This window comes from Glycine soja, chromosome 20 (genome assembly GCF_004193775.1).
Source record: "Glycine soja cultivar W05 chromosome 20, ASM419377v2, whole genome shotgun sequence".
Taxonomy (NCBI): Eukaryota; Viridiplantae; Streptophyta; class Magnoliopsida; order Fabales; family Fabaceae; genus Glycine; species Glycine soja.
Window position 1 is genome coordinate 43,216,318 of NC_041021.1, and position 144,179 is coordinate 43,360,496.

A 144,179-nucleotide genomic window follows, 5' to 3' on the forward strand; every position below is an offset into this window, starting at 1 on the left:
ATCAAAGAATCCAACTATATATATATTTTTTTCAGCATATTTTTAATACAAGAAGCACGTTGGAAAAATTGAAGATATTTATTTGCAAACTTGATCTTAAGAAGGGACCCCAGCATTGCAGTGCATGAATATATGGTAACAGCAACCAACATCAAAGGAGTATCGTTGTCATGCTTGGCTATATATTTCGAATTTTCAATATATACAAGATTAATCAATGTTCCTGTCAACATGCTGGCAATCTAGATAGCCAAGAAAAGAAAAGAAAAGGAACATCTAAACCATTCTGGATATTATATATCATGTTTCACAAGTGGTAGAAACTGTTTTACGTGACCCTCCATTCCACAGCAAATATATATATATAATAATAATAATAATAATAATAATAATAATAATAATAATTCCAGTTCAATGTTTGGTCCAGCAAATTGCAAACAATAAAAAATAACTATCTTAGAAACGGATGCAATAACAGCTTCAATGATTCCATTCCATTCCATGCATGCATGCATGTTTTTTTTAATTAATATAGAAAGTGCTATGAAAACCTTCCATTGCAAGCAAGGCAAAACTCGAAGACTTACAATCTTGTGTTCATTTGTATTCTTTTCTCCATCGAAGATGCTACATAAAACCGAACAACTAAAAGGCAAGGAACATATGCCAAATGCTTTTAACAATATATTATATTCATCAACATGATCGAGCTAAATCACGCGTATATATTTATTAGTTATGTGAAGCCAATAATATGTTTTATTTTTTGCGTTAAATTTAGAAAAACAAAAGAGAAGCATGCGAGATAAAATACTTAATGCGATACTATAACTCTTAATATTAAATAACCTCTCACGTTATAAACAATTTGCTTCCTAAATATGTAACCAGGTTTTGGATCCCTACCAAGGTAGTTTTGTCCAAGTGTCAACGCACGCGTTTTTCAGAGAATAACTTTTGTAACATAGTTCACACTATGCACCGGCCACTTGCAGATTTGATTACATGCCATGTAGATACGTACTTCTTTCCTCATAAACAGCAATAAAATTGCAGTTCATGACAATACGCATGGAAGATAAGATTCTTTATTTCAAATAATAATACATGAAAGATTTTGATAGTGTTGTTTGAGGTTGATCTCAAGTATGTATAAATTTAAAGATAAGGAATTTTTAAGATCAATTATTTAATGGAATAAATTGAGTGCAACACTTTTGTTAGTTTAATTTTTTTAGGACACATTAGTTGATAACTCAAATCCTAAAAATAATAAATTAATTTATAATATTTTTATAGAATAGGGAGCCAGTCTTGTTGAATCCAAAAATATATTTTCTAAATTTCTCCTTTTATTAAAATCCATTTCAGAAAAATATTTTTCCAATTTTATCATTTATTAAAAATTTAATTATTATAAAAAATTAATAAATGCAACATGATAAATATACAATACAATGATTAAATGATAAGTGACTTTTGGCTTTTAAGATAGATATCACTTCAAGTATAAGGTTAGAAACTTGTTATATACGATAATTTATTATTGGATGGTATTGTAAAAGATTTTTATATTATCAATGTAAAATATAAAATATTAAGCATAGTTAAATATTGAACTTAGAAAAGAATTAATACCAATGTAGCGATTGAAATTAGAGAAATTTATAGATGTATATAGAGATGTTTGCCATAAGTACTAATTAAAATAAACAATTAGCTTGTATAAAGATATTTTATAGATATGTGCGTATTTTCTTTTAATAATAATAATAATAATAATAATAATAATGGAAGATATATGTGTATTCTAATATTCTAATAAACTCAACCTTTTATATATATATATATATATATATATATATATATATTAAGCATTGATTTAAATATATTTTTTACATCATACCAATCCAAAAATTTCTTCAGAAGACGGTAGGCTGAATGATTGCTAAAATGGAGAACATTAAAGCGTTGGGGGTCGTTGTCACTTGTTACTTTTTGTCTAGAATATATATCTTTGTGCTTGCTAGTTTTTTTACATTATTAACTAATTAAAATTTACCCTCTGTATAATTTTATTATCAAAATCTACAAACAATATATACTGTTTTCTTCACTACATTATTTTCTCTGTTAAGTATAGTGTACCGTTCATTTTAAGAAGCCAAACGCACAAGTAAATAAAATTACTGAAACAGTTAAAATCTTATGCAACCATGTGTAAGTTTATAAAATCATGTACCAAAAAGTATCTCGCACCCCAATTATTGATCTTTCAGAACAATAGCCACATTCTATTTGATGCCTTAAGCTAGAATAATGTCATCTGGTGTTTCTAGGAGCTTCTTGAAAATTAAGTACGCTTATTCTTTCTACAAGATCAAGATGAATGATCTTTAGCTTAAAGATTTTCGATTAGCATAAACATTTCTCGAGTTTGAACATACAAACCTCAAGAATCAAGATGCTTCAGAATTACAAAAGTTCCAAAGGTTTTAATAAGCTTAAGATAATATGCCGTGACATAAATCTTCAAGCAAACGGTGATGAGTTAGATCTTTGATTCTGTCACTCTAAATTAAACTATCTTCACAAATTGTTCAAGAAATTAGGTAGTGTGTTGTGTTATCTTAATTTGTAGCTAAACAAACCATTAGACTTCTCAATAAAGTTTGCTAATCAAACCCATCTAGTTTTGCAGGGGACTTTCCAAACATCCGCTTTTCATAATTTAACTATAAAATAATTTTTTCTTCCTTTTCTTTTTCCTTTAATTCATGCAAGGTCGGAAGTTTTAGTATTGCAAGAAATTACGGACAAATGCAGCTGCAAATATTCTTGTGAAAATCTTCACGTTGGAGCCAAAATTGCGACCAAACTGTTTTTCATAACCTTGATTTCGTATGCAGCTGATAAAAAAAGTCCTCTTCCAACGTTTGTCATACTCATACATCGTATTCATAGAATGAAAAGTGTAGAGAAGGATCTATAAACTGATTGGCATCATTATACAAAACAATTTAGCACACATTTCTAATTCCAAAATTATTTATAAGATTTTTACATTACTATAATAGGGAAGCAGATTCTTATTCTTAATTATTTGTAGTAAAAGTGTTCCTCCGTATAGTAACAAGATTAAAAAATAAAATTGAGCCGTATCAACTTTTTATTTTCCCTCAAATTTGAGTGCAAAAAGCTTGACTAGTGACTAACCAACCACATAACATTTCCCTATGATATCCCTTTATCATTTAAGCAGAGGAGAGAATAGGGACAGAATGAGTGGCTGATGATACTTTGGCTTCATGCATATTCAGCTCACATGTGACTATTATTCTTTCTTTCCTCCTTTTTTTTTTTTTGTGAATTTGATTTGAATCCACTGCCGTGTACTATTAGTGAACCATCAGATTCAGATGCCACCTACTGAAAATATGGTCAAAAACTTCCACAAGAAGTGAAAAAGCTTTTAGCTATAACAACAAAGTTCCATACTTTTTTCCCTCATAGTATAAAAGGTTTTACAGTGACAGTGGATCGACTTTAATCCCTTCTCATTTATCTTCATCTTCTCCTTCCCCTTTTGCAGATTCCTTAACTCATTCTCCTGCCATAAACAAAGCGTTGAAATGTTAGAACTCCAAAAATCTAAAGAATTCTAAGATGGGAACAACTATGTTCAATTAACATCTATATATATGACTATATGTTGAACTTGCACTTACCAATGGATCTTTTGCAATGGAGAACTGCTTCGTATATTGAGCTTTCAGAATCACAAGAGTAGCGCCAATCATCAGCAGAAAAGGCTACACTAGTTCGCGGTGAAGTAGTGTCTGAATAGTATCTCCTATTCTTCACAGCCTCACCTCTTTTAGCAACAGCTTCAGTACTAGACTTATGAACCCTCAGCTTTCTACACAAAGGCCTCAAGAAATTCAGATACTTCTGAAACACTCTCCTTGACAATGTTCTGCACCTTTTTAAGGAAAGGCATCTAGAAGGGCCTGTAGGAGCCTCACTCGTTGGTGCATGTGAAGATGATGAGACCAGGCTTGTGTTGGAGTCTGAGGACTCATATTCTTCCATTTGCAATGACTCAACAAAGAGTGGCATGAGATAGCCATTGGAAAAGAGTTCGTCTGCATGGACAAGAGTGAGAGGGGACTGTGAAATTGGGAAGTCAAATTTGGAGTCCTGTGAGTTCTTGAAGAATCTTTTAGAGGGTGGCATTCTTGGGTCCATCTCAATGAAGGAAGCTTCATCAGATGCATCAAGGGAGGTTCTTAGGGAGCTTTCTAGGCTTTCTAGTGATGATGGCCTTAGGTTCACTAACCAACTGTATGAGAAGCTTTCAATAGAAAGAGGCTGGGAAGTTTCCATGGTTACTACTCTGAAGGCATAGAAGGAATCTTGGAAAGAATTGACAATTTAAGGGAAGGGGATACAAGGTGGGCTATAGCTAGCAAAAGCACTCACTCTTCTTATGCAGCATATCTTTTGACTTATATGTATACATGCTCACACACACATGACACACCCCTTAATATATCATCTCTGTCCAAGAATTAGTCATGTGGCTGTCTGGCAAGAGACAATGAATTTTAATAATTGGAAATGAGAAAGGGAGAAAAAGAAACAGGAATGTGAGCCCACCAATAGACCCATAATGTCCTGTTTCATCAGTAGTTAGCCTCACCTTTAATTTTTAATCATTTATTGCTTTAAAAATTTAATAAAAAGGGGTTGGTTTGTTTCTGGACTTAACAGTCTAAATAACAAATCACATTCAAGAAAATCCAGGAGGTTCTTGCATAGTAATTGTCAAATGTTGGTACATTAGGAATCCAGAAAAAAAAAAACAGAACTATACTTTTCAATGCTTTAGAATGCTGCCTTTAAGCTTTTATTTATTTTTTTGTTCAGTACATTGAAACTCAAAAGTAACAAAGGGGGGTATCTTTGCTAATTACACTTGCCGACTGGGGAAAAGTATAATTAGTTTAAAATTTAAATCCTCAATTATGCCATAAATCAGTGTTTTAAATTCAAATTAAGTTTGCTGTGCTTTGTTATTGTCTTCTAGTTCTGTGTAATAATATTATTTGGATGGACATGACCACTTCGGAAAGGTGATTTCATCAGTCTGATATTACACTCCAACTGCTGCACGCCTGCAACACCAGGCTAAACTTAAATATAAAATATCCCATCGTACTATATATATTATGTGCATGCAACCTAAGTGACGTAGATATGTTATATTTTTTATTGGACCATCATTGATTATTATATGCACGAGATACTCTTGGACAACATTATTGTTCCATGAAGAGAAAAGCAGTGTACCATAGTACTTTAGTGGTTTAGCGTCATGCAATGGTTTTCAACTAGCACCAAATTAGAGTCTTATTCATGAAATTTAGAACAGTGAATACTAAACTAAATATATCTATCAAGAAATTGTTCTCTAAGCAAGCTTGCCACTGCGCTATTCCGGTGGTAAATCTTTATCTAGCTGGACAAATTGTCTCCAATAATAACTGAAAGCCCTTTAAAAGGTAAGTGTCGGTAAATCTTTCCAAGTAAAAGCAGAATTTTGATTTTAAATCGTATCTTACTTTTCTTTGAGAAAGATCGTGACAAGAAAAAGAGAAAAATAAGACAACTTACAAGAAATGGTTGACATCACATATATTATAAAGACTTAAATTCACTTTTCGTCTTTGTGAAATTTTAATCCCTTAAATTTTATTGTACATTTGGTATTCACATTTTTAAAATTTAATAATTTTGATCTACCGTTAGTTATCATTAATCTTTTAATATAAATTACTAACGAGACATATTAATGATGACATAATATTAAAATGTTTACGTGACAAATGACATAACATTCTAATATACATACTAATCTGTCTATCACTTAAATTTTGATAAGTGAGCTTTGAATAAAGTGTTTAAAACGGTTTAAATAATTAAATTGATGGAGATTTGAAGAAAATAAAATGAAGATTTGCTAGTTTTAAAAAGACAACTTATAGGAGAATTTGATTGTAATAATTAAAAATTAAAGGACTAAATTGGAGCAAAATATTCCTTCTATATACATTAATAGTGGTAAATAGACTACAAGAACAATTAAGCTTAAGCCTAACTTAAAATGCTTTAGGATAATTGAAAAAAAAAAAAAATCTCAAATGAAATGGGATGCACCAAATGAATTAAGATTTCGATTGGCAAAGGACCATATTGCACTCTCTTCTTTTAGGAAGGCAAAAAATGATAAATTACATGATAACATTGCCATATGACATATGTAGCATCATTGTTGTCCTTGAATGAGTTCAACACGAATTTGAATTCTTAAAGAGCAAATATCATGAAGTTCTCATGGGGTAAGGAAAAATTCAGCTTTTTCATCCACTAGCAGCCTGAGTGGAGCTGCACACAAATCTTCTGAGGTTTAAATGTTAGAGAAAGATACGTCATTTTCATCCAAAATTGAGCAAACTGGTTCTGATAAGCAATTCTATGAAATGCTAAAATAACAGACAAGGGTCCCATCAGTTGTCGGATAAAGTAAACATCAACACAGATTCCTGGGACAAAAGCTACTGAGCCAGGATAGTAAGTGACTTGAAGCCAATTGGTCCCCTCTCTTATGTCTTCATTTAAGACAATATGTATTTACAAGTAAATACAACACTCATTAATGCAGTCTAATTCTGAAAAGAATGTTGCACCATTCATGCAAGCAGGAAGGACCCAAAGTATTAAGTGGTTTTGATAAAAATTGACAGAATTTTTATCTACAAGAATATATACAGTTGCAGATATATATATATATATATATATATATATTTTCACCAGGGAGCATCATGACAACCAGCTCAGCAGCAGGTAAAATATGGCTATAGGCATTAGGCAAACCACATGCACTCATTCTATAACTATTTGTCATTAAGTGCCATTCTGGGGCCAGGTTGTAAGGATGTTAAAAGTGGGAGAGGCAATCAATGCATTATTGGATTCTGCATAGCTTAAATAAAGCAAACTCTGCATTGCATTTTCAGTTATCCCTCATTGTTCATATTTCAGAGAATCCCAGTTCTGAAATATTTTTATCCTGGAATTCCATCAACAGTTGGCATTGAAAGTTGAAATTCTCAATCTCTTACTTTCGATGAAAGATTGTCAAACACCATAATGTGAGGTTCTACAAACAGGGTCACGGCAAACATTTACCAGCACTGGCAATGAGAGGAGTGTATGTGATAATTGTTAATTATGAGACTAATTAAGGAAAGAAAACTGATTAAGTAAAAGACTAATTAAGAAAAGTAAACTAATTAAGGAAAGAAGTCAAATTAAAGAAAACAGTAGAAGAGGCTAATTAAGGAAAGCAGAGTAGACTAATTAAGGAAATGATGTTAATTAAGGAAATGATAATTAAGGAAAGCATGACTAATTAAGGAAATCAAGATTAATTAAGCAAAACAGACTAATTCAAAAGTCCGTTAATCTGCATTTATAAAAGAAGAAGAAGAAGACAAAATTCCAAGAGAATACAATTTCTTATAAAAGACAAAGACTAGAAGAAGGAAAAACAAGCATTGAGAGTCATTCCTTTCCTTCATTCCCTTTCTTATCTTTATCTCCTTCACTAAATATTTCCCTTTTGCAATTGTAAAGTCTCCATGACAATGAGAGGCCAAACCTCCCTTGTTGAAAATTTGGGGGAAAGAGTATCTAAATAAAGTCATCACTAGGAATATGTTGATATTTGTTTGGCTTGTTATACATCTCTATTCTTAATGCAATTTACTATTTTAGTTCTACAAGGGATTTGAGAGAAAATATAGATAAATTAAGCTCTTTCATGCGGGGACCAAAGTTAGAATATACTAGTAGATGCAAGTGTAAATTGAAATAATTATAAATAGAAAAAAATCATTAACATTACATCAAAGAATAACTTTAGTAAGCTAAGTTCCCAACATTCTCATTTTCTAAATTTCCTCCTATGATAATATTGAATTTTCTTATCTTTTGTGTTCTTAATTAGTTCATGTTTAATTTCTCCTCTTATTTAATTTAATTTCCTATCAATTTAAATTATTGTTTTTCTCATAACCTTTTCAAATAATTTTTCTTTAACTTCTTTTACTAATTAAATATTCATCTACTTAAATACAAAAAAAAATTCCTGTAGATATGATACTCAAGTTTTCGTTTTAACTTTATTACTTGGAACGCATTGGTGTATTTGCCAATCCATCAATTTTATGCAACACACTCTCTTTGCTGGCTTTGAACTGAGGACTTAGAGCTTCAGAACTATACTTGAAGGCAATTAGTCCCTCAGAAAACTGGCTTGCAATACACTCTCTGGCATACTCTTCCAATACACTCTTTGTGTTATTAGTTGAAGTTTACTTAAAAATTAAAAAATTCTAAGTGAGACTCATTAAATAAGAAGTGAGATTCACAAAATTATGTTTTTTAATAAATTTCAATCAATAAAAAAAAATATGCACAAAAGATTGTGTTGCTAACATTTTTCTAGACAACAATAGTACCAATGATGTTAAGTGTTTAAATATTGACAAAAGTAATACAACACAACTTGCCACAACCCAACCCCACACCACCCCTCCTCTTTCCAGTTTTAACTTTTAACCCTCCAAGTGTAGCTTTGAGAAGTGAAAATTTATGTAAAATCTTGGTCAAGGCATAATAAGTGCACCTCAATTTGTCTGACAGTGAGTGGAAAACAGTCAGATCTCAGAAGAATGTCAAAAAAAGTAAGAAAAAAATCATCAAAAACTTTTAATTTATTTCATGAGATCCAGAAATACAAAAGCATTCCACAAACTATGCAACAACATTGATGGAAAGAGGTTCCTAGACCGTACAAAGACAGTACCCATCACCATGCCAAGAAATACAAGTGGTAGCATTCTCTGAATGTTAAAATGTGCCAAGGCAAAAGCTATTGAGCTAACTAATATTGCACTCCATACAGGCATGTACTTGGTTAAAGATGGAAGAAGGAAACCACGGAAAACAATCTCCTCCCATATTGGGGCACAAACCGAGACTACCACTGCATAGAGGGCCATTGCCACAGGGTCTCGCGCAACAATGGATTGCTCTACACTTGAGATGGTAACTGGAGTATATTGAAGAACAGGCAGCAAATTTAGGTTCATTTGTGATAGCTGATTGATAAGGGGGAACATGAGGCAGCCTAAACCAACATCAAACTGCCACTTCCCCTTGACTTCAAATTTGAACCAATCAGATGAAAGAGGTTGAAACTTTGCAAGACAATGGCGAAGAATTGCTATTCCAACCACGCCTTCAGCAACATCAGTCAAGAGGCTGCACAATGCTTGCCCTCTGTATGTAAGAGATTCCTTTCTAAACCCTGCTGTGTATGCTAAAAATGGAACTATCCAAGATCCTACAAACCAAAATGAGGCAATCCAGAGGAGCATTACCTGCAGAACCCAACTTAGTTTGCTCTTCTAGATGAGATGAAACTAAGAAAGAGACCAATCAAATAAACTATATAGTTTCTGAATATTTTTCAATTCCATCCATTCACAAGTTCTTAATTGAAGCAGACTATAACAAATAGCCTTACTGTCAAATCAATAAAAAAATTATAATAAGTAACCAACTTTTAGAAATGGAATAAATGCTTATTTCTGATTCTAAAATCTCAGAGCAAGTTTGATACAGAGAATGATATTTGCAGAATACAAAAAGAGAACAAAGAATGAGATTGAAGTAATCATTCTCATTCTAGTGCTTGGTAGCATCATGACTTCAAAACATATTTTATCTTTGGTACACGGAATTGGATCAGAATTGTAATTAATGACATGAATAACTCCTGTAAAAATCACTTAATGTAATTGTTAAAGAAATATAATTATTTTTACATTTTTTTTTCCACTTAAACATAAAAAGAACCAAAAAAATGTAATTATGTTAGGTTTGTCCAAATATTTTCTTTAACATTAGGTTGTGCTTTCCAAATTAAAGTGGCAAGAGGTGAAAAGTTTTGCTACTAATTTGAAATATAAGTCAGTTTATTAATTTTGTAGCAATTTTTAATACGGAGACCGGTAAAATCAATATAATATTATTTTTTAACCATAAATCATTATTTGCATATGAAGGAATAACTTTTATCATTTTGCATAAATGAAATTGGGTAAAGTAGTCGAGCAATAAAATTATCACAATCTTGGCAGCTGAGAATCCTTGTTACCCCCAAAAAGAAAGAGAAAATGAGTATTCTTAGTGATGTGAAATTAGGCCTGAATGGAATGGCTATTTGATGCCTTTTCATATACTAAAAATAGGAACCGAGCTTCCTAAGGTAAGGAGGCACGACTTGAATCCTTAATCTAGAGTACAAAACATACTCTAAGCATTGATAACATTGGTAATGTTTAAGAAAGAATATACTTTACCTGAACAATGGTCTTTGCTGTCCAAGGAACTGTCCAGGGTTCCACACCACGAATGACAGTTATGACCTGAAATGTTAAAAAATAATACTTTTACCATTTCTGAGACTCCCTAAAGACTGATAGGAACAATATTATTGATTAATACGGAAATGAACTAATACAGCTCTTACAATCAAGAAACCAGAGAGGATACCCAGAGCCTAGGCCCTTACTGAATGATAAGTCGATAACCTCCCCACTCCAACTTAAAAATACTACTCGCCTCCTTCCCACCACTATCCACACCTGCTCCCTACAATCCCACTACTCGCCAACCAATCCCTTTCTCCTCACACTTGCAACATCACTAACTCACATCCGTCTCAGCCATTTTCCTTCTTCTAGAATATAGTTTCCAAGTGGACAGCTTATTTGGGCTCATACCCAAAATCTGATCTACTTCACGATTTGGCTTAGAAGCTTTATCAGTTTAAGTGTTAAAAGTTTAAATACTTAGTTGCAGACAAATGGTGAAGATTTAAAAGCATATTGATGTTTGATAGTTTGATGATGTTAAAATTTATTTACAGAGAAGTCAAATCAATTGGAAGAACCAGAATGACATCAGCTTAGCCAAAAAACATATCACGACATAAAATCCATGACTCTTTTACCAAATGTAGGTCCTTGATTTGGTTTTAATCTAATGGTTGAAAATACTCAATGTCAGGGACTAGAATGTGAGTTTACTTGAAAAAACAATTTAATTATTTTTCTTTGTAGACTTAAAACTGAGATAAGATAATGTTAATGTTAGGGAACGAAAGATAACAGCAGGGCAGGGTCGAAATAGCAAACCAGGGGTACAGGAGGAAGCAAAGTCCAAAAGAAAGGAAGAATGGTGAGATCGTTCAGCAAAGGAAGGCACCAGGCACTATGAGACAAATTCTGTTATTGCAAATCATTCCAGAAGCTTTTCTGTTATTATGAAGCCTATATATATATATATATATATATATATATATATATATATATATATATATATATGTAAATAACAAGCAAGGAAATCAATGAGAAATATACAAATTACCTCTTCTTCCCTGTGTCTTCTTCTTCTCCTTAGGAGGTTGCTGGTGCCTCGAAGCCAGTAGTTTAGGGAGTGCTAGCATTGGTGCTCTCCTTACTTCTTCTTCTTCCTTCAATGACGGAATCCACGAGATCCACAGCTACTTCGGATCGGCTGGAGGATGCTCTTACCAAGCTCACCACTCACCAACTTTATCTCACTCACACTATTCAACAACTCACGCACAAAATCGATGCGCTCATTCATCATCTGCTGCAACCCGCACCACCCAGCCACTTCCCTTCTTCTTCCGCCATCATCGCCTCCCATGGCTACCTCTCCCTTTACTCTGACCATGCTAGACCACATCACCCACCAGTCCACCTCTTTCCGCCACCTTCCTCTTCCACTACCACCCCATCTTCTTCCTCTGCGAAGGCACTCCTCGCACACACACCCATGCCGACTCCACCGCTCATGTTGACTTCGTTGCTCATTCCGACTCTGCCGACCACGCCACCTCCACTGCTCATGCTGACTCCGCCGCCCACGCCACCGTCGCCGTTCATGCCGACTCCACCGCCCACGCCAGCTCCACCTCCACTCCCCGCACTAAGGTAGCAGCATCCCACACCGGTGCCGGCCCCTCCTACCATTGCTGTCATCCCCCTCCTTGTTAACAGCAAGCCCCACGCGCCCTCCGACCGCTGTTGGACAACTCTTTTCCAAATCTGCAAGGAGTACCCCAGTCGCCGCATCCTCCCCTCGGACCTCTGCTCATTTTCCCTCGTCACAATCGCCGCCAAGGTCGGGGGCACGGAGCTCGACCACTCCTTCCTCTTCACCTTTTACGCTACTATTGACACTGTAAAATGGCTATACTTCCGCAACACTAACCACCTTTCACTCATTCCTTCACCCATTTTAATTTGGGATCCCGGTTCGAATTTTGGAGCCATGGTTGTAGCCCCAACACCTTGAGGACAAGGTGTTTTTGATGGGGCAGGAAGTGTTAGGGAACAAAAGATAACAGCAGGGGCAGGGGTCGAAATAGCAAACCAGGAGTACAGGAGGAAGCAAAGCCCAAAAGAAAGGAAGAATGGTGAGATTATTCAGCAAAGGAAGGCACCAGGCACTATGAGACAAATTCTATTATTGCAGATCATTCCAGAAGCTTTTCTGTTATTAGGAAGCCTATATATATATGTAAATAACAACCAAGGAAATCAAGGAGAAATATACAAATTACCTCTTCTTCTCTGTGTCTTCTTCTCCTTAGGAGGTTGCTGGTGCCTCGAAGCCAGTAGTTTAGGGAGTGCTAACAGTTAATGTTAAGATGAAAAAGGTAAACTGAGAACAGGTTGAAGAATAAAGCAAGCAAAAAGGTTCACTTAAAAAAGTAATACAAGAATAGTATGAGAGAGAAATGGTTTTAAATTACGATCTGCAACTGCAATATTGTAATTTTGGTGGTCTCTATCTACTACTACAACTGCAACCACATCAACCTTTTCTGCAATTTTGGTAATGATAGGATCTTAAGTTTATTTAAGAAAATACAGATGCTAGCTTCATATTAAATGGACCAGAAAAAATAAAAAAGATACCACAGGTCATTAGAAAGAACTGAAACCTTCTCAAATCCCCATGAATTGCCCACCTCTCTCACTCCCCCCTTCTTCCCTTATATCCCACACAGCCTCTAACTTTACCACTTTGTTTCCCACAACTTTTGTCATGTAAGCAAGTTTGTTATAACCTAAACAAATCCCTCTTCTCTTCTTACTCATATTTCTGGCATGGTGTCAATGTGTGATGGTCTAGCACAGGAGTTCCTAACATAATCCTGATTATGTTAGGCCCTTCTGTGCTAGATTAATCACAAAGCAATCACAACCACAACTACAAAATGATTCTAATACAAGATAGCATTCAAGAGGATCTATCTTTCTTTATATAACAACATCCTTCACAATATATTTAGGCACATTTCATCTATTAGATGGAAATTAGATAGAAGTCATGAAATTGGTAAAACACTTTTACAGCTTACTCTCACAGGCAGAGGGGTGGCAATTCATGGGGTTGTGCATTTTAAAGCAAGATCAACACAGTCAACACATTAGCAAGGTATAGAGAATTTAATAAATCAACACTTACAAAGAACCGAAGCTTCACATCTTTAAAGCAAAAGACAGACACCAAGAGACAGCAAAGCAAATGAATAATTTCCTTGTTTACACAGAAACCAGAACACAACAAATGAAGAAAATACCGTAAGGATGGTTGCAAGCCAGTCTTTCTTCAGGTCTTTGGACTGGACACCTTCGAGCTTCACCAAATCTTCTGACAATTTATCTTCATTGAGCTCAGAACCATCAGTTTTTGATGAAGTGTTTCCATGCCTAAACCACAAAAGTCTCCATTTCTAGAATGGACAAATGATAGATTCATGTCAGAACAAAAAAAAAACTAAACTAACTTCAAACACCAACTGCCCATTTCACACATCAATCCAATCATTAAATTAAATCTCTTTATAATAATAATAATTAATCAAATAAAAAACCCACTATCCAATTGACCCATTAGATTAAATAATAATAATAATAAAAATATTTTTTTCACAAATTTTGTTCAAAAACCAAACTTACTTTTTTAGGAAAGGTGACTGATGATTGGGATGGATTAGGAGAAGAGGGTGGATTGAAAAGGGTAACCCTAGAGTTTTGGCGAAGGGGGAGAGAGAAGGGAAGGGAAGAAATGGTGGTGGACATTGATGGCAGTGCAACACTGGAGATTGATGAATAGGGTTGATTATTTCACTGTGCATCACAGTCACAGACAAAAATTGCCATTGGATTGGAGCTTCCACTCCCACCAATGAAACCAACAAACACCCATTGAGTTCTGCTAATAATAATAATAACAATAATAATATCATGTGACAATTGTTAAAACCTTGAATTAATAATCTTTGGCCTTATTCAATTTTTCTAAGCCTTAACCTTGGTAATAAATTAAAAATTATTAATTATCGCATCATGGGTGAGAGCATGGCTTGCACATGGCAGAAATTTTGCTTCCATTGTATAATATCCACATCTTATTATGGACGTGGCTGCCTTTGAAGCGTAGGTTGATGTTGGATATTTTGTCATTAACATTTTTTTGTTACCTTTCTTCTTTTTGGAGCAATTTTTTTTTTTTTTTTATTGAAATCCATATATTGAGAGGAGTGAAGGGGAAGACATCACGGGGAGCCCAACTTCAGATACAATGCATGAATTGAAAATTAATCCCGAAACGTATTATTATGTTTTAAATATCTTTTAAGTTATAAAATAACTTTACTCACATATGTAATAAATTTTATTACGTTCATATTTCCTCTAATAATATATTTATTTGAATAAATAAGATTGCTTGAAATATATTCAATTTTGAGGGAATTAGGGCAATTTATTATTGAATGGAATGCTACCAACATTTTTGTTATACTCATGTTTTCAATTCATGGCCAAAATAATAAGCTAACGCGTGTGTGTCTCTATGGAGAGGAGGAAAAGAAAAAGATACAAAAACGTATTCAAACAAGTAGATGTAGTTATAATAAGATAAAACTTGCAAGTATTGAAAATGATTAAGTGTAAAGTATTTATAGTTTTTAAAGTTGTAATTTGGTTTTCAATCTCATGGGCGGTGGAAACTATTAAATGGGAGTATGACAGGGGAACACATACACAACAGGGGAATACACAACATACATTACCTCAGGAAGAAGATTGCAGTAGACTTTTTGAAACTGAGCATTTATCTATTTATGAATACAATTGAATGGGTCAAAAGTTTTGACTTTTGAGGTTCTACAATCATTCCACCAGATAATATTTCATTTATTTTGTTGATTAACACTTCTTAATTATAATTTTTATAAAATAAGTGCGGAAAAAATATATAAATATTATTATAATAAATTAAAATTGATGTATCAATGCAATTCTTATCAATAACTCCTATCAATTTTAATTTGAAAAATGGTATTAACTGGATTTGTTTCGTTGATTGACAGTATAAGCTAACAAGCTAGTTGACATATTAATAAACGAACGGCTAGCAATCATTTTATCTTTTACAACAATCATTAACAAACCTATCGAAATTCCAACAAAGCTTTGACTAATTTTTTTGGTTATATATCACTATTCATTTAATTTAAGGCAGATAACCCAATAAATGTCTAACGTAGTTTTTAATAAACATTTATTATCTCTAAAAAAAATTGTTTAATCAGTATTCTTAAAGTTCAAAATAGTAATATAGAAATGTTAAGTATACATTTTCTAACATATAATTTTATCATCCACTGAAATTTATTAAAAATAATATAATTAGATGAGTTTCACTTTTAATTTAACAAGTCAGTTTGTAATTTTTAATCAATTTTAAACAAATAAAAAACTGTGCTTGAAAAAATATGTTACTGATACTCTTAATTTAATTATCATAATTGGGTATTAGCAAGGAGTGATTATAAACACATATTTACTCTCTTTTTCTATTGAATGTACAATCTATTTTCTTCATCTTTTCTGGCGATTTCTTTCTTCTTCATCATATATCTATCATTTTTTTTATCTCTTTATCTTTTCCTTTTCTTCTTACCTCTCTTTTTTCTCCACCTCAATTCACCCCAAAATGATTGTCTGTTGATAATTTTTCATTAGAGCACCTCTAATGGATACAATTACAATCATGGTGGAGTTGCTTAACACGTGAATCTTACAATATTAGATAAATTTAAGAGCTTTAACAACTTTTCTTCTTCTTCTAATGATGCAATTTTTAAAAACATAAAATAAGTTCTACCATTATCTTCCTCTTAGAATCCATGATTTAGAGGAGAGAAAAGAGAGAAAAAAATATAAAACTGAAAGATAAATTTTACTCAAATAAGAAAAGTAAGCTTGCATGAGTACATTGTAATTTATATATCCAATTCTAAAATACTAATATTCTATATTTATAATACTTACAATTCTTGAGAACTACCGTTTATATAAGCAATTATTCTTATATAAAAATTACCACATATCTAATATAAAAATTGCTCCAATAATAAAAAAAAACCTTAAATTTAAAAATCCATAAACAATTCTCATTTGAAATTCTCTCAGCAAGCTAGGTGCTCAAAAGTCACCATTCTTCAGTACCGATGAGTACAAAAATATGTGGCAAGCCCCCCCTCTTCCAAAGTGTTAAACGTGAACATACACATTCAGCAACATCTTGAACTAATTTGTTGCAAAGTATTGTTATTTTCAACAACTACGTGTTAATATTGTCTTGGCTTTTGCTCTTTCGGCCTGGCACAGACCTGAATTCCTATTTGAAGCCCACAAAACAATCATATCTTATTTACCGACCACACATTGAAAACAACATTTTTCAAAGTTGTAGCTCAACCACCACTTACCACGTGTTCAGTTTCTGTGTCTTTCTTCTCCAAATAGAACACTACACTCTCCCGTTGTTATCCCCATATATAACACCATGCCATAACATTTTGTAAGCTTTGTTCTTTCACTAAAATATATAGTCTATTGTATACCACACTTCCATGCAAGTGTAAGAACTTGCCATGGCAAATGCTGATTCCTCCCTTATTTGTTATTTTTGGGTGATTCTTGCTCTGGGTCTGTGTTGTTTTAGTGGCTGCATTTCGGGCCAGATTGGTTTGGGCTCGAGGTTATTGGCTAGAGAGGCCCAAACATGGGTTTCTGAAAATGGCACATTTGCTTTGGGGTTCACTCCAGCAGAGACTGATAATCGATTATTTGTGATTGGAATTTGGTTTGCACGGCTTCCAGGAGATCGAACTTTAGTTTGGTCACCCAATAGGTACTGCTCCCATTAATATCATTAGTTTTTGTATCATCATTCATTTTTTTTAATTGAACTGATTGATATATGTATGCAATGAATGGTTGTGAAAAGCAAAATATGCATGCGAAAGTATTTGAAAAAAAAATGAAATTCATGAGTTTGTAAATATGAATATTTTCCGTAATTTAATTTTGAAGAGAATTTGGACTAATTTAAAATTTGAATATGAATTATATTCTTACTTATTTAGTTTAGTAGTAAATTCATTTTAAAGTAGCCCTGTCCGAAATATTTAACTGTTTAGCTAGCTGTAGAGACAACACGTAAAACAAAAACTGTACCTTATTCTACTAAGTTGGTTATGCAAAAATGAATAGAAGCAAGAAGGTAGTGATCACAATGAAAGGGAGCTTATATGAGCGCCAAAATGAAAAAAAAAAAATTAAAATTATAAATAGACCAAAATGAAAAATGAGAACATTTGTGAGGGATTAAAAATGAAAAAAATAGTCTTAGACAAAATAAATTGAAAAGTCAAGCAACAACAATAATAAGAATATCATTTCCTGTAAAAAAAAAAAACAAAATAAGAATATCATTTCAAGGGAGCACGGTAAAAATGATGATCATATATATATTTGAAGTGGAATAAAATAATTCTAATGAAGGGATAAGCTTAAAAAGAGTACGTTTGTGAGGGATCAAAATTAAAGTGTGAACATATGCACAGGGAGGTTAAAACAATATTGTACTTGCACTTGTATAAAGGTTAAATTATTTTGTGTACTCTTATAGTTTTATTACATTTTTAAATAGCTCTTAGTTTAGAAGCTTTTAACTTTGTTTTTATACTTATTTTTTTTAATAAATCTCTATAGTCAATTCTTTGAAATATGTAACATCAATATATAATATGATAATAGTCTGGAAATAACGGAAAAATTAATTTATTAAAGAATTTCAAACATGTCGATAGCGGTTAGGAATCTAATTAAAAATTGTATAAATATAGAATCTTGTTAAAACCTTTTAAACATTGCTGGTTTAAGACATATTGTTTTTTTTATATAATCAATCACATTTTCAATAAATTTTTATTGAAAAATTATTTATTAGAATAATCGTTAAATTTATTGAAATGAGTTAAAAAAATTATAAAAAAAACACAAGTGATTTTTATAAGTCTAAATAAATTCATTCCAATGTCCCTCCATTTAAAATTTTAACAAAACTACAGAATTTATAAAGGAATTTAACTTAATATATTTTTTCCCGGTACCCTGTATAAATCTCATGGTTAAAAAGAACATTAATGTAGTAGTGCAGATTAGATGGTTAGTTCTGGTTTTTGACTTAAAAACAAAGAGAAAGTCATAAATCATATCTCCATCTAGTTTTTTAGTCTTTACAAAAGCTTCTGCAGGTTATGAATTCCAACATGTTTCATTTTCTTTGATCTCAATCCAAATAGAGACAATCCGGTATCCCAAGAAGCAGCATTGGAGCTTGACACCACTGGCAACCTTGTTCTCATGGATGGACACATGACAATGTGGACCTCAAACACCTCAGGTGCTGATGTTCAAACAGCAATCATGGCAGAAACTGGCAACTTCATCCTCCACAACTCCAACAACCACTCTGTGTGGCAGAGTTTTTCTCAACCTTCTGACACTCTCCTCCCAAACCAGCTTCTAACAGTGTCTTCTGAACTAACATCATCAAAGTCTTCCTCTCAGGGTGGTTACTATTCTCTCAAAATGCTTCAGCAGCCTACTTCCCTGAGCCTTGCTCTCACTTACAATCTCCCTGAGACTTACCAAGCCTCTGATGAATCATACACCAACTATTCCTATTGGCAAGGCCCTGATATCTCCAATGTGACCGGGGAAGTTATAGCGGTTTTAGACCAAGCCGGGAGCTTTGGAATTGTGTATGGAGACTCATCTGATGGAGCTGTTTATGTGTACAAGAATGATGGTGATGATGCAGGCTTGTCTTCTGCAGTTCACCAATCTGCACCGTTGACTGTTCTCAGGAGACTAACACTGGAAAAGAACGGAAATCTGCGGTTGTATCGATGGGATGAGGTGAATGGTTCGAGGCAGTGGGTGCCACAGTGGGCTGCAGTTTCAAATCCATGTGACATTGCTGGAGTTTGTGGCAATGGAGTTTGTAATTTGGATAGAAGTAAGACAAAAGCCACTTGCACTTGCTTGCCAGGAACTTCTAAAGTTGGCAGGGATGGCCAGTGCTTTGAGAATTCATCTCTTGTTGGAAATTGCAATGGCAAGCATGAAAACCTGACATCACAGTTTAGGATTTCAGCGGTGCAGCAAACCAACTACTATTTTTCTGAATTTTCAGTAATAACTAACTATAGTGATATTTCTAATGTGTCAAAATGTGGGGATGCTTGCTTGTCAGATTGTGATTGTGTGGCTTCTGTTTATGGGCTAAATGAGGAGAGGCCATTTTGTTGGGTGTTGAGGAGCTTAAGTTTTGGTGGTTTTGAGGATACTAGCTCAACTTTGTTTGTGAAGGTCAGAGCAAATGGGTCATGGACTTCGGAAGGCCAAGCAGGAGGGTCTAATAGCTCCTCTGATGGAATGGGAAGTGCAAAGGAGAAGGCTGTGATTATTCCTACTGTTCTGAGCATGGTAGTTCTCATTGTTTTGCTGAGTTTATTACTGTATTTCAGTGTTCACAGAAAAAGAACTTTGAAAAGGGAGATGGAAAGTTCCTTGATCTTATCAGGTGCTCCAATGAGTTTCACATACCGCAATTTGCAAATTAGGACATGCAACTTCTCACAACTGCTAGGAACAGGTATTTGTGTTCCATATTAAATTTTATGGCAAAGGAGAAGAAGTTGCAAGCAGAGTTTGGATTTTGTGTGAACTATTGCTAACTGCACATGTTTTGCAGGTGGATTTGGGAGTGTATATAAAGGAAGCCTGGGAGATGGTACTCTAGTGGCAGTGAAGAAACTTGACAGGGTTTTGCCTCATGGAGAGAAGGAATTTATCACTGAAGTAAACACTATTGGATCAATGCATCATATGAATTTGGTTCGCCTATGTGGCTATTGTTCAGAGGGATCACATAGGTATGCACTGTTTCTTGACAATCAATTTTATATGATCTTTTTTTTTTTTTAACATCTTAAAATATGAGTTGGCTATCAAATACCACTTTTGGGACAAGTGACTAGGAACTAGCATTTAGTCATCAAGAAGATATATAGCTTGAATTTACTTTTAGCTCCCCATAAGACTGTTTATGGATTAATAAGACATACACTCAATTTTTAATGGTTTTAATTGGCTTTGACAAATATTTGATTTTCAGGCTTCTCGTTTATGAGTTCATGAAAAATGGATCCTTGGATAAATGGATCTTCCCTTCATATCAAGGTCGAGATAGATTGTTAGATTGGACAACTCGTTTCAATATAGCCATAGCTACTGCACAAGGGATTGCATACTTTCATGAGCAGTGTAGGGATCGGATAATACATTGTGACATCAAACCGGAAAATATATTGGTAGACGAAAACTTTTGTCCCAAAGTATCTGATTTTGGGCTGGCCAAATTGATGGGAAGGGAGCACTCTCATGTGGTAACAATGGTCAGAGGCACTAGAGGTTATTTGGCACCAGAATGGGTTAGTAATCGCCCTATAACTGTAAAAGCTGATGTTTACAGCTATGGAATGCTTCTTTTAGAGATCATTGGTGGCAGGAGAAATCTTGACATGTCCTTTGGTGCTGAGGACTTTTTCTATCCTGGTTGGGCTTACAAGGTACATTAAGATACTGGTTTTATTATTATTATTATTATTTATCTTTTTATTGATGCAAAATTGACTTTAACATCATATTTCAGTTTTAACATTTAACATCCTAATAAATTAATTCAATCAAGATTTCCCCCCTTAGTATCTTCTTTTTATAGTAGAAAAATAAATTACACTGACACTCCTTATGATTTCTTGATATTGCACTCATGACACAACTCATGTTTTTTAATATTTACAACCACCTCTCTTATAAGGGTATGCAGTGTAATGTTTTAATACAATTAGGGGGGTTAAGTGTAATGTTTTTTTCAAACAATTAAGACAGTTAGTGTAAGAGTAGAAAAATGAGGGGTATTGAGAGAAATTTGACTAAACCTCAAGGAGTGTGAGTGTAATTTAATCTAGTAAATAACGTCTCCAAAACTTTGGCCTTTAAGAAGATCATACATTCTACTCAATAGAGAGAAGCAGTTACCATAAGAAAAGAACCCTTTAAGCAGACAATGTTACTTCACTCTTCCTAAGCACACTTGATATATTGTCAACTCGAGATATCTAACTGCTTGATAAATACTGATAGTACAATGTTTGGTTATTGCAGGAGATGACAAATGGGTCAATAATTAAGGTGGCAGATAGAAGATTAAATGGGGCAGTTGATGAAGAAGAGCTAACGAGAGCTCTGAAAGTTGCATTTTGGTGCATCCAAGATGAGGTTTCCATGCGACCAACAATGGGAGAAGTGGTAAGACTGCTGGAAGATTCGATCGACATTAATATGCCACCAATGCCGCAAACAGTTGTAGAATTAATTGAAGAAGGCTTAGACCATGTATACAAAGCTATGAAAAGAGAGTATAATCAGTCCAGCTCATTCACTCTTACCAGCCATCTTACATCTCAAGCCACATGTAGCAATTCCACAATGTCACCAAGATAGTGTTTTAAACTGTAACAGTAAAAAATTGGTCTGATCTTGTACGTGTTTGCTGCCTCCACAAGCTAAGAAATTGGTCTTTTCATGTTATCTGGAAATTATATCAGGGGGAGGGGGGAATCATGGAAGAACTTTTTTTTTTTTATGCACATGTAAAGTTTACAATGTTTAAATGGCTCCTTTTATTTATTTTTTTGGGAGAAGTCCTAAGAAGGAAATGGATACTTACCTAATCTTAGAGCCTATATATGACCCCTTCTACCCATTTGTAATCATCCCCTCAATTCCACAACAAGTGTTCTGTCCTTCCTCCCTCTAGTTAAGGGTGACTGTATTTATAATCTTTGTAATTTTGAAGTATTTCTCCTCTAGTGATTATATTTATAATCTCTGTTGAAATTCTTTCCTTTGGGGATAGAGTAACAATATAAATATTTGTTGGGTTAGGGAGTTAGGGGTTAGAGAATAATCTATAGCAATACAAGATTTCACTTAAAAAGAACTGGCTGGCTTCACAATAGTAATTTTTCTCTCTCAATAAAGTACACTTGCTGTTGCAGTGGGGGGATTACAATTATTAAACATATAACCTAAAGATCAGTCCTTATGGAATTAAACAAGAATGCAAAATGTCGAGCCTAATATGATGCTATCACATGATTGTTATTTGACATACATGAAGCCTAATATCATGCGGTGTTTACTGTTTAGGTCTCAACATCATTATCTTAAAAAAAACTTCTAAATGTAGCCAAACTTTTATTTACTTATTTTGCTGAAATCAATATTGGCCAACAATCATATTATTAAAATAATTCAGTTTCCCTTGGAATATTCAATTACATACACATACATGGAGACATTATTTAGAACGACTTTATTTAAGAGAAGACCTTAGAAACAATGATACTCAATACACTTCATGTAGTGAGACGCCCAATTATTGGAAACTGTCAAAACATACAAGCACCACTATTGCTTGTTTTTATGCAAGTTATTAATCAATGGAAGGGAACATGCTTGTAAAAAGTATTCATTCATCAAACATAATTCTTGATGGAGGAGCTGTAGTTAGTGAGATCATCTGCAGGAACTTTTGAAGTTCACAATTCCCTAGAATTTTGAAGATTAACTACATTTCCTGTTGTGTACTGACAGGGTGGGTTATTGTAGAATTGAAACCAAACATAGTCAAATAGGTTTGTATTGAGAGCAGTTCCAAGGGCATCAGGAAAAACACATTGTGGAGTTTCTTGCTTTGGCAACTATAGCCTGAGAGGTTCCTTGCAAGCTCATCCTAGTACCGAACCTTTCCTCCCTCAATGACAAAATAAATTCCATCCAAAACAGCATCGCCAAGGGGCAGCAAACAGAATTGTCTACCCAAGAAGTTGTTCCACAAGTACATGACAACTTGCCTGGTCAAATTTCATCCAAAACAGGTGTGCTTTGTCTTCTAGTTGAAAACATGTTGCAGCTATTAGGTCAAATTTTTCCTACATATTAAAACTCAATTTTACAAAGATGATATAATCTTTTAATGAGGAGTGGTGCTATTTTACCACTTTCTTTTGTCTCTAAGCAAAATTCTGGTTCAATCCCCAAGCTGGTAGGTTGTGTCTTGGATAATTTCAGTGGTTGCATTCATTAGTAGCATCAAGAGCCTAATGAGGCATCCAAACTCGATATCCATTTTGACATGCTAATATATTCAACCTTTTTTATTTTTTATAAACATAAGTTTTGGCGAATTGGGTCAAGAGACTCACCAAGATTAAGACAAACCTCAAGGCTAAAAGAAAAGATTTTATAAACCTCAAAACTTTTGTTTTTATCTCTTCCAACAAAGTTTTCTTCGTATGGATAACTAAGAAATTGAAGCCGTGACAACATGCTATAAAAACCTAGCTATCTACCAACCGTGTTCAACCTTGTTGGTATAAATCTTGATGTGTTGGTACTACTATATCATTCTTCACGCTGGTTTGGTTAAACTTTCAAAGAGAACCAGTATTTTACCCCTGCCTTCGCACAGCTCTTATTCATTTGTATGCATATTTGTAAAGTAAGAGTGTTGAATAAGATTCAACGAATTTGATGATTTTAAGTGGAAATCAATAGCTTAGTAGAATCTAGTACACAACAGAAATTAAATTGTGCAAACAATATTGCTTAGAAAACATATTGATGGTGTTTCTTTATTTGAAGTTAAAAAAAATGCAAGAAACTCTCGTGTTTCAGGATTGAATTTGGTATTTTCCACTAATCATATTAACTATTAGGTAGCTAATAAAACAATGCAAAATGTAATGTTCGGTGAATGAAACTTTAGCACTTGGAAGAAAGACAAAAAAAAAAAAAAAATACCTAACCATGGAAAATGATGAGTGTGGACCATAGAGTCAAGCAATGGAATGTATATGGTTGTAACAGTAAAATACATATTCAAAATTTCTTACTAAGAAAATAATTATTATTCCTTCAATTTAATCTGAACCACACATGTTATTTCTTCTCTGCAGTTCTATAAATATCTGTTGCAAAACTGAACATAGTCTCAGAAATTAGTTGAGCGGTTATTTTCAGAACAGATAACCGCAACATCTCCCTACTTTTAACATTTGATTTCTATTTCCAAAATTGTTTTTAATTTTCAAAAAATTAAAATAAAAAAACTGATTTGATCAGTAAAAATTATTACGTTTCAGTATTCCTATTGCTCCAATTACATTTTATTCACCCCACCCCCAAACACAATATAAATAAAAAGTTGTTTCAAAGTAGAAATTGAACGGGAACGTTGAACCGGCTCAGGTGATTGGAAGTGAGGGCCTCCGTCACACTCACAGTCAGCATCGAAGATCGGAGACGAGGCATGAGTTGTGTGCTAACTACTACTCTTCAAACCAAACACGCATCGCCACAAAACCCCATCAGCGGCGCAATTTAGCATCAATCCGATACGACGCCGTGTGGAGCACGATGGAGAAGATGCAGCACGCGGAGGAGCTTGTGAGGGAGTTTCTGGTGTTCCGCGGCTTCACCAACACCCTCGAATCCTACGAGGCCGAATTGCGCACCGACATCGGAAAAGGATTCGAGGTCGACAAGATCCTCGACCTAATCTTCTCCCTCTACGTCCCCAAGTTCCACGCCGATAGCCTCCTCGCGCTCCTCGCTTTCTTCAAGCACTACCTCTCTTCCTCCTCCGACGCGCCGCTTGCCTCCACGCTCTCTAAGTTGGAGACTTCTCTTCTACGCTTCTACGTCGTCCACGCCGTCCAGTGCAACCGCAACGACAAAGTCGTCGACTTCTTCACGCTCTACGGCGCCGAATTGCTGCAGAGGTCCCAAGATTGGACTAACTGGTTCGGTGCGTTTTGCTTCTCTCATCGTCGTTTTTGTTTCTTAACTGGTTCGGTCACAAGATTGGACTAATTGTGTTGCAGCTATTCCTTATAAGAAGAATCCACACTTGGATCCCGAGTTTCGGGTTTTTTTCTCCAAGGAGTGGTATCAGGCTTTGCATCTTTCTTCTAGAAACTTCTTCAGCGAGGTCTTCAATGCTACTCATATCCTTCACAGAGTTTAATTCCATTTATTGTTTTTTAATTCACAAAATGTTGGTGATTTCTTTCGCAACTTGTTTTGTTTAGCCTTAATGCTGTATCACGTTTACCTGCGCTGCTGAAGGTTAGTTCAGAGATGAATGCTACTAACCTACTCAAACGAGATATTGTACATTTAAATCTTAAGTTGTCGCAGCTTCAGGCTTCGCTTGATGAGAAAGAGGTGCAGTTACGCCAATTTAGAAGGTAAGTGTGTGTTTGTTTATTCAGTGCTTTAGCGTCTATTGGACATGCTTGGGGTTCTGATTAGTTTGGGATGAAGTATGGAAGGGGGGAGTACTGGTTCATCGAGCACTTTGCGTGAAAAAACTGCTCGTATGTCAAAAGATTCTCCGGAGGTTTTTCCAGCTGGTGTTGCACGAGTAGGTCTAACAGAGAGTAGTCAAGATTCAGTTGCGGGTGGATTGGGGAATATTCACTCCGAGTTGATTGGCTCCACGTCTGGCGATGATTCAGCTTTTCTATCAAATGACCATCTGAGGAATGGTGGAGCTGACAATGCAGGTGTAAAAGGTCATGACAGTTCCCATAGAGGCAGAGAGATATACTTCAATAGTTCAATGCTGCTCACCCTCTTTGCGAAGTGATGTTAATTAATTGTCTGGTCATTGTATTTTAAGCAAGTTAATGGCTACTTTACATGGATAGAGATAGACTTGTTCAAATTTGTGTGTGAGCATCCTCAAAATGATGAATTATTGTTCTAAAAAGATAACTAGTTAATTAGTCATTGAAGTCCCGGGAAAAGTTGGGAACAGATAATGTCAGATGTCTGTGAGTTCTGAGAAATAAATGAGATTCTCTGGCAATATGACTCTCATGTGCATCCTAAAGACAATCATGATATTACTTTTGCATTGCCACTAGTTGTAAGTTATAACTTGCAAGCACAAGTTGCACTAAAACAAGATATTGATTTTGTATGTGGAGTGATCTAATATACTTTGATTTCAAATGATAGTGTTTGTCGCAGGACCCTGAAGCATAAAAGGTATCAGACATGTAAAAACCAGTTTGTAGATATTGAATCAGTTGCTGTCTTGCAGAACTATGGAAATGAAACAAGAAAGTTTTGTATTTGTATTTTTAACTTTCAATCTAGGAAGCGACCTATCAATTTATTATCACTTATTATTTCTTAAAAATTATGCTTTGTCTTCACTTATTCTGCGCCTAATTTTGTCTGAACTTCATGTTGCACCTAATTTTTTGGATGCTGAATAGATTGTTCTGCAGGTTGACATATTAATCACTAAATGTTTCAGTAACCATTGATTGTATATTTGGAAATAAACAATTAACAGTTACTTTTGTGGCAGAAAATGATGGGGAAGTTTATGGGGAAGAATATTTTTCTGAGGTCCAAGTAGAGCACCAGGTAACAATGTTAAGCCCCCCCTCCTTGTTCCTCATTTTCATTTTCCTTATCAGAGTATATTAAGTTTTATTGGAATCTGCATGAATATCATATTACTGTGTCTTACAGGAGACATTTTTGGGGCACACCAGTCCAATCAGTCGATGTCGCTTCTCTGCATCTGGAAACAATATTGCCAGTGCTTCTCTGGATGGAACTGTCAGGTATCCTTTTTGGGAGTTGATTTGAAGTATTATTTTAGTGGAAACATGGAATAGCTTTTATTTAATTTTTGGTCTCAATTACTGGGCTGTAGCATGTATTCATTTGCCACTATTTAGAACCCTTGTGTGCAGATGTGCTTAGAGCAACCAGCAAGTTAACATACAATGATACAAAATTAAGTAGAGGAAAAAAAAAAGATTGATGCACTCCAATACATTTTTCTTTACAAATTCCCCTCTATATGTTTCCCTTCATTAATGCTTCTTCTTTACCTTTCATTGAGTATCTACTATCTACAACTCTTTCTTAATTTTTATGAAATCTCAAGCAATTTTGCCTTTGTTTGCTCTGCATGTTATAATGAAGGATATGGACATATGATACATCAACTCCAGTGTCTAGAAATGCAACCATATATTGTGGCACTGAAATTTTGTCACTTGACTGGGAATGTAAATCAGACCGCTTGGTATGTGAATTGATTTCTCATGGTGATTGAATTTATTCAGTTGTAATGATTATGAGATTATAAAATTAAATTATTAAGTTGTTCCTCTTGATAAAAAGCTTCTCATAGGTACGTCTGATGGGTGCATTAAGGCATGGAATGTGGATGCAAAGAGAGTTGTCTGTGACCTCAACACAACCGAAGCATTTCCAAGGTATTTCCTGATTATATATTGGCTTAAATATGTTGAAGGTCCCTGCAAATATAGTAGTTTTTGTTTTTAGTCCCTATAAATTTTTTTTCCCTTGCAATGTTCGTTGTTTTTGGTCCTTGTCGTGAACTTGCTGTTAACATGTTTTATGTCTTTGCAAATATAGCTGTTTTAGTTTTATGGCCCTGCAAAATATAACAATTTTTTGTTTTTAGTTCCTACAAAGATAGCAGTTTTTGTTTTTAGTCCCTACTTTTAGGTCCCAATAAAATATAACGGTTTTTGTTTTTAGTCTCTATTGTTATGACAGTGACCAAAACAAGTGATGGCAAATATTGTAGGGATCAAAAATAAAATAATTACAAGGACTAAAAACAAAAATTGCTATATTTGCAGGGACTTTAAACATATTTAAACCTTGTATATTTTTCAGGTTTCTGTGCATTGCCTTTTAACTCTCCAACTTGTGGTTTTACAGTGTATTGGACATAAAGTGCAGTCCAGTGGAACCTATTTTTGTGTCTGCTGCAGCATCTGGAGGGTATTTGTTAAGTTTTTAAATGTTGAATTCTTTGTTGAACTAGTAAATTAATTTAATTTGTTGATCTGATCCTTGGTTTTAACTTTTAATACAATGCCAGTCTAATTATGATATGTATGCTTTGCTGTTTTGATTTTGGGCATAAGGATGAACTATGGTTAAATATCATTAGTCAGGGTATCCTGTCTTTTATTATGCTTTCGATTTACATCTTTCTGTTCTTCAATGTTCATTTTTGTTAATATTACGTTAGCAAGGAGTATGAGGGCCATACTTTCTGTGTAGGGCTGGTTCTAACTATATTGACCACCTGGGTTTTGCTTCACTAACTGTGTGGAACATGAAGACGTGGAAAGCCATGGTATGTGCTTCTTTGTATAAAATGTTTCATGTTTATGTGGTTTTATGGCTATTTTTAATTTTGGATTTCATAAAGACAGTCCTTCCTCTTGGAGAAGATCCGCCAGCAATTACTTCTCTATGCTTTAATCACAATGGAAAGATTTTGGCAGCTTCTGCTGTTGATGGAATGATTCACATGTTTGGTATCCTTAATTTTATTCATTTGATTATTCCTTGGTTTGATATACTTAGTGATTAATCTGTGAAGTAAAATATTTTGTAATTTTGTTGCTGTTAACATATTTCCATTATAATTTGCTTTGATTGTCATATTTCCATATTTCCATTGTTATTTGATTTTCTTCCAATTTCTCTTAATTCTTTACTTTCTTATTTACTTATCAATAATATCTATCACACTTAAATTTCTGCAATTTCAACAATTGGTTGCATTTATTAAGTTATATCTTCTCTTGCTGGAGTTGCCAATTTGCTGGGATTTCTTGTGCTTTCTATACTCTATAGAGGTTCCTTATTTTTGGATTCAGTTATTCTCTGATTATTGGGGTCAGTTATTCAGTGAAATAAAATGGTGCAATTTTTAAGATAAATGTATTTAGAATGTTCTAGCAGTGGCCACATGGTTTGGCAATCATGCCATCCTTAACTAGTCGAAGACATGTCTGCTGGTCTACAAATCACTGGCTGGCCAGCACATGATTCTTCCATCAGTTCTATTCTGTTTGGACCAGATGAGACTAGCATTTTTAGCCTGGGCTGTGATGGGAAGGCAAGTATTATAAATTTAATGTTATTCCAGCTTGTGAAATGGGTTGTACACTTATATTAATTGATTCTCTGTTGTCAGATTTTTGAGTGGAGTTTGCAAAATCAAGGTCAAATCCTGTGGTCAAGAGACTGTAGTAGGTATATTTCTAGTGTCAGCCTTACACTTATACGTAGTGTTTCTTTTTTCTTTTGTGCGGCTCAAAATAGTTTTTATTAGCCAAATGTAAGAAAATTTGATACATGGGGTTGTCATGTCAGACTCAAGAAGTAAACACACTTCATTCTGAATAAATTATAGAAATAATTTGGTTTTTTAGGCCAGATTCGATTACAAACATCAACAAAGACAGGGTTTCTCCCTAACAAGGAATTTCCTCTTTCAAAATACCAGAAATACCAATCTAACATCTTAATTGCTGCCTTCAAATTCGTTACACAACCTATATATAACTATAACTATCATGCCATAACATATAAAAGCCGAATCCTGAATTCATTCAAAAATAATTGTCCAATAACTTCCTAATACAGAATTATAACATCCTATTTCCGAACATGGCCTATCAATGCTGTTGGTACAGAAGTAGCCTTGTCCCCTAGGTTGAATTAAGGAAACCCTTCCTTGAGGATTAGCTTTTGAATTTGGTTCCATCAATTCAATCCAATTGAATTCCTCCTCCTTCTCCCCCATCATCATCTTCCCTCAAAATCAGCACCCTTACTTTATATTTTTGACACCTATCCAGTGGCCTAAATTGTTAGCCACATTGCCACAGCGGCGTTCCTCTCTCCTTCAAATATATTCTTGATAAGGCAAGTGCCTTGTGCCACTGTTATGTAATTATGTAGGCTGGTTGCTGTCACTAGAATTAACATTCAAATTTCCAATCAAACCCAGTGGTTTTAAATTGTGGAATGGATGCTTTTTAGTAGTGTTACTGTTACTTGAACTGGTTTACACAGAGAATCCAAAACTTGGTTTGACACTCCTAGTTTTGGTCGTTCGGTAACTGCTCCTGGTAATCAGAAAGGTTCACAAATATTGGAGCAATTTTCTTTGGCCATTTGGGAACATAACTAAGAATCTCCAAACAACTCATCTTTAATGGATTGTGCGAGGCAGATTGCCCTTGGAGAATTCTGCGGGTCGTGTTTGCATCTTCCTTCTGATAACATTGCTCAACTCATTCATAAAATATCCTAAAGCTTGTTCTAGAATTTTTTACTACACAAGCAACATTTCAAACTGCTGGCTGCACATAATCTTCGACCTAACTTGTTTGAGTTGTTTGGAAGATAGCAATAAGTTAGGCCTAAACCCTAATTATAAGAGGACTGGACCTCTGGAATGTGGACAAATAAGGGTAGATGGATATGGGATATAATCTGATACTACCTTGCAATTTGAGCTTTGGGTCTAACAACTCCATAATATAAAATTGGTTTGTAAGGTTAGGATTGCCCAAGTCTTATAATGACTATATTGGCCATATTCCTAGTCAATGTGGGGTCCCAATATTATAAGTGTAAATATTTTATTGTATTTGGCTTTCTGTCTAAAACATTTTTATCCCCATTCCTCCTATCCTTGGTTTTATACATGTTTGAAGAATTAATTCTCAGCATGACCTTTTTTTGCCTTTCATAGGTTCTGTTACCCCCTCAATGATTCAAAATATTGCAGACATGAGATGGCATTAGATGCAAATGGGAGGAGACTCTTGGTAACATCCAGTTCATTTAGAGCACCCATATACCAGGTTGATGATTCGTGGTGAATTGTGATTAGACCATTGCCTTTAAGGGATTATAATTATATAATTTACTTATTCATATTGGTTTGACTTGTAACATCCAGTAAATTTTGGCTTTGCATTTTTTCAGTTATCTTGTTAGTTATCTGGAATTGTTGTGTGTGGTTGTCTTGTGTCAGGTTCATGGTCATTTGAGTGGATGGAGAACACTTCCGCATGGTGCTCCTATTACTGCTGTGGATTGGCATCCAACCCTGCCCATTTTTTTGACTGGATCAGCTGATAACTCTGTCCGAGTAACATCTTTATCATAGCACCACGTTGTAACATGGAGTTTTTCATCATTCTTTCTTGAGACTTCATTAGATTTTTTGTTGTAATATACTGTTGCTCTCTCTCTCTCTTGATTGACTGATAGAAAGATAGATAAAAGTTACTAACTGATCTTATACTGTTGGTATGTTTTGGAGTCTGCAGGAAGGATGTACATCTGTACATATTTATGCAATGGGCTTGGATGTCTATTTATACTTGAGTAAAAAATCAATTTGATCAAATTGACATCACTAGTCAATTTGGTCTCATTACCAGATTGGATATCTATTTAGATCTTAATTGACACCTATCAGATAATTTGATTTCTGAGACTGGTACTACCAGTCAATTTGATTTCTTAACAGTATGAAAGGGTAAATTTAATTTTTAATTTTTGTCAGCCATTAGTTAATTTGGTCTTTGATGCACTCTTAACATTAAGGACCAAATTAACTGATGTAATCAATTACGAGACAGAAATTGATTACATCAGTAACAAAAGCTTAAAAATAATAGAATAATTGTCTATAAAGAAAGAATTTGATTACATCAGTAACAAAAGCTTAAAAATAATAGAATAATTGTCTATAAAGAAAGAATTTTACAAGTTTACAAGTTTTTCTTTCAGTTCTAATATAAGACGGTGTGAATTACATCTATAAAGAAAGAATTTTACAAATTTATTTTAAGATTTATTATGTTCATCAATTGGGTTCTCTCATAGTCAAGAAAGATCAAAGAAAAAGACAAATACTTCAATTTGTATGTATAATCGCAATCAGTGATTTCTTTCTTGCCTTAGGCATTTGTTTTCTTTAAGAGTGAATATCTTTCAAAAGGTTCTTGTAGGTGGTTCCTACGAGGTATTTTCTAAGTTCTTGGTGTGGTATCCAAAGGAAGACTTAGAAAGGTCAAGAAAGTTTCTTGATGTGAAATTCTTGTACGAATTTTGAAGTGATTAGTGAAAAACCTCAGTGGGTTACTAAGGATTGAATGTAAGTCACAGTGTAGTGACTGAACAAGTATAAAAATCTTGTCTCAATCTTTCTCACTCTATACTTTTAATATTCAGCACTTTATTGAACATTTTGTTTCTTGTTCATGTTAGGGCCATATACATATATCATTGTGCATTGCATAATCCTCTCTTGGATAAAAAATCAATTCATAAAACTCTGATAAACAAATTTGTGGAGGAATTGGACTGTTTATTGGAAGAAAAAAGTTTACAATATAATTCACTCCCTCTTGGATTTCCATGTCATTTGTCTATCAACGAGAAGCTTCTAGTTTTTAATCAATATCTCTGATCTTTGACAATAAATTCAAGATCGCACACAAGATGGTTGTGGAAATCCAAATGAGAGTGGCAGTTAGTGAACGAGAGGCCTATATGAAATAATAATTCAGTCCCTCTTAGTACATAATTTCAATTCCTATAGATAATCTTATATTTTTAATTTATTATATTTTTATAATCTTATATATTATTTTTTAAAATATAATATATAATATTATATGTACATTTATATAAGTTTTATTTTTATTTTATTTGGTGAAATAGATAGAGGAACTAATTTTACAATTAAGTTTTTTTTTTATTCTAAAAGCATCTTCAAATATATTTTACATAATATTATAAAGAAACATTACGAAATGTTTCAAAACACAAATCCCATAAGAAATAGAAGCATTTGAAATAAGCAAAGTGACTTCATAAAACCCTAAACGTACAAATCATACTTTTATTTATATATCTTGAATAACACATTAACCTTGTGGCCTCGAACTTGTCGAAGTACGGACATCAAGGACCTGCATTGTACACAGGGTCTGTTAGGGTAAATGACGAGTTGTTTTTCCTCAAATTTAAATATTACTTAGATATTATACGTGCAACGATAAATTTTAAATAATCTGAGAATTTGTTTGCATGTAATATGATTGTATAAATTTAATATCGTTGTAATATTATATATTTATTTATATTTTAAATACTATGCTATATATTAAAAAAATAACGTAATACGATAAAACATCAATTATTTTTTTAAGTTGTATGAAATTTTGTAGTTTTGATTTATCTCACACACATACTTTCGTAGTAATTATCTTCTCTCTTATGGATGGTAAAAATGAGATCTATAAATCTAAATGTATAATCTATATGAATGATTAAAGTTAAAAATTAATTAGTGGTTAGATAATTAATTAAAAAGCTATGTATATTTATCTTTTAATCTTAAGTATTAAAATATAATCTAATGAGGAGTTCTTATTACTTAACACGCATATATCTAAATAATCTGACAATGTTTAAATCTCTAAGAAAAAAACAATTCTTTACGTACCACCACAGTTGCAGTTTCCTAGATTTCAATAGACGGAGTTCTTCTTTTGGATCACAAAGTCAGAAAGTCATAGATTCGGTACAGACTCTAGAGTCGATCACAAACAGGATTGGTTTTAAACGTGCCATTCTCCTTCCTGTAGTAAGTCTGACCAATTCTTGTGTCTAAGATATATTCATAAACACTTTCTAATTAAATGTAAACTTATCTATGAAATTTATGTATGGAAGAGGATTGTTAATCACACTCTCTAATTAACAAAATAACCAATCTATTTCAAAATGCGAAAGGTCAAATTAGTTCGGTTCACATTTAATATTTCTTTTCTAACTGATTCAAAAAAAAATTCCTAAAAATTCATCCACCACGAATTGCAAATACATGGAAGGTCATGAAAACTCGGTGGCTTTTTCTAGATTTATGGAAGGTCATAAATTTAACTATCAGCGACACAACCATATTTAATTCAAAAAAATTTCTTAAAATATCCTTAATGTACTTGTAGAATAGGAATAGAATAGAAATAAATGATTTACTGAAAATAAGATTTTATTAAATGAGACAAAAGTTAGTATTTATTTATATTTAAGTCCAAAATTAATTTTTTTCTTATATTTAAGTTCAGAGGAAATACTGAATTATGTATTCTCTTTCATACACGCACACTAAGCATACCATATTTTTTGGGTCAGTAATATATATATATATATATATATATATATATATATATATATAAACTTCAAATTTTTATTCAGATAAAAAAAATAATTTTATAACAACAGTTAATTTGATTCAATTATATAAATTTCACAGTAATCATCATATCAAAACTTTAATTTTATAATAGCTCTCATATCAAAACATTTTAGAGGATTATGAATTTTTAATACAATAATTTACTATTATTGTTATCAAATAGAAATTGAAAAAAAAAACAATGAAATAAGAGATAATGTAGTGCTAATTTGAAAATTATTTTTTTGAATAATTATTTAATTTTAGGATATTTACTTTTAAAATAATCATTTACTTTTAAAAATAATAATTTAATCATTATTTAATATATTTAATTTAATTTATGTATTACATTGTTATTATTACTTGGAGAAATAACAATCAAAATAAATTTAAATAAGTTTAATATTTTTAAAACTATATCTCCTAATTAAAAATATAAGTAATTATCTTCCTCAATTTATATATATATATATATATATATATATATATAATTTAATTGAACCTATGCATGTAAAATTTTAGTTAAATTAAACATTCTTAGGTATGTGTTCTTTACTTATATTTTAAAAAATATAATATAAGTTAAAATATTTGTTTTGTTTAGTTAATATAAAAGCGATTGATGAAGCATTAAATAATTATTAATTTGTATGAAATTTGGTGACGGAAACCAAGTTTGTGAGAAGAGCTCTCTCCGTCGCCAAAGGTTTCTCCACACTGAACCAACATTTCTCTTGAGCAACCGTATTCCCTCAACCATGAAGATGGACGACCCTAATTCATGCCCACTAGAGCAATGGTATCCCTCAACCATTATTTGTGGACAAAGGAACTGCATTTACGAAGGTTCAATTTCAACGTTACGGCAAATCATAGCAACAGTAAAATGAGTGGCAGGCTTTAGGGGACACTAACAAGTAGAATCTTAAGATTCAATGGGTAAGAAATAACCAACCAGAATTTATGTTTATGAAACGGATGTTTTAGGTACAACAATATAAAACAAGGTTTATTTACAAATATAATTCTTAAGTCATAAAATGAGGCAATTTTTTTTTTATGCATCTTGAATTCAGAGTTGTCTGCACAAAACAAAGTTAATTGACTTCATGGGTGAAAAAAGTCACTTGGTGAAACCTTCAGCTACAAAGATCTCTTTTACCTTGGTACTTGGTAGCCCTCTTTAGATGAAAATGATAAACCATTTTATACTGAGAATAAAACAGTTGGCTATTTCATGAATTAATCGACAAGATGGTGAGATAAAGATAACCAGAACCGTGCTTATCATTCTACTGGTATTCGCAGAATTTCCAAACCAGCAATGGTGATCGAATCCTCATGTTGGAAATCAATTTGGATATACTGCCTCAGATTTCTCACAACATACCAGCAAGAATTTAGTAGGGATATGCAGTATTATATCTATTGAATCAAGGGCTGTCGTAATGCCGTTCCCAGAACTGGAAGTTTACTAGAAGGAAGACTAGTTCCATTATTATTTTATACTTTTTGGTCTTGTGAGGATGAATAGTTTCATTATCATTTTGCCCACGAATGAGTTGACATGCTTCTATATTTAAAAGTAACACGTGACCCTTTTAGGGTATGGTGTGCTGTTTGAGCAATTGACAACCAGGAGTATACACAGAAGGATCCAATCCTTATATATATCAGTTTAGTAGAAAATATTTTCAAAAAAATAAACCCGCTCCCTAATAATGCTTTCCCCTTCAGTCATCGTCCTCGGGATCAATCACCATTCTCAGCTTCCTTCTGGATCTGGCATTGTCAGGAACTGCACTAACAGCCACTTCATCCTCTAAATCTGCTAAGTCATCCATTTGCTGATATTCTACTTGAGAGGAATTCATGGAATCAACACGATATTCCCTGCCAGTACAAATTCAATTCAACCACCAATCAAATTAGTCCATAGAAAAGGCTGAGATAACTGTATCGGTATATTTCTAATTCCACTTTGCTTTATAGATATTACTGCATTATGTTAGATATGAAGACAGACAGAATATACTATATCGACTTGGTCATCTCTTCAGAAACAATCTGCTTGACCCCACTACAATTGAACAGAAAAATAGAAAAGTAGTAATAACTTATGTTTTATACACCAACAAGGCAACAAGTGTTTAGTCCAAGGGGCACCGGGACTAGGTTTCTTAAGCACGTGGTCAAGGGTTCAAATCCTGTACACCAACAGAAAAAACCTTATTGGGAGGGGAGCAGCTCACCTAAGAGTGCCAACAGATCCCCCGAAGGAGATTAAAAATCTAGGTGATTATGCTCCTTTGCAATCATATGCACCACCAAAAAATTGATCTTTATTTCCATAAAGCCAATTGTTGCGTTAGCCGATTGCTGTGTTAGTTAAGGAGAAGCACCCCTTGATTCATATTTACATCTGAATAACTATAAATGTTACTACAATTTATAGTTCAACGAATGGATTAAATACCCAGGAATGTTAATAAACTCAATTGTCAGCCTAAATAATCATATCAAACTAGCAAAAGTGTGCTATTGCAACAAGAAATCTTTTCCCATTAAGTGGTAAAAGTTTGCCATTAGTCTATATTAGCAAAAATGAATCTCATTGACATCATTATACACTAAATAAAATTCTATTACCAAAAATAAAAATGACAGTGATGACAAAGGCATACCCTTCCGAAACCTCTGTTATGCCTCCATTGAAAGAATCGTCGCCCATTATTCTCTCATGAATTTGGATATTTTCAAGCTCAACTTGCTTTGATTTAAGAGATGGTCGTCTAGTTCTTCTGCATCCAGAAATTATACCAATACAAAGAAAATTAAATCTGGTACGAACAGTGCTGGAATAAACAACTAAAATTACAAGTGATATAGACAATGGGTAATTAATTTTAAGAAATTAACAAGAGAAAGGAATTTTTCCATACATACAAACTTAACTAACATTGTAGCAAGATTTCAAATAAAAATAAATAAACAATTCAAACTAAATTCCTCATATGCACATTTATGTTCCTATCATTGATCAATAATATCCAAGAAAGAAAAGTGAAAGTATGGAATATTTACTTGAGAGCAGAGCTGAGCATTTCATCATCAGAATCATCTCTTGACGATGAATCCACATTAATGGGTTCAAGTAATTGTTCAGTTGATACTTTGCTATTTATTTTTTTCCTAAATTAAATAAAAGAAAATTAATTACAAATAAAACAAAAGTGGTTGATGGACGAGACAAATTCATCATTTTTTAAGTCAAAGCAGATAGAAGCAGGAGCCGGAAGAATCACCAGCTCAAAGTAAATTTGTGACCATCATTATTGATCCTATTGTTGATCAGTAAAGTGATGATCCTATAAACGGGAAGGTAAAGGAACATTACTTGAGAACAGAGCTGAGCATTTCATCATCAGAATTGTCTTTTGACAATTTATCCTCACTGGTTTGTCCATGTAACTGTCCCCTTGATAATTTGTCACTCTCCATTTTCTTCCTAAATTTATATAAACATTAAATAATAGTTAAAGGGAGGACAGCTAGGAGAGACTCATCCATCTGGACAGCACAATAAAATTGCATTTGACAAAGTATTGAAATTCAGCTATGTATAAAATTTGAAACAATGTAAGGCATTTTGAAAGAAGTTACACATGTCAATGAGTGAATATTATTTTGCAAACAGGCAGAAGTATTAATGGCATGGCTTTGCAAAACTACAGACCTAACACATTACCTTTTTACCAGTGATACCAATGTCTCATCATCAGATTCATCCATCCTTTCATTTGAACGATCCATGAGATCTGCACCCTTTGGGTGCATTTTTCCTCCAGAACTCTTCAGAGGAAGAGACAAACCAAGCTGCTTAAGTTTTCGAGAGACTTGGGCAGTAGTGAATTTACCATCCTTATCCAGTGCATTGGCTATCATGTAACTACATCTTCTTTGGTCCTTGAATCTGCAGAAATAACAACCCAGCTATTAACAGCAAAATCAAAAGCTAAATTGAAATGCTATTTGTCATCCTGAGCAAAATAATATAGAAAATTCAGAAAACATTGAATTTTATTATTTAACTATCCATTCAGCAGTCATCAATCAAAGAGCAGAAAGAGATCAAATGCAAGACAACCAAGTGGTACTCACTGCTCATATAGAACTTTGATTAGAGCTTCCTGATCTTTATTGAAAGCCTGGACTCTCTTTTTTTTTTGCCTATAAATATGAAATTGAACACAAACTTAGAGAAGACTTAAACACATTCGATGCATCAAAATGTATATAAAAAAATTGTCAAATAAGATGAACAATAATGACAACATTTCATTTCCCAGAGGAAACATAAATTTAATAGAAGAAAAAATACCAGTAATAATTAATAAGCATAAGAGTTCAGTATAAACTTACAGGTGCTGAACCAACAGGCTTCCCTCCAAATTCACGGATTTATGATTGGTAGCTCCTGTTATTTTGTCACTGTCTAACTGATTAGGGCTAGTAGACAAAGGTCCTTCAGCATCAGCATCACACATCTTTCTCCTAGGTGCAACTGCTAGTCCTAACCTTTTTAACATATTGGAAATTTGAGCTGGTGAAATTTTACCATCTGGATCTATCACTTCAGCTATACGGTGACTGCAATGTTGGTCATCTTTGAATCTAGAATGTTTGAAGTGAGGAAGAACCATTGGTGAAAACAAAGGCCAAATCTTATATGCTAGAGAGAAACAAAAAAATGAAATGCTATGAATCAATCTATCATGCTGACTCTTTAAGTATGCTTGTACCAATGATGTAAAAATATAAAAGAAAAAAGGATAAATCTTATATGGAAGAGAAAAAAAAATTGAAAAGCTATGAATTGATCTATCTTGCTGACTCCTTTTAAGAATGTTTGTACCAATGATGTAAAAAAAATAAAAGAAAAAAGACTGAATTTCTTTTTGACAAGGCTCTAATTTAAATCATGCTCCAAAGTTCAGACAAAAGTTTGATCTGGTCAAACCTACTTCTCATGGAGATCTTTGATTTGTCTTTCCAAATCACCATCAAGAACAAGTTTCTTCCTTCTCCTTGGAGCAATTTGAGATTCATCTTCCATCAATTGCTCCCCACTGTTATGCCCAAGTGAACCAAGTATCAGAAACTATAAAATCTCAAGTAAAATTTGATGTCAAGTTGTAAACGTACTTATGATCATCTTTGTCACTGTTACTGCCAGAGGTAGGTGCAAAGCCTTTAATAACATCATCAAGCTTGTCTCTACAGAAGGAAGAAACAAAAATAAGAGTAGATTCATTGCAGATAATTCTTTGCAGTGATCAAGAATAATTATGAACCAATCAATCAACAAGCATAAATTGAAAATTGGTCCCACATTCTAAAAATGGTCATCTCAGTGCTTCAAAAAAATTTCCCAAAAGAAATAGAAAGTACAAAATCATACATAAAAGCTTAGAAGCAAAGTTTGAGGGTTTTATCTTACTTTTGATATCCTGAGTCATGAGTAATCACAACATCGGCTTCATCCTCACCAAGTGCATCAGCTATGCTTCTGCGTGTCCACACCTTTGCTGGGGATGAACCAATTTCTTCATCTCCCTGAGTGTTATTCCAATTGGCACTTTCTTTCTTCAAATGACCAAGCTCGCTCAACAAATATTCAGCATTGATGTAATGGCATTCCCTCCGAGTCTTCCAGAAAAGGAGTTCCACAAACAAGAGGGGTTGCTTTTTCATTTTCTTTAGCATCTTTCTGACCAAACAAGTCAGAAAATCAACTATACCTGCATAGTCCTTGCAGGGACATGACTTTTGTTCAACCAGGATGTCATAAAAAGTTGTGAGCAGCGACAACTGCAAGAGTGTGTCAACAAGATTAATAAATAGTATTCAGTATTCACATTTCAAAAACTTCACATTCTCATTGAAGATGAAATGCTTTCTGGACTTAACCTGGTAAAGCATAGGATGGAGTTCAAGGTCATCACTTATTCTCCGCAGCATGCTTATTATGTAATGGTTTGTAGCCAGGGAATTGCTCTTGTAAAACTTGAGCAACCAACATAATTTCTGAATGATATTATGATTTGCAAAGGCAGAGACCAGCGTTGAAACCTTGAAATCAACTTCATTATATGCATGTAGTTGCTCATCTTCAGAAAAATCCTTAGTACCATCCAACATATCCTCATTAACATGTTCAGAATTTGTGGCTCCCATTGGTTCTAACCCAACTTGGGAGTTCCCAACTTCCTCAACATGATTTTCATGTTCATTATCATTAGGGATAACATCTTCCCCAGTGGAATTTGCATTTGGTAGGCCTTCCTGCAGTGGCTGATTTTCTGCTGATTGATTGACAGTTGAGATGCCAGTTTCATTTTGAATGAAAGAATGATCTCCAGCCAGTTTGTCCCCTGATTCTGTCTCTTCTGGAATTATTTTTTTTTTCACTTTCCTTGATTTTCTAGACACCTTGAATTTATAAGATATAAAGTAGAGAAAAGGATCAAAATGTAGTAAAATCTTAGTTGGTATGCTCAGCAGCAGATTTTTTTATAATTTTTTTACATTTCTATGTATCACATTATTAATTATTAATGTCAAGGACTAACTCTCCAAAAATGTTGAGCTACTAGTGAAGGCTCATTAATGGCTTTAGTATATCTCTAACAAAGCAAATGGAAGCAAAGTTGTTATTTTTAAATGTGAAATTGAAATCACTGTGAACAAATAGGGTATTGCACTTGAAGTTGAATTGATAACTATATGTTGTAAAGTGGTAACAGGCATCTTGCCTTGTTTGTTCTAGATCTACTTTATTTCAAAGATATCACTAACTCATGACAGACACACAAACACATAATTTCAGCTTACCCTCAATGCTCCTCGAGACTGAAGATTATCCATCAGCTTTACAACCTTGTGAATGATTTCCACTAAATCTGAAAGATCACTGACAAGAAACAGCAATCATAAATATAGCAGCAAAGAAAGAACAGTGGATTATACACAAACACACAACAAAAATATGCATAAAATAAAATCACTATCATTGGACTTACATATGACAACAATTGGATACCTGCAATAACAGACAATTTTGCACAAAATGCATTTGAATTGAAAAAGTGAATTAGCTAAGTTGATTATAAAAGAAAATTTATTTGATTGGAAATAAATGCTTTTCCACTTTCTATCACAATGCAGCTTCCCATACTCAACTTTCTTAACAATCAACACTCACACCAGTAGAGTATTTATGCATTATATTTTGTATAAAGAATGAACTAAAAAGACATAACTAGTAATTGATCAATAGAAGTCCTTTGAATAGCCTTTCATGGACCAGAGGCTGCTAAGATACAAGTTTAAGACATGAAAAAAGCAATCCATATATGTTCATGATTAAGGTATGTGAATTTTTTTTCTTTGTTAGAATAAAGAGGTCAAACCTTTTGGGTTGTTTGTGGGTGTCAAAGGTTTTAATCAAATTCAATAGGAACTGAGTCATCCCTTCCTCAGTCTGATCATAAAATAACTTGTACAAAAGTATGCGAGCTGTTTGAGGTTCCTTTGAGTCTTCAGGCAACAATTTAAGAATCAAATCCAGCATGCGAATCTGAAAAACCAAGAAAGGGCAACTAAGAAACATTTAATGAGTGATGGAGTTCATGTCAACATTCTTGTGTTCAACTTAATGTAGTAGGGAAATGCCCTAATTTGTAAAATTAACCAAAAAAAAATAGTAAATCAAAGTGAGACCAATGGAACGCAAACAAAAATGAAAGGGATTGACAAAGAAAAACTGCTTATAGAAGTGAACTAGCTGTAAGATATTTTTACAGTAACCTAAGCACCTTTGGTTAAAACCGAGAGCACAGATATAAAAGAAAGAAAGTAGAAAGTTGTCTACTTTAACCCCATGATGTAAGGATACATGCAAAAAACTAAATAAACAACATAGCAGAACATATTATTAAGATTTGATAGTGCATATTACCATGTTTTTCAAAAGAGAACCGGCTGCAGATAGAAACTGATAGTCATTTGTTTCCTTTAGACCATCATAGGCATGCCGCCACTTTGAAATAACCAATTGAAACATTGACTCATTCAAGGATGCTGCAATTGGACCACATATTTGACCACTGAAATCTGAGGTATCTGCATCTTTATGACTAAAAGTCTCAAATGTGTCCCCTCCCTCCGTGGTCTAATGAAGAAGAGAACATATGTGAGAATGACATCTTTTCTCAATTGTAGATTGACAAATCACATGTATGCTATTTACAAATAAAGCAGCAAGTGATACCTCACACAACATGAGAACAAGGGATGTTGTTATTTACTGTCTAATTTCATTTTGTATTTTTGTTGATTTCCATTTGTCCAGCTAAAAAATTTCATTTATAAACTTATCATTTAGCACATGGATAATGACTTATTCCATATTCACCTTAATGAAATCCAATATCAAAGGTCATAAAAAAAATAAACCAAGAAAATCCAAGAAACCAAAGAAATCGAATCAAGTGAGTTTCTATCCTCTTGTTATCTCCTTTATTGTGTTATACAGAAACAGTAATTAGTATCCTCCACTATTCACTAATAGATAGCCACATTGTGTCAGAAACTGTAAGGCCTACAAACAATCATTATATGAAAAGTTTGTCTCAACATGCTTTGAGAAACTGAAAATTACAATTTACACCTACTTCAATAAACAAATCAGAAAATTCATTATGCTAAATACTAAGTAATTAGAACACAACTAAATATGCATGCAGAATCTATAAAATTCCAACATTAGATGAATACTTAATTGCATTGAATACCTCTAATCAAGGGGCAATGTTAAGTATTTCAGCTTGAAAGAGGAAAAGAGAAAAGTATGCCAAAAAATTTGCAATTCTCATATTATCATTCTCACCTTAGAAGCTGAATACTTGTAACACTGAAATGAAGTGACAAATTCAGCCACTTGAAAGAAAACAACAACATCACTTTTTTGAATTGAGGGATGTTCCTTTTCAATATCTTCACGAATGGATCGCATCAAAACTGATACAGGTTCAAATTGCAGTGAGATTACTTTTAGCTTTTGCAATTGGAAACCAAAACAATATATTTGAAAATGATACAATTTATTCTGAAAAAAAAAACATCATACCATTGTATCCCCCAGAAAGAAACTGATTCACAAATCCGTGAAGCAGCTCCAATATCTTATCCTCTGTTGAAGGCAACCTTGGATGATCCCACACAGTTCTTTTGGTAGGACCCCGGGTGACATTTTGTGCTTTAAGCAGCACATTGTGAGAAGAATTAGGATTTCCCTTAATTACTGCCTTAGAACCATCCTACCAAACAGACAACAGTTATCACCCAAGTCCACCATTATAAAAGCATAAGTAGGGCAAAAAGTAGTACCATGGTAAGCCTAGCAAATGTTCCACTAAATTGTGAATGTCGACTCAGATTGTTGAGCTTACAAATATTTCTTCTCTTCTTTTCCTCCTCCAAAATGAACTGGAGACTATTAAGAGAAGTCTGGGGTTGTTCGTCCTCCTAAAATGAAGTTTAGAAAATGTAATTGACCGAACAAAAATACAAACTAAGAATAGGATATAAATGCACTAGATGGGAGCAGTTAGAAAGAGTAAATCATCAAACATTCCAAAAAACCTTGTAAGTTATACTAGCAAAGCACATTCCAGAAAGAATAATCTAAATTAGTAGGGTGCTCTTTGCCAGCATGGAAAAAAATGACATTAGTCACAATGAGAGGCCTAACCTTTGATTCCTTCAAATGTGCCCTAACAATTAACTCCGGGTCCTGACCCATCAAAATGTAATGAAAAATTTCCAGTAGAAGCAAGTTATCCTGACGGAGATAAACATTAGAACTACCAACACATTGAGATATAACCAGCATTATATCCATTACATTCTCCCGAAACAAAAGTTCCAGAAACCGGTCTCTCATTGATAACAACTGAGTAGCAAGTCCCCCTGACTTCTGGTGAGTCGGAATCTCTTGAACAGCTAGGATATTTCTAAATAACGTAAGCACTAGCTGTACCAATTTCCAATCATCCTCACTAAACGTGCCACTGTAAACAAACAATTAAAAACACACAAATAAGTAAGTCTTCCAATTCTTTTCTTTCCATCCACACTCAACAATACCAAAAACACACAGCAGTTTGCAGCCTCTCACCGTTCCAAATTCTCGAGCGGTCTCTCTAGAAACGACACTATCACTGCAGCAACGTCACTGTTAGTCAAAGCAGACTTCAAACCCCAAAGATACTCCAGCTGCTGGGATATATCCGTGGAAGAAGGCTCGATCGGCATCGTAAGGAACACCAGAACCTTCACTGCGAAAAACAAAAAACATAACAACTCAACAACTACCAATTAACCAAATCCCAACACAACTTTATCAATAATACTAATACAAATTCAACAAAAACCTGCATTGAGTAGCAAGTTGCTATCTTCATGATAGAGCTCGATGGTAGGGATTAAGTACTTGGAAACGATGTTCCATTTGCAGACTTGCTTGAAGACATCGCGCGTTTGGGGATCGTCGCGCCTAAGAAAGCGCAGAAGGTCTTTCAGGTTATCTGGTAATCGGTGATGAACATGAGCAATGAGGAATCCGAATTTTTCATCAAATCGAATTCGGAAGGATAAAACAAAAAAAAAAAAAAAGGAAAATTGGAAGTGCGAGAGATTCGTACCGAGACAGTATTGGCCTTTGATGTAACCGATTACGTTGCCTTCATCGTCGACTTCGATGGTTCCGATGCCGGCGCAGATTACGGATAAGCCTTCAGTGTCCATGGTGTGAGTGTTTCAGTGAGGGAATTGCAGAGAGTGTGGGGTTTTGGGATCTAAGAAAGAGTTAGTTCAGTGGAGTTGAGTAGAAGAATGGCGGAAAATCTTCCCGCGCTTTTGAGGGTAGGGCAGGAAAACGGTGTCGTTTAGTTTCGTGGGTTCTTGGGTCGTGGGCTTTTATAACAGGCTTGCGAACTGAACAATGGCCATGCTATATGCTATTCACAAAAACTTCTTTTTACTTTTCGCACGAATTTTTGTAATTTTTTTTTTATGAAAACTAGTTTCTACTTTCTATTACTCTTGTTTTATTATAAATATATTTTTTCTTTCAAAGAGATAAATAATTTAGAATAAAATATTACTCTAATTTAGAAATAAGCTTTTAAGCTTAAAAATAAAATCTAATAAACATTTTTTTTACTTTTTTTAAGTTCTTATTTTTTAACTTTTATTTAAAAATAAATTTTATATATAAAAAATAGTCCAAATATATCCTAAGTCTTGACTGAATATTAGTTTTATATTTAACTCAAAAAAACTGAAAACTTGTAAAAACTTTTTGGTCTCACTAATAAGTAAAAAATCTTAAGAACAGTATTAAAAAAATTAAAATGGAACAAAGATTGAAACTTTGGAATATTTTATTAAAACAAGAACATTTTTTTCCATTAAAATAGAACATTGTTGATTGCAAGCAATCTTTAATTAATTTCTACTCTTGAAGTGATGCTTAGTGTAAAAAGACCCATCTTCCTTTATTTATTTTTTTTAAAAAAATCATACACATATCTATATGTCTCTCTGTATTTCCTTTTTAAAACATCATTATCAGTAATTTATCACGCAAAAGTGAATATTTTAACAAAATACAACATCCAAAAAAAAAAATACAACAAAAAATGTAAAAAAAAAAAAAAAAAACGACATCAAGATTACAATGCTCATTTTCAAGGCTATAGTTTTTTTAGTTTGGGGAGTCAGCAAACATAGCATTGATAGTGGTCAGTTCGATACAAACTAATAGGTGTCGTGTCTTGTGTCCCTCCCACTTTATGTTTGCCTCATAACCTGACCTTTGCCGAACATAACGGCGACTTCTCCAAAACCTTCAATTCCACCTTCTTCTTCGCACCCTCTTCTTCACCCTTTTATTCTTCACGCCCAATCCCCTTCAACTCTACTTCTCTCTCTCTCTCTCTCTCTCTCTTTCTAACAATGTCTCAGGTAGTGGCCACTCGATCCATTCACTCCTCCCTCACGCGCCCCACCTCAGGATCTGCACACCACAGGGCCCAAACGTTGTTGAAGCCTCCAACTTTTGCTTCCAAATTGTTCGGAGCACAAAGGAACAACCCCTCCAAAGTTTGCTCCCGAAGTTGCCTCGTCAATGCGAGGAAATCTGCACCCGCTAAAGTTGTTCCCGTGTCACCCGAGGATGATTCAAAGGTGCGTGCTTTTTCTCTCTCTCACTGCAAGTTTGCCAAATAAAAATGATGGGGGAGTGAGACAATTTGATATTTTTGGTGGGAAGGACCCAAGATGAAAAATCATGGACAGTTGCGCTAATCTACACCGAGAGATTAATTAAGAGATAGAAGAGAGAGAGAGAGAGAAATGTAGATGTGATAGGTGACATAATGTGATAAGAAGTGAAATTAAGAGTGTTAATCTGGTGTATGTAATATGTAAGTTGCATACATCATTACTCAACCCAAAATAGAAGTAGAGTAATGATAAACGTACACTTTTGGGGTGAATTGGGTGGAAAGAAGGGAGAGATAGGAAGAAAAAAAATTGGGGACAGAAAGTGACAGATGTGATGTGATATAAAAGGAAGATAGAGATAAGAAGAAAATTGTGTGCAAATGAGATGGAAGAGGAAGTAGTGTATGTTGAGGATTCTCCATAATTTTTTTTTGAAAGGCAAATTTTTTATTGAAACTGATGTGGCACACAAGATTTGTTCCAAATGGATTCTCCATGAAATAAATGGAGCTGGTTGAGAAAATTGGTGTGAGTTGTAACCCTTTTCGTGATGTGGAGAATAGATTGAGGAAGAGTTGCAGCACTTGCGTGGTATGCAGCAACTTGGCGACACTTCTGTTGGAATGTGGTCAAAACCCACGTTTAGGAGGAAGACAAAGGTTGTTTGCACCATTGGTCCTTCTACCAACACCAGGGAAATGATTTGGAAGCTGGCTGAGGCTGGGATGAATGTTGCCCGATTGAATATGTCTCACGGAGACCATGCTTCTCATCAGAAAATTATTGATTTGGTTAAAGAATATAATGCTCAATCCAAGGACAACGTAATTGCAATTATGCTTGATACCAAGGTGATAATTAAGTTCTTTCTTCAAGTTATTGCCTTTTAAGATTACTTTGTTCGTATCATGTTTCTTTGGTCACAGTTTAGTTTTCATGTCAGCTGATAATTCATTTTTCTCTCTTTTCAGGGTCCTGAGGTTAGGAGTGGGGATTTGCCACAACCAATCAATTTAACAACTGGGCAGGAATTCACTTTTACCATCCGGAGGGGTGTTGGAACTGCAGATTGTGTTAGTGTGAACTATGACGATTTCGTCAATGATGTGGATGTGGGAGACATGCTTCTTGTTGATGGTATGGCAACCAACTGATTGGTAAAAATGTTTGAAATATAAACAATTTGTTATGCTCGTGGGTTGATAAGCCACCAAACATGGGACTAATTTATTCTTTTGTGATTTTCTTTAACCTTAGCTAATTTTGTGTACTGTAACAAGGGCAAGTCACCTAATCTCTGAAAAAATTATGACCTAAGGGATGAGTCTTCAAGGCAGTGTAGCATTGTGGCCTTCTGGTGCAAATATGTTATAACTTGTCTATGCATCTTGATCCGTTTGTATTTCCCTGAATCATGATTAGTTGTTAGATTTTATGAACATGGTTTTGGGTTGAGAATAAAAGAACCATTACATGAACAAAAATAATTTCATCTTAAGTTATTAAATTTTTTTTCTTATCCTTACTTATGCAGAGTCACAAGCTTCTGTTAGATCCATAAATCATTGATTATAATTTACTCATAAAAGTTTCAGTCAACATAACATGAATCATCCAACCAAACTGTTGGAAGATGTATTTATGTTTTTCTAAAGAAGACTATGATAACAAGAGACAATGCTTTACATAATGTATTTATTATATATTTAACATTATTGGGCAATATCTTTAGTATCCTATTTATCTCGGAAAGAGTTAATACCGGGTCTTTGATGTATACTATTTGTGTATGATGTAGGTGGTATGATGTCTTTGGTGGTTAAGTCTAAGACAGAGGATTCTGTGAAATGTGAAGTTGTTGATGGAGGAGAGCTCAAGTCAAGGAGACATTTGAATGTTAGAGGAAAAAGTGCAACACTGCCTTCCATAACTGGTTAGATTCTGGATCATTATTCCTATACTTGATTGTTTTTTTAATTTTAAACCATTTCTTCTACATGCCTCTCCATATGTTTGGGTACTGGCAAATGGGTGAGGATTAAGGTTTTGTTGGTTTCCCAAGGACATATAATATTTGTGTTGATTTGCTACAGAGAAGGATTGGGATGACATCAAATTTGGAGTGGATAACAAAGTTGACTTCTATGCTGTTTCTTTTGTTAAGGATGCACAAGTAGTTCATGAACTGAAGAATTATTTGAAAAGTAAATATTCAAGATACTTGTATTTTTTTTAATTAGTCCATCTGATTAATTTCTCTAATTATTTCAAAATGTGATAAATTGTCCACTCAACGCTGCAGGCTGTGATGCTGATATACACGTCATTGTAAAAATTGAAAGTGCAGACTCTATACCAAACTTGCATTCAATTATTACAGCGTCTGATGGGGTGCTAATCTAATCCTCACGTTATTTACTTTATAGTTACTGCCTGATTCTGGAAAATAGGGATGATTTAGCCCATATTATAAAAACAGAAGCCTTTGGTACTGAGTGTGTTTTGTTTAGAGATCGTGGATTAAGTTTTTGGGCACTTGTTTGCTGATTGTTGATGTTGAACTGTCTACTTTTTCCATCCTGTTTAGGCCATGGTTGCAAGAGGAGATCTTGGTGCAGAACTCCCTATTGAAGAGGTTCCACTTTTGCAGGTATGGTCCTTTTAAACAGAAATGAGATTAATGGTAAAGATAAGTATTAGTTGGTATTACTTCCATAACTGGATATCAATTTGAGTTCTTTTTAAGATCACAATGCCTGCTAGTGTAGGAAGAAATAATCACCATATGTCGTAGCATGGGAAAGGCCGTTATTGTGGCAACAAATATGCTGGAAAGCATGATTGTTCACCCGACACCAACCAGAGCCGAGGTATCCGATATTGCAATTGCTGTTCGAGAAGGTTCTGATGCAATAATGCTTTCTGGGGAAACTGCTCATGGAAAGTAAGTAATAATTCCATGCCTCAAAGTGTCCAATTACCTTGGCAGGTGATGTTCTCCTATTTGAGTTCTTACAAAGGACAGGAAATATCACAATCAAATTTGTGTTTCCTTAAAAATTTAGGTTTTAATAATGTGTATAGTTGAGAGTATATATTGCAATTTTACATGCTTGAGTATCAATAGATGGTTTAGTGCATCTTAATGACTTGGAAGACTAATCTAAAGCAAGAGCATTCATGGGAAGTGAAAATAATAATTACATTTATTATAATGCAGGTTCCCACTAAAAGCCGTGAAAGTAATGCACACCGTAGCATTACGGACAGAAGCCACTATACCTGGTGGTCAAATGCCACCAAATATTGGTCAAGTATTCAAGGTTTGAAATTTAAACTCAATGACTCTGACTTTTTTTTAATCATTGTGTTCTAGTTTTACTGTTGGTACTGAAATGTGATTTTTTTTGTACTGTGTAGAACCACATGAGTGAGATGTTTGCTTACCATGCAACCATGATGTCTAATACCCTTGGAACCTCAACTGTTGTCTTCACTAGATCAGGCTTCATGGCTATCCTTTTGAGCCACTATCGACCTTCAGGCACCATATTTGCTTTTACAGATCAGTAAGTTACTTTTTTTCCCTTTCTCTTGATACCATAAGATATTTTTTAAAAAAGAAAACTACAGAAGATAATAGTTAAACATGAACCTAACTTAGTAGCAAAATGCATCTGTGCCTAAGCACCTTTTAAGAGATTCTTCCAAAATGTGTTGGGTATTTGGATTCCGTTGTTATCAATATTTTCCATTAATAATTAGTATTATCATTTTCTTAATCGAATGTCTGTGCTTAGTAACAAATAAAACTGATTCTTTGTTGACTTATAAAATATGAAAGTATGTATTTAGTTGAAAACCTTTACCTAATTTTACTGGCCATGCAGAAAGAGGATACAACAGAGGTTGGCTTTGTATCAAGGAGTCTGTCCTATTTACATGGAATTCTCTGAAGATGCTGAAGAGACTTTCACAAGGGCCTTGGATTTGCTGCAGGTAATGTTTGGAGGATATCTTCAGTATTGAAATGTCACCTATAGAAGCATATAACCAGGTTCAGAGTACTTATAACAAAATTAAAGTTGTTTGCATGGTTTTAAAATTATAACACAGCTTTCCTCTCGCCCTCATACTATTGAGGGTGCTTCTTACAATTAAACATTTAACCATTTCATTCATATGCATCATAATTGAATACTTTAACATCGGACTTTTACGCTTTATATTAACCGTTTTGCTACTGGTAAATAAGCAAATGCTTCATTTGCACTTGCTAATAGAATTGTCAGCTGGTTCTGTAAGAACTAAACTATAGGACTGCATATTATGTTATGTCCTAAACACATTCACGTGACTAATAGTCCCTTTTTATTTAGTTTTAGTTTTTTTTAATGATCATTTTTGTTGTTTCCATTACAGAAGCAAGGAATGGTGAAATCAGGAGAAGAAGTAGCACTAGTACAAAGTGGCACGCAACCCATATGGAGGTTCCAATCCACTCACAATATCCAGGTCCGAACAGTGTAAACAAAATAAAAAGGTGAAGATGGCTATGAATTAAGTTTCAGTCTTTCAGGACACTACATTTTAATTTAGAAGAGCATGTTCCCTTTTGGTGGGTTGATGCCAATTTGATAAGTCCAGTAGCATTTTAGTTGTTTGTTTGTTGCCTAGGTTTTTTTTTTTTTCTTCATTTATTACTTTCTTGTTATCATTATTTTTTTGGTGATTGTTCTATATTTATCACGGACATTAGACATATGATAGTGTCATTGAAATTTTGATTAGAAATTGCAATGAAAAATGCTTTCAGCCACATCCTGGAGTGGACCACCGAGTCACTGACTTAATAATTGATTGTTATATTTAGTATCCAAATTAGTAGGCCTTATATTTGACTATCATTAATAATATGATGTTAATTTGCTTTCGCTTGTGTCATTCATTTCATAAGTCGTATGGAATATGCTTATCAGGATCAAGCATTTCGGTTTTAAATTTGATTTTGTTAACGTCAGGGTCTATTTGGTAAATTAACCTACAAGTTTACTCGTGATCCTTTTATTCGAGGAAAGCAAAGTATACGTTTACCTATTTAAAGGTTGGTTTTCTCAATTTATTTAAGAGATATGTTATTTAGACGTAAATGATTTACTATAAGTTATACACAATGAAGAGAAATAGGAAGAGAGGAGAAAGTAATGTGTAATAAATAAGGTGATACGGTGGAGATAGGGTGAAAAAGAAATGTGTAGATATTGTAAAAATTTGTATGAATATTATTTTAATTTAAATTTCTTAATATTTAGATTTTAAAATAGGCTTGTGACACATCACGGGTCCTACTCATACATTATATTATTAAATTATGACAACGAAGATTAACCATTGTAACCATTTTTATTTAAAGGTTTGTAGCACGCTTTAGCCTTAGAATGTGATTTTTCTTTTCTTTTCGTTTCTTTGAGGCAATTTTTTATTCAAATTGTTGGTGTAGGCGTTTTAAGACCTATCTTGGTTTTGATAACCTATTTCAGTCCAAAGCTAATTCGGTGGAATCTAGGTTTTTAAAATTAAATATTATGTAATAAGTTGATTTTATTTCAATTTCATGTCATGCAATCTTTATTTTTTAAAATTATTAATAAATTGTAAAAAAAATATTTTTTACATAACATGAATAATTTTATATATTACTATAATTTTTTCAAACATGCATATTTCATAAATTACTTTTTACGAGTAAAAGTTTACTAGTTCCTCTAAAAAAACAACTTTACTTGTTAATTAAGCACATCATTCATATTTTATACACTATCAAAATATAGTCTCCTTAAGAGTTAATAGTCAACACCATATGATTTATTTATTTTTATACGTAAGAATTGAACTAGCTACTAAAATATTTACAACAAAAATTGAGCTAGATGCCTACATCCCTAGGTATACTTTATAAATAAGCATCCACCGTAGCTTTCAGCATTAATCATGATGTCGCACTGTCATTTATGCCATCCATCGATATCTTCTACTATCCTTGTTCTATCAATTACTTTTTCACTTACACCTCAACAATAGAGTGTACGAGTATAATTATTCTCGAGATTAAAAGAGGAAAAAAGATAGTAAAGTAAAAAGAATGTATAGAAAAAGTGATAAAAAAAATTCATTTTGCTGAGGAATCGATAAATGTGATAAATGATTATTGAAAAACAAAGAAATGAAAAGGAAAATAAAGCAGAAATGAGATAAAATAGGAAGGAAGAAAGTGAAGTGGAAATAAGATTAAAAAAAATGAATGTGTATATAATTTTTCTAAATATTAACTCTCTTATCCTGCAGCCTCTTCTTGAATATCAGATAGTCCACGTTTCTCATAATTTAAAACCTATACATTTCCTCCCATTGGTTGGTCTCCCTATGTGAATTACTAACTCATTTCCTATCCAATAAATACATCAAAACTTATTCGGAGGATCTGTAAATAACAAAATGAAGATATCAAATCAAACTACTATTACATGCTGCATGCAAGTGCTATGTATATATATTCTTTTAACTACTATTACATGCTGCATGCAAGTGCTATGTATATATATTCTTTTAATTTCTTGTTAAAAGAATGTATTAAATGTAATGAAAGTAAGAAAGTTATTAGAAAACATTATTTTTATTATTTAAACACTTTTTTTCTATAAAAAGAAAAGAACAGAAAATAAGACAAGCATTACTACAAAAAAGATAAACGAGGACGATGAAAAACAATATATAAAGATGATTTTGAACTGTCTTTGAAGCTAACGTCGTTAAAAGTTAAGACTTTCGATAACGATTCTATAAGAAACCGTCTTAGAAATATATGTGATCTTCTAAGACGGTGATTAACTAACGACTATCTTAGAAAGATCTAAGACAGACGTGAGTTAAGGATTATCTTAAAAAGGTACATTTTTAAGACGACGGTGCTTAGCTCACGATCATCTTAGAAAAGTAAGAAGGCTTTTATGCATAACTTAGATAGGATTGGTCTATAAAAGATGATGCTAGTATTGAATTTGGAGTTTTGGACAACAAAATTTTCTTGGTAAACTTTTATGCTCTAAGATGATATTTGATTAACTGGTCAAATGCACGCTGGAGTCGATGAATAAATTTTGTTGTTTGGAAGCCTCCAACTGAATTCATTCTTTTGATGCCAAAAATACACAAACATGAGTGGTCAGAAGACACTTATCATACTATTCCCCTATTCCTTCTTTTTTTTTCTTTATGCTTATATAATATACGTGTTGTTTCTATATATATATATATATATATATATATATATATATATATATATATATATATATATATATATGCTGAAGGCAAGAAACACTTGCAAAAGGCAGCAAGCTACCCATGTGTTGTTTCGAACAGTCAAGACTTTCAGGATATATTTAATTTTAGAGCAACATAATATATATTTATCTTTGATGGGTTGATACCAATCTTGCTTTTTAGTCGGTTGTTTGCTCACTAGGTTTCATCTTTTCTTCGTTTAATTATTGCCCTGTTGTTATCACTTATCATTAGTTAACATTTTAATTGTTATATATTTAGCATGGACAGGTGTTAGTGCTTTCATGGCATTGAAATTTTGGTCAGAAATTGGAATTGGAAACGCTTCCATGCACGAATGAGTCATTCGTTGAGATGCTTTAACATCAACATCCGACTTATTAGGCCTTCTGAGTTGCGTTTAATGAAATATAAACTTGCTTTATATGTTGCTTCTAATGTAGTATTTCATAAGCTGTGTGGAATATTTCAACGTGGGGTTGGGCTAGTCTCGATTTTCAGTCCCTAAATTTGATTTTTTTTTAGTAAGAGATGCTTTCTTAACCGAAACTTTTGAAGTTCACTTGCGACTCTGTTCTTTCCCCCATTACACCCGTTAAATTCCTTGATATGGATTTCATTAGCTAACATCTCCCGTGCTTGTTTTCTACTAAAACAATATAAAAACTCTTTCATGTTAACGTATATGATAATTGGAGAATTGCAGCATGATTTAAGCCAAGGGCTCCTCAGGTCTAAATAAATCTTCATTGTCTTTCCTCATTAACTGCTCTGTTCAATCAAAATAGGCTAAATGATCTTTTGAACCCTTCATCTTTTAAAAAGTTTATTTTAGTCTTTTATCTTTTTAAGTTGATTCAAAATGGTGTTTCTGTTATTTAAAAGTTTACACAAAGTAGCCAATAATGAGAGCTAAAAGCCACCACAAAACAAATAAAGGAAACCAAACTGCAATATATTCATCGGCCACAATTGCTGATAACAACACACCACTTTGCAAAAGTACAACATTATTCTTTTCCTTATAATTATTGATTTTAAAACTACAACTGGAAGATAACTGTTACGTTCACGGCGGAGTTAGAGGGAGGGAAGAGAAGTGAGGAGAGAGATAGGGTTCCCTTATTCGAGGTAGGGTCCTCCTGGAACTAAATTTTTGGAAGCTTGTTCTTATTATTATTATGGAATATTCAGCACCTATATATTGCTGAGATACAAGCGTGTAACGGAATGCAAAGATCTAACAAACTCCTAACAGCTTTATCAGCACGTGCTTTAATGGGTAAGAAGCATGCATGCATGCATGTGTAACTCGTGAATGTGTGAGTTGACTCGGGAGTGTATGTGTGAGTTAACTCGTGAATGCATGAGTAGCTAATTAACATAATCCTGTAAGTATCTAGGCTTAGTTATAGCACGTGCGGGTCTCGTGGGCACAACAGAAGCATCTTCATGAGTGTTATCTTCTTCTTCGTGAACCTGGTTGCTAACAATAACCAAAAAAAAAAATCATCGGCTAATTGCAACTCTTCACAGTTCACACGCTGGCAACAATTGAAGTACTATACCCGTTCTGGACATCAAAGAATCTTGACCACAGCATCACCCCACCATATTTTGGTGACTGCTTAATCACCGGCAGGATCCGAGACGTCAACACTTCGGCCGGAACGAAACCGCAGCCCTAGCGGCCAGCAACCCCAAGAATATCTTCCCAGCAGGCACTGTACTAGTCCAACGCTTCCAAGAACTTACAAGTTTATTGATGTTCCCATTAGCATACTGACACGGAGGGTTGTTATAGAACTGAACCCAAACAAAGTCAAATAGGCCAGTGTTAAGGGCAGTGCCCAAAAACCTATCAGGAATTGGACACTGAGGAGCAGCACCTAGGTACACCCTCTTATTCCCAACCCCACTATACGCCTTAAGAAAACGTGCAAGGTGCTCATAGTTTTGTGTTGAGCCAAGTTCAATGTCAAAATCAATGCCATCCAACACAGCATCACCTAGTGGCCTTGAAGATGACTTGCCTCCCAAGAAAGTGTTCCACAGAAACGTTGAAACGTTTCTTGCGTCTTCTACTGAAGCCAAAGTGTAGCTTCCAATGCCACCACCTATTGAAAGCAACACCTTGATACCTTTGCTTTGGCAGTCCTTGATTTCAGAGCTGAACTTTGTGCAGGAATTGGTTGTGGGGTTGCAGTGACCAGCAAGGTTCATTTCTGGGGTTTTGCCATTGCCGAATTTGTTGAGAAAGGCTATGTTTATGTGTGAGTATTTGCCTGTTGCACATGCTTCTGAGAGGGTGCCCTCGTTCCGGTTTTGGCCCCAGTAGATGGCTATGCCACCGGCGTGAGAGGTTCCAAGAAGAGTGAAGAAGAGAGTGGGAAGGAGAAGAGGCAAAGCATGAGAGTTTTTGCTTTTGGCCATTTTTTTTCTTCACCCTTTGGTGTGTTGTGAAGAGTTCTTTGCAGTTTTGATATTTATAAAGCCAAGGTTGGCTTTTCACAAAAGTTTGAAGATTGGAACTAAGGTGTTGACCAAAGAGATGTCATTTCCTAGTGGAAAAACAACTCACTTATTTGTCAATTAATCTGTGGGGTCCGAAGTATAGTATATCCACTGTCATTAATATCACTACTATGTTTATGTTTATCAACGGCCAGATGAATGATCTTATTATTGTGTTCAACGCGGTTTGTAAATTGTACTATTTGCTTTAAACAGCGGAAACTAGTATACTCGATTTGATTACATTTGAACAAAAAAAAAAAACTCGATTACATTTAATTACATGACGCATGAACCACACACAGAGCCAGTTACCTTAATTAGAATAGTTAACTACAGCAGAAGTCAGAAGGAGCGTAATAGAATTGACAAACCAGTCCACAATGTCTGCAAGTGCTTTGTGTATTATGGGGAAGGTATATGATGAGAAGGGTCAACGCCCGGATTGGCGAGGCTTGGTCAACTTGGTGTATTCATTGTTATAATATAAGAAGGAAAAAATTACTGTTTGGTGTATATTCATCGTCATAAGAATTAGATATGATTGAATTACAATGCAAGTATGGAATAATTAATTAGGAGTACATGAAGAAAAATTTTTGCTTATGTATAATTATGAAGTGTCTTTCTTTAATCTAATCAACTTTATATGGGAACGAGTTACAGCAGAATAAATTGAGAGAGGAGGGAACTTTTGAAAATGTCAATTAGTTTAGTTTTTTTTAAGGAAGGGGATTAACAAAACCCTATTAGAATCCTATAGGGAATAAATATAGCCTGTGTTTGGATATGCAGCACGGTGAAGCAGAATTAATTTTTTTTTTTCAGTCACACTGAAGCAACCCTTTTGTTGTTTCTGATTTTTTACAGTCGCATCATGATTTTGACTGCCAAAAACGCAAAGAATATAGAAAGCACTGTTAGCTAACAAATGAAAAGAAAGAAAATCCGATGGAAAGTAAAAAAATTTGAAGTGTACAAGTAATTGAAATCTATTCTTGATTAACTTGTTGGCTGATTAGTTAGACTCTTTAATATGGATGCGGTTCCATATGTGAGAAGCACTTTTGAGTTTTGAACTCCAAAAAGGATATAATTACATGCATCTGGGAAAACGGATTGAATAGACTGCATCATCCCTTGTTAAGAAAGTGTATAGGGGATATATGATCCAAACCCAGATGAAGTTCAGCTTGAAAAGTTGGAATCAACTAGACCCAAATGAATTAAGTGCTGGGAAGTTTTCACTGCTCAAGGATTTTATTTGATATGGGCTTTAGTTTTTGTCATACTGGTAGTTGTTACTATTCACTCGTTACACCAAATTAGGTTATTTATTGTATTCATACACAATTCTCACCCCACATTAGTCACCACCACAGGCTCCAACCATACTCTTCCCTCAACAAATGCCAACTCCGCAACCCGTGTAATACCATTTTGGCTGCCCGAACTATGTGAAAGGCCATGTAATTAGTAGCTAAACCTAAGCCAATTCCACGAAGTAAGCTTGAGAGTCTCTACCATATCATGAAATGTGCATAGCTTTCAATTAGAACACTACAATACGAGCTTTCCAAACAGACTACATCACCGCAATTCCACAAACCAAATCACTTGCCACCCTGCTCCATGCATGATAGGCCATTAAACTATTGAAACGGATCACGCCCCACATAATGCATGGAGTATTGTGCAGAAACACGACCACCTTAACCACTCCAGCCACATGTGAAAACCATTTGCACTCGTGAAACAAGTGGTTAGGCTTGCCAAAATTAATTTAGATCCATAATAAATAATAGTAAACAAAAATAAAACAGTAATTTAGTTACTTTTCTAATAAAGAAAAATAGGGAGAGAAAAAAAATGCCAATTACAAGCACTACCATAATTCATTTGAGTTGTTGAGCTATTTTAAAATTTTAAAATAAATATCTATAATTTAAAAATTTGTAACTAGCTAAAGTTCTCTAAATTTACACAATATTTTTAGTCAAGCTTTTGATTACATTTATATTGAGGTTGGATTATAGCCACATGAATTGTACAAATTCCATATAATTCAAAGACGAACTGATTTAATTATTTAGTAAGTTATTAAACTATTTTAAAAAAATAACTAAGTCTTTGCGTTTAACTGGATTATAAGCAAAATATAGTCAAAGAGTGAATTGAAATATAAATTCAAGTCACTCAATTTTTTCCTCTCGACTCTCGAGTGACATTTGCTGCGCCTGTATACTATTTGTGGGTAGAGAAACTATAGATGTTTCTGCAACTAGAATAAATAGTCATGGTTTTAATAACTATAGATGTATTTAAAAATTTATAACTTGTTATGATATTTATAAATTGATTTAATTTAACGTAAAGGCACATGTTATTAAGACAACTTTTCTTATAATTAAAAATTTAAATTACTATAATTTCAAGAATCTTATCATTTTTGTCCTTATAGTTTGAAAATGATTTTTTTAGTCATATAGTTTATATTTTAAATTTATTTTAGTCCCTATAGTTTTAAAAGTGGTTTTTTTATTCCTTATAATTTGTATTTTAATTCTCTTTTAGTTCATATAGTTTGAAAATGATTTTTTTAGTCTTTATACTTTATATTTTAATTTCCTTTTAGTCCTTACCATCAAAATATGAGTAATACTATCAATTACAATTAACTACAAAAATATTAACAAGTAATTCGTAACTAATTTATCGTAAGATAATTTGTAATAAAAAAATTGATAATTTATAACCAATTTGTAGTTAATTATTTTTATGTTTTTTATAGTAAAGACTAAAAGGTAATAAAAATACAAATTATAGAAACTAAAAATATCACTTTCAAACTATAGAGACTAAAAGAGAATTAAAATGCAAACTATAAAGACTAAAAAGAAAACTTTTAAATTACAGGGACCAAAAGAGAATTAAAATATAAACTATAGGGACTAAAAAGGTAAGAATCATAAAACTATAGGAATCAAATGAATAATTTAACCTAATTAAAATTTTATGCTTCTAATAAAATAGAGTTGGGAAATATAGGAAACACATTTTTAACGAAAATATGTTCTATATTGTTGATTAATGTTTATTAGGAAATATAAAATTATTAAGCATTTCCTTATTGATAAACTCCTACTCCTAATTTTATAAATTTTAATCAATTAATAATATAAAAAAATATTAAAAACTGGGGTACATAAACTTCAACAACCTTCAATGCCAAAAACAACTGGACCAACTGGAGTATTTTGCTAGAAGAAAAGAAAATATAAATCAACTGGAGTATTTTGCTAGAAGAAAAGAAAATATAAAGAATGGAAAATGTAGTTTTAGCTTTTTTATGATTTTTTAGTTAAAAGGGAAATTAAAAAAAATCTGGTTTTTATAATAAAATTTATATGCTACTATAGTACTATCCTCTATTGAAATTTAAAATTCTTTCCCTCTTACTTTTTTTTTCACCCAAGAAAAGGTAGGCTAAAAATAGATCACATGCACAAGATAAGCAATGTTTAATTTAACCTGACTTGGATATTTTAATTGGGCTAATTTGTCTCGGTCATATATTGAACAATTTCATATGAATTTAATTGGAAAACAAATATAATTTTTTACACTATCACTAATTTATAATATATTTTTTCATTATCATAATATTGATGGAAGAGTATCTATAATTTTTTAATGTTGATTAATCTTTTTCAGCAAATATGATTGGACACCATTAATAGGATCTTCACTTTAAATTACATTCTTTTTTATCTATAAACTCAAATTTAAAACATTGTTCAAAGAAATAATTTGAGTCTAGTACTTATTAAACTACATATTGATACAAATTATTATATGTATAATAAAATAGTTGATTGTTGTAATAATAGTTTTAAAGTCACATGTAAAATAATTTTCACTTTTGATGTTCCGCTGTCCCTGTTAAGCTGACGTCAAGATTCTTTTGGGTGATGCAAAATTCAAATATGAACCACTGATTTTTGTCCTTTCACCATTATTAATCACAAAAGAAATTAGGACCGTTGGATTGAAAGCTACCGATGCAATGAATAGGTGGAAACCAGTTGGGTTAGTTGTTTCATAAATTATTTTTATTTTGCACGTGTAGCAAAAGGAGTAGAATGATAAAGTTGTCCAAGTTACTAATTACCATATTACAATTATAGTGAGTAACTGTCACTTCAAAAAATATATAATTATGTGACAATATTTTTTAATTTAAAAAAATTACCTCTCACTTCTAAAAAAATATAATTATTAAAATAAATTGAAAATAAAAAATAGAGACAAAAATTAATTTAAGTGCATAAATAATTTAAATCTATTATATTAAATTTTTAACATATTATTATATTAACCATGATTTTTAACCATAAGACCAAATTGAACCTATGTTAAATTTTTAACATATTATTATATTAACTATGATTTTTAACAGTAAAACCAAATTGAACCTAGATGGAGTCTAGCATATATAAGTGAAATATCTTTGGCATCATAAGGAAGGAATTAGGATCTTTGGATTGAAAGCAAGCAATGCAAGGAGTAGGTGGGATCTGGCTCTGTTAGTTGTTTCATAAATTCTTCTCATTTTGCACGTGTAGCAAAAGAGTGGAATGACATGCAAAGTTGGCCAAGTTGTTAATTACCATATTATCCTTTTTTATTGGATCCGTTTGCGCTTAATTGTTGTGAGTAACCGTCACTTCAAAAAATATACAATTATGTGGTAATATTTTTTAATTTTGAAAAATAACCTCTCACTTCTAAAAAATAAAATTATTAAAATAAATTAGAAATAAAAAAATAGAGACAAAAATTAACTTAAGTGCATAAATAATTAAAACCTATTATGTTAACTTTTTAACATATTATTATATTAATCATGATTTTTAGCCATTAGATTAATCTCTCTCCCTCTAGCTTAGGCTTGACAATAGGGTGGGTCGAGGTCAGATTTTACTTATCCACCTTGACTTTCCATTTTTCTCCTGTTCTAGCCTCGAAACCTAACAAGGTGTAGATTTATCCCCAATGAATACATTTAAGCGAAAACAGATCGAGTTTTTCTCACCCCGCCGCACCTCTGACATGTTTATAAAATCTTATAAAAAATACAATTTTTCATAGAATGAAAAAAAAAACAATTTTAAATTGCAACCATAACATATTTTTAGATTGTACGTGATAACATAAAATATAATCCAACAGTAGTATAAAATCAAATTCAATAGTTTCAGATTTTAGTGTGTTATATATATGTGAGAATATTTTTGTAAATTAATTATTAGTGAGGTGGCTTCGAGGGTGGATTTGGATTGAGTATTAATAATCTTATCCCCCATCCCAAATGCAATTTTGGCTGTTGGAAAAAACTCAAACTCGACCTCGACTCCAAATGCAACTTTGATTGTCACATTCGAGAGTTTCATGATCCATTAATATAAAATTTTGTTGTAAACCATTTTTAACAATCATTATCGGGTTTTTCGATTATGAATTTGTAAGCCCGGTACGGATTGATAATCTGTAGCCCATAAGCATGTTACAAATGTGGATGAGGGTTTCCAAAAATCCGTAAGGGACTTGTAATTTGGTGAAAAACAATTATATATTTAAGTTAAATTATTTTCATATTATACATGTTTTGGTATAAAAAAAATTAATAACTTCTGTATCTTGTTACAACATGTGAATAAATATTATTGTTGTAAATAATACGATTATCTGTATTATACTATTTTTACATCCTATTATTATTATCGTTATTATTATTATTATAAAAACATAGATATTTCTGCGTTTGTGCTTCTGTTTTTTATTTGGGTATTGTAGTTTTCTTATAAAAATTAATATTATTTTTAATATTTTTAGTATCAGCATTATATAACACATAATATAATAACAAAAAAATAATAACATATAACGTGTATTTTTCAATTTTATGAAAATTTTCTTATATTTATAATTCACTTTAATTTTAAGTTTTTGATGCAAACATACACCGTAACATTCTATTTTTAAAATTATTTGTTGTTTTAAAAATTAAAAAAATATTTTTTGAATTTTGATTATAAAAATTAAATGTTGAATAAAATAATTTTTCATGTTTCTTAATTTATTTATTATGTTTATTTTGATCTCTTTATTTTTAATAGGTTTAATTATGTTTCTTAATTTTTTAAGATAAATTAAATTAGATTTCTTTAGTTTTAAAAACTTTAATTTGATCTTCTGTAATGTAAAACTAACGGAAACCCAGAGAATGAAACGAATGTGTGTCTGCATCTCTATTTTGCTATTACATTCTTTTATATTAACATTTTTTATTTTCTTTTATTGGAATACGAGATTTTTTAGAATCATAATTATTAATTTTAAAAAATAAATGATAATAAATTATATTTTTATTATTGATTTTAACATTATAAAAAAACCATTTAAAAAAAAGGGTTGTAAATATGTGGCCTTCCAAGAGTTCTTGTCTGCTTTAAGTTTTCTAAAATTTACTAATTTATTTAAAACATATAAAAAATTAAAAATATTTCTTCTTATATTTTCTAAATTTTATCATAATTAAAAAAACTGAATACTTTAAATTTACTAATTTCTTTAAAACTATTTTTGATTTATCCAAAAATAGCGTGTTACTCACTTTCACAATTTTCGGCATACAATTTTAAATTTATTTAATTAAAAAAAAGAGATTATAAGCTACTTTGTGTTAAATTTAATATATTCATTTCTTATCGTATCTAGTATTCCAATAAACATGGTTATGTTGGCCCACACCACCATGAATCACATGTTGGACCCAGTGGACCTCCTCAGTCCCTTAATGATAACAACAATGACAATATTGAAGGTGCTCAACATGTTGATCAACAACAATTAATAAGTCGTGATCATCCTAGAACAATAGAAGCAAAAACTCATTTGAGAAGATGACAACCAACAACAACTAATTACAGTTCAACAACATGACAAACCTATGACCATATGTACCACAAATCATTGTGGGACATTGTGAGTTATTAATTTTTTTATACTAAAACATGTATAACATGAAAATAATTTAACTTAAATATATGTGTTTTTCACCAAATCATATGTCCTTTACGGATTTTCAATCGGAAACCCTCATACACATTCGTAACACGCATATAGATTACAAATTATCAATCCGTATCGAGCTTACGGACTCATAATCGAAAAACCCGATATTGATTGTTAAAAAATTGTTTACAACAAAATTTTATATTAATGGACCATGAAACACTCGAATGTGACACAAAATCATTATTAATATCATGCTCTAACCAACTGACATAATTAGCCAATGAGATTATTGCTTTTAATTAATGTTAATAATATATAGCACTAGATTTTATAATGTAAGAGCGTTACGGATTGGCAGACCGTACGAGGCTAACCATACGAGGCTTACGGATTTCCGATGATAAACCCTTAAGGCAAGGCCATACCAATTGTCAACTCGTATTGGGCCTACGACAACTCATATTGGACTTATAGATTATGGATTATAAAATTGTAAGCCTAATACGAATTATCAATCCGTATCGGGTTAATGAATTTGTAATCCATAACCCTTTTATGGGCCCGTATGAGGTTTATGTATAGTCAATCCATAAGTCTTGTAAACTTTTAAATATGACAGTTTTTAAAATAATAATTGGTTATGTTGTTCATCCTTAAAAATTTGGAAAAAAAATCTACTTCTTTATATATTCCATCAAGCCATTAAAAAATATAAAGCAATTTAACATAAAATAGATATTAAAAATATTGTTGTGAATAAATTTTTAAGAAATAAATCAAGAAATTCATTTATTAGGTGGTCTAACGGCTAAAAATCATAGTTAATATAATAATATGTTAAAAATTTAACATAATAGATTTAAATTATTTATGCACTTAAGTTAATTTTTGTCTCTATTTTTTTTATTTCCAATTTATTCTAATAATTGTATTTTTTTTAGAAGTGATAGGTTATTTTTCAAAATTAAAAAATATTGCCACATAATTGTATATTTTTTGAAGTGACTGCTACTCACACTATAATTAAGCACAAATGGATTCAATCAAAAAGGATAATATGGTAATTAGCGACAGCTTTCTTATTCCACTCTTTTGCTACACGTGCAAAATGAGACAACCGATTCCCACCTACTTCTTCTTCTTGCATGGCTAGCTTTGTTCCATTATAAAATTGTCACTATATATACACGTTATTTTATACGGATAAAATAATAATAAATAATTAAAAAATAATAATTTTATAAAATTAATATTATTATTAATCATTAATTCATTTCCATTTTTACTATCCATCTTAAACAAATAATAATATAAAGTAGATTTAAGAGAAAATCAAAATATGAATAAAAAAAGGTAAAATTATAAAATTGATCCCTCATTTTATCTTTTATTTCATATTTGGTCTCCCAGTTTTTTAATTCACGAATTTGATCTTCCTATTTTATGAAATCGTGCAATGTTGATCCCCAGGTCACAATTGGATGTTGACTGTTAGCAAATGACGTTAATTGTCACATGTTGATAACTGCTAAATAATTGTGAATTTATAGGAGTTAAATAGTCAAATTTTGGCTTAAAATTAATTATTTAGCAGTTATTTGTAATTAAAAGTGAGAAAATTAATTTAAATGGAATTTCTGGTTGCAGATACGAAAAATAAGGTTGCATTTAGCAAAAGTGGCACAGAAAGGAAGAAAAAAAGAAGAAATTCTGAAGCAGGCCCAATCCAATAGGGGCGCTCAGCGCGCATCAGGCGCTAAGCGAGCAACTAACTGGAGGCGCTGAGCGTGGCGGAAACCGTTACGCGCGCTAAGCCCAGCCAGGCGCCCAGCGCCCGATCCAACAGACGCACAGGCCCAACGTGCATGGCGCGCCCAGCGCGCGATCTGAACGCGCTAAGCGCGAGGTGTGGCGCTGAGCGCAACTACGAAGGCCCGTAAGCCCACTTCAGCCACTATAAATAGAGAGGCAGTCCCAAGGAATTTTCATCCCATCTCAGAGCATCACTCTCAGTACTTCAAGCCTGAGTTTTTCTTCCCTCTCTACATTCTTTGTTTTGTTAGCCTAGCCTTTCTTTCATTCCCAGTTGTAAGCCCTCAATGACCATGAGTGGCTAAACCCCTAGCTAGGGCCTGGCAGGCCTAAAAAGCCAACGATGTACAATGAGCTTCAAGAGTTATCAATGCAAAGGAATTTATTCCAGGTTTTTCTGTTCTATTTCTTTTCTTTTACTCTTGCATTCATTCTTAGATCTCTTTTTGGGTTTTAATCGCTCGGGAGAGGGTAATTCTCAATAATATTTAAGATTCAATGCATGCATCAGTTTTAGGGGTTAATCGCTTGGGAAAGGGTAACACCTAATAGAACATTTAAAGAAAAGAATCATTGGGTTAGCATTGCTAGGCATAGAATGATAACTCACTGCCCATGCATTTAAGCAACATCTAGAACTTAATCTTAATGCATTTTAATTATTGAATCTTCACAAAGGCATTTGGGAGATAGGTAGTTAAAATAGGCTTGCCAACGTGAGGCATCAGGGGCAAGTAGTCAACAGATGTGGGTAGAACTAACACCATTTCATTGGTAATGAATATCATACTTACATGCATCGTAGGTCAATTGGGTTTGTCTGGTCTTGGCATTTCTATCAATTGTTTTCCTTTTTCTTATTTGTTTTAGTAATAGCACTCTTTACTATTCCTACTTTCATTTCTACTTTACTACTTTACTCCCACTTACAAATTGAGAGGTATTGGAAAAGTGCAATAAAATCCCTGTGGACACGATACTCGGACTTCCGAGCTTTACTACTTGTCACGATTTGGTGCACTTGCCAAAGTCCTAACACATGTTACGTTCTTATTGGATGAAGACGACTATGTGTCATGTTCTAATTGAATGTCAATTCTATGAAAGATGAATTACATTGTTATTTTTATTGACTAATCAAAACATGACACGTGACAATCATCATTCAATTAGATCGTGACGCGTGGTAGTCAACATTCCTTTGTAACATTCAACGTCCAATTGTGATCTCTAGAACCAACATTGCACGATTTTATAAAATAGGGGAACCAAATGCGTGAATTAATAAAATAGAAGACCAAATCTAAAATTAGAGATAAAGTAGGGGACTAGTTTTGCAATTTTCCCTTAAAAAAAAATCCTATATAAATAGGTTGCTTTGTTCTCTTGCTTCTACAAAAACCTAGCTAAACGAAGAAAATCATTCCAATACACATGGCTTCCGAAAGGCAAGCGTTGATGCTTATTCTCTTAACAACATTCTTCTTCACCATAAAGCCTTCACAGGCCAGTACTACTGGTGGCATAACAATCTACTGGGGCCAAAACATTGACGACGGCACCTTGACTTCCACATGCGACACTGGAAACTTCGAGATTGTCAACCTAGCTTTCCTCAATGCGTTTGGTTGCGGCATAACTCCATCATGGAACTTCGCTGGCCACTGTGGGGACTGGAACCCTTGTTCCATACTAGAACCCCAAATACAATACTGCCAGCAGAAAGGTGTCAAAGTCTTCCTTTCCCTCGGTGGTGCTAAAGGAACCTACTCCCTCTGCTCACCCGAGGACGCAAAAGAAGTTGCCAATTACCTTTATCAAAACTTCCTCAGTGGCAAACCCGGTCCACTTGGAAGTGTAACATTGGAAGGCATCGATTTCGACATTGAACTTGGTTCCAACCTCTATTGGGGCGACCTTGCCAAGGAACTAGATGCTCTCAGGCACCAAAACGACCACTACTTCTACTTGTCCGCAGCCCCACAATGTTTTATGCCTGATTACCACCTCGACAATGCCATCAAAACTGGTCTTTTCGATCATGTAAACGTTCAGTTCTACAATAACCCTCCATGCCAATACTCACCTGGCAATACTCAATTGCTTTTTAATTCATGGGATGATTGGACTTCAAATGTTCTTCCCAATAACTCTGTTTTCTTTGGACTACCAGCATCTCCCGACGCTGCTCCAAGTGGTGGTTATATACCACCACAGGTGCTCATTTCTGAGGTGCTTCCCTATGTAAAGCAAGCTTCCAACTATGGAGGAGTTATGCTGTGGGACAGGTACCATGATGTTTTAAATTATCACAGCGATCAGATAAAGGATTATGTTCCAAAATATGCAATGCGGTTTGTGACCGCAGTTTCCGACGCTATTTATGAGAGTGTCTCTGCAGCTACGCACCGCATCTTACAGAAGAAACCATATTAGAAATATGGGGAGCCGTACGTGCAAACTATTTATCAGCTATCTATGCATGTGTCCGTCTCTGTAACGTTTGTATGGAAAATTGGAAATAAGTAACAACTTGTTATTAGTTGTTACCTTTGTGGCATCTACTCCAGCTTTGATTTCCTAGCTAGTTGTTATGTAATGTAACCAATATAATCGAAGCATGTTGAGAATAAAATACTCCCTACTCATTCCAACTTCTATGTTCCTATAACACATACATCCTTCGGTAGAGATAGTTTATCATTTTTTTCCGTGAATACAATTTCTTTCTCATGTTTTTTTTTTATATATATATATCACTGTGTAATTTAATTTTCAATTTATATTAGTTTAGACTGTTTTCATTCACATCACTTTTTATAAATGAGACTTTTTTTCTTAAATTTAAAATATTATATTATATAATTTTTTTAATAGGTTTTAAAATTAATTCTTTATTAAATTAAATTTTATATATTTTTTTAAAGAAAATGATATTATTAAATATAATTATTTAATTTACTTAACATATTTTTTAGGTAAATATTTTTATTTAAAATATGAATTTTTTAATATAATTATATTACTAAATATAATTAGTTTGTTCATGTCATTAGATTTAATTAAAAATGACTAGACTTTTTGTTTAATAAATTTATTTGTAGAAGAACATTATATTACATTATCAATAAAATAAAGATATGTTAGGATAATTGTTTCTATTATAATCATGTTGTAGGTAAATTTCACATTATTTTATACTTTTTCATTCATTTTTTTCTTCATTCATCTCAATAGGAATGTGACTTAAAATAGGATGACTCTTTGTCGTCCTCTTTAAGTAAAAATATTTACTTAAAAAATATGTTAAGTAAATTAAATAATAAAAAAAATAATTATATTTAATAATATTATTTTCTTTTAAAAAAATTTATAAAATTTAATTTAATAAATAAGTAATTTTAAAAACAATTAAAAAATATAATATAATATTTATATTTTATAATATTTTAAATTATAAAAAAACAAAAAGAACCAGGTTTATTTACAAAGTGGTATAAATCAAAACATAAAATCCAAAATAGTGTACATTAAAAATTAAATTATAAAATGATATATTTTTTTTTAAAAAAAGGAGAGAAAAAATGTATTCACAGGGAAAAAAAACTCACTTTACATTTATTTGACAACCTTATTTTCTTTCCATCTCTCTCTTCCCATCAAAAGATATCACCTATCTATCATTTGCTTTTAAGGTGTCAAGTAAGGTAGAGATACATGTCTATGCTTCTTTATTCCTAATGAATAGACAACTTCTCGCGGATGTGAGATCATCATGAAGACTATGCTCTCATATGATGAACATATATAGTAATGAGTTATAAGATTAGATTGATGCATGGTTGAATAAAGAAGAGAAAATATAAAAAGATCCATGAGTTTGAATTCCTTTGGTTAACTATTAATATTGATTGATAAAAAAATTATTAAAATGAACTCTTAAGTTATTATTGTTAAATAAAAAAAATTATTATTGTTAAATTCTCATTATAATTTTTCAAGAACTTCTAAGTTTCTAATTAACTGATCATAATTATTGATATAATTTTTTATAAAAGAAAATCTTATTAAAACGAACGGTAAAAAAATGTTTGATAATCTAAGGGGTATTGTTCATTGAATTGTTGCCTTTAATATTTTATATATAAAAAAAGAACATTTTAAAGGCAGATATATGTCATATATATTTGAGTTTTAATTTATTTCTGAACTTGAAGGAGCAAGCTAATAAACGATCCAATCTTATCGAATCACGTAAATTGTTGTACTCTATAGTAATGTGAAAGGAAATGAAATCGAGTTGCTCTAAATTGTCTCATCATATGGAGGATTCGTATTTTCTGTTCAGGTGAATCACGTACGTGGATGCTGAGTTTGGCGAAACAAAAGCAAGAAGACACTCATGCATGCACTATCAGCCCTCCAGCAGAAGAGAGACAAACCCATTGAGTCTGTGGGACCCACCAATAGAATAGATTTTGGACTTTGGACATATTCAAATTATGATGTCCTTGAATCGCAACTCACAAAACAAAATCGTAAATGATCCGGATAGGGATCTTATCCTTATCTTGATTCAATTAAATTAATTTACTACCTTCGATTCCACATGTTAACTTGAAGACACTCTTATTGTAGTGGATAAAGGACAAAAACACCGTCTTTTATGATAACAACAAATGTATCTATAATTCTTTTAACATTTTTAATATAATATGAAACCAAAAGATCATCGCAAAACAGGTAACAATAAATAATTATAATAGCAGTTAAAAAATTAAAGTGATTAATTGAAAATTATGCCACGTGCATATTTCATTTTCTTAATTTTTTTTGTAAAGCGGGAAGGATATATATAGCACCAACGTTATGTGTGCTGCAGCTGTGGTCTGGTTTGAGATTCCATTTGGATAATTTCTTTAGAAGTTAAATGAAGTAACATTTTTGCATAATTAAGCCTGAGCTTATATGGAAGTTGTAATGTCTTTTGATTTTTGACTTAATTAGTTTTCTCATTATGATATTTTATTCAATTTTTTTGTTGCCGAGAATTTTCTACCGGTTAAGCATACTCCGTAAGTAGTCATGTTCGAAATCTTACCAATATATTTCGGTTATTTTTAGGAATATCGAGGGTCCCCATAAATTAACAATTTTTTTTAACATGCCTTGTGATCGCTAACATGTTTTCTGAAAAATTATTCAAAATTAAATATGTTTAACTATAAAATTCTTAAATGATAGATTGTTTAAAAATAAATACATTTTATTAATCTAAATAAAATTAATTAATTCATTTAATTCATCTTCAAGTATAAGTATAGATATCTATACAATTTATAAATTTCTCTTATTTTGATGTGATTTAATCGGAGCGTTACATAAATAAATTTTTAGAAGTTCTCTCCTTCAACTTCACCAAAAACCTTTGCCATTATCGAATTTGATGTAGGAGTACTGGTAAAAACATTTTAACGCTCAAGTTAATAGTATAAAAATATATAAATATCATAATATAAGTTGGATTAATAATTGATTACTTGAACTCTAATGATCCCTTTTATAAGTATCAGAATATAAGATTTCAATTTTCCTTTTAAAATAGTGTAAATATGAAAAATAGAGTTTCTTTCTTACTTTTTAATTATATTTATCAGTTTTTCTGAATTTGAGTAGCCATCTGGACCAACCACAAAGTATGAAGATTTACCAAGTCTGAGTAATACACCTTCTTTTATCTTTAATTAGCTATTCACATTAATGTTTAGCTTATAAAAATGTTTATTTCAAAGATGAGTTTTATGCATATTAGGAGAAAAAAGCGTTGAAAATGTTTGATGAATACCTGTGATGTTATCTTACACAGAGAGTTAAAAAAAATATAGATATAATAGGGTTTACGATGTAATAGAAAAAAATAATGAAATATTTAAAATAAATAATTAAAAAATAATAATTTTATAAAACTAATATTATTATTAATCATTAATTCATTTTCAGTTTTTACTGTCCATCTTAAACAAATAATAAAATAAAGTAAATTTAAGAGAAAATCAACATATGAATAAAAAAAATCCTATATAAATAGGTTGCTTTGTTGTCTTGCTTCTACAAAAATCTAGCTAAACGAAGAAAATCATTCCAATACACATGGCTTCCGAAAGAGAGGTGAAGCTGAAGGCACCTCGATGAGTACGCACGCTTTAGTAGCTGTCACCCAATGAGAACAGTTTGTAATTAATGTTGATTCAGAGGAAATGGTAAATACCATATTTTTGTATCAGACCAAATAAATAACAAACAACTGAGCTCAGTAGTAGAAGAAGATAAGGGAAGGAATCATTCATCAAGTTTGGCAACAAAAGACACCACCGTTTCACAGATACGCAAATCTGCAAGACATGGGATGGTACTTGCTATTTTCGCTTTCGACCCAGTTACCAAATCACTAACCCATCTCCCAGGATCACTCTTTTTTTTTCCCCTTAAACCTCGTTTCACCACTAGCACTTAAACAAAAAGACAAAAAAACCGTAATAAATTAACGTTGTATGTAAATTGCAACAGAGATATTTTTATTTTTTAATCTTCAACTAGAGTCCATCCTACTCAAGTCATGCTATTGATTATGTTAAAGTAATGTATTTTGGATGATAATATAAAGAAAATGAAGAAGTGAATACATACACGAACCAAAGAGCCTCGAAAGGCGGCTTGAATCTTGACGGCAGCCCATTCTTCTTGAGACCTCTATAGGAATTGAAAACCACATATTGCATCAAATAAATCTCTTCCCCGTAGCCATCCATAACCATGACTACAAATTCCAACTTTGTGCAAGTGTTAGTTGTTATTTATGAATTAGTTTGATGTTAAAAATTTGTAAAGAAATAACAATGTGTCTTTAATTTATGATTTTTTGTTGTAAAAATTGTATATATTTTATTTCTTGTGTGATTTTATAGAGTAGAAGCTTTATTTTTGTAATCTGATGTTGAATCCAACTCAATTTGTAAATCAAAGAAGAGAAGGTGTAAAAAATTGTTCATGACTCACTTAGCGAGGCAAATTGACTAAGTGTGACTCGTCCACTTAACGAGGCATCCAGCTTGCTTAGCGGATGAGAAATCTTATAAGAGGATAAGTCAGAGATTTACACGCTTAGCACACAGCTAGTCCGTCCAGTAAGGACGTTGTCTTTTCTCGCGCTTAGCGAAATTTCACTTATTCTCGCTTAGCAATACATGTTCGTTGAGCAAGCCTTTGGAAGCTGAAAAGTTCAAGAGTCTTTAAAACACTAAGGTTGGAGGAACTCAAGAGACATAACCGATCAAGAGCCACAAGGAGTGCCTAGCTTCATAGAAAACAGAGAAATTTAGGGTTGAGAGACTGGAGAAAACATTCTCTATCATCTTCTTCCAATTTCTTTCACCAAAAAATAGTTTCTTGCTTGTATTTTGAAGTTTTGCTTGTAATGGAATGCTAGAGCCTCTTTGTTGGGAAGTAACTACTGAAACTCTTGATGTAATACTCTTATTATCTATTTAATGTTATTTTTTAGTGTTCTTTGCTTTTATTTGTGCTTATTGTATATGCTTGTGGCTTGATCATCCACTTGTATGTGTAGTTGGGCTTTTTAGTATTGAAAAATGCTTTAAAACCTTAGAACTTGATAGAGTAAGCTAAAAATCAGTATGTCTAGGAATGAAGTGCAATAATCTAGTGCATTTTACACGGTATGCTTAGTGTAACTCTATTAGAGCGAGTTTGTTGAGGAATCAAGAACAAAAACTAAGAGAGTTAGACTCATTAATGTGAGGAATCATGGTCTGAGTATTTTCTCAGTGTAAGAACACTAGAATAACGTTAAATAAAGAAAAACTCTTTTATACAACAAGAGAAATTTCAGTAGGAAACTTCCCAACGCGTTTATCTTGATAGTTGTCACATTTTATAGCTTTGGGTATTTTGTTTTTGTTCAAGTAGTTCACTAGTAAAGAAACTTGATTCACCATTCAATATTTAGTTTATTTCAAGCTTTAAAAGTGTTTACATATTGAATATACATAGTCTAGTTGAAACAAACTCTCTGTGAATACGATACCTGATCTTACCGTTTTATACTACTTGTGCAAATCAGTACACTTGCCGATGGATGAACAAGTTTTTGGCGTCGTTGTCAGAGAATTTCTATCCACTTAGATAGTATATTTCAGTTTGGAAACATTCACTCTTTATTCTTTGATTGTTTCGTGTGAATAGTTAGAATTCAAATTTTATCTCTTGACTTGGTTAACTGTTGCTTTATTTAGTTGCTTTTTGTATCCGAGATAAAACTTCAACAGATGATTTAGTTCCATTAAATTTAGAGATTGAAGTTACTTGCAAGAGAAACAACACAAAAAAGGAGAAGAAAATCTTTACAAGAGAGGACAATCAATCCAAGCATAGAGAGAATTCTATCATCTGAATCTTCGTCATCATTTCCAACAAATTTAAAGAAATCCGAAGTTGGTACATTTGAAACTCACATCATGACGGATGAGCAAATAAATACATAGGATTACTCTTGAAAACTATCCATGAAGATGGTTACTTGAATGCATCATAGTTGTCAGGAATAAAGAGAATACCCATGTTCATATTGATGATATGAATCGACACAATGAATCTCACCAGAGACCAACGTGCCAACTGTCACACATTGCATCCTATACATTCTTGCTATTTTAAATATTGAATAATGCGAATCCTGTGAAGTATATAGAATGCCATCTGGAAATATTTCCCTCCTATATATATAGTAAATAAGAATTAATTAATAAATCATTATATTTGGGATACTCACTATTTGTAATACATGAAAAGGCTCTAGAGATAAAGTTCAACAAATCTGACCCCGTTAAAATTCCATGAAGATTTCCTTCAGTTCCACCAGTTGTGACATATCCCCAATACTCACCCTTATCTATCTCCCATAGGTTAGCAAACCAATCAAGCACGCAAACTTCAAATTTTGATGAATTTAAATTATAGCTACTCCCTATAAATGGATCACAAGCATTGTTTAGGTTAGAATGACATAATGGTGCCAGTGCATCATAGCCGAAGTCTTGATTAGTGGGGTAACCTGTTTTGGCGCGGCATATAAGTTATTAGTGAAGCTGTTTTTTTTATAAGCTACTGCATTAGTGAAGCTCTTGAAACTATCTATCTATCTATATATATATATATGTATATGTCACGTTCTTCTTTAGGTCCATTCTTTCTGTGTTTAACATGTATCGAAAGTGATACATTTTTTTAGTAAAACAATATAAATTACCAAATAAAATTAATTGGAAAAATGAAATTATGAAAAAAATGCATCATAGTTGAAGTCCTGAATATATTTATAGTTCCTAAACATTGTTTCAGGGCATGATTGGGAATCCCATTATGAAAAAAAATACATGTTTGGAGAGAGAAAAATTATATTTTTAGTCCTTAACAAACAGTAAAAACAAATTATCTACATATATATTATAGGAAAAAAATAGATACTAAAAAAACAAAAATAAAATAATAATGATAAAAAAATATAAAGATCAAAAATTAAAATAACTATATTTTAAGGAACAAACATATTTAAATCAACAAAATATGTTTTTGCATTGAATTAAACTCTATTTCAATTATAAAAAAAAACTAATTAAGCACACGCTTAAAAGAAAATTAAAACACAAAAATTTACCCAAGAAGCGCAAGTTGTGCTGATCTAGAGTCTCGAAGTATTGAGTAATATATTAAAAACGCTTTTTCTACATCAGTCAAACTGAGAATTCAAATATGGTGATCAACTGTTTTTTATTGTAACGTACATTGTTGAAACTAAAATTTTTTAACATCGGTAATAACGTAGGCATTGATGTAGTAACATAAATTTTCTACAACGGTTGTGGCGTAGACACCAATATAGTAAGATGGATTTATGTGATGTAAAAAGATATTTAAAATTTCAGGTTAATTAATAGAAATTATTTATAATGATAAAATTATGTATATTACAAAATTGCAAAATTATCTATAAATAAAATTATATAATATTAAAAAAAATAAAACCTGAGAATGAGTAATAAAAATTATCTGTATTACTAATAATGATATACTATTATTAATAATATTATGTATATTACTAATAATCAATAAATATAATGATATAATATTAAATTAATTAACTAAAACCTAACGGAGATGACTAATAAAAATGATCTATATTACTATTAATAAAAAATATAATTATATAATATTAAATTAAGTAAAACAACCTAAGTATCAATGATATAATTATGAACGATAAAAATGAATCTGTTTTTTGTTTGAATTTTTTTAATGTGCAGCTAAGTCATTAAGGCTTAGTGGTATTTCTTTAGCCCAACAGACAAGGAAAAATCCAAATGGATTGAGGCCGAACAGGACTACAGGATACTGGTTCATCGAGGTAATAATTAATAATAAAAAGTTGCTTATGACTTATGAGACCTTATGGAAGAATACCCCCACAATTACCCATTTTATTTTTGAATTAAAATAGTAGCTAGCAATTACAAATGAGTAAACCTACTTTGAATCAGAATACCCCACAATTAGCTAAAGATTGGCCCGTTCCAGGATACACACTCTTTCATGATGGTGTTGAATATTTTTAACTGGCTTACAGATTGACCCTTCATTTATGTGTCAAATTTCAATCTTCAATAAAATCAAAACATATATAACAAGTAAAAGAAACACTGCATGACCCTTCATTTTGGTTGAAAGAACTAGTTTGTTACCATTGAAAGAATACTCAATACACTACAAAAAAAGGCACTAATTTAAATTCTATACCTGTATTTGATTATTTCCATTGATTGGGGTTGTTCCTTTAAGAAGCTCAAATAATATTGCACCAACACATAGTCACCATTAATGTAGGAGAAATAACATGCACTACTCATGTCAAGTTTCAAGAGTTAAAATGGGTTTAGAACCCTAAATCATTGGAGGTGATGTAGGGCAAGTATAAGAACCAATGTACCTCGTATTATATGCTTGTTAGTTGAAGCCCACGACGGCTGTATGGTGGAGGGTAGGTTTCTAAAACACAAAAAACTCTTTTTCTTGGATGAAGGGGGTTACGCATGCGGCTACGGATAAAAGGCACAAAGCTAGCTATAGGTCATGGTAGCACGATTTTTTTGAAGATGAAAAATAATTTAAAAGATTGTTACAACGATTGTGTTGTACAAACAAACATCGTTGTATTAAATACGTGCATTCAACGACGCTTTTGATGGTAACATTGTCGTTTAATGAGCGCGTCAAATACCACTACCGTTTTTGCCAAAAATGATATCGTTAGTTTCATGGTATTTACAAAAATGTCATCGCATGTATTTTACAACTGTCCACACATGGCCGACGTCAGTGGCAGACCTACACTATGGTGAGGGTGTGCACTTGCATCCCCTTATTTTTTAAAATTCACCAATAAATTTTCTTTTAAATTAAAAATTGTAAATAAAATCTTTTTTTTATTTCATATATATTTATATAATTGAATCCACTGATTTTATTTTTTGTAATTTATTCTGACTGACTTAGAGTTTTGGTTTTGTCATTGGTCCACGTCGTGTTGAAGTCGTAAAATCTTGCTTTTCTAGTAGTGATATCTGCTTCTCATCTTTTTTAGAGTTCAGCATCGCTGACAACGGTTGGCAACAGCTGCGTGGCATGAGTTGCTGGAATGAAAGCCATTGCCACGCCCACGTTCTTCCCCACTGCATTCTCCATTGCATTTTTAAGGAGAAAGTGTAAGAGACACAAAGCTATGGATGTGTATTTATAGCCAGAAAATCGGGACTAATTAAGTTTGCTTTGTAATTAAAAACATATACTCAAGCTATATATATATATATATATATATATATATATATATATATATATATATATATATATATATATTTGTCCAACAAATGTTAGGAACTCATTGTTTAACATTTTTTTATAATACACTTTTTACTATTTTGCTAAAATTTATTAAAAAATATAAAATTTGGAGTCTCCCCTTTTTCTTTAATCAATTCCATTTGTAATTTTTGATAAATTAATTATCAATTATAAGATAAGATTTAATCATATAGGCATATGTTATGTGTCAGTATCGTATCGATTTTTTACCCGAAAAAAGCCATTAAATTATTTTATTTTACAGTGATCAAGCATGATTTAAAGTAATGGCTGACTAATGATGTGTCATTATTATGATGAGTTGGAAATTAATATTTAATAATAAAAATAATTTAATTAATTAAATTTAAAAAATTAGAAAATTAACATATTCAAAATTAAGGATTGAATCCAAAATTATGAATGTTTTAAAATATGAACAACTAAATTGTGAGAAAAAAGTCCAACCATAGGTCAGAAATTGTAAAGAAAACAAAATTATAATTTAGCAAAAAAAATCAAACAATATCATAGAAACAAATATCAGTATCAATTACAAATAAAATGTGTGCAAATGTCTTTTAGGAAAGTTTTTTTATTTTGAGAGAATCTTTTAGGAAAGTATTGACTAGCAATACGTAAATTAATGTTAATTAAAGAAGAGGAAATTTTAAAGATGTACAATAAGTAAATTAATGTTAATTAAAGAAGCAGATATTTTAAAGATGTATAGAAACAAAAGTAAAAAAAAAAAAAACAAAGTAAATTAATTACACATATCATTTATAAGATTTCGTATAATAATACAAATTTTCATCTTTTTTATCAATTACATCAACTTCTCTTATAAGGAAGCATAATGTAATATTTTTCAAATAATACTTAATTGCAAATTTTATGATATTGCATAAAGCTTTTTAAAAAAAACTAACATTATCTGTTTGCCTTTATGCAAATACCCAAAGAGTTATTAATATAATACATTTATTATATCTAAATAAATTCATCTTGTAACTAAAATCATAACAAATAAATAAATAATTTATGTCATTGCTCTTCACTACTTATTTACGCCTGCAGAGCAAATTCTACGACGATAGATTATATTAAGTGATTTTAATAGCAAAATATGACGATCTTGAAACTAAGCCAAACTAAACCCATGAGATGGAAAAGGTCCAGGAATCTCCTTCATAAAACACATTCAAAATCAATCCAAATCAGGCAATATTCCATACTTACAGTTGGAGTTCAATGTGAAGGTAAAAACTATAAATTTGAACAACATATAATTAAGTGTAGAGACCCATAAATCTAAGATAACATTATAATGCTATTTCAAGCAGTGACTAAAAAAACATTAAAAATTATTTTAAAAAAATTAAAAACTAACTAAAAATATCTTATCTGATCACATAGCACTCAACATGCAGGAACAAAGCCTACCAAACGTGCTACTTATTCCGAAGATTAACTAATTGCATTACTTAACATATAATCAAACTAATTAAACACTGGCCTTAATAGCATCACTGTATCCGCTTTGGCCGTCATTGAATCTGTCCCAAATCATGACTCCACCGTACTTGGGAGAGCCGCTGATAGCAGGAAGAACATCAGAAATTAGCACATCAGGAGGAATATAACCACCACTTGGAGCAGCTGCCTCAGATGCTGGTAGCCCCAAAAACACTTGTTTAGCTTCACTTGAGGTCCACTGGTTCCATGCACTAACTAGGTTGTCAATGTTCCCTGAAGTATAATGGCATTGAGGGTTGTTGTAGAACTGAACCCACACATAATCAAAAAGGCCAGTTGCAATAGCCGAATCCAAGTGAGCATCAGGGTATGGACATTGTGGTGCAGCAGCCAAGTACACTTTTCTTTGTTGGCTATAAGCATCAAGTTCTCTTGCAAGGTCACCATAGTATTGGCCTGAACCATCTTCGATGTCAAAGTCTATGCCATCCAACACAGCATCACCAAATGGACGTGAATTTGATTGTCCTCCAAGGAAGTTATCCCATAGGTACGCTGCAAGGTCTGTGGCTTCAGAAGCCGAGTTGAGAGAGTAGCTTCCAACGGCGCCTCCAAGGGAGAGAAACACTTTGATTCCTTTGCTTTGGCATACATTGATGTCATTGCTTAATCCGGTGCACTCGTTGGTGCTTGGATTACAATGGCCTGCAAGGTTTAGTTGTGGGGTTTGGTTGTTGCCAAAAACGTTCAAGAAACCTATGTTCACATATTGGTAGTTGTCAGTGTTGCAAGCTTCTTCCAAGGAGCCTTCATTGCCGTTTTGACCCCAATAGACTGCAATCCCACCAGCATGAGAGGATTTGAATAGGGAAAAAATGAGAAACAAAGGGAATAGTAAGAGGGATGAAACTTGTTTGAGGGCTGCCATGTTTCTATGATAAGTAATTTATTACTTAATTTGTTTTGTTAATTAGCTTCTTGGTTTGGTTCAAGGATCGTAAGAGAGGGTACCATTTTATAGGTGTTGGAGGGTGCCTTATAACTCCAACAGTTGGGGAAGAATTATGAGACCGTGCCTTGTTGGTAAAGAAATTGCTTGCGTTTCTCTTAGGGAAGAAAAGTAAGAAGCTTGTAATATATGCCACACATTCTCCACTCTAAATTCCTTGTTCACTAAATGGAATACAAGGTCAAATGAAGCTCATAAAGGACCAGCATAGGCGGCAAGATAAATTTATGCTGCTTATGAACTATGAAATTCTTTTGTAGGGAGGGGGTTGAAATATGAAGGGAACTTCATTTGAAAAAAAAAACGTTCACTACACCAAATGATTATTTTTTATATATGAAAAAATATTTAATTATGGCCAAAAATCATTGCCTGTAAAATGGTATAATATAGCGGCCACCAATGTTGAAATATGTGTTGTAAATTTCTGCGTAAAATGTGGGGAACAATCAATTTTGTTGCGTGATAATCCACCATACCTAGAAAGCTAGCTAGTTTGTATATAAGTGTATATTTAATTTGGCATTTGATAAGGTTTGTAAATAAACTCATTTAAGTAGCTTATAAGTTATTTGGACAAAAAAACTTGTTGAATACACGAGTTTATTTTCTATAAAGTATTTAAAATGACTTGTAAAAAATAAGTTAATTTATTGTTACAATTTTTTTCTTCTCAAATTAATCCTCATTAATTTATTTAAAATTATTTTTTATCCTTTAATTCAATATATAAATCTTTTTACCTATTTTAACATTCTTACAAATATATTGGATGGCATATTTATTTTCTTAGTTATTATGAAACTTGAAATTCTATTTTTTTATTATTTTGTTTAATGTTAGACTATTAATTTTAATGAATTAATATATTGTTTTTTATTTAAAATATTTGATCACTAAACAAAAGTTGATAAAAAAAATAAAAAATTATAATGTTTTTTGTTTTGAAATAATAATATTAATAAAAATTAAATATTAAAAAATTGATTTTAAAAAATATAATTTTATTTAATTCTAATTTTTCAACAAAACAAGAATTTTTTTAATTTGAAACAATATTAGTTTATCAAAATTTGATGTTAAAAAATGAGTAATATTATCAAATTTTTACTATTAGTTCATAATACAATTATTGTTCTACTTTTTAAGATGATAAGTTATTAAAAATAAATTTAAATATTAGCCAAAAAATTATCATCTATCTTAGTTTATCAATTAATTTTATCAAACACTTTCAATTAGATCAATTAATTTATAAGTTTTCAGATTTTTAACTCTTAGCTTATAACTTATAAGTTTTTAACTAGTTTATAATTTTTATTATTAGCCAAAAAACTTGTTCTAGCTTGCACGTGAGTGGAGAGATAAAATATGACAAATAGCTAAAATGATAGTCTTTGCCTCTTTGGTATATGAGTTAACCAAATGCAAATGTGTAATACGAATTAACCAAATGCAAATGAGTTAATTAACAAAATGGCATCTCAATTTGTTACTCGTGGGAAGAAGACTTTGGCAGACAAAGGACTAAAATTGGTTGGGATAGCAAGCCTTATGATAACATCCAATAATGTTTCCAATTATGTATGGAAAAATGTTAGAGTAACAGACCTCACTCAGTTTTCCACACAGACGAGGGGAAAATAGCCAGATAGAAAAGATTTCTGCATATTGGTTAACTATATTAGGCACTTCAACTGTTTCCCACTTAAAATATGGCATGTTTTTAAAATTGTTTGGGTACCTTTTGTGGGATTAATTGTGTGGAAAAATACCGACCCCCACATTATATAAAACGTTAAATGTTGCTAAGAATGCGCAAATTATAAACAAAGATTGATAAATAATGGACCTTTCCACTGTAAAACAGCTCAAAGTGACAAAGTCATTCTAGAAAATGGTACATTAGAATACCTTTGCACCATTTTCTTTTTACTTCTTAGTCCCTCTAATTCCTTCCCACTTCTCAGACCTCAGGGTTTTCCAAATATAATAGTAAAATACACTTTGCATCCTACTTCTAAGTACTCTTTCTTGGCTTCTTCTCAATCCACAGAGAAAAATATAAGAGCTATGCTAAAAAAACATGTTCAGCTTCAATGAGATTCTGCAGACTGAAAATGAGACCAGTATTCCTTAACAAGCTTCCCAAAGAGTGATCCTTCTCTCTTTATCAAGTTCATCGGTTCATCATACTCCACCAGTTTCCCTGAAAATACAATGTCATTTTATTTTCTTAAAAGACTATAACTAAAGGATCAACTGTTTAAATGTGCGATCAAGTACCTCAAATTTACATCATAATTCATAATTTTGTGTGGTCGAAGCTAAGAAGCTGATACACCTATTATCTCATATTTTATTACTCTATAATTATAAGTAAACTCAAGAAGACCTACTCAACAACATTCTTATATTTTTCTTTGGTCAAACAGCGAGGTATATTAGAATTCTCATGGGGCACAGATGAACAACCTTACCTGTCCTCTTAACTTAACTACTTATTACCAAATGACTGAATTATAATTTATGTTGGAAAAGCATGTGCTCAACGAGAATGATGAGACAAGGGGTAGTTAATGTGCAACTTACCATCACTGATGGCAAGAACTTTGGTGCAATCCATCACAGTTGGTATCCTGTGAGCTACTGTAATCACTGTACAATCCGCAAATTCAGTCCTAATTGTTTTCTGCAGAATCAAATCAGTTGCATTATCAATTGACGCAGTTGCTTCATCAAGCACCAATATCCGACTTCGCCTGAGAAGAGCACGCCCCAAACAGAATAGCTGTCGTTGTCCCATGCTCCAGTTTGCTCCAGCTTCAACAACTGCATAACAATTAGTCAGTAGTCATTAGTACTTAATCAGGAACCAGTCACTGCAAAGTTGTGACAGCAAAACATGAAGTATTGTACCTGAAGAGTCTAATCCCTCTTCTTTCTCTTGGACAGCCTCTTGCAACTGACACTTCCCTAGAACCTTCATATAAAAGCTACAATCAGTCCACATGTACCATGGAAAGTTGAGATAAGCAAACATAAAAAACTTGGCAGCATACTAAAAAATAACAAACTATATAGTATTACCTCCCATATCTCTTGATCAGAGTGTTGAGATAAAGGGTCCAAATTGTATCTGACTGTCCCATTAAAAAGAGTAGGATCCTGAGGTATAATACCAAAGCGTGACCTCAAGTCATGAAGTCCAATAGAACAAATGTCTATTCCATCAACAATGATTTTTCCACCTGCTGGCTCCACTAGACGGAATAAGGCGCCTATAAGAGTAGACTTTCCACTGCCTGTTCTGCCAACAATACCAATTTTGTGACCTCCTTCAAATGTGCATGTGATTCCACGAAGTACTAGTGGTGCATCAGGCCTGTAACGTATCTGTTTTGATATCAAGAAGCAACTTAAGAGCTTCAGTTCAAGTGTTTAACTACCATTTTTCAGGACATTGTGCAACCAGTTTTAAAACAGTAACAATTACCTGCAATTCATTTATTTGTACTCTACCAGCCGCTGGCCAATTCCCAGGAGGGCGATTTCCTTCTATTACTTCTGGAGCCTCACTTGGTATATGCATATACTGATTTAGCCTCTCTACTGATATTATATAATTCGCTATGTTGCATTGATTTTGAATTGAAAATACTAAGGACATGTTAAGTGAAAGGCCATAAGAGAGAGCCATGCCAATAAATCCTGGAACATGTTGAAAATACAAACTTGCATTAGACAGAGCGGGAAGAAAAAACATGAGTTGCGCGATATTGAAAGAACAGTAAAAGTGACATTTTCAAAAGCAACAATAGATAAACTCTCACCAGAGGAGAAAGTTCCGGGTGGAAGTACAACCATGCACAGTGCCGCAGATGCAAGAACAACAGCACTGACCGTTTCTAATCGTTGAATCAGCCACTCATTCGCAGCAAAACTATGGAAGTAAGGGCTCGCATTGACATCAATTAGATAAAGATTTTTCTCAAAAAAACGATCTTCCTCCTCAAAAGCCCTTATTGTCACAGCTCCAGCAACAGATTCAGCAAGATGGTTGGCAACAAAGGATTTTGTTGTGCCATTCAACCGCATCAGTTCTTTTGCAGAGGCAAAGTAATATCTCTATATAGAGGAAATAATTAGGCTAGCATGTTTACTTTCCAATAAAATTATTTTAAATCTTTGAAAAATGATTCCAGTTACCAAAAGTAAAAAAGATAAAAGAACTTCAAATAATGAATTTTCTTTATGATTATTTTCTGGTGAACAGAACTTCTTGTGTACCAATGTCTGACTACCCATTTCATGTACATATGTTTCCTTAATTTGTAAGTCAAACCATGACTAAATCAAACACTTCTCAGTTATTATTTTAAACTTCAAACTTTTCTAGATAGAATAAGTTTCAAAAACCTACATTGTCTACAAATACAGGTATGAAGTCTATTTTTGTCATGTATTCATCTACTGTCGAACAATAACAATGTGTGGTTAAATAATGATATTCTCAAATTAAGTTAGAAAGCAACACCAAATTATCCATTCAATGTAATCCAAAGAAGAATTTGTTCATTACCTGCAGGCGGATTGCAAAATAAATCATCGGTATGGAGACAAACAAGACTTGCCAAGTAACAACAGCTAAAACGGTTAGATTAGCATAGCAATTCATAGTAGCTCCCACAGCAAAAACAAAGCCGAATGGGACATCAAGGTCTACAATGCTGAGATCCGAGGAGACCTGAACAAGGAAATAACAGTCAAAACATAAATGTTTCTGTTTATCGCATTACTCTGCAAAGGGAGAGAAAAAACTGTTTAATATGCTTACCCTACTAAGTATCCTTCCTAAAGGAGTGGAGTCATAAAATGACATGGGGGCACGAAAAAGGGAGTTCAGTAGCTGTGAAAATAAAGACTTTGATGATTGAAGACCCAAAGCAACTACAAAAAGACTTCTCATCAACAAGAATAGTGTTGAAATAAGTCCAATCAACAAGTAAACAAGAATCAATTGCAAAGTGCTGACTTGAGGATTATCAACACTAGCGGCCATCCATGAGTTTTGTAATATTTGGCCAACCACAAATGTTAGGTGAGAAAGAGCAGCCACAGAGAAGTATATATATCCTTTGTTCTGATTCAGATACTGTATATATGGTTTGAACCCTTGGTCTCCCTTCTCTCTCTCTTCTCGCTTAATCAATTGATCACCTTTTGATGCTTCATAATTCTGCTCCGTAGATGTTTTTCTAATTTCTCTAGCACTATTTGATTGTTTCTGCGGAGAAGTAACATCTACAAGCCGGTCAGAGCCAGCAGTCTCTCTGTGGGCATTCACAAGATCCTGAAATTCTTGGCTTGAGCTCAACAAATGGTGATAAGGAGCAGCTTCTATGATTTCCCCATCTGACATCAACTATAAACAAAGAAATAATTACAGCCATGCTAATTTACAGCCAGTGCTTTAATATGGCATAACCATTAAATTTTAACTATATGCAGAAAAAGAAAATGAAACAATGACATAGCCAGTGCTCTAAGATGAAAGCAATTACCAAAACAGAATCAAATGCTGGAAGGAAATCAACTTGATGAGTCACAAGCAAGACTGTTTTCCCAGCAAGTCCTTCCATTATGTATTCCTGTTCCGTTGAAAAGCCATCTATAAGTAAAAAGATACTAACACCAAGTTATAAATGTAGTACCTGAAGAAAAGAAGTTTTTGTTACATTAAACAAATTTGTTGCAGTATGTGCATCAACAGCACTGAATGGATCATCCAAGAGATATATATCAGCATTCTGATATAGTGCACGTGCAAGTTGAATTCGCTGCTTCTGACCTCCACTCAGGTTGACTCCTCTCTCCCCTATTTCAGTGAGATCACCATGGGGAAACAACTCAAGATCCTTCAATAGTGAAGACCTATGAAGTGTTTCTTGATATTTTTCAGCATCCATAGCTGCTCCAAACAATATATTCTCCCTTATTGTACCTGTCTGTATCCATGCTGTTTGAGAAACATAGGAAAACTTCCCATGAACCTCAATCTGTAAATCAGAAAAGAAAATCAGATACCCATTAATGAAATCAATTAATAATATTACTACTCTAATGAAGGACAGAAAAATGCACTCTAGTGAGTTGAATTTATGTGCTAGATATTATAACACTGCTGACACAAAGTGAAAATTTCATCTAAATTAGAACCAATGAAAGTATCACAATTTGAAAATAAAAATAATAGCAAAAAAGGAATAAAATCTTACTGTCCCCTGAGTATTAGGAACTTCTCTGAGAATTGCTGCTAAGAGAGTTGATTTGCCTGAGCCAACCTCTCCACAGACAGCCACCTTTTGTCGTGGTCTAACCTTCAAGTTTATGTTTCTCAGTGTTGGCTTTGATACATTAGCTTCCCATGAAAAGTCAGCAGACTTAATTAAAATTGAACCCCTCTTATTCTCATTGATACACCTTTGTGTGACATTTGCACTCTGCAGTTCAGGTGCCTCAAGAAATTTTACAATCCTAGCAAACGCAACTTTTGCCTGGATGACCACCCCAATAACATCAGGGATGGTTCTAATTGGATCCTGAACAAGGCGCAAAGTAGCGACAAAAGTAAAAACATTATTTGCATGCAATGGAACATTAAGAAAGTAACATGCCCCAAAGGAAGCAGCAGAGACCAAGACAGGGGAGGACCAAAAGAGAAAGGTGTTGTATGCCTTTCTTAATTGCACTGCAGACAACCATTTGAGCTCCTCATTCCTTAATCGCTCTATAGAACTTCTAAAATTGGTTTCCCACGCATACAGCTTCAACACCTTCATATTCACAAGAGCCTCAGAACAAGCCTTCAATCTCTCATCTTGTGTCACCATAAGCTTGCTTTGAAACTTGTGCTGCAACTTCGCAAGTGGAGTATTGCAAAGCACAGTGATTACTATCACCACCAAGGAGGCAATTGTTGCCCATCCAACAGCACGAAAAAGTATAACTAATGAGATACATAGCTGTAAGCTTGTTGTCCAAGTCTGGTGAAACCAATAGGGAAATTCACCAATTCTATAAGCATCCACAGTCACATAATTCATTATCTCACCACCAGAGTGCATCAATCTAGCAGAATTGGATAACCTCAATTGTTTTCTATAAATGGCTGCAGTTAGCAACGACCTAACTTTCACACCAATGAGTCTGCAGCGGAAGTACCATTGCCTTTGTGATAAGGATTCTATGTTTTTTGTAAAGAAAAGTGATATGGCCAACACAAAACCCTCATATTTGAAACTCTCGTTACCCTCAGCAACCAATATAAAAGAATTCAAAAGAAGAGGTCCTGAAGACAGAGCAACTACCTTAAGCAATGCAAAGAATCCTGATATTAAAATTTCTTTCCAATGGCATAAAATTATTGTCCTCAAAACTGATGGCTGCGAGGATTGATCCTTCTGTTTCTGTCTGTTCAATTGATCCAAAAACAGCAGATAGCAACTTTCTGCTCGATCCTCCTCCCGCAAACGCGGAATGTCTTCATCCTGAAGTGTTTTCTCTTTGCCCATTTTCATCAATGGATTCAACCACCAAAATGTCATTCTGCCAAAGAATCCAGTTTTGGCAAATGGGGTTACATATGTAATATAATCATTTTTGTTGGACTCGCTGTTTAAGGGTGCATAAAGACTTTCATCAATTTCACTGTCAGTGTCCCTATGGTTGGATTCCTTATATGTGCATAATAACAATAATATCGCCCCCAGAAAAGATAGAATATCTGAAGCTATCTTAAGGGATAGTTCTCTGCTACTAATTGCATAAAACAAGGATAAACCGCAGAAAATACCAGAAACCAAGAAGATTAGAACAGAAAAAAACCCTGACCATGCTCTTGGAAGTTGTTTCAACTTGAGACTTATTGTTAAACTCACTAACAACCATGTTAATCCATGAAAGATTTCTAGCAACCACCAATTAAGAGGCAACACAGTTTGGTTTTTCCTCAACGTCTCTTCTAAAACCCAAATTCCAAAGCACAAATGTGCCAACCCAAGAGCACCATTGACTATGGCAGAAACTAGCTGGAAATATGGATATCTTTGCACCTGTATTAGACCCCGAGATGGTTTTAATGTTGACTTCTGGATCATAATGAATACAAGCATGATAAGCAGCAACACATCAAAGCAAGAGATTAGCAAATGGTTGACACAAGTGGAAGGATCAATGAGAAGCCTAAAATCATAGCTGCCAGGCATTTTTCCAGCCTCTGAGCAACCAGATTCCCCACAAAACACGCTCCAAAAACCCGCCATTTTTCTTTACTTCTCTTTGCTCCTCAAACTCTGTAAAGAAAATAAAATAAAAAATTAAACAATAAAATCATGCCTTTGTTGAGCAAATCTTTGTCCTAAAACTTTGAAACTGAAACTCAAACAGTTTATCAACAAGCTTTAGAAAGAAAAAAAAAAACACATTTGAAAACATGTCACACAAACACATAATATCTCTCCATCTTTCTTACTAGTTAGATCAAAGGCTCGAGTGAAAGAGAAATAAACTTGGAAATATAAATGTGCACATACAGTCGTCACTTATCACCAACAACTAGTAGATAGTATGATCATAGAGGGGCAATACTAGTTTGTTTTTGTTTTCTGAAGTGGAAGAGTATTATTTACTTCTCCAACGTTCTCTTTTCAATACACACTCTGTTATTCGCTAAAATTCATGTGAATGTCACTAGTTTAGAAATAGAACACACTATTTAACGAAACTCATAAACTTCACTAGGAAAGAGTATAATTTATCCTCGTTTGGTGGTGGGGTAACTTCAGTGGTGTCAACTATTTTACTGGTCATTACTCAGTAGAGACGTGCTAGTATTTCAGTCTCATTTTTTAGTCAATAATCACGAGTAAATAGAGTATATATTATATACTGGTAATATATATAAAAAAATATACTATCATTTATAATAAGTTTGACTTGTACTATAACCACCTTAAAAATTTATATCAAATTTCTAATTGGTACCTGAGACTTCGAGACATAAAAATTAAACTCTAATTCTATTCATACGTTTCGCTTTCTCTTTCATCACCTTGTATCCCATTTGTCTTATTTTTCTAATTCACTGTGATATACTATCAAATAAAATATAACTTCAGGTTAGACAGAAGATGATGAGAGAGAGAGAGAATCTAAAGATTTTACGCATATTGTTAGGAAAACATGGAAAAGAACAAAAACATAAAATAAAAAAAAATGCTCGGTTGCTGTTTTGAGTCTGGGAAGGAATGAACCAACCATTGAAGTATTGTTACATAATACTAAAAAATGAGGAAAACATTTTAAAATAGAGGAATGGAAGACGAATCATGTAATTTAACAAATAAACATAAAGTGGGAATACATACAAACCTGTATTGTGCGAACTGCGAAGCCAGAAGTGATCGGTGGCTAAAAGCGACACGCAAACGTATTTGCCATTTCAACGCGTCCTTGCTTTTGTCGATCTCTTAGAAAAAACTGTATTGGACAATTTGCGCTTATATAACAAGCAAAAGAAGAAGAAAAACAGAAGTTAACTTCTCGCGCTTAAACCTTGTTTTTGTGTTGTTTTTCGGTATTGTGAAAGTGTTGTTTCGCGAAAACAACGTACGTAGATGATTATGACGATGATTTTTCGTTAGGGGATTGGAAAGGGTCGTTCTTGGCTTAGCGAGGAAACAAAAGCCAGGAAGTGAAGAAGAAGAAGAAGAAGGTAAGGTAGTGAGTGATGGGTTAAAGAATGAACGTGTGCATAGACGACATAATATAACCATTGTAACAGCATATATCTCTAAGATTATTATCATATCAGAGCTACTAGGTACGATGTCGTCATGGCTCACGTATGTTGCCATGTTTTTTTCTTACTCTACAACCTTGATGATTAATAAGTATAGCTTTTGGTTGAAAAGTTAACAATAATTCCTATAAACAAATTATCTTTTTTATTCTAATATTTAAATTAATTAAATTTAGCTCCTATGGAAATTAGACTTTTATTTGGTTTCATACGTGTAATTATTTTTAATGTCGTCCCTATGTCATGCCTTTTTGTCATGATAATAATGTAAACCCAATAAGAAAGTAGTTGCAAAATTAAAAATGTGTTGACTACACTAACCAATGACCAAATTAAAAATGACTACGAATGAGAATTATCTTTATAATATTTTTTTCAGAAAAAAAACCTTTATAATCTTTTACCAAATAAAAAATAAGTTTTGGCGTAATTTTTTCTGATATATAGGGGTACTTCAGAATTTTTTTCTTTTCTTTAACATTAAAGGAATTTGATAAATAGAATTATGAAGTTTATCTTCTAGGGATAAAAAAATATTCAATTTTTTATTCATTAGTAAGTTTTAGGGGAGGATAATGGATATTAATATGGTTTTAAGTGTTTATTTTAATTCATATCTTAATTTATTGGTTATTATGTATTTTATGAATTTTATTTTTTAAATAAATATATAATTTTTTACACCATAAACATATATATATATATATATATATATATATATATATCATTTTTTAATGCTATAAATATATCATGTTAAAAATAAAAATAAATTAAATATTTTATTTTCACTATTTTTATTTTTAAATATTAAAAAAATAAAATAAAAATAAATTAATCTTTTCCAATTAAGAATATTTGAGTATGTGCATTCATTTATTATTTTATATTTTTAAAAATAATAACATCATATATAGAGAATAAAACAAAAGAAATATTTTTATTATTTAACGTAAAATAAAATATTTTTTAAGACATTTTTCTAATATAAATGTTATTGTTTAGGATGCGTTTGATTCGCTAAAAAATGAAAGACTCGACAAAAATATATATATATATATAAGGTTTAATTTAAAAAAATGACTGAGATACAGAATAAAAAATGATAGAATGGATAAATACCCAAAAATTTGTAACTCATTAAATCTCCTGCAAGTTTTTGTCTCATTTCTAACAAAAGAAAATACAATATTATCTCTATTTTTTTTACTTTTCATTTTCTCACACCTTTTTTCTTTTTCCATATGTGTCTCATTCTCTAAACATTTCTTCTCAAACGTCGATGAGGGCCACCTTGACCGTCAGTGAGGGTCGTATAGACTATTGTTGTTTTCTTTTTGCTCATTATTTCTTTCTTTTCATTGTTAATTTATTCAAATATTTTCATCTTCATCTTCCTCTTTCTCGCTATGTTTTTTTTGCCAGCAAAGTCGCGTCACACTGTCATGCTACCATCACCATTGTCGTGACCCTATGACAATCTCATGCTGTCAGGTCCTACGCCCGGTGGCGTCAAGGTCATGCCTCCTCCATAGAGATATTTCTCTTTTGTTGCGTCATCAAGGTATTGTTAATGCACCTAGAATTTTATAGTAAAATTAACATTATTTTGTTCAATACTTAAGTACATCAAACAAGATATAACACAAAATTATACATATTGTGCATCGACCATCAACATACAGTACAATAAATTATCATTTGACTCAACTACTTGTTCAATATTAATCTCTCTATTCTATTTTTTTATCAAATCAAATGCACCTTTTGTGTGTCATTGAAAATCTTCATTTTTGTAACTAATGTATTTCTTTTTAACAATTATTTAATGAGTTTCTCAAATTGGACGCTTTTTCATAAGCTACAATTTATTATTTAATTAGTCTTTTAAAAAAATTGTTGTAATTAATGTATTATAATTATAACATTAAGATGATTAATGATCGTTTTCGTAAAAAAAATGGTTTTCAAACATCTTAAGGTTGAACTGTAACGATAATTAAGATTGTTAAATGTGATGTAACAAAAATATATATAAATTTTTTAAAACAATCAATTTTCTTCTTGATATTTTTTAGAAAGGTTTAATTTTGATTTCTCATTGTGAATAAAATTAAAAGAGACATGAAAGACTAAATTCAATCTTTCTAAAAATGTATTATTGATAACAAAAATCACCCTTTAAAAAATGTGCATATGTTTATGTTGTGTGGCATTTAGTAATTTATGGCAACAACTAATTTAAAGCTATTTAAAAATGTTATTAGGAGATTGATCGAAATTAAGCTTCTAACACATATATATAAAAGACTAAACTGAACAAAAACTAGAACATAAAGAATCGCATATGTATTTTGACCTATTTTTTTTTATGTCTTTCTATTCATTCTACTTCACTTTTTTATTTTGATTCTCCTTATTTCTTTATTTCTTCTGCTTATGGCTTATGCAAGACACAACACAAGGCACGATAAGAGTGGGCTTGGTAGACAATAAATAGGATGGAAAAAAATATTTATAAATTAATACACCCCTAGTGTTTTACTTTAATTCAAATATTTTTTATTTCTTTTATTCTTTTCTTTGCAACATATCAAACTATTTCACTACTGAAAAAATAGAATTTTAACACAGTTATTAAGTATTTTCAATGACGATTGTAAATAGTCGTTGTATATAATGTCGTTGAAACGAAATTATTTTTTACGATGGATGAACATTCAAGATAACACGTGTTACTTAAAATACATTCTTTTGAAAAACAGTAATTTGGAGGTCAATGTCCAGACATCTTACACCACTCAAATGTGTGCAGTAGGCTCCTGGACTTGTCGTTGGTTCTTAATTAGATTTAGAGCATTTTATTGTTTCTGTCCTTGGGTTCGCTGAATCATATTTTTATTCAGAATTTTGGGTACAATTATGGCCTTTTTAATTAAAAAAATATAAATAACTAAATAGGAATTTATAAGAAATAAAATATTAGTATTAAATAGTAATAATAAATAATAAAAATGTTTCTTAATAAAATGTAAAATAATTTGAATATCAAAACTAATATATAAAATACTTAATATAAGAAGAATATTTGATTACTAGCTAAAAACGATATTATATTTAAATACTTAAAATTATGTATAAAGGTTGTTTATCGTACAAATACAAATAAAAGCGAGTCGATTTAATATTTGGATAAAACTAATCAATTCAAACATTACATATAATGAAATTATAAAATTCTATAAATAAAAAATTAAAACCTGACTTATCATATATTTTAAACAAAATTTAATTAAACTCGTTGACTAATATTAGTATATATTTATATATATGGATTGTTTAGCAAACATTTACTTATGTGTTTACCGTGACTATACTATATAAATTTCCTGGCTATCACTATACGTAGTCTAACTTTTTATTTAATTTTTTATGTAAATTTTTAATTTAATGTGTGAGCTGATGATAGTCACAGATGATCGAAATTAAATTAAACTGTAAAATAGAATGATTGTCATTATCACTGTCTTTTCTACGGATAAAACAAATTGGGTTCACTTTCAAGTCAAAATAAAACACTATAATGAGCGGCCGTTTACTAAATGAATGCATTATGGCCATAAACTTTTACCAACCTAATAAAAAGAAATAGTTGTATTACAATCATCACAACTAAAATTAAAATGTCATATTCTTAGTTATTAAGTTGTTAATTTTTATCTAGTATAAAAAACTTAGTTACTTTTATGAGAAAAATATTATACATTGATGGTCTAAAAAAAATTAAATTTTAGGATAATTACTTTAAAAGTTATATTAATAATAAATTATAATTAAAAATAAGATAAAAATATTTTATATTATCAATACATAAATATTAAACTCTACTTTTATTATTAAATTTAGTCTATAAAAGGTGTGACATATTATGACTAGCTCTCATTACTTGACATGTAAAAAAAAGTTTTATATTATAATTAAATCAAAATTTAATTATAAATTTATTGATTTTTATGATAATCATATCCTAACGTGTCATATATAGGTTATGCATGTTCAACAAAATTAGTTTTAAAAAATTAACTAAGAGTTTAAAAGTTATTTTTTATTATATATTCTACTATTAATCTTATATTCTTAAAATATTTTTAATTAAATTTTTTTAAAAAAGTAAAATAAAATACTCAAGTAGACATTATACTTTTTATTATGTTAATTAACATAAATAGTTAAAATAAATTGACTAATATAAAATTATTCAAAAAAATAATAAACAAATAAAATAAATCTAACATTTATTATTGATGTTGAAATAATGAATTAAATATTATAAATTGTTAATGATTAAAATAAATAGTGTAATATAAAAAATGTAAATATAACAAAAAAAAAAATGAAATAAACCTATCATATATTATCATGAATATCTTGATGTGTAATTAATGCTAAAATAATAAAATAAATAGTGTAATTATTAAATTAAACAAGAGAATAAGGAAATTTAATAAATAAGATAATAAAGAATCAGTATTAAAAAGTTTGTCTTACTTCTAATGAGTTCTCAAAATTCAACTTACCTAAAATTTTATATAAAAAAAATAAAGTTACAAATTATTTGAAATGACTTGTTGAAAATCGATATGATTAAGAGATATAAACTACCATATCTAGGTATGGAATATTCAATTCAAAATTTAGTTTTTATATAGAAGGAAATTTGAGGAAAAAGAAAGGAAGGGAGAGAATTTTTTTTTTCAACTTTTAAATATTTTTTTATTAAAATCGTTTTATTAACTAACTTATTTAAATAAGATACAACATTTTTTTGTCTAAATATTTTAATAAATTATTGACATAAATACACTAATATTCAAAATAACTGATATTAAATGTACTCGCACGATATAATATCTGTTTTATGTCTCTTCTTATTACTTGATCCTAAAATGTGTTAAGGTCAGTGGATGTGTAAAAATTCAAGTACGCGTATTTATAAATATTCTGCGCGTTAAAAATTCTACGTCTTTTTGTATAGTTTTGATGAGTAAAAATTCAAATACGTGCATTAATTTATAAATCTGAGCCAGACACATACTATGCCTTCTGGAGTAGTAGTTTGTGATGTGTCCTTTTGCATAGATTTGAGATCGATGCCATGTGATGCAGTCTGGAGAAGTTTGGTCACTGTATGCTTGTCGTGTACAGAGTTGTAATATGCTTAATTTATTTTACACATATACTAAATTATAAATCCGTGCAACACAGGTTTAATTTAATTAAATTATATTTTTTTTTATATTTATATTTTTTAAATACATATTCAAATAAAATTATCATGCAGTTACATTATTATTGTATATTCCTTAATTATTTTTTCATGGTTATATTTAAGATCTGAATTTACTCTGTAAAAAATATATCTGAATATATAAAGAAGTTGTGTCGTTGTTAAAGTTGTAAAACTGGGCAACCAGACCTAGCCCGGCAGGCCAAGGTTGGAGATCATTTTAAACCTTGATATAATTATTTTGTTGATTATCAAGTTTATTATAGATGTTATAGTTATTTTAATTTGTTAATCGTACCAATTCTTGATTATTCGAGCACTCTTATGTAATGTTGGATTTCGATCGAATGGTTCTATTGAACGTAACATTATCACTATCTTTCTAAAGACTCTAAAATGACAATCTTTTTATAACATATTTTATTATAACATTTACTTTATTTGCATGAACATAAACTAGATATATTGATATGATTTCTAATAAAATGACTAATGGCAGCTTGTTCTACCTAATTAAAAATGAACAAAGAAATAGTTATATTTCAGTTATTATGTTTATTATTTATTAAAAATTTATAAAACATAATTTAGAATATATATATATATATATATATATATATATATATATCAATGTAAATAATGATATAAATAAATAATATATATAAATTTTAAAATTAATGAGAGAATTTTAATTATAATATGTGTGGTAAGTCACTCTAACAACTTACAACTTATTTAATTTGTTTGAATCAATCAAGTACGCTGTTATAAAGTCCAAGTCTTCCTCATTGATTATGTACATGTATTTCTAAATTTGTATCCTTAATTATCAATTAAAATAAACATTATGAACCATGTTAAATATAAACTATATGAAATCATTATTTATTATTATTATTATTATTCATAAAACATATTTTAATAACTAAAGTTTTTCGTAAGGTGGGTTTGTTGCAAGTTTTTCTAAACTTGAAAAAACTCAACGGAAATAAAAATGAGTTTAGTTTTCTTAAATGTGAATTCAGACCTATCTCGCCTTTGATGAGATCAGGGATTAGAGAGGGAAACGATCCAATTCACTATGTTATTATGCCTACTTTTTTTGCTTTTGAGAAAATGTTGTTATGCCTACTTAGAGCACCTCCAATGCAGGTTGCTCGTGTGAGATGGACAATAAAAGCACTGCATTAATGGAATTGTAACAATTGCAGAGAAACTCAAAGAACCCATGCCTGCTTTGGGGTGTTGTGCAGAACATCAATTGCTCTTCAATTTTGGTGTGAGATATTATTTTATTGTATTTCTCAAACTGAAATGATATATTGTAGGATTTATTTGAGAAACTTTAGTAGATTTTTTTATTGGAGGAAAACTTTGATTATATTGTTTAAAAGTAAAAAATATAATGTGATATTATAGGAAAATATGAAATGTTATTAAAAAAACTATAAGAAGTTTTTTGATAGAGTTATATTGGTTGGAGATGCTCTTATGAGAGGAAAGAATATGTATATCACAATCAACAAATAACAAAATGGCGAGTGGTGGAAGATAATAAAGAAAGTTAATTTAGCGGAAATCTTCTCATATTTCAGGATATGGTACGTGTAATGTAATGTCTCGTGATTTTATAAATTCAAACTTTATAATTTGATACTATGAAATTTGGAAAATTAAATTATTCTTAAACTTTAAAACTTTAGATACATTAGAAGAAAATTAATATATATTATGTTACTAAAAAATTATTGTTTTAATTGTTCTGATTGCCACCATTTTCTTTACTATCTTTATCATTATGTTTGTTATTTATTTATTTTCATAATATTATTTTATATTATTCTCTTTCTGTTTAACTAATTTTACCACTTCAAGTGAGCATTTCTAATCATGTGAGCAATTTTATTTTATTTTTGCATCGGTTATTTTATTATATTTATGTTTAACTCTAATTAAAGCTACACTTTTCCCCCTCATAAATCTGAGGGTACGATACTTGATTTGGTTGTATTTAAATTGAAAAAAAAAATCAAAATTTTATGAATCTGTTACTTTATTACACTACTTTAATTTAAATATTTCTTCTCAATTTTTTTTTTTATTTCACAATGAGACAACCAAATTCACCCTGAACTTTTTTGCTTTTGACAATTTATGCAACGCTGGGCTTGTGCCCTAATCCAATTTGTGCATTTAATCCAATTATTTTCCATGTAACCCTGTACATTGTTAGCTGTTAACAGCACATGTGTTATTGGATCACTGTTGCATCGATTTCGTGAAATCCAATTTGTCACTAAAGTTTTTCCATCCCAATATATGTTATGATTATCCCTTTTATAATTATTTATAGGAAATTCAATAATATATTTTAAGAAATAAATTGATATTATAATGTTATTTTAGGGTTGATATGGTTAAAGAGGAGTGTTAATCACAAACTCCTTCTAATACATTTTTTTTATTGGTGGAAAATAAAAACAACATAGAAAACATGATACAATCTAACAAAAATAGCATCAGAAGCAAATGCTTCAAAACAGCTGGGCAAGAATCTAAAACTTCAAAAACGGTTGATGATGAAGATCCTTGTGTTGCGAGGAAGTTGTTGAATCACTCTCGCAAATGACTGAATTGAACCCGCACTCCAAGGCTAGCTAGCTGCAATCCGTGAAGAATGGCATGGAGCTCAGCATGAATATTCGTCGTATACCCACAAGATCCATAAAAACCCTTTATCCATTGACCAAGATGATCTTTTTGATGATGCCTCCAAACACGGAGTCACATGGGTTTCCCCTTCAGCTCAACTTGACAGTACCATGATTCGGAGCTTGCCAAGATACGTGAATAGGATGTTTTGGCTAGCTTAGAACTCTGAACATCCGAATTTAACACCTGAAGAGTTGTCTGAATTTTGGTTTATAATGTACCATTCAGGCCACTCTTTGTCTTCAAAAACATGAACATTACACCGCCCTCCAAAGAAACCAGCAGGTACAAGCAAAAAGGGATTTATCCAGATTGGTACTCATTTAATTCAGTTTTATCCAGCCTTCCCCTCTTCTTTCTTAATTTTTGTATAATGTCTTTATAGGGATGGGAATTCATATGGCCATTCCACAAACTGTGTTACAACTTTGCGATCAATTTGGATTCTTCGTCAGAGGTAGGACAAATCGAAGATGGAAACATCTACTATGGCATGCCGCATGCTGGTGTATGTGGAACACCAGGAACAGCATCATCTTTCTACACCAACAGTTTGATAGTCAGCAGATTTTGGAAAAATTAAAAAATATATATTTCATGGCAGTGGTACCTATACAAAAGGTGAAACAAGTCTCTTATTTTCTATTCCATTTGGTGTAACAACCATTTCTTATGTCTTAATTTATGGCAGCTGCAAAGGGTGTTTATTTGGTTCATATCATCTCATATTTTGTTATGAGATTTGCATTTTTTTATGTATATTGCAGATGTACTTCTTGTACTCTCTGTTCTCTCTATATTTATAATATACCTCTTTTGCCTTTCAAAAAAAAAAAAAAAATCAAGCAAAAGGGGAACCTTTGGAATGATTTGAGCAACGTTGAATCCAAGCTTGGCCATCATGATCCGTAAAATTGAAAAGCTCCCAGATTCGTTTGTGTAAGAACAGTCACTAAGCAAATGAGTCAAGTCCTCTTTCTAATACATTCTTTGTTAATCATGATTATGAACGTCTTTAACACTTATGAGTTTAAGAGTTAATTTATCTTCTCAGTTAACTGGTTGTAAATTCTTTCTTTAATAAATTTTGGATAGAGTTTATGCAAATTTGATAGACTTTTAAATTTACTATTAAGTCAACCGGTTAACAAATTAAAAAAATTAAATCAAAATGTAAGTCATTTTAGATTGTTTTTTATATGTTTAGGATTGAATATTCCTTTATTTGGTGTAATCATTTTATGTTATTTTCTATGTGTTTAGGATTTAACATTCCTTTATTTGGTGTATTGTTCTTAAATTGAAAATTTTTCACATCTAACAATATTACATTTATTATTTTTTAATAACATTAAATTTTCAATAAGAATATTCTACTACTATCACATCCGTAAGATATTATCTAGTAGTGATACATTATTAAATTTAATTATTATGTGAAATTTATAATTTATAATTTACTATTTTAATATATTATGTTATTAATTGATATGTTATTTGTGAGTATTTTATTATTATTTTTACATAAATTAGACTCTTAAGAATCTTAGAGTTAAGTCTATAAAATTTTCATCAATTTATATAAATTTTTGAGTTTGATAATTTTATTAATAGATAAATTAAATTTTAGGTTTAATGTTATTTTTAATTTATTATATTATATCATTATTTCATTTTAATACATTAAATTTTATGAGTTTTATTTTGATATTTTATATTTTAAAATTTTTTAACTTTTAAAATAATTAATGTAAGATAATGACCACTAAAAATGATTGCTTTTTTATTTTACTTTAAAAATTAAAAATAAAAAATATGACAAACTTATCCGTATCTTCTTCCTCCCATCCCACCCCACCATCCAGGAACTTCTACCGGAAACTGGGGTTTTTTCTCCTACAACAGCAAGTCAGTCCTCGCTGAACAGCCTCTCTCGGTGGTCAGCACCGACGGCGCACGCGTTCTAGCAGCACCGGCGGCATACGCTTTCTCACCGCACCGGCGACTCCACCAACCACTATCGTTCAAATTACAAATCTGGATTCAACACACAATCTTTCACCAATTTCAGATATGAAAAACAACGCTAATTTGAAAAGAAAAAAAAACTCAGATTCGTGAAGGATTTCGTCATTCTCGAAGCAACGCCAATCCGTTGTCGCCGCTATCAACACGCAAGGTGACGCTCTCGAAGCCAGAAACACAATCGAAGTAGGTGACGATGGGAGTGAAGGTTCCCAAATCTGATTGAGAAAAGACTGATAATTTTCATAATATCTAAATATAATTCAATGTTGAATCAATAAATATGATATATTTAAGTTATAAAAATAATATAATAATTATTAAAGTTATATTAATTTAATTTATTTTTTATTAAGAAAAAATATTTTACTTAATTTTAAATATTTTTATTTTACTTAATTTTAAATATTTTTAAAAATAATATAATATTTTTAGGATAATTCAATGTCAGAAAATTAACAAAAAAATAAATTTCAACTATTATAAAAAAACATTTAAAATGTTTTAAATATGATGTTATATTATAAATAAATAAAGTTGAATCATTATCCAAAAAAATGATACAAGTTGAATTTTATATATTTAATTTTAGATTTAAGTTCTTTAGCAAAATCTCACATTATTTTCATGTCTTGTTTGTTAAAACTTGTTTTTAAATATAAAATAAAAAAGTTATAGAAAATAAAATAAGAGTTAAAAAGGAAATTTTAAATTAATTCAACATTAGTAAACTTATTTATATATTCAAATAATAAAATGTAACTTATGTAATAAGATTGCAGAATAATTAAATTAAATACAATAATTTCATGATGTATATTAAGGGGAATTCGCTCTTGCAATGCCGACCAAGAGAGTAATAAAGTTATAAAGGCCAAAAGTCTCCTAATTAAGAGTGCTACTCCAAATGTAGAATTTTTCATCATGTGATTCAAACGTCGACCACTTTCAAGTTTTAACCAACAAGTACGACCATTGCAACCAGCACCTTTGGTTCAAGTACATAGATGTAAACATCATAATTACGAGAGTTAAAATAATAAATCTCAATCATTAAATTAAAATAAAAGACTCATATTAAAAAAAATTTAAATTTAAATTTAGATTACATTTAAATATAAAATTTCTAAAAGATTCATCAAATATTAAATCAAATATTTAATAGATATTATCATCATAATTGTAATTATTATCATCATTATTATTATGATTATCATCGCTCGTTATCAAAGTAATCATTATTCTCGTTGTTATTGTCATGATAATAGTAATGATGGAGGCAGTCAGATTAATGATAGTGATAATAACGATAATTGCAACAATCATGACAATTGTGACAATAATAATAATGACGACAACAATATTATGTTGGTGGTAATGACGACGACGACAATAATCACTATGAAAGTGATTGACGATTATGATAATAATTATAATGACAGTTATGACAATTATGACAAAAACAATTGTAACGATAATGATGATGATAATGATTTATAAACATCTCTATCATATATGTATTATGAATTTGTGTGTGTTACTTTTTCCTTTTCAACACGTGTAGATCGTTTCCGTAAGTTACTGCTTAGCAGCCTTTCTCAATATGATGTTCATATCTGCATCATTGTCTCCAACTAATTTAATGGCCTGACTTTTATACTTTTCCATACTCTAGCTACTTGACGGAATTTTAAGCCTACTAGAAGGAAAAAGAAGCTAACAAGATAATATTGAGTACATTTTAGGGAATATTATAAATTATAAATTCATCGAATCAAATGTTTCAATTTTTCTTCAGGATTTTTCCGCTTTCCTGTGGTGGTAAAGAATCATGAAGTAGGATCTGAGGTGGCCCATTGCTTGATAAAATAATATTAAACACTAGTACTGCTGCTAAACTATTCTTGCACATTTACGTTTTGAGTGTCATTATTACACTACATGTTCTATCAGGTTATTTTTTATATGCTTATTAAATAATGAGAATTTCAATTTCGTGTTTAAAATATAGAGATAGATGAGTCCATTGGTTTTGAATTGCATTTTTATTGTAGTCGGGTACCACTATCACATGTGAGAACTACACGTCACAATCTATCATACATCAAGGTTTTAACTTGTTGTTATTGCGGTCACGGTCGATGCTTTTGTTGCATTTCTACATATCGTGAACAAAAAATGTGACCAATATTGTAGTTACGTTAGGATTGTGGACACTTAAACAACCACGACGTTGTCACCAAAAATTACAGTTGCAGAACCCGAGAACATAAGAACTACAGTATAGCACACATGCATGAAGAACCCGAAATATTAGGAGAAATAACATGGAAATTTCCGCCTATATAATTAATTTGTTGTTGACATTTGTTTTATTAGGTAAATTTGTTCGTTTTGTTTTGTTTCTTATTGTCAAGTCATTTCTATTTGTTTTGTTTCTTGTTCATTGGAAATGCTAGTGCTGACAAGATTCAGAATCGATCCATGCCATTGCGGTTCTTAAAATTTATAAATGTTAACTTAATCCAAACATTAGTTCTTGAAGTTTATAAATGTTTACTTAATCCAAATATTAGTTCTTGAAGTTTCTGGTTCAAACATTATTACGGTATGGTAGCCACGAAAACTAGGTTAATATTCATGGTGTATTGTTTTAATTAATATGCTCTACATAAACTAACTAAATACTCTTTTTTCATATTATTTTTCGTTTGGAATTAGGGTGTGGATAATATATAATGACATTTCTTTAAGTCATTATTGTTACCATGACCCATGAAATGGTAAGCGTGGATACCAACATATTTATGTGTCGGTGCTGTGAAAATGGAAAATTATCATATATATGGTTTAAAACTCTCACTTTTTTTTTCGAAGGTAAACTCTCACTTTTAATATTCCGTCAGTCTCTGCATATACAACCGAGTTTCAAAAAATTTAATTATGTACTATCTCATAAAAGTTAATCATAATTATAAATATGTGGTGATACTACGTACGCCATATGATAATTTTCCATGAAAATGAGTTCCCTTAAATTCATTTGTTTATTTTTAGTCCTGCTTTTATCGAGGCTGTGGTTATGGTTCTGCTTTTACTCGTTTACTTTTTCATTTATTCTTTTGCTTTTCCCTTTTACTTTTAAGGAACTTACATACAAAAAGTAGTAATGTTAAGCAAAGTATGGTTCTGCTTTTACTCGTTTACTTTTTCATTTATTCTTTTGCTTTTCCCTTTTACTTTTAAGGAACTTACATACAAAAAGTAGTAATGTTAAGCAAAGTTATTAAATTTGAGAATTTACTTAAATTTGTAAAAATTTTATAAACTCGATTCGTAAATTTATAAAAGTCTATTTCATATAAAAATAATAACAAAATATTTATAAATAACATATTAATTAAACATTTCGACAATATAATAAAACAAAACAGTAAATCATATAGTTTAAAATATTTAAATAACTAAGTCTAATAATAATACATCATTATTAGACAATAATTTGTACAAGTTATAATAGTGGTAGATCATTCTCATCGAATATTTGATGTTATTAGAGAACAAGGGTTTAATATTATTAAAAGTGAAAATTTTGTATTTGAAAATAACAAATTGAATGAAGGTACGTTGAATCTAAACAGAGATAAAAAAATAAAAAATAGTTTATATTTTGAACTAATTTTTTTAACTTGTTAACTCAAGAGTCTACCGAGTTTACTTAGAGTTTATAGAGTTTATCTAAAATCTACTAAAAAAAGAATTTACTCAGAGTCAATTGAGAAAGGACAAGTGAACTTGTAAACTCCTCAAAATTAACGAATTAACTCAAGAATTTGATGAGCTAACGAATCAAGATCTTCTTTAAACAATATTTATGTGATTTGAGAATATCATGTCTCCTGACTGATGTTAGTAATTGTTTCATTTGTTCTTTTAAATTCCTACTAATAAAAGAAATAGTTTAATTTTTTAAATTTTTGAAAATAATCAATTTATTTTATTAAAAAAGAAAGAAAAGGAAAGCGCCCAAAATTCGCTGCATGAAACCCATTTGTGATTTGGTGAGTCATGTTAATCAACACAGCCACTTGCCCATGTCTCGTGCAACAAAAAGTAATAAAACTTGCTCTGTACTCGAATCCGTACAATTTGATTTTTCTTTTCTATTTTTTATTTTTCCTCTTTTTCCCTGTACTATTATTGCAGACCCACAAACAAAAGTCCTTGGGGCCGAAAGGAAATGGACCTAATAAATTAAATAATTCATTTTGGGAAACAGACTACTTTTCTAGCGTCCTGACTCGTCTTGGTGCTGCTTTGTTGGAATTTCATGATCATTGATCAATATTCTATTTCAAAAATTTGTACATGCATGAAAATTAATATGAATTTAAAAATTATCTATTTATTAATAAAAATATAAAACTGTGAGAGCCTAAAAATTTATATTTTAAAAAATTTGATAATTAAGTTAATTAGTAAAATATTGCTTGAATGATTATTATAAGGATATTATTATACTTAATATTGATTATAACAATAAAATAATTTAAAATAATTTTAATTGGACATCTAATAAAAAAGATTGTAAAAAATATTGATTTAATTTGGTACGTAAGACATGTGCTATGAAATAAATAAAAAATATACATGAGTGTACGAGAATGATAATTCATATAGAAGAAATAGAAAGTCAATTTTATAATATAGAACTGAATAATATATATAAGGAATAAATTAAATTCTTCTAAAATTAACTTAATTTAAAATAAATAAAAAATATGCTTTAATTTTTTTAGTTTAATTTAAATGTATCATGCTTTTAATTTATAAAAAAAAAAAAAGGAAAACTGAGTTAAGGCATCACAACAGGGGCAAGCATCCAAACTATATTGGTACCTCCGTCCCTACATGTCCCATGCATCACATCTTTGAATACTATTGATAAGGAAAATATGAACAAACATGACCAAACCAAATCCAAAGAAGCCAAAACTGTCTCTCTCTCTAGCTCTCCAGCCTCTCTATCTCTGTATATATATATGAATATATATAAACCTCACTTGAAACTTTTAAAATCGTTGGGTCAAAATTTTAATTTTATAATAATCATTGATCTAATTCAAATATGTAATATTCATTTTATAATGATAAACTCATGAAAAATGATAATTAATATGCTTAATTTTAAAAAATACTCATCATACTTAATAATTTTATTTACAATGAATTATTTATAATAAATTATAAATGGATAACAATTTTATTTTTTAAGTATTTTATAATGTGTGGGTTTAATAAATTTTAATATAAATAATTTGAATTATATATGTACTATTTTTATTTTAACCTTATATATTTCATATAGATATTACATCACTATTATTATTTAAAGAAATAACAACTCATATGCTATTTTTCACACAGTAATTTTTTGACTTTAATATCTGTTCAATTAAAAATACAATTAATATTTTTACTTAATTTTAATGTAATTAATATGATACTAGATATTTAAAAATGACAAATTTATGTATTTATTTATATGTTTAACTAATACTAAATAAAAATAATATTGATTATAAAATTATAAATTTATAGTTTAACAAAATTCGTGTATACGGTGTAACAAAAATCTGGTTCGAATCCATAGTATGAGAGTTTTTGTCTGTACTTGGAGGGGCTCGTGAAAGATACGGGAAAACCTCACCAAATATCATGAAAAATTTTAGCACTAAAAAGGCTGGCTGGTCCATGCATCTCTCTAGGTAAATGTGAAGTGGCCAAGAAATTATGTTAAGATGATTGTAAGTTTTTATTAGTGCCGAAGAATCTGATTCCACCAAAGGCTATCCCAACTCTTCTCCTTTGTTGTTTCCAACACTAAAAGGACTGTAAGAGCTTATTAAAATTTAAAAATAAATACAATCATATTTACCCTCTTCAGAATAAAGTCGTTTCAATCTTTTCACTCTACTTTTAGTGAACTATCTACTTGAAGGAGTATGATTCAGGTGTGCGTAGTCGAACTCATCTTCCTCCAAGCATGTGATCACTCTCGGAAAAAAATACTCTCCATTGCTGGGAAAAAAATATTCACTAGGAATTAAACACAATTAAACGGGGATATGTATATATTATTTTATGAAGCAGTCCTAGTGAGTTGTTGTAAACTACACACTAAACTCTCTCTTTTTCCCATTCTCTCCTTTTTTTTTAGTAGAAGTCCCTCCTGGATGGTGCACCTCGAATCTATATTTAGATGACAACATCATCAATGGGAAACACTTTATGTGATTGCCAACATCTATAATCTCGCAAAATTAAGGTGATTGTTGACACTAAATACACCTTTGTTGCCAACAATATTCTAGCAAATAAAGTTGATTGTTAAACACTAAATCATGGGAAAGCCATTGTATACGCAGAAGGGCAATATACCTGGTTCTCCTTGATTGTTCTTCTCAACTATAAAGTAACCTGTGTTGCCACACTCAGGATATATTTTGAGCAAGAAAGTTGTTGGACTGTCTTTTGTGGCAACGGATCATATCAAGAGAGGATAATGTAAGCTGTTACTGACAAGCATTGAAGAGCTGCTAGTTAGCCTCGATGTAAGAACAATAGTGCTTCCTTCAACTACAGTCAAAGTGCGTACATGGACCGATTCCTCCTTTCGATTTGAAGTGAAGTTATGAAAAGAGAAGATAAAATGAGGATTAAGGAATATCGTTTTGCCCATTCTAATGGAACTACATCCGTACAATTTGTAGAAAATGCAACTGAAGCATAAAATGAGGAAGGATGGAGTAATGTAGTGGAAGTTGTGTGTTGTTATATTTTTTTTTATGTAAATGAGGAGTTGTAATATTTTGACAATACCAATTTATGGAAAGGTTTTTCTTTTTCTTTTTTTTGCAGTGTGTACATATAAATTAATCATTATGATTTCTTCAAATTAGCATCTAATATTGTCTATTCGGTGTATTGGGATTCCAATTTGTATTCCTTCTAGAGAGTTCATATTGATATCGGTCATATATATCGCCTCCATTGAGAATAACCAAACCTGTTGATTATGCAAAAAAGGGGCAGAAAGTAGCCATTAATTAAGGTATGTTCTTGGACTGAAATTAGATCCTTTATAATGAACCTCTCTAAACTCACAAACTTGTTCCCAATGAAAATGGAATATGAAATATGGATTAAAAACATTCTGTGCAAAAAGCTTACACCTTTAAGTTGCACAATGTTGAAAAGGGTAAAAGATCATTAATTCCTGTTTTAAATTAAAGTTTTATTACATTGACAAAATGTCATAATCCATTTATATGATTTACTCGTGACGAATCATCAGACATGGTTATTGAGAAAATGGTGAGAGAAAAGTGAAGAGGTGGATGACAGGGAGAAATGGAGTGGTTTTCAAGTTGCTTTGTGTATTCTTGGTGGCAATCTTACTGTTATGCTCCAGTTTGTTTTACAGATTGTTGGCAGCAATTCTGAAGAGCAACAAAAAATGTTTGGGAGATTGATGATGAACTCGTAAACCGTATTTCACATAGATATATTGATATAGTCAAAGCTAATTATTGGGTAAGTTTATAATAATAAGCATCATGAAGTTAACTGTTTATGGATTTAGTTGAAAATGTCTCTCAAGTAATATCTGTGATTGATATAGGATGAACTAAATATGGAGTGGAGGTTGGTTGTGAAATTGAAGAATCTTTGACTTGATGTGTGGGCATTCATTTCAGAGAAAACAAGGTTTTAGTGATGAATGTTTGGTTTTATGCAACACTTTGAAGGATTTGTTGAGGATGCGGTTGGATCCACCACAGAGACCAGTAAAGATGATGCAATGATTCAGATAGATGGCTGTGTCATGGAGAGGCAAAAGTAACTTACACAGACGAAACTCCAATGCTTTCAGGTGGGGAGCTTAGTTCAAAAGGGTGCGTAAAGGAAAACTGGCAAGGTCCAAATTTTGTGGTATACATGGAAGCAAATAAGGGTTCTAAATGCAATTTATTGAGGGGAAAAGCAAAATTTTATGGGAGTAATTGATTTGACTTAAATTGTCCACATTTGGTTTCCGAGTTTACTTTTGTACAAAATTTTTACATTTGTAGCTGAGAGAGTTTGTTTTGAGTTATGTATCCTTTTGGTGTTTCCTACTAAGCATTTTGGTTATGGAAGCTGGTATTAATGGCAAAGGTTCAACTAAGCCACGTGCTCACGTGGAACCTTAAATTTGTGTTTCAATATTTTAGCATTTGTAGCTCCTTATCACCAAGGTTAGGGAGAGTGGGAACAAATATCATCAAGTCTTTACATTAATTAATAGCGGGACCCAAATTCATGTACTAATAGAATGAGCCCCATATTACACTAACTTTTTTTTTTACACTTTTATTATAAATTGAATGACTTTTAAATAACATTTTAATATGTTTCAAGGGTGTGCCCACCTGGTGAAAACTCACTGGCTTATTGAGAAGGTACGGAAAGAATGAAGTGGAAAATATAGGCGCGGCAATGCGGCTAACCACAGTTATACCATTGCTTTTGAATTATTTGCCATAGTGTAACGGTCGAAATTGTAAATGCAAGTAAAAATAAAATCTGCCAATAAAATTAATACGCATTAATGAGATTGGTCTTTTTTTTTTGTTAATCTTTAGGTTTATCATTGACAAAAAAAAATTTGATTAATTCAAAGTTTAATAAAAGAAATAATAAAATCTGATAAAAATTATTTTCATCAAGAATGGAACTCAAGCGAGATTGATCAAACTGAAATACGGTAGAAAAAAATTTTGGTCCGATTTTTCAAAAATCCCATTAGTTAAAATTTAAGTTATTTAATTCTTTTAACTTGAAAATTCTTTTTAAACTATGATCTGTTTGACATTTTTTTAAGAGTTATTTAAAACTAGCCTTGTCCAATGGAAGAGGAAAATTAGGATAAAGTAGCTTCAGAGAAAAACTTCCTTTTTATATAAGAATTAAGTTATTTATTTTGTAAGCGTTTTTTTAAATGTGTTTGATCTATCTTTTCTCTTCAAGGAGAAGAAAATGATTTTGTTTAGTCAAATACTACTATATATAAGTATCAAAATACTACTACTATATATTAAAAGCTAATGATACAGTTCAATCAAGCTTCTTGTCTTTAAACTTCCAATGCCAACAAATGTTCAGTTCAGTTGATATTTAAGAAAGTTTGATGTTCCAATTTCTAGATGCAATATTTGGTGTTCAGTTATTGAAGCAAAAAACTTGGTTAATGCTGTGACAAATAGATGACCAAATTATCTGGTCTTTTATGGAGTCGTAATGTCTAATAGGGTATTCAAATGTCTACCTGGCACTCAATTATTTCTTTATGCAGCCGATAGTTTATTAAGTATCCAAAACTGTATTCTTATGGGAGGATTATGTTTTGGTATGAAATTATGCTTTTAACTTGATTCTTATATACTGATAGTAATCTTTTCTCCAATATAGATTGTGAATTCTTGTCACTGCTCTATTTTTTTTCCTGTTTGAGATGAAAATAAATCATATAAAAACAAACGGAGAGGAGCTGGTTGGAGTTTGCTCCTCAATATTACATATCCCCGTTTGTGTATTTAGCCTTTTTGTCTTGAAAATGAAAACAACAGCCTTTAGTTTACTGTGAGATTCGTAATTTTGAGCCATGAGGAAAAAGCATGTATGTATATACATATACATGCAAAGTGCCAACTACTGTCAGCCAAGGAGATAGAGTACATACATGATGAATCTCTTTATTATTGAAGAGAGGGGGGGATAGATTTTTTAATTATTCAGAGATTACATTATAAGGGTGAAACTATAAAAATATAACTTGATATTAAATAAATTCATTTTTTTAATAAGTTCCAATCATACCTGATTTTTTTTACTGATTTCAACACATAATTTTCAAGTGTTGTGGCCGGGTGGGGAAGGTGCTAATGGAAAGGGAGCTTTGTACTGTAAGTCCATTGTTAGAACATGATGGAAGCTCTATTCCACATACCTTCATTGGTTGTTTGAATATGTATATGTACATACTAATATTTGTTCCTTCTTTGGAGTCTCATGCCTTAGTCTATTTGGCGTTTTCTTATTTTCAGATTGAGATATTTGCAGGTAGCTGCTTAACTGACTTCATGACTCTTTGTTTCAATTTCAAGTGCAGATACTTTCAAGGGATTCCTGAGGCGGCAGTTCCAGAGAATGAGCAGAGGAATGGATGTGCACGCTGATATGGAGATACTCCCCTTAATGCTGTAGTTGAAACTCTTTAAATTCTTTTTGGTCATTTTTTTAAGAATGTTTTATTGGCTGTAGTTTTGAATAAATGCATGCGAAGAAGGCCCAGTTGGAGACTCCATGTACCCCCGGTCCATACGTCCTCCAGAGAGGCAAAACAGAACTCGAAATAACCCTTGGGGAGAGGGATGAGCTTCCATTGTTTTACTGGACTCCATAGCTATGTGAAGCACTGACATGGCCCCAAACAGCAGTGTTTTTGTTTCCGACACGCCAATGACACGAACACACACCAAACACATGTTGGACACGCATTTGTCATGTCCAACTTTTTTTTTAAAACCTTTCACACGATTCTGGAAACGGACACAACTAACTTTTGTTATTGTTTTTCAAAATCATATTTTTTAAAATCTTGAAAGATAAAAGATTAGATTTTAAATTATAATAATAGATTAAATTTTTTATTATTTCTTTTTCACATCATCATGTTGTGAAAGAAACTAAAATACTTATTCTTTCATTCATTCAATCAAAAGAAACAAGATGACACCTCATCGAGCAAAGAATCTAATATTTGTTCATATTAATCTTCATCTTCTTTTAAGAAATTTTCTACAACATCATCAAAAAAAATAAAATATGAGACATTGTAGCTGATTGGATCACCTGATGAGAATGAAATTCTTGAAATTGCTAATTTATCTATTGGTGTGTGCGTGCATGTGTGTGGGGGTGTGGGTGTGTGTAGGTGGGTGGGTGTGTACGTGCGCGTGTGTGTGGGTGTGTGTGCCTTTGTTTAAGCAACTAAGCCGGAGTTAGCTTTTCCTTCCATCTGCTTCTTTGTAATCTTCATCTTTTGTTGTTTATTGTGTTTCTTCACTCCCTGTATGCAATTTTATCTTGCTACAGATCAGATAGGTGTAGATTGGTCTAGCGCAGGTGGCACCCCTAGCTTTGTTGCACAATCCTCACAAAACCATGTAACAACATCAGTAAAAATCAGAGGCCCCCTAAGATGTCAAGTCTACTGTTAGTTGATGTTCTGTTATATGGAACCGGCAGCTTACTCTTGACAAAACTGTTTTTTTGAACAAAGGTTTCCTCTGTCCTTTATGTTCAAATGAGGCTGAGTCAAATGCTCATTTGTTCTTTTCTTGCAGGAAATTTCTTCAACTTTGGGCTCACATTCGTGATTTGGCTCATTTCCGCAAACGTTTTACTTCTTTGCAGCGCATTACTGACTCTTTAATTAGGGGCATATCCACATCAGGTGTTCAAGAAAAATTTTGTTGTCTGACTATAGCAATTACAGTCTACTGCATCTGACTGTCTAGGAACAAGTTGATTTTTGAAGATTATCAATTTTTTGTAAGAGAGGTTATTAGCAAGATTAAGTTTCTTTTGTATAGACAAGCCCACCTATTGCATTTGTTTTAGCATCTTGATATAAACCTTCTTGTATTAGGGAAGTTTTTTATGTTCTCTAACTGCGGGGTATGTCCCGTTTATTACATTTTGGGTTTTACATTTTTCCAAAAAAAATAAAATCACAGGCCCCTTTAAACAATACTTGATAAAAAGGACAATTAAGAAGTCAATGGCCTTAAACAACATGAAATCACAACTCTACAAATTGCAGATTTTCTATTTTATAAAACATTGGGAGAAAAAATAAGATTCAAGCAAAAGGTTATTAATACAATTCTGTTGCATTTCTATTCAATAATCCTTTGATTTATCCAGACCCAACTACAATGGGAGCACTCCCGAGTCCCACCTTCAATACCATTACAAATTTTAAGACAGTTTGTATGGCATTAAAAAGAGAGGCACCATCAGCTACGTACTCATGATAAGAACTAGCTAAGGAAGTAAATCTTAATTTAAAAACCAGTTATATTAAAATCCAAAAGCATATCTATGCTTTATGCACGTGCTGGATATAAAAATTACAGATTATAGTAAACTAAGTGATCAGGGTATTAATACCAAGCAGGGAGTATCATTCCAATTATTTTTTGAAATTTCCCACAATAGAGAGTACAGTCCCTCTCTTTTTTTTCAATCAAAAAGAAGTTCTAAAGAATATGTAAGCAGCATTAGTGGTAGTGGCATTTCAGATAAGTATGATGACAAAAACTTGCTATAAGTGCATCCAACAAGGCAGAGGGAGTAGACAATGAGTACCTCTTCCTCCACTCATTTGGCCTGACTCTTCTCCTTTTTCTCGGGCTAAAAATCATGCAATAGTGTGCCAAAGTACTCTTCCTCCACTCATTTGGCATCTTCATAGATCTCAGAATCTCATTCAAAAACATAGTGGGCCAAATGAAACCTTGTTCTCCCATACACTTCCAAACTTCAATAGAGATACCATGTGGACCAACCGCTTTACCTTCTTTTCATCCTTATGAAGGTTTTTTTAACTTCTCCAATACGAATTCTATGGTGATAATAAAAATTTATTTCCCCCTCTTAAATTTCTTAAACCACTTACCTTACACTTCAAAAAAAAAAAGAAAAAATAGCGAGACCCTCTAAACAAACACTATAAAGTTTCAATTTTTATTCATAAGGGTAACATTTTAACAGCTCAGAGAAACGGAAAACAGGAATCCTAGTCCATCATCCTCCTCCAACGGAAAAGGGAAAGGAAAGAAAAAGGGGGGAAAAACTGACCATATGGTGTAGTGAGAGCAGAGCGAAGGGTTAGATTAGGTTGTGAAAGTAATTGAATTGAAGGGGGATTAGCAATTGCAAACACATTCAATTCAAATGGTACGGCAAAGAAAGAAAGCCAATCACAATATTTTAAACTCACCCGATCCCCAAAGTGAATTCTAGCTGCTTTTATCTGATATTAACTGTCATTATATTTATTATTATTTTAAAAAAATAAACTATCTCCCAAGCCTTGATGTCGAATGACACAGTTCGACGTTGGTGGGAATGAAGGATGGTGTCACTATGCTGGTGGACCTCGATCTTTTGTTATTTTGTGCTCTAAATCTCAAGATCTCAGCTGCTTGGATCTGCTTCTGTTTTTTTTTACTTACTAGTATAATTTTTTATTTGTGATGATCCGTTTTTTAATTTTGTTCACTAACAATGTTAAAGTTACAAACATGCTCTTGAAGTTATGAATTTGGGGCTTGTCAGTGGGAGAAAGCTATGAAGAAGAAATGACTGCAAATTCATAATGTTTGATTGAATTCTAATGAGGTTTGTTCAGGACGGAATCGTGTTGAAGTGATTCTTACATTTGTTATCCCTATTGTTGCTGCAATGGTTCTTTTCACTTTTGGCATGTGCTCTGGCATTAAAAAACAAGCAAAGACTGAGATACAAATATAGAGGAAAATGGTAACAAGAATTGAATTCTTTTTTTAAAATAATAATAAATTCGGTAAAAAAATCACTGGAATTTGAAACCTAACCAGCCACTTTAGACACAAACAATCAAATTGATACATTTTAAAAAAATTAAAAGATCAAATTAAACTTTTAAAAACTTGAAAATCAAATTACATCTTTTAAAATAATTTGAAAATTAAATTGATAATTAAACCTGAACAAACTAGACTTGTACCATACATCCATAAATATTTCTCATTTTTTGTAATATCTTTTTAAGTTTTTAGTTTATAAATTTATTTTTTTATTAATAATATATATCATTATGTGTAACTTTTTTCTTGTATTTTTTTTTCAAATACTATTATTCTACAATTTAAGATTTTAGACTATTATTGTACGTTACAAAAGTAGTATGATTTTATTTTTCTTAAAATTTTAGTATTAATTAACTACCATTTTTTATTTTTTATATTTTATTACTGTTGTTTATGTTCGTTATTAGTGTTTTTTTTTTAAATACATATATTTATTTAAAATTAGTATACTAATATATATATACACACACGCAGAGACACACACAAATATTTATATTGTAAATACTAATCAACATTTTTTTATTATAGTTTTTCTTGAGACGATTATTTTTTCTATTTTCAATAACTTGAATGTACAAAATCCTAGTAAAACTGACTTCCAGGGGTCAAATAAGGAGCCTCATCTGTGCTGAGCCAATCCCCAACAACATTCTGTGTCTCAGGGGTATCAACGGGACAAATAGGCCTAATTCTCACTCTTGGTTTACTGGTTGGCAACTAAGTAGTGCTTCCTTCATAAGAATTCTGGCGACATCTCTTACTCTTGCCATCTCTAGTTCATCAAACTTTCCCTTCCTAACTCTTGCTTTCACCACATTCTATTCACTCTAATTCCCATCATGCTTTTGTATATATGATCAGTTATTAATATATCAGTGAGTATAAGCACAGGAGTACTATGCATTAGAATCATAGGTACTACCACTATTGCTCAAAGTATTAGATGAACTATGTCTATGGTTATGCTAAACTAAGAGCCTAGTCAATCTCTGCACACAGCATCATTTGTCTCTTCTGAAATTTGCTTTCGTCTGAAGACACCCCACAAATAATACTTGGCTTCAAATCCTGCCCAAAGGATAAAAAAATAAAATGCACAATTAAGTTCTGTAGATAATTATATTGAAATGTGCTAGTGAAGAGCTAGAGTAAATGAAGCTAACTCCAATATTTGATTGGAAGCTCGATAGAATGAAAAATTAAAAGCTCTGCTTTTTTAGCCACAATTTTTATGGCATGCTCATGGATCATGATATCTTCAACCACCTTATCAAAGTCCTTTTCAGATCTGTCAGGGAAGAAACATTTAGATATATCAAATTAAAGAAAGAAAATAGTAGCATTGCATAAAAATTGTCCAAGAAAAATCACCCTTCACCGTCAGGAAAGATAAAAAGAGCAATGTCCTGATCAGTTGGCCTCCTACTCTTGAAACTTTCAGGCCACACCTTATCTCTGGGAAGCAATTCAGCATGAAGCACTTCAGGGAAATGACCTGTCTCCTCCACAACTTTGGAGCACGCTAAATCAGACATATGAGCCAGAAGTCCATTGACAGTACCATTAGTTTCATTGCAGAAATACATACTTCCCCTGTTAACCAGAAAATTCAACTTCAAATGATATTCACCACAACAGCTATAAAAGTTCACCAATTTCAAATAAAGGTAGCAAAACAACTTTTGTACCTCCAGATTGGATTAATAGTAGGCTGTGCATAAACATAACCATCTAATTCTACACAACCTGAATCACTATTGTTAGCTCCTTGAGAAACTGGAACAGATTTGAAACCTTCATCAGAATTAGCTAAATCCCTTGCCACACTTTCTTCTTCACCAACAACAAAATTAGCTACATCCCTTGGAGCTGGTCCACAGTCATTTTTCACCTCATATTCTTCAGCTCTGTTGCTACATTGAGGATGCTCAGGCCCAGGTGAACTGTGACTACCAGATAATACAACCTTTGTTTCAGCAACTAAGCCAGAGTTAGCTTTTCCTTCCTTCTGCTTCTTTTTAACCTTCTTTTTTTGCTGTTTATTGTGTTTCTTCACTCCCAGTACGCAATTTTTTCTTGTTACAGATGAGATAGGTGTAGATTGGTCAAGAGCAGGTGGCACCCATAGCTTTGTTGCACAATCCTCACAAAACCATGTAACAGCATCAGTAAAAATCACAGGCCCCTTTAAACAGTACCTGATAAAAAGGACAATTAAGAAGTCAAAGACCTTAAAGAACATGAAATCGTATTATCATAACTTTAAAAATTGCATATTTTCTATTTTATAAAACATTGGGAGAAAAAATAAGATTCAATATAAAAGGGTGTAAATACAATTTTGTTGCCTATCTATTCATTCATTCAACAATTCTTTGGTTTATCCAAATCAAACTATAATGGAGAACTTCCTAGTCTCACCTTGAACACCATTAGAAATTTTATGATTGTCTGTGTGGCAATAAAAAGAGAGGCACCATTGGTTATGTACTGATGATAAAAACTGGCTTCCGGAATAAATCATAATTTTAAAAGCACTTATATTAAAACCCAAAAGCATATCTATGTTTTATACACGAGATGGATATAAAAATTACTACATAAGTACATACTATAGTAAACGAAGTGATCAGGGTATTAAAATTCAAAGCATATCTATGCTTTATACATGAGATGGATATAAAAATTACTACATAAGTACATATTATAGTAAATGAAGTGATCAGGGTATTAAAACCAAGCAGGGAGTATCATTCCAATGATTTTTGTAATTTACCAACTATAGAGAGTACAACCCCACTTCCGGTTTTCTCACTGAAAAAGAAGTTCTTAAGAATGTTCAAGCAGCATTGGTGGTAGTGGCATTTCAGCTAAGTATGATGACAAAAACTTGCTATAAGTGCTTCCAAGAAGGCAGAGAGAGGGAGTAGACAATAAGTACCTATGCAGCGCATAAGCCTTACACTGGCTGCAAAAAACCAATGTTTCTGGAAAGCCTCTGTCGCCACAGTGAAGACAAACAGCTTCCTACAACAAGGGTAAAGAGTTCACTGATGGTGCATGTGCAAGCATATAAAATATGCCGTTCTTCATAAATAATAACAGAAGCATGCATATAAAAATTGTATCATTAATTAGGCTTATCTTTTGATTCACGTATGGGTTGGTGAAAAGAACAACCAAAACACTAATAAATACTTGCCCCATTTCATGCTCCATTATCTTAGCTAGAGATCACACTATAAACATTTGCATCGGCTGTTACAAAAAACCAACCACGGGAATCTCCAAAATTGTTTTCAAATCAATAATTCTTCAGATGTTGGTTTTTATAACCACTAAATCAAATTAAACACAAAATAATACAGTATACCTCGTAAGAAGCAAGCATTCATAAATTAAAATTACAGAATTATTTTACAGAGCCAGCATGCTATGGCCTTGCAATTGCCATTTATAACATACATTACTCTTACCAACCAAAACAACAGCACAATGAAACAAACAGCATCTGAAGGAAAACAAGAAAGAAACATGTATCAACTAAAACCACTTAACTCATACCTTCAAAAGAAAGAGACCCACTAAACAAACACGGTAAAGTTTCAAATTTTATTCATAAGGGTAACATTTTCACAGCTCACATAAATGGAAAACATGAATCATCCACAATCTTAATCCATCCTCCAACGGAAAAGGGAAAGAAAAGGAGGGTAAGAACTAACCATCTTGGTGTGAATAGTTGAAGCGAGAGAAGAGCGAAGGGTTAGATTAGGTTTTTTTATTCGCCGGAATTAAACTCAAGTACAAGAATAATTACAACAACTCGTATACAATGCCAAACAAACTGTGTTAAACTCCTTGATAAGGGTTAGATTAGGTTGTGAAAATAGGAAGTGTTTTTAAGTGAGTGAGGAGTGAGAGCTAAACAATTAAAATTAGAAACCCCACGAAAAGCAAATGGGGATGGCAATGGTATTGCGATCCACGTGGAGTGAAGTGGCAAACTTGGATTGGATTGAATTAAGATTTTAAAAGATTATTTTGTTATAAAAAGAATTGTAAATTTTAAAAGATTTTGTAAGAATGTAATAATTTTAAAGATTTTATTTAAAGGATTTTATAATTCAGATTTTAATATTATGAATTCATGAAAGGATATTATAGATTTTAAAGGATTTCATAAATTTTAAAAAATTAACATTAAAAATTATTGATGAAGAAGATTTATGAATTTTATTCACTTAATAATTTAAACAAAACTCATTTTATATAAATAACTCTAAAGTTATTACATAACAAATCAATTTTTTTTAATATATTTACAATTCTCCTTCGATCATCAATAATATTAATTATATGAAAATTATATATAACAGAACCTGAAAGTTTCTTAATGATCATAAATTATTCACAAATCTTCAGCTACTAGAACATGAATAGGAGTCTGAGAAACTCTCCACTGTTGTTAATTTACCAAACAATAAAAGACCGTCAATGCCATCTTAGATTAAGCCATTCAAATTATGGGCAAAAGAATGTCAATTAACCAATAAATAAGAACATATACTTGGAATATGTAGCCATTTCCTAAGGAGAAAATAAACCAAAGAGATATCAAGAAATTTACCAATCATTATATACACAAACATATTTTCAAATGCATCTTAGTTGACTTGATTATAAACTATTGCTTAACATGTAACATTCCCAACTTCAACTATTTGAAATTTAAGCAAGCAGCATGAAAACTTGTCAGGGAGACTATCACAGTTTTTCATGTATTGGTAGTTGGAACAACTTATGCGTTCTCAGCAGCTTCTCCCCCACTTCAAATCGTAATTTAGAGTCGCAGGGAAGACACAGTCGCCACCACGTCTGACTAACTGTTTCATCTGAAATTTTGTTGCAGCCTACATTCCAAATCATTTTAGTGGAAAAGGTAATTTCACACAGACCTCCAATCATTTGTCTTTCTATCCAAAGATTACTTTATGTAAGAATGAAAAAATTTAAAACAATAGAACTGCAGGTGAAGGCCAATGATGCATAACAAAGTGACTAGTGCAGATCATCCAAAAGCCACCTAAATAATAAGTGAACCTCATAGAAAGCAATTTTAACTACCTAGATCAAAATTTTCCCTTCAGCTAACAACCAGAGAAGGAGTCATGGTTCAAAATTAGAATCAAGAAATACCCCAATCTTTATTAATATAAAGTGTTTCCAAAAAGCTATTTTTGTCCACGTCAATGTCAATGTCAGATACCTGAATTTCCTAGACAGTGGAAATCATCAAAGGGCATTCCATTGAGGGTAAAGTGATATGCCCTTATTAGACTGATAAGGAGTGATTCCTCCAAGTTTGAGTAAAGCCATTGATAACTATTAATACACAGTACACTACTCAGACTTAGCTTCCTCTATCTGAAATCCATGTGAGGCTTTGGGCTGTAGTGTAGTTATCTCATGCTCAACAAACATTTTCTTGTTTCCTCACAACCTTGGTCTATACACTAGATAAAATTATATTTTGCTTAAAAAGTGTGTGTTCATTTTTTCCCCTTTCCTAGCAAGAATTACTTTCTGGTTTCCTCATTAAGTCCTTGTTTCCTCATAATTCACAAACTTGATTCACTAAATGCATGCAATCTACTCTTTAAAGGTTTAGTTTGATTTCTCAGATTCAATTAGTTTTTTGTGAGCTAGTAACAAAACCTTAGAATCTGCTTTCCCTGGTCATAAAGAGTTTGAAACAATGTCCATTTATGTTAATGATGTTATCCTAGTTATAGGTCCATCTTATCTAAACCAGAGGATTGGTAATTTGAGTAAATTACGCAGTAAAACTGCAAAACTGGATCAATCAATAGAAGTCTAAAACACAGTCGCTAATACTTCAATTGGATATTGTTATTAAACAAGAAAACAAGTACTTTTCCTTCTGGCTCAGATTCCTGAACACAATGTTTTCTCACAAATCAAGAATCTAAAATAATCTGACTTGAATGTACAAAATCCTAGTAAAACTGGTTTCTAGGGGTCAAATAAGGAGCCTCATCTGTGCTAGGCAAATCCGCAACAACACTCTGTGCTTCAGAGGTATCATCATCAGGACAAATAGGCCTACTTCTCACCCTTGGTTTACTGGTTGGCAACAAAGGAAGTGGTGCTCACTTCTTAAGAATTCTTCTTGTTTTTCTCACTCTTGGCCTCTTCTCATAGTCAGGGAGCACACAAAGAAGCCCCACCAATAACAGCTTTCCATCTCTAATTCATCAAACTTTCCCATCAATCTTGGATCAGCTGCCTCAATGAGCTTCATCTTTTCCCACAAGCCCCACACAAAATCTGCAACCACGGTGCCACCATCCTCCACAGGCTTTCTACCAGTTGCCACTTCCAACACCAGAATAAACATATTCAGGGGTAAGATACCCCATTGTCCCTGCTGGTATAGTAGCATCCCTCGTGCTAGAACTGTGGTCATACACATCCGCAAGCCCAAAATCCCCTAACTTGGCAGTGAAATCCGCATCAAGCATTATGTTTCATGCCTTCACATCCCTATGAATGATCTGCCTCTCACACTCCTCATGAAGGTAGGTAAGAGCTGAAGCAACCCCGAGAACAATGTTCACCCTTTGCTGCCACGAAAGAACAACGGAAGAATTGAAGTTTCTATGCAAAACCTTATTGAGGCTCCCATTGGGAAGAAACTCATAAACCAGAACCAACTCATTCCCCTCACAGCACCACCCCTTAAGCTGAACCAAATTCTTGTGCCGCAAGTAACTCACTATGGTGGCAAATTCAGTAGCAAAAGGGTTGTGCAAACAATCCAAATCATTCTCTCTTTCAAATCTCTTCACAGCCACATCCCCTCGAAAAGGAAGAAACCCTTTATAAACCTTGGCAGATGCACCCTCCCCAACAAGCCTATCTCGATTGAACCCCATTGTAGCAGACTTAATATCCGAAAGTGACAACCTTGTTGGCATTTTACTCGTCTAAAACCTACAACTTTGCCCTTGTAATTTCCTATTCTTCCTAACACTACTCTTTTTCTTTGTCAAGAAAACACACACCACAATCATTGCCGCCAAACCAGACACCACAAACGCTGTCAACCCTCCCAACCCAAGAGCCATTTCCCCAATTCTTTTTCTTCCTCTCAATGTCCTTATTCGACATGCTAGAACCTTCACTTTCACCCGTTGAATCCCCTTCATAACACAAGAAACAATCTCCTTCTTCCACCACATACATGGAGGGAGAGTCATAGCCAAAAGTCTTGAACTGCCAATGATGAACAAGGTGAACACTGGACCCCTCTCCATTAGAGGCAGTGAAACCAACGTGCATGAAGTCCTCAAGTCTCTCAGAAAGGTCTATTTGGGCAGCAAGAATCGGAGTGGGAGGCCTAGTTGAGGAATAGCCAGCCCACACACGTACCATTCTCATTGCATGCGTATACTCCACCCATGCAGTGATGATTTTCCCGTTCTTGAGGTCGACGCGGCATTGGTGGAGGCGAAGGAGGCAAGGCTGTTGACATCGACGGCGACGTGGTTATCGTTGATGTCACCGAGGGAGGGTAGAAGGCGGTATCAAATTCGACCGCGAAGAAGGAGAGGGAGGAGCGTGAGGCCCATGTAACCGGAGGAGAGGGTGGAGAAGGGGGTGGAGGAGGCGATGAGGAAGGCGAGGCCGTCTCTGGAGGGGCAAGAGGGGGAGGAGAGGATGGAGAATGAGAAGTGGCAAGAGAAGGAGACGGTGGAGTTTGTTTGTGGGTCAAGAAAACGGACGGGGTAGATGAAGAAAGCTCTTCCAATGGAAGAGGAGGAGCATGTGGAGTGTTGTGTGGTGAGAGTGATGGCGTTGTGGGTGAAGAATAAGAAGAAGAAGAGACAAAGCATTCTAAAAGAAAGAGGTTCTTGAAAATGAGGTGAAGGTTTTTGATGAACTATTTGGTTTCACGGTAGTATTGGTATGAATGGTGATTAGTCTAGTCAGGTAGTTTTGGTCGTCGAGTGATTGAGAAAAAAGATAGAGGCTCTCGTAGTAGACTCCATTTCACAATTATGGGTAAGCATGTGAAATTCTATGTCTTCTGATTCGGACTGCAATATGTGAGTGGAGAAGATTTTAGTTCAAACCTAATATGGTTTTATATCCAATTTTCATCTGGTTTTTAAAACTGTTATGGATGAGTACTACACTCGGGCAATCAACTCTGATCTGATATCTATGTTGGCTCAAAACTTTTTAGTTTGACCACACTACTATAGGTGTGTGAGTATGTGTTTGGAAATCAGATTTCTTCAAAGAAGGATGGTACAATGAATCATAATCGTGGTCAAAATCACATTAACTGTAAAACAACTCAGACTTCTGATTTTTTAGCCTTTTACCACAATTTTGGTTTTCAACCACGGTTCCACCCCGTATCCAACAATGCTCTAAGGTGAATGACATGCCACAATTTCTATATTCTTCTACGTTTCCTCTCTAGGAAAAATGAGAACGCCCATTTCAAGTGTTTCAAAGGGTAATCCGAGCACAATAATTTGAAGGCCGGAAGCACAACATCTAAATTTCCTCACACTTGGATACCAATCTAATGTTTATGTCTTAGAAATCACTTCAATTTCATCATACAAACTAGTGTTACCTTGTCAAATATTATCCCCTTTTCTGGCGACATTGACGAGTCATGGCTTCATCCTTTACAGTAGCATGAGGCAGTTATAGCATATATATATATATATAAAATAAATGTTTAAATTATATTTTTTTAAATACTATGTTTCTTTTTCCTAATGCAAGTGATTATATTAATGTGGACAAAGCTTTCTGAGAATGATTCTTTCTTTGTTTTCTCATCTTATGATTGTAAATGGTTGATATCTATTGAATTTTTTTTTGTCAAATTTAAAACTTCAATGAATAAAATTCTAAGGTGTTTAAAACATTATGTTTTCTTTAAACTTTAAAGTACTAAAATTGATAATAGAATATTTTTAATTCCCCACGTATAAGACATAATTAATCTTGCTCCAGTAAAAAATCATTCTGAAATGATTACCCATTTTGGCTTTAGGAATGATCGTAAAGGTAAAAAAAATAAAATCCAAAAAGGATGCATGAAGCAACAGAGGTGCAGGAAGCAACAGGGAGAGAGTTGGAGTACGAACTATATCCACACGGCCAATGGATCACCAAAGTCCAAAAAATATCTTTGCGGAGCAAGCGCAACCTTAAAATAAAAGGGCTAAAAAATTATGGATTGGCCCAGTTTACTTATTTGTAGATCATTGGGCTTTGTTTATGAAATAGTAAAATATATTTTAAGAAATTAAAACATAAAAGATCTCTTTAACTGTTTTTCTTTTTCTTTTATTTCGTACACAAACTATTTTTTTTCGTTTTTAGAAAAAAGTACACAAACTATTTTCGTTACTTAATAATCAAACAAAAACATCTTAATTTAAATAATAAATTATATTTTCGTTCTCAGAGATATGCATAAAATACAATGTCTCTTCTTTTGATTTTTGAAATTATAATCTCTTTTCATTATTAAGAGAGATGAAATGTATTAGACTTATTTAATATAAACAAATTCACATGAGAACATTAGCATTGTAAAATGGACGAATCAAATCATTTTACATTAACTCAACAGATGAATTCAACGTTACAAAATATTCCCCAGCTTCAACCTATTTAAAAGTACTTGCTCTAAAACTATAGAGTGGAATCACTTTAATAAAGTGTAGTGTAGGGGCAACTATATATAATTGTGTGTTTGAGTGCAATGACTGATTGTACTATTTTCTTTTTCTTTTTCGGCTATGCTCGTGGTTGATCTGAACATAATAAAGGTAGGTCATATGTTCCAAGTAAGCTATGTGCAAGCCATATGGGTTAGCTGCCCCACCATTTAATTATATCTTTACACATAAGTTAAATTTAGAGGATTTATATAGGCTTTGACGTCATAATATGTCTGGTTAAATTCAGAATGTACTCAATAAAGAACAAGGTATGCTTTATGGTATTATTGTTGACGATGACAACAGTCACCTATGAGTAAGACAACAATAGGCAAAGACTACCAACCAATTGTTCTTTTAAAGTAGTAACAGCAACAAAAGAAATAGGATTTCATGTTAGGAATGTTGCAAGCACACCTAGTTAGGCCCCTCAATACAAAGTTAAGTTTAGCTTCTCTTTTCTCTCTCTATTTATGTTACAACTGGGTCACGGGAGGGAAGCTTGGCTGAGGTGGGAACATGCAATGCTGAAGGCCCATTGCTAAAGTTTATTGCCCTCTTGGATGCCACTTTTCTGTTCTATGTGTAAATTGTATTTATATGTATTTGATGAAAAATTTGTGTCGTAAAGTTACAACTATTTTGGTTGTAGATTGTTTACTCTTTCTTTTTTTAGGCTAGCTGTAGAAAATTTGACAGCATGCATGTGGCCATATGCATCGTTTAGATGAGTTGAGTGTAATTTAAGTAAGACACCATTTTACCCAAGTTATAGGTGTTACTCGAAAGCCGTGTCTTAAATTATTTATGCAAATTTAATTTTGATATATTGAAGGCTTAAATACTTTTACACTATAAATTAATTAAAAAATAACTTAAATGTATTTTTAAAAAGCAGTTAAGAATTAGGTTTAAGTTCAATCTATATAGCAATTCCACTTGTCCAAATACTGAGTTGACTCTTAAACAGTGAGTTACAATAAATCTAGAAGTAAAGTTATTCTATTACTACCTAAAGTATGGTATTATTACTCATAAAACGCCTGGAGCCTTATGTTAATAAATTCAATTAATCTCTTACTCGTATATATTATCAACGTCATTGTAGCAAATAATCATTTAATATATGTAATAATTATGGTGTAGTTTTTACTAATTTGAGTATATTAATGTGTTTTGTAGGAACTCACTCAGTTTTGATAATATCTCAATCGCACTTGAACATCAATTGACCTTGAGAAAACTCATATTTCAACATATCAAGCTCATCAAACTCAACACCTTTTGAGAGCCCGATCTAACATCAATTATCCATCTTTGAAATGGTAGCAATCCACCTCGGATGTATCATCTACGTTCATTTCGAACAAATAAAGTTTACGCTCTCAATGTAAAATACTTTTACGATAAGTTTTTAATTTAAATATTTGAATAAAAATATTTTACACTAATAATATATATAAATTATTTTTTTATTATTATATAATTCGATAATTTTAATTATATAATAATTTCTGCATCAAATATATATACATAATAATTCATGATTGAATTATAAAAAATAAAAAAAACTTTACAGTATCAATAAAATTGAATTGAAATCATAATGCAGCTATAGAAGAAAAAATCACTTATACAGAATGGTACTAATAAAGAGAAAAGGCAAGACGAGAAATAGTATAAAAATAAAAGGGATTCACGTGATTTTCTTGTTTTGGGTTTACTCCAGAAACTAAAAAATGCATTTGCACATTTTGACATCTATGGTTCGTTCACAATTTTGATTATAACGAAAATTTTCTATATATTTCAGACAGGGAGAAGATATTCGAGTATTTCTTTTAACTCTATTCCAGTAATAACTAACTTATAACTAATATCACAAATTCTTAAAAATCTTGTTTTCCGTTTTCCGAATACAATAAAGAAAAGGACTAATTTTGAAAATTAGCTTAAACAAACCGGAGACTTTATCATTTGAAAAAGGAAAGGAATAAGAAAAAATGGTGAATTAAGCGGCAATGTACGTTGATCCTTTTGACGAAAATGGGATACATTTGCTTTATGAAAATTAATCAAATAGGGTCCCATAAGCATAGCAAGGGACCCACCAATGCTGGTTGGTTAGTGTGATTGTGTTAAATCAAGTGGGGACCTTCGCCATATAATTTTGGCCTATTGTCCCCAAAGCAAAGCCTTTGGATTTTAGAACCATCCTTCTTCATGTTTGGATCGCAATTTGTAAACTTGAGTTTGAGATAAATTTAAATTTGCAAACTGAGTTTAAAATCATATTCTAATAATTATTTCTTTTAAATTAAATTTTCAAGTTAAATTTTAATTTTAAATTTGTTTTTAGAGAGAAATTAAACATGATGACAAATTTATTTTTTTCTCCAAACTAAATTTAAACTTGGGGCTAAACATAGTCGAATATTCATTCTCTCCTTCTCTCTCATTTCTCTTTTTTATCATTCCAAGTTTTGCTTCCCTTGCATCGAGATTTTACTCACTTTTTCACCCACCAAAAATCATACCAAATCAACAAAGTCGGCTTTCAAGGTGATCATGTTCCTATTATTGTAATTGTGTAATTATTTCCATATATTTAACTACCAACTCCCCAGCCTACAATATGAAGCAAAGGCCAGCATGAAAGATACACGTATGAACTTCGGTCTAACAAAAGCAAAATGCAGCATTGATAATATAGAAGGGGAGTAAAAGTTGTGGTCAACAATCTGGGTATGATTTATGCTTTTATTTCAAAATAATAATGACTTGACAATTTAATTTGACTAATTAATTCAATGAATATTTATTCTAATCAATAAAATACATCTGAAATAACTCTACTAACACTTTAATACGAAGTGACTAAATTATTATAATAAATATTTATATAAATTAATTATTAAGTAACATCAAAATAAAACAAGCGACAACCCATGTGTTATAAGCAGCATATAGCAAAGCAATTAGATATATAAAGATGTCATAATGAAAAGAAAATCATAGTATTGTCATAACAGTTAAAATTAGTTATTTTCATGTAAAAAATATATTTTCATGATATATTATCTCTATATATGTGTTTATATGTAGCTATATATGTATTATGTATGTACAAGGATATATTAAGTAAGAGGACTTGTATTATTAGAAAGTGAGAATAAAGAATCATGATCATAGGATGAAATCATGAATCAGATCACAATGTTGTTTGACTTTTTTTTTTAAGTTATCATTAATCATTAAATAACTTTCCAACATTTGTTAGCCCAAGTAAAAAAGGCTTAAATCTCTCAGGCATGTATAATTCTAATTTGATATTGAATTTCAAATGTATGTAAAACTATCATTAAGATGGTTTCCTCCTTAAATACTTGACCATATATTCATGAAGAGATTAGTCTATTATTCACTGATTTGAGTTGGCTTGAAGGAAGTTGATTCACACTCAAACTGGTTTTTTTAGGTGAATTGCTACTGTGTTAACAGTGGAGTACAACAAAAGAGGTGATGAGACCTATGGTAATATGAAACATTAGGATTTTGATAGAAAATGAAACGGTAAAATATTTAAATTCAGAAAATGAAAATTATTGTAATTAATTTATTTTTTAAAAACCAATGGTTCTTAATTTTTATTGTTTAGTTTTTTAAAAATAATTCAATAGACTGTTTTCTTGACAATGTGTTAAATCACTAGTGGAGATACATGGTTTAAATTATAGAAAATCCTAATATTTTAAAATTACAGACTGAAAAGTATAATGGATAAACAGCCCGAGCAACTAATAAGTGAAAACACTACATATATAGAATAGCCGGTTGTGGATGAGGGAAATCTTGCATGGATTTGATATTTATTTATTTTTTAGGTCAACAATTTAGATCTACTGGGTGCAACAGGAACCAATAATTTTAATGGAAGATCTATGGTACAAAACATATTTATATAAACCTCAAATCACAAAGTAGATATAATTTTAGTTCTTTTCCGTGGCTAGTTCTCCACAACCAACAATCATGGGAACATCGTCCAGACATATGGTTGCTCACCTAACATATCACAAAATTTGGTCATGTTTTGCTTCAGAAAAAGCAAAGAAAGATGCATTGAACTTTGCTTATTTACGGATTAAGGAAAATAGAAATAAAAGTACCAAGTTACTTAATTACTTATAAAAAAAAAATTTAAAGCAAGTTGATTTGTTGTATTAAATCCCCTAATCTTTCTTAGGTCGCGTTTGGTGAACACCCTTGTAATATAAAATTGAAACTAGGCCTTTCAAGATCTCATCTCTTGAGTAGTTTGGATTTGTTCACTCAATGAATAGCTGAAGTGACTACTTCTTAATTATGATTATCTCTCCTTGATTTTGAGATAAACCATTGTCATGACCATACCCAAAAAGCATGGAACATTGTTGGCCATTGCAATGACCATTGATGATCACCTATTGTCGTTTGTAAGGTAGCTAGATCTAAAAGGCTTGCCCAAGTAACGTCCTTTCCAACAGTTATTATTTATTATTAGTGCTTTTTAATAATTTGTAAATTTAATAGTTTTTATTTTTAATTTGTTTTATATTTTTTTTATTGCTGCAATGTGCATTGTCGATCATCTGTTTTCATCCCGATTATCTAATTAGAAAAAAAGCATATTTTACATTTAATTTCTATAAATACAACAGTTTTTGTATGTATTATTTTTAGGCCATACAAATATAGTGGTTTCAACTTGCCGTCATGTTAGAGATTAAAATAAACATATTGTAAGGATGAAAAATTCAAAAAATTATAGGAATTCAAAAACAAAAGTTGCTAGTATTTTATAAGGGTGTAAATCATACTTAACCTTTAATTTAATTTCCACAAAACTGTTAAAGAGATCTTCCATTTATCATCTTTTTTAGTTTTAAAACTAAATTTATCCTTATATGTGACTATAATATTCAAACCGGTGTTAGTAATTGCTTCTGTGTCATCATCAGGTTCCAAACTTGCATTTTTTACCTAGAACCTACACAAAATTAGCTTTTGCATAGACGTGGAAATTGGACACACCTATGACTTGAATTGATGAGTAACCAAACAAGCTATACATAAGCCTATAAGTCAAAAATAAACATAGCGCACTCAAAACTAATTGTCTTAAAATACGGTGCTAATTGTATAGTCTGTTAATACATTCATATTAAAAAAAGTATGTATACATTGACAAACACATGCATATATATATGAGTGAATTTAAGACTTTTACCAAAAGAGAAATGATCACAAAATTGATTGAATATCATAAAATTCAATAAATCTTATATTTTATTTAATGATTTTTTTTCTCTTAATTTTATAATTTTCAATATATTTCAATCAATAACAAAAAATATATATAGATGAGCGTGTTAAAAAGTATATTATTAGCCGTTATTCATACCAAAAATATAACCTACTTCGCATGAATCAACCAATTATGCATTTCTTATTATATTTTTATAGTAAGCAGTGTTATGAATTTTTTCCTTGTATTTTAGTTTTATGGATTATAAAATGGAAATATTTCTTTATTTTAAATATTTTTCCATAAAATTCCCATCATATTATCTTAAAAAAATTATAAAAGAAATTAAGTTTCAGGGCCATGGATTTTCAGTAATTAATTTTAATCGAATCTACTTCTCCTTCTCCATCACTCCTCGACCTGCCAACGAGTTCCATCTCCAGAGGTACAAATTATTGCAAACTAAGGTTTCCATCATGACTGATACATTTGAAAAATATGTCTTTCTAAGAGACATGTAAATAAGTAGCATTTTGCAATTCACCCACCACCTTTGGAGAAAAAATAAAATTGAAGTGTTCCAAATTACTTTTGAAGCCTAGCTAGAAGCTAGCACCCTAACAGGCATAAGCTTTGTAAATTCAATAAATAAATGTGGCCAGGCATGTAAAATTGACGCATATTATTTTCAAATAAACAATTACTAATTAATTATTCTTTAATATACGAAAAAGAAAATTAATTCAAACAAGCATTTAAATTTAAGTTGGTTGACTCGTCTGAAGAGATTGTTGTTTCTCTATTATTCACACCTTTAGAGAAGTCAATGTTTGTGTTGAAATTTTGGCTAGGAAAGGATCTTCTTACTTAGTTAGTTTAGAAACCTTTGTTCAGTGCTCTTCCTTTCTAAATCGGGCTATCTTGTCAGGTGTTAGAGTCACTTTATATTTGTGCTCTTAATTCGTTCGGTTATGTTGTTTTATTTTCTGATTGATAAAAAAAAAAAGTCGATTGAAGTATGATTCTAACCTTGCATGAAAATTCTTGTTTAAATACATAAAAATTACACATGTAGTCATCCAGTTGATAAAAATTTCTCTATCATACCTATATAGATCACAAATATCTTTTTCGTTCATTCAAGTGCTTCTCCTATTAATTAACAAGATAAATGAATCATACCCACATCATATTATTTCAATGAGGATTTAATAGAGACAAATATTAATAGCTATATGGTTAGATAATTATTCAAACCTAAGGACATATAAGAAACTTCTTGGACTGTTTATACTATATTATTTGGTCTATATCCTTTTTGAAAGAGAGAATTGAGTTGGAATTTGACAAAATATATATATATATATATATATATATATATATATATATATATATGTGTGTGTGTGTGTGAGAGATAGAGTTGGATAATCATATGTATTTTCTTAAGAAAATAAAAAATTAATTATATTTTTATTTCTTAAAAATAATGATTTTTATTTTAATTTATAAAAATCTCATTGTATAGTTTTTATTTGAAAATAGTAATATAATTTCAGTTCTTTTTGGTTAAAATGTGTAATTTTATTCTTTCATTAGGTAATAAAAGAACACTACGTTTGGTAATATTTATAAATAATAAATAAATAAAATTTTGTAAAAATCAAAACTAAAAAATACTAAATTTTAGGGTTTAAAAATATTTAACAAATAAAAATTATAATTAAAATATATATTTTTAAGAGAATACCAAATGTTAAATCAAATGGAGACAATTAAAAACATAATCCAAACTTGTTCAAAAAAAATATATATTAGATGTATTTTCAAAATTTGAACCTATCCAAATCAATATTAGATTGCGTTAAGTTAGCGGGTCCGGTTAGGTCATGCTGACACAAAACATATTCTTTATCAAATAAGGGATAATGTAATTAAAAAAATGTATTAGAAAATATGTTGTCAACAATCCTTTTTTTTTTTAAAACAAAACAAAAGTAGCCTAAATCAAATTAGAGAAATCAATGACAACATCAAGTCTCCTTATATTTATATTTTTTCCCAAAGTATACCGTTGAAAATTTGGATACTAATTCTTCTATCAATATGGTGTAATATGTGATAATTGTCTTTTTAATTTCATTTAAATGATTGTTTTAGAGGCAATAATTATCTCAATATTTCAATTCTTGGACTATTTAATTGCTCTTTTTGATAGTATAGTTGTAAATAAATAAATATTTTCTTGGGTTAGTTGTTTTAATCAGGTTTATATTAATTTAAGTTAAATTTGGATTCCAGGAGCATGAAGAAGTGATGATGGTCGAAAGAACAGGAAGGAAAGGGGCAAAAAGACCATGATTCCAGCATCTGGTTGTGGAGAAGCAAATGGTGCTTAAGCCTGGAGTTGTTGGCACTTAAGCGCCACAAGCAAGAGGTTGACAAAGAGGAAAAGCATCTAGCACTGAAGCGTCAGTTCCCTGCACTTAAGCGCCAATCAGGAAGTAACAAGTTTGATTTTCATGGCACTTAACGCCTATCTGTGTGTCAAGACTTAATCTATCACATGTTGTACCTTGTTTAAGGGATTTTCGTATTACTGCTTTGCACTTTTTCGTTCTGCACAATTGCAAAAACCCTTTTTGTTTTGTAATAACTGTGATAGTGACCTATAAAGCTCTTTCATGGCTTTTTCTCTTCAATTCTTCATTTCTCCATGGAATTTCTGCAACTTAATGGCTAGGAGTAGCTAAATCTAGAGTTATTGGGGTTGGATCTAGTGAGACTCATGTATTGCTTGTAAATCCTAACTCTATCCTCATTTAATATTTTGCTTTTTTACTTTCATGCTTAAATTGCTCTAGGGCTTGACCACCCATGATATGTGTTGAGTTGCTTTATGGTTGAAAAACTCTTTTTAACACTTGAACTGAAGTATAACTATCGTTGAATTAAGACCTAGGAATGGGTATAAATTTAATGACCTCCTTGTATGCTTATGATTAAGGCAAATTCCTTTGTTAACACCTCCTAAAGAATTATGGGTTTAAGGGTGGAATTTGATCTCAATTGTCTAAGGAATTGGAAATTGATGAACTTTTGTGCATTGAGATATATTGAATGAGTGTATGAGTTGGTGTTGATTTTATCATTATTATGATACATGATGAATGGTGTCTCATGAAATCCAACCGTATTTTCTTATCAATTGTTAATCAATTTTAATGCATATTACGTGTTTGATAAAAAGCCTAAACAATTTTTCTTCTTTTGGTTATATTTAAATTTTACTGCATATTATACGAATTTTTTGAGAAAATAATACTTGAACTTTTCATTTTATATTATTTGTATGATTTGATTTACTTTTAAAGTTTATTAATAATATGATTGATAAATAATTTTATATTTAAGGACATGATTAAAGGTTTGATTTCTAGTCTTTGCGTTATGAAAAAGTATTTATAGAGTAAAATCAACATCTTAAATAAATATCAAAATTTTTAAGAAATTAATTATTAACTTTCAATTAATAAATATTCCAAGTTAAAAAAAATTACTAATAATTCTTCAAGATAGCTTTAAATTTAATAGAATTAGCCCCTAAATATGTAAATTAATATAAACTTCTTTTAACACAATTAATATTGTCAAATGGGAATCCTAAAAATAAAAATTTATCAAAACACGATAGGAAAAACTTTATTATCTTTTGTATTTCTATCAAACTTAAGTTCAAATAGAATGAGTCAAATAATTTTTTTTAACATAAATACAACTTTAATGCTAATTCATAAATGTCATATTTTTTCTTAATATTGTCATGTGATCCTGTCTCTTGTGATATAGGATAATTGACACAAGTGCCAAATTTAATAAAATAAGATTTTAAAAAATATTTAAATATTAAATTGTATGAATTCATGTGTTATATTAAAAAACATGAATAAATTAAGTTTAAAATTTATATAATTTAGAATTTATTTATTTTAATATATATATATATATATATAGAGAGAGAGAGAAAGAGAGAGAGAGAGAGAGAGAGAGAGAGAGAGAGAGAGAGAGAGAGAGAGAGAGAATCAATAATAGTTATGTGGTGCCATTTCCCTCCCCAAGGTTATCAACGAAGGATATGGGTGACTATACGGCATTTATTTGGCTAAGAAAAAAAAAGTTTTAGTTTTATGTCCATATCAAAGTTATAAATATTATTTATCTTTTAAAACCATAAATATAAAATAATAAAAAATCAAGGTTATAAATACTTACAAACCATTACCATCTTATATTTAATATGATCGAACATGTTGTCTATCCGGCCTTAAATGCACATTTTATTTTGAGTGCTGTCATTAATATTCATTACCGTATTTTATTAGTATTTAGTTAAATTTTATAATGGTCTCATATAGAAAAATGAGTTCAAGTTAGTTCATGTGATTAGTATAATCGAGATTTTATTTAATAATAAAAGAAGTATCACGTAATATGTTTTTATTAATATTTCTCTTATAAATTATATTTATGAGTTATCTTTTAAGCATGCTACTTTTAAAATATTATTTTTAAAATAACACTTTAATAATAATAAAATGTTAAATTAGTACCAATAATTTTGTTTGCGAAAAAAAAAAAGGAAAAAGTTGGTAAAGCAATTCAAGCAAGCCGAAGGTTACTTTGAAAAAAATATTAGTAAAAGAAAAGTGTCGGGATTGGTTTGGAAGTTTGGTAAACGTTTCTTAGAGTAAGTTCTTTATAAGGCGATCTAAACAAAATGTTCTTTGTAAGGTGAGATATACAGAAGAAATTGATTAATTTTCATCTCCAAAGCCAGAGAAGTTACTGAGATAATAACTGAGTTCAAAACTCCAAACAAAGCAACAGAATGTTCTAATTGTTAAATGAGTGAAGTGTCATGCGAGTTAATTTGCAAAGCTTAGATTGAAGATGAATCTCCTGATAAAGTAAAAAGATTAGAATTTTGATCTTTAATCAAGCTAAATGATATGGTATGGTGTTGTAATTAATTTTATTTTTCTTTCTCATCGTTATTGGTACGAGCTTATCTTATATCCAAAATAATCACTACTTGATTATTATGATTTTAATATGGTATAATTTAAATTCTGAGTTACTTAGTTAAAAGATATAAATTGTTATTATTTGGACCAATCATTGTTAGTGTAATTATATTTCATTAATGAAATAAGACTGTTAGTTTACGTAAAAAAACAAAAAAAACTATGCATTCTTGTGAATTTAATGCACGTTCCACCAAAGCTATAGTTTATTGCTTTTGCGTAAATCTATATATTTGGATGTGATTTTGTTACTAATCGTGCATATTAAACGTGTGTCCAAGCACACACTTTATTATTGTTGTTTAGATTGAAGATGCTAAGGACTTCATATTGACTTTGCTTTGGTTATTAAATGGACAAATCTTATTCACAGCCCACACTTGCCATAGAATCTGCAATTGGTTTCACTCAAACACTACATTACATTCTCCTCGGTTACATCATTCAATTTTCTCTCAAGCCAACTGATATTCTCTCACACTCCAAGCTCCCCCAAAAGTTATAGAAATTGACTTCTTTGATGTCATTTTTCAAGTTGTCCCCCAAGTTGTTATTTCAAAATACATTTTGAAATGACAGCACACGGAAAAACAGCTTAAAATAAAAAGGGACAAAAAAAGTTTAAAGTTGTAGTCTCTTTTTCTTTTTTCTTTCATTTTTATGTTTTTTCCCCTTTTTCTAAAGTTTGATCTAAAAGAAATAAAAGAGGAGAATAGTATTGAATTGTAATTTTGATTTTTTTAATTTTTTAAATTTATAATTTTGCATTGGTTCATCTTATTTTTAATTATAACGTTTAGTGTCATAGTTTTATAAATTAACAATTTTGGTCCTATGCAATTTTGATTCTCATGGTAGATTATTAACAAATAAATATGATTAATAGAGTTATTAAATTAATTATAAATTAATAAAAAATCATTAATTATTAAAAACTTTAGTAAAACATATTAATCTTAATTCTTCACAATATTATGATCATTCTCTTATCCGCAAATAGCTTTTCCATGTCCACCGATGCATGCGACCCCACCAATAACAACACAACATTAGGGTTAATCATTTTTTTTATTAAATTTTTTAATGATTAATAATTTTTATTTAATTTATAATTAATTTAATAATTCTATTAATCGCTTAATTATTAGTTAATAATTTATCATATGATATGTAAAAAATATAAGTCAATTTATAAAATTAGAAAAATCAAATGTTATAATTAAAAATTAAAAATTAAAATTATAAATTTAAAAAAATTAGAAAGATCAAAATTATAATTTAATCTGATTAATAAAAAGGGAGGAAAACTAAAATCTCTAATATTAAAAAAGAGACAAAGGTTGAAGGTAAAAAAAAACATTTGTCCTGATTTTCCTACAAAACTTCTTAATCAAATAAATAATTTTATTTCTTTTTTTTATCCCTCTTCAATTAAATAGAATTTAGAAGAATTTGACACGAATAATTCTCTTATAAGAGTAATGGAATATGGATACCTGCATAGGTTAAACATCTAATTCATATTATTCATTGTTATCCCTTTTGGTCACATTATATTACCTATATCTCATAATAGAAATATTTATTCATTTTAAAATAAAACAATACACATATTAATAGGTAATTGATTTAAAAATATATATCTCTTTCTCTTTAATAAAGTCTTATTTTTTATATAAAATTGGTTAGAAATTAATTTCACAATATTTTAAATATTTTAATTTAAATAAAACTGCTTTCCATAAAAGATAGCTCTTGATGAATATAAAAAAAGTAATGTTTTTTTGACAGAAAATAAAAAAACTAATGTTTTTTGAAGACAAATTTTCTAACACTTCTTATTAATTGAAATTCATGCTAGTCTTTTTACTCCGAAAATATGACTGCTAAGTAGAAAATAAGAATAACTTTCATAAATTTAATCTAATTATACAGTGCATTTTTGTATGTAAAATAATTAGTTCCCTCTTTTAGAGAAAAACCAAAATTCAACTGAAGGACCTTTTTGCCATTCTCTCATTCATTACAACCTTAACCGAACATTAATGTTTAATAACCCGCCTTGACCCCTTCAAATTACCAAACCATCCTTCTCACCTACGTGCCTCTTTCCCAAACATAAAAAACAAAGAATAAAATAAATAATTGAACCTTCATAATTAATAACTAATCAACAATAACAATTTTTAATAATTACTTTAAAAAAATAGGAGTCATGCTTTGGAAATGCCCTCTCATTTCTTTTCAGGAGAGTTTCTGCTTTTCCTTATTATTTAATATTCCCACATAATAAAACTTTTATTTTCAATTTTAGTTTTTTTTTTCCTTCTTCATTCTTTCTTCTTCTTTTGACTAGTTGTACTTTTACAGGCTCCGATACTCTCTCTCTCTAAACTCTTTCTCTCTCCTCTGTCCCCCTCCATCCCCCGCTTCGGCAACGCCGCCGGAACCCGCATTCTTCGCCGGGAATTCTCCTCCGGCGCCGAGAAACACCCTCTTCTCACTCTCCAACCGAACCGGGTTTTTTTGTTTTCTCTCCCGGAGTCGCTGCATGAGTTGAAAAGCTTGCTTCTTTGACTTGGAATTGCGAATGGGGCTAGTGGGGTTTCGGGTTCTGTGAAGAGGAACAGATCCGCGAAGTTTTTTTTTGGCATTTTGAGTGGGAATAAGAAGTGGGTTGTGTTTTCAGAGAGAGAAAGTGAAGAGAGAGAGAGAGAGAGAGAGAAAGGTTGAGGTTGAGGTTTATGATGTACGGAACTGTGTGCAGCGATCGCAGAGGGTGGTGGCGCTTTGGTGAATCTCTCACATGGAATGGCAGATCTTGTTAGCTACAGGAATGCCGACCGTGACATCGACCAAGTCAGTTACTTGTTTAATCTCAAAGTTTTCTTTTTTGAGTTCAATTTTGATGTTTGCTTTAAGTTTTTGGTTGAATTTTGGAGCTGTTTTTTTTTTTGTTGGTTGTTTCTTTTTCTCTTTTTTGGAATGTTATGATCGTGATCAGGTGCTTGTGTGCGCGTGATAGAGTGTGGTTTTCTTTGTTGAAAAGTTATTGGGAAATTTGAGGGATGTGAGGGTATATGAGTGAAGACATGGTGAGTGAATTAATGTATGGAGATTATTTTGTTATGGGGGTGCTGGAATTAGGATGAGATTTTGATTAGGAATTTCATCTTCTTGTTGTGAATTGGGGTTTGTGATCCTTTTGAAGAGGTTAAATGGGGTTTGTTTGGTTGATTATTGAGTTATTGCTTTATCAACTGCCTTGGAATGGGGTGACTTGAAGGGGGAAGATAGGGCATGCTTGTCTGTGTTTGAATGGAATGGACTGATGGGACTTGAAGTATGGTGGCTGACTTAGTTTAAATTGCTAGCACTACTAAGAGGTAATTTTTAATAGGATAGATGTTTCAATGATAAGATTTCCATTCAGCACCTTGTGAAAATGTCTTGGATTGTTTGGTATGGAATATCGAAGCTTGCATCAATGTTGTTGTAGTGGCTGTAGTAACTAGATGGAAGATGGCTAAATTATCGTTCATCTAGTGAAATTTAGCATACGATTAATGTTGATTGCTTGGACAATAATGATTGTGTTCCCAAAATTATCCGTGGCCTGTACAATATTTTAAACCATCAATCTGGGTCAAAATATTAATAAGGAAGAGAGAGATGCTTCTCAAAGAAGCTGAATGTTGTAAAACAATGCTTGATTTTATATGAAACTTTTGCAATATTTGTACTACAAGATGGCTTAGATCGTTGCTATTTCTTATTTCTCCACTCCTGGTATTTCTTATCATCTCATGTAAATAATTGCTTGTCTGTATAATCTTTCTTGTGGTTTACCTTGTTACTTTTTCATTCAGCAGGCATTGATTGCTTTGAAAAAGGGTGCTCAACTACTTAAATATGGTCGTAAGGGAAAACCTAAGTTTTGTCCGTTTAGACTTTCCAATGTAAGTTAAATGAAATCCTTTTCAGGATAGTGTTGGTGGATTCTCTGTATTTCTTCCTTTGCTAACTTTCTGGTTGGACTGTGTAAAACTGTATATATGCTCAATTCAAATTACTCTATGAAACATAGGTGTTTTGTCATGTTAGCTGATGTTTTATGAAAAATACTGTATCGAAAGATTGTTAATTTGTACTGTTAATACCTTTATCAGCCCTGTTATTACATGGTCAAGCTATTTTTATGTGCCTTGCTTAGTAGAACTTTACTATTTGAAAATTTTGTTTATGATGACGTCCATTGATACATGTAGTTGTCCCCACATAATATGGTAAGTTATTGTTGTACTAATGCTATTGAATGCAATTGAAGCTAGATCTCTGTAAGTGGGCTTTACAAGGAACTATGCATTCTTCTATTGGATTAAAGTTTGCAGACTGGTGCTGTGTGTTTCGATGTCCTAAATTTTGTCAGCTGGGAGTGACTATTAAGTTGTAATTTCCTACTAACTAATGTATTTTTTGGGTACTAGCCTTGTTTGCTACTATACAGCCTGCCCCTAGTATATGCATTTTTTCAGTACTAGCCTTGCTTGCTGCATTATAGAGTAGATTCAGCTTGATGCATTTTAGTTTTACTAGTATGCCATATAAAAGGAAAGGATCCGCTTCTTAGCTAAAATCAATACTTTCCTGAAATCTGAGTTAGCTTGTGTATTTCTTTGGTTCTTCAGTCATCACTGTTTCTCAGGGCAAGGTTGCAGGTCATATTTATTATTACTAATTACTATTACTATATGCAAAACTTGGGGATTTAGCACATACTTTTTGGTTTCTTAAGTAATGGGTTCAAGAGATTACGGGGTACAAGGCAGCTTTTTGATTTTTGATGCCACATTCTGGGTTTAGTATAATCGGTTGAGGTAATCAGTAGTTAATTGTACATGAATAAAGCTTCAAATCTTTTTGTTTGATGCTGAACAATAGTGATTTTCTAGCTTCAATGTTGGGTACTTATGTTTCTTATTTTGATCTATGCTTTTACAGTCTTATTTATGATTGTTAATAGGAATGCTTTTTTGCTGTTGCTTTCTTGGTTGTAGACTTGGAATTTGACACTTGTTTGATTGAGTTATTTCAAATTGTACTCATTAGAATATCTGAAAACCACAGGATGAATCATCTTTAATCTGGATATCAAGTAGTGGAGAAAGAAATCTGAAGCTATCTTCAGTCTCAAGAATTATTCCTGGACAAAGAACTGTGAGATTTCTACTCTACTGTTTTATATCATTCTATTGCCTTAGCATTCCTTGTGACTAAATGATTGTAGAAATAAAAATTGATATATAAACTGTTCCTTCTCTTCTATATGATTAATTTGCCTTGTCTTCTGTCAGGCTGTTTTCCAACGATATCTGCGTCCTGAGAAGGACTATCTATCTTTTTCACTTATTTATAACAACGGGAAGCGATCCCTTGATTTGGTTGGTGACGAATTCTGAAATTCCCTGGATAACTACATCATTATTTTGTTTCTGTTTTCTTCATTTTTCATTATTATATAATGATTTGTGTTGTGTTTCAGATTTGCAAGGATAAAGTTGAGGTAGAAGTGTGGATTGCTGGTCTTAAGGCGCTGATATCTTCCGGTCAAGGTGGGCGTTCCAAAATTGATGGATGGAGTGATGGAGGCCTACATCTTGATGTAAAAACACCTACTTGTTGTCTTTGTAGTTATCATTTTACTTGTGTTATGCTTCTTGTACCATGATGTATAGAGATTAGAGACTGAGAAAGATGATAGATCTTACTCTTGAGCCAGTAGGGGTGTCTTTTTTTTTTTTATCATTTTCATTAAAATAAATGGTTTGGATGGTTTATGATAGGGACAACTCATTGGTTTTCTGCTTCATTAGAAGAGTAATGATTGTTCCCTCTGAGTAGGAAAGACAATCTTTATTTTATGGATTAGCTCTTATCCTGGAAGTATTTATTCTGCAGTTTTCTGAAACAAAGTGCCACTCACTCTTGCGCTTCTTTGGACACAATTTAGAATTTAGGATTAGTTGGTTGTGGTATTTGCCAACTTTAATTTTACTATGGTGATGTTATTTATTTGGATTTTAAGTTTTCCAAAATTTCTCTATTTCTCCTTATGTTTGCTATTATGCTGCTTAATAGCGTCAGTGATAAAATACATGGACAATTGCATGTAATGTCTTCTGGTTCAATTACTTTCAGGACAGTAGAGACTTGACATCAAATAGTCCTAGTGAAAGTTCAGTTAGTGCTTCACGAGACCTCAGTTCTCCAGACGTTTATGTTAGTCTGGCAAATACTTCTCCACATTCCTTTCACTCTGAGAATACTTTAAATTTTGAAAGGTCACATGCACCATCAAACCCATCAAATATGCAAGTGAAAGGATCTAGTTCAGATGTTTTTCGTGTTAGTGTCTCAAGTGCACCCAGCACATCCAGTCATGGATCTGCACCTGATGATTATGATGCTCTTGGGGATGTATACATATGGGGGGAGGTTATCTGTGAGAATGTTGTGAAAGTTGGTGCTGAGAAAAGTGCTAGTTATTTTAGCCCAAGGACAGATATTCTCCTCCCCAGGCCATTGGAGTCCAATGTGGTTTTAGATGTGCTTCAAATAGCATGTGGTGTTAAACATGCTGCTCTAGTCACAAGGCAAGGTGAACTTTTTACATGGGGTGAAGAATCTGGAGGACGCCTTGGCCATGGTGTTGGGAAGAATGTGGTTCAACCTCGTCTAGTTGAAGCAATGGCTTCTACAACTGTTGATTTTGTTGCCTGTGGGGAGTTCCATACCTGTGCTGTTACAATGGCTGGGGAACTATATACATGGGGTGATGGTACTCATAATGCTGGGCTTCTTGGTCATGGCACTGATGTTAGTCATTGGATACCAAAGAGAATTGCAGGTCCACTAGAGGGGCTTCAAGTTGCTTTAGTCACTTGTGGTCCATGGCACACAGCCTTGATAACTTCAACTGGGCAGCTCTTCACATTTGGTGATGGAACATTTGGTGTCTTAGGCCATGGAGATAGGGAAAATGTTTCGTATCCTAGAGAAGTAGAATCTTTATCTGGGTTGAGGACAATAGCTGTTGCTTGTGGAGTGTGGCATACTGCAGCTATCATAGAGGTTATTGTGACACAATCAAGTGCTAGCGTATCATCAGGTAAATTGTTTACTTGGGGTGACGGAGATAAAAACCGCCTTGGACACGGAGACAAGGACGCCCGGCTTGAACCAACTTGTGTACCTTCACTTATTGAAGACAATTTTCATAGAATTGCTTGCGGGCACAGTTTGACAGTAGGCCTGACAACATCTGGACGTGTTTTTACAATGGGAAGCACTGTTTATGGTCAGCTTGGGAATCCCCAGTCCGATGGAAAACTGCCGTGTTTGGTTGAAGACAAGTTTGCAGGAGAATCTGTTGAAGAAATTGCATGTGGAGCTTATCATGTTGCTGTTTTAACATCCAAAAATGAAGTTTTCACTTGGGGAAAGGGTGCAAATGGGAGATTGGGTCATGGAGATGTTGAAGATCGAAAATCACCTACTTTAGTTGAAGCCTTGAAAGATAGACATGTGAAATATATTGCATGTGGTTCAAACTACTCTTCTGCCATATGCCTTCATAAGTGGGTATCTGGTGCTGAGCAGTCTCAGTGCTCTGCTTGTAGACAGGCATTTGGGTTCACTAGAAAGAGGCACAACTGTTATAATTGTGGACTTGTGCACTGCCATTCATGTAGTTCTAGGAAAGCATTAAGAGCTGCCCTGGCTCCTAATCCTGGGAAGCCATATCGTGTTTGTGATTCTTGTTTTGTAAAATTGAACAAGGTTGCAGAATTGGGCAACAATAATCGGAGGAATGCTATGCCTCGTTTGTCAGGTGAAAACAAGGACAGATTAGAGAAGCCTGAGCTAAGATTGACCAAGACAGCAGTCCCTTCTAATATGGATTTGATAAAGCAACTTGATAGTAAGGCAGCTAAACAGGGGAAGAAGGCTGATACATTCTCTCTGGTTCGCACCTCTCAACCACAGTCTTTGCTACAGCTCAAAGATGTTGTCTTGTCTACTGCTATCGATTTGAAGCGAACAGCTCCAAGACCTGTTCTGACATCATCTGGAGTGAGTTCCAGGTCTGTGTCCCCTTTCTCTAGAAGACCAAGCCCCCCTCGTTCAGCTACACCTATTCCAACAACATCGGGACTTTCCTTCTCTAAAAGTATTACTGATAGTTTGAAGAAAACAAATGAACTTTTGAATCAGGAAGTGTTGAAGTTACGCGGTCAGGTATAATATTCTTCCCTCATTTCTCACATGTTAATCAAGTAGCTGAAGTTAGCTGCGTTGATAGCATAGCTTTCCTCCTTAAATTTCTTCCCTGCTAGAGGTTTGAGTCTGGCAAGTGGCAAATAAACTATGTAAAACTTGAGCATTATAATTTGATGTCTTTATGATGCTTATATATCTTTACATGTTATGACATCAAGAGAAATCTAACATAAAATTTGTTAGGTTGAGACCCTGAGACAGAGATGCGAACTGCAAGAATTGGAGCTTCAAAGGTCAACAAAAAAAGCTCAGGAAGCTATGGCAGTGGCTGCAGAGGAATCCGCGAAATCTAAGGCTGCAAAAGAAGTTATAAAGTCACTTACAGCACAGGTTGAATGTTTTTTGAAAGTTTATTTTCATGTGCCTTTGTTGATTTATGTTTGTAGCCTGTAGCTTTATGTAATACGGTGTTTTTTTTTTTTTTTTTTCTTATTTTCATTGAACAAAGCGAATACCTGGATTAAACCATCCATCATAATGGAATCTGCTACATAAATTCTAGTTGTAGCAAGATATCATGGTTTTAGAATTTCTTTTTGACTAACATGGATATTGCATGGAATTTTATTATTGGGTTAAATGAGGAGTGTCTTTTTCTCCCCTCTTTCTGTTAGTTGTTTCATTTTCAGTTTTTGTTTTTTGGTTTCTTTATTATATTATACATTACATTATTTCATTTGGTGAGAGGAGGGACTAGGGAGTAACATACTCCCTCGGGTCTGAGTCATGCTGAATACTGTTTACCCTTGTTTTCTTTAAAGTCCCTACATTTCCGTTCCTTCTTCCTTATTTTATTACTGTTCTATGCTAATGCTTATTGGCCTGCCACACGGTTTCAGCTCAAAAATCTGTCTGAGAGGCTTCCTCCCGGTGCTTATGATGCTGAAAACATCAGACCAGCTTACCTGCCAAATGGTTTGGAGCCAAATGGCATCCGCTATCCAGACTTAAATGGTGAACACCACACCAGGGCAGAGTCAATCAGTGGCTCTAGTTTGGCTTCCATAGGACTTGAATCATCCCTGATGAATAGAACCGATGGCACTTTGCCTGGAAGCTATGGAGCTAATCATTACCAGCAAAACCGGGGATCTGTGACCTCTAATGGGACAGATGATTACCCGAACGTTAAATTGCCAAATGGCAGCGGCATGATTCAGCCAAGCAGCAGTACTGTGTCAGATACGGTTGATGGTGGTAGGGATTCTGGAGATTTCCAAGATGATGAGAGTGGTTTGAGATCAAGGAACGCCATAGTGCCTGCTAATAGTAATCAAGTTGAGGCAGAATGGATTGAACAATATGAACCTGGTGTCTACATTACACTGGTTGCCTTGCGTGATGGAACAAGAGATCTGAAGCGAGTGCGGTTCAGGTAATAAAAGGAATTTTCCTTATTTCCCGGTTATGTTTATATGGTTCTACCATCATATGAATGCCAACTGTAGATAGCCTCCAATAGTTTACCAGTGATAATTTTCAGTATGGTGCTTGGGATTTAAAGACTTTGTAAATAATTCTATTTGTTGTGCCAACTCTGCATGTGGATATCTTTCACTGGGTCAATATATTGGTTGGGCTGATTTCTGGCTCCTGAAACTCAATTCATTATTATTGCCACTTTGAACTAAGAAGCTTAAATTATCTT

The 144,179-nt window shown here is 32.1% G+C and overlaps 12 protein-coding genes, 1 long non-coding RNA gene and 1 pseudogene across 18 annotated transcripts in view; 6 read left to right on the forward strand and 8 right to left on the reverse strand.

The window, feature by feature from the left end:
• Positions 1-2,985: 2,985 nt before the first annotated feature.
• LOC114402604 (probable membrane-associated kinase regulator 6) lies at positions 2,986-4,591 on the reverse strand. Its single transcript, XM_028365249.1, has 2 exons — positions 3,729-4,591; positions 2,986-3,610 (listed from the first exon to the last, which is right to left on the reverse strand). The coding sequence occupies exons 1-2, from the start codon at positions 4,384-4,386 to the stop codon at positions 3,603-3,605; spliced, it is 666 nt and encodes a 221-aa protein (XP_028221050.1). The 5' UTR covers positions 4,387-4,591; the 3' UTR covers positions 2,986-3,602.
• Positions 4,592-8,811: 4,220 nt separating this feature from the next.
• On the reverse strand, positions 8,812-14,471 carry LOC114403053. Of its 4 annotated transcripts, XM_028365766.1 has the most exons (6): positions 14,193-14,471; positions 13,814-13,966; positions 11,563-11,634; positions 11,331-11,420; positions 10,494-10,559; positions 8,812-9,509 (listed from the first exon to the last, which is right to left on the reverse strand). In XM_028365766.1, the coding sequence occupies exons 1-6, from the start codon at positions 14,313-14,315 to the stop codon at positions 8,841-8,843; spliced, it is 1,173 nt and encodes a 390-aa protein (XP_028221567.1). In that variant the 5' UTR covers positions 14,316-14,471; the 3' UTR covers positions 8,812-8,840. The 4 variants fall into 4 exon arrangements, with proteins under 4 accessions (XP_028221567.1, XP_028221568.1, XP_028221570.1 ...); XM_028365767.1 differs by lacking the exon at positions 11,331-11,420 and having other exon boundaries at positions 14,193-14,470; XM_028365769.1 differs by lacking the exons at positions 11,331-11,420; positions 11,563-11,634 and adding an exon at positions 12,788-12,856 and having other exon boundaries at positions 14,193-14,470.
• A 2,631-nt stretch (positions 14,472-17,102) lies between these two features.
• LOC114402668 (G-type lectin S-receptor-like serine/threonine-protein kinase At5g24080) lies at positions 17,103-22,573 on the forward strand. The gene is made up of 5 exons (XM_028365319.1): positions 17,103-17,439; positions 18,896-20,253; positions 20,353-20,533; positions 20,776-21,229; positions 21,828-22,573. The coding sequence occupies exons 1-5, from the start codon at positions 17,180-17,182 to the stop codon at positions 22,164-22,166; spliced, it is 2,592 nt and encodes an 863-aa protein (XP_028221120.1). The 5' UTR covers positions 17,103-17,179; the 3' UTR covers positions 22,167-22,573.
• A 2,302-nt stretch (positions 22,574-24,875) lies between these two features.
• LOC114403142 (WD repeat-containing protein 91 homolog) lies at positions 24,876-32,051 on the forward strand. Of its 3 annotated transcripts, XM_028365925.1 has the most exons (16): positions 24,886-25,536; positions 25,613-25,735; positions 25,837-25,856; positions 25,929-25,978; positions 26,055-26,305; positions 27,112-27,170; positions 27,279-27,373; positions 27,741-27,843; positions 27,942-28,036; positions 28,512-28,574; positions 28,860-28,935; positions 29,011-29,119; positions 29,594-29,706; positions 29,785-29,843; positions 31,354-31,465; positions 31,639-32,051. In XM_028365925.1, the coding sequence occupies exons 1-16, from the start codon at positions 25,146-25,148 to the stop codon at positions 31,771-31,773; spliced, it is 1,854 nt and encodes a 617-aa protein (XP_028221726.1). In that variant the 5' UTR covers positions 24,886-25,145; the 3' UTR covers positions 31,774-32,051. The 3 variants fall into 3 exon arrangements, 2 of the variants coding, with proteins under 2 accessions (XP_028221726.1, XP_028221725.1); XR_003664602.1 differs by having other exon boundaries at positions 24,876-25,536; positions 25,837-25,978; positions 29,015-29,119; XM_028365924.1 differs by having other exon boundaries at positions 24,887-25,536; positions 25,837-25,978.
• A 4,336-nt stretch (positions 32,052-36,387) lies between these two features.
• On the reverse strand, positions 36,388-45,850 carry LOC114401651 (protein timeless homolog). The gene is made up of 21 exons (XM_028364227.1): positions 45,630-45,850; positions 45,360-45,512; positions 45,104-45,263; positions 44,678-44,996; positions 44,314-44,451; positions 44,054-44,243; positions 43,814-43,944; positions 42,884-43,096; positions 42,336-42,502; positions 41,758-41,836; positions 40,834-41,355; positions 40,364-40,734; positions 40,069-40,140; positions 39,888-39,992; positions 39,286-39,537; positions 39,025-39,093; positions 38,612-38,836; positions 38,261-38,371; positions 37,948-38,055; positions 37,548-37,664; positions 36,388-36,756 (listed from the first exon to the last, which is right to left on the reverse strand). The coding sequence occupies exons 1-21, from the start codon at positions 45,730-45,732 to the stop codon at positions 36,597-36,599; spliced, it is 3,765 nt and encodes a 1,254-aa protein (XP_028220028.1). The 5' UTR covers positions 45,733-45,850; the 3' UTR covers positions 36,388-36,596.
• Positions 45,851-46,742: 892 nt separating this feature from the next.
• Positions 46,743-52,035, forward strand: LOC114403515 (plastidial pyruvate kinase 2-like). The gene is made up of 12 exons (XM_028366531.1): positions 46,743-47,175; positions 47,778-48,065; positions 48,186-48,351; positions 49,013-49,147; positions 49,308-49,418; positions 49,517-49,605; positions 49,802-49,864; positions 49,983-50,158; positions 50,435-50,537; positions 50,635-50,783; positions 51,105-51,213; positions 51,637-52,035. The coding sequence occupies exons 1-12, from the start codon at positions 46,945-46,947 to the stop codon at positions 51,742-51,744; spliced, it is 1,728 nt and encodes a 575-aa protein (XP_028222332.1). The 5' UTR covers positions 46,743-46,944; the 3' UTR covers positions 51,745-52,035.
• Positions 52,036-55,621: 3,586 nt separating this feature from the next.
• On the reverse strand, positions 55,622-57,052 carry LOC114402797 (annotated as a pseudogene).
• A 10,292-nt stretch (positions 57,053-67,344) lies between these two features.
• Positions 67,345-68,619, forward strand: LOC114402509 (acidic endochitinase-like). Its single transcript, XM_028365113.1, has one exon. It carries the CDS (start codon positions 67,396-67,398, stop codon positions 68,395-68,397), a length of 1,002 nt encoding a protein of 333 aa, XP_028220914.1. The 5' UTR covers positions 67,345-67,395; the 3' UTR covers positions 68,398-68,619.
• A 10,569-nt stretch (positions 68,620-79,188) lies between these two features.
• LOC114402719 (acidic endochitinase-like) lies at positions 79,189-80,402 on the reverse strand. The gene has a single exon (XM_028365377.1). The coding sequence runs from the start codon at positions 80,336-80,338 to the stop codon at positions 79,439-79,441; it is 900 nt and encodes a 299-aa protein (XP_028221178.1). The 5' UTR covers positions 80,339-80,402; the 3' UTR covers positions 79,189-79,438.
• Positions 80,403-82,242: 1,840 nt separating this feature from the next.
• On the reverse strand, positions 82,243-90,252 carry LOC114403642 (ABC transporter C family member 10-like). The gene is made up of 12 exons (XM_028366736.1): positions 89,852-90,252; positions 86,698-88,773; positions 86,158-86,478; positions 85,984-86,070; positions 85,257-85,844; positions 85,002-85,166; positions 84,253-84,547; positions 83,916-84,130; positions 83,510-83,815; positions 83,339-83,402; positions 83,012-83,251; positions 82,243-82,628 (listed from the first exon to the last, which is right to left on the reverse strand). Exons 2-12 carry the CDS (start codon positions 88,741-88,743, stop codon positions 82,516-82,518), a joined length of 4,440 nt encoding a protein of 1,479 aa, XP_028222537.1. The 5' UTR covers positions 88,744-88,773; positions 89,852-90,252; the 3' UTR covers positions 82,243-82,515.
• Positions 90,253-114,541: 24,289 nt separating this feature from the next.
• LOC114401741 lies at positions 114,542-117,961 on the reverse strand. The gene is made up of 6 exons (XM_028364321.1): positions 117,770-117,961; positions 116,986-117,071; positions 115,733-116,242; positions 115,416-115,637; positions 115,208-115,332; positions 114,542-115,112 (listed from the first exon to the last, which is right to left on the reverse strand). Exons 1-6 carry the CDS (start codon positions 117,770-117,772, stop codon positions 115,027-115,029), a joined length of 1,032 nt encoding a protein of 343 aa, XP_028220122.1. The 5' UTR covers positions 117,773-117,961; the 3' UTR covers positions 114,542-115,026.
• A 2,634-nt stretch (positions 117,962-120,595) lies between these two features.
• On the reverse strand, positions 120,596-121,172 carry LOC114402134 (L-type lectin-domain containing receptor kinase S.6-like). Its single transcript, XM_028364655.1, has one exon. It carries the CDS (start codon positions 121,043-121,045, stop codon positions 120,596-120,598), a length of 450 nt encoding a protein of 149 aa, XP_028220456.1. The 5' UTR covers positions 121,046-121,172.
• A 9,954-nt stretch (positions 121,173-131,126) lies between these two features.
• LOC114402898 lies at positions 131,127-131,962 on the forward strand. Its single transcript, XR_003664549.1, has 2 exons — positions 131,127-131,218; positions 131,409-131,962. It is a non-coding gene; the product is annotated as an uncharacterized LOC114402898 (long non-coding RNA).
• A 4,548-nt stretch (positions 131,963-136,510) lies between these two features.
• The window catches only part of LOC114402471 (PH, RCC1 and FYVE domains-containing protein 1-like), an 8,262-nt gene continuing 593 nt past the window's right edge, over positions 136,511-144,179 (forward strand). The window contains exons 1-8 of the mRNA XM_028365051.1: positions 136,511-137,050; positions 138,064-138,150; positions 139,319-139,408; positions 139,546-139,632; positions 139,734-139,853; positions 140,390-142,489; positions 142,715-142,861; positions 143,371-143,906. Coding sequence (XP_028220852.1) covers positions 137,003-137,050; positions 138,064-138,150; positions 139,319-139,408; positions 139,546-139,632; positions 139,734-139,853; positions 140,390-142,489; positions 142,715-142,861; positions 143,371-143,906 — 3,215 coding nt within the window. The 5' untranslated portion in view covers positions 136,511-137,002. The remainder of the gene's footprint in view (positions 137,051-138,063; positions 138,151-139,318; positions 139,409-139,545; positions 139,633-139,733; positions 139,854-140,389; positions 142,490-142,714; positions 142,862-143,370; positions 143,907-144,179) is intronic.

What these genes read in the sequence shown, in the direction of transcription:
- LOC114402134 (XM_028364655.1), bottom strand. Translation starts at nt 121,045, where the DNA reads ATGCCAACAAGGTTGTCACTTTCGGATATTAAGTCTGCTACAATGGGG.
- LOC114402668 (XM_028365319.1), top strand. Translation starts at nt 17,180, where the DNA reads ATGGCAAATGCTGATTCCTCCCTTATTTGTTATTTTTGGGTGATTCTT. An exon ending in TTAGTTTGGTCACCCAATAG is followed by an intron (nt 17,440 to 18,895) that starts GTACTGCTCCCA and finishes CAATCCAAATAG; the next exon opens with AGACAATCCGGTATCCCAAG. An exon ending in ATCCTGGTTGGGCTTACAAG is followed by an intron (nt 21,230 to 21,827) that starts GTACATTAAGAT and finishes TGGTTATTGCAG; the next exon opens with GAGATGACAAATGGGTCAAT.
- LOC114402509 (XM_028365113.1), top strand. Translation starts at nt 67,396, where the DNA reads ATGGCTTCCGAAAGGCAAGCGTTGATGCTTATTCTCTTAACAACATTC.
- LOC114403642 (XM_028366736.1), bottom strand. Translation starts at nt 88,743, where the DNA reads ATGGCGGGTTTTTGGAGCGTGTTTTGTGGGGAATCTGGTTGCTCAGAG. An exon ending in CTGCAACAAATTTGTTTAAT is followed by an intron (nt 86,071 to 86,157) that starts GTAACAAAAACT and finishes TCAACGGAACAG; the next exon opens with GAATACATAATGGAAGGACT. An exon ending in ACCCGGAACTTTCTCCTCTG is followed by an intron (nt 84,131 to 84,252) that starts GTGAGAGTTTAT and finishes AACATGTTCCAG; the next exon opens with GATTTATTGGCATGGCTCTC.
- LOC114402604 (XM_028365249.1), bottom strand. Translation starts at nt 4,386, where the DNA reads ATGGAAACTTCCCAGCCTCTTTCTATTGAAAGCTTCTCATACAGTTGG.
- LOC114402719 (XM_028365377.1), bottom strand. Translation starts at nt 80,338, where the DNA reads ATGGCAGCCCTCAAACAAGTTTCATCCCTCTTACTATTCCCTTTGTTT.
- LOC114401651 (XM_028364227.1), bottom strand. Translation starts at nt 45,732, where the DNA reads ATGGACACTGAAGGCTTATCCGTAATCTGCGCCGGCATCGGAACCATC. An exon ending in ACAAGTATTCAGCTTCTAAG is followed by an intron (nt 43,097 to 43,813) that starts GTGAGAATGATA and finishes CTTCTTCATTAG; the next exon opens with ACCACGGAGGGAGGGGACAC. An exon ending in TTGGTATCACTGGTAAAAAG is followed by an intron (nt 38,372 to 38,611) that starts GTAATGTGTTAG and finishes ATATAAATTTAG; the next exon opens with GAAGAAAATGGAGAGTGACA.
- LOC114403515 (XM_028366531.1), top strand. Translation starts at nt 46,945, where the DNA reads ATGTCTCAGGTAGTGGCCACTCGATCCATTCACTCCTCCCTCACGCGC. An exon ending in CACCCGAGGATGATTCAAAG is followed by an intron (nt 47,176 to 47,777) that starts GTGCGTGCTTTT and finishes TGTGGAGAATAG; the next exon opens with ATTGAGGAAGAGTTGCAGCA. An exon ending in ATATTGGTCAAGTATTCAAG is followed by an intron (nt 50,538 to 50,634) that starts GTTTGAAATTTA and finishes TGTACTGTGTAG; the next exon opens with AACCACATGAGTGAGATGTT.
- LOC114401741 (XM_028364321.1), bottom strand. An exon ending in ACTATTAATCCAATCTGGAG is followed by an intron (nt 115,638 to 115,732) that starts GTACAAAAGTTG and finishes TCTGGTTAACAG; the next exon opens with GGGAAGTATGTATTTCTGCA. An exon ending in GCTTCCAATCAAATATTGGA is followed by an intron (nt 115,113 to 115,207) that starts GTTAGCTTCATT and finishes TCCTTTGGGCAG; the next exon opens with GATTTGAAGCCAAGTATTAT.
- LOC114403053 (XM_028365766.1), bottom strand. Translation starts at nt 14,315, where the DNA reads ATGTCCACCACCATTTCTTCCCTTCCCTTCTCTCTCCCCCTTCGCCAA. An exon ending in CAGTCACCTTTCCTAAAAAA is followed by an intron (nt 13,967 to 14,192) that starts GTAAGTTTGGTT and finishes TGTCCATTCTAG; the next exon opens with AAATGGAGACTTTTGTGGTT. An exon ending in GAAGACACAGGGAAGAAGAG is followed by an intron (nt 11,421 to 11,562) that starts GTAATTTGTATA and finishes TTGCAATAACAG; the next exon opens with AATTTGTCTCATAGTGCCTG.
- LOC114403142 (XM_028365924.1), top strand. Translation starts at nt 25,146, where the DNA reads ATGGAGAAGATGCAGCACGCGGAGGAGCTTGTGAGGGAGTTTCTGGTG. An exon ending in TGAAGACGTGGAAAGCCATG is followed by an intron (nt 28,936 to 29,010) that starts GTATGTGCTTCT and finishes GATTTCATAAAG; the next exon opens with ACAGTCCTTCCTCTTGGAGA. An exon ending in TTAGAGCACCCATATACCAG is followed by an intron (nt 31,466 to 31,638) that starts GTTGATGATTCG and finishes GTCTTGTGTCAG; the next exon opens with GTTCATGGTCATTTGAGTGG.